A 132,010-nucleotide genomic window follows, 5' to 3' on the forward strand; every position below is an offset into this window, starting at 1 on the left:
TTTAATGTTGTCTCAGAGGTCTCTGAGACTGTCCTCAGTTCTTTTCATTCTTTTTCCTTTATTCTGCTCTGCAGTATTTATTTCCACTATTTTATCTTCCAGGTCACTTATCCGTTCTTCTGCCTCAGTTATTCTGCTATTGATCCCTTCTAGAGTGTTTTTAATTTCACTTATTGTGTTGTTCATCATTGTTTGTTTCATATATAATTTTTCTAAGTCCTTGTTAAATGTTTCTTGCATTTTCTCTATTCTATTTCCAAAATTTTGGATCATCTTTACTATCATTATTCTGAATTCTTTTTCAGGTAGACTGCCTATTTCCTCTTCATTTGTTAGGTCTGGTGGGTTTTTATCTTGCTCCTTCATCTGCTGTGTGTTTTTCTGTCTTCTCATTTTGCTTATCTTACTGTGTTTGGGGTCTCCTTTTTGCAGGTTGCAGGTTCGTAGTTCCCGTTGTTTTTGGTGTCTGTCCCCAGTGGCTAAAGTTGGTTCAGCGGGTTGTGTAGGCTTCCTGGTGGAGGGGACTAGTGCCTATGTTCTGGTGGATGAGGCTGGATCTTGTCTTTCTGGTGGGCAGGTCCACGTCTGGTGGTGTGTTTTGGGGTGTCTGTGGACTTATTATGATTTTAGGCAGCCTCTCTGCTAATGGGTGGGGTTGTGTTCCTGTCTTGCTAGTTGTTTGGCATAGGGTGTCCAGCACTGTAGCTTGCTGGTCATTGAGTGAAGCTGGGTGTTGGTGTTGAGATGGAGATCTCTGGGAGATTTTCACCGTTTGATATTCCGTGGAGCTGGGAGGTCTCTTGTGGACCAGCGTCCTGAAGTTGGCCCTCCCACCTCAGAGGCACAGCACTGACTCCTGGCTGCAGCACCAAGAGCCTTTCATCCACACGGCTCAGAATAAAAGGGAGAAAAAGTAGAAAGAAAGAAAGAAAGAAAGAAAGAAAGAAAGAAAGAGGATAGAAGAAAATAAAATAAAGTAAGGTAAAATAAAATAAAGTTATTAAAATAAAAAAATAATTATTAAGAAAAAAAGACAAATGGTGAAAGCAAAGCTATACAGACAAAGTCTCACACAGAAGCATACACATACACACTCACAAAAAGAGGAAGAGGGGAAAAAATCACAAATCTTGCTCTCAAAGTCCACCTCCTCAATTTGGGATGGTTCGTTGTCTGTTCAGGTATTCCACAGATGCAGGGTACATTAAGTTGATTGTGGAGATTTAATCCGCGGCTCCTGACGCTGCTGGGAGAGATTTCACTTTCTCTTCTTTGTTCTCACAGCTCCCGGGGTTCAGCTTTGGATTTGGCCCCGGCTCTGCGTGTAGCTCGCAGGAAGGCATCTGTTCTTCGCTCAGACAGGACGGGGTTAAAGGAGCCGCTGATTCAGGGGCTCGGCTCACTCAGGCCAGGGGAAGGGAGGAGCATGGAGTGTGGGGTGAGCCTGCGGCGGTAGAGGCTGGCGTGACGTTGCACCAGACTGAGGCGCGCCATGCGTTCTCCCAGGTAAGTTGTTCCTGGATCCCGGGACCCTGGCAGTGGCGGGCTGCACAGGCTCCCCGGAAAGGGGGTGTGGATAGTGACCTGCGCTCGCACACAGGTTTCTTGGTGGCGGCAGCAGCAGCCTTAGCGTCTCATGCCCGTCTCTGGGATCCGCGCTTTTAGCCGCGGGTCGCGCCCGTCTCTGGAGGTCCTTTAAGCAGCGCTCTTAAGCCCCTCTCCTCGCGCACGCGCTCTTAATCCCCTCTCCTCGCGCACGCGCTCTTAATCCCCTCTCCTTGCGCACGCGCTCTTAATCCCCTCTCCTCGCGCATGCGCTCTTAATCCCCTCTCCTCGCGCACCAAGAAACAAAGAGGGAAGAAGAAGTCTCTTGCGTCTTTGGCAGGTCCAGACTTTTCCCCGGACTCCCTCCCTCCTAGCCGTGGTGCACTAACCCCTTCAGGCTGTGTTCACACCGCCAACCCCAGTCCCGCCCCGGCGGGTGAGCAGACAAGCCTCTCGGGCTGGTGAGTGCTGGTCGGCACCGATCCTCTGTGCGGGAATCTCCCCGCTTTGCCCTCCGTACCCATGTTGCTGCGCTCTCCTCCTCGGCCCCGAAGCTTCCCCCTCCGCCACCCGCAGTCTCCGCCAGTGAAGGGGCTTCCTAGTGTGTGGAAACTTTTCCTCCTTCACGGCTCCCTCCCACTGGTGCAGGTCCCGTCCCCATTCTTTTTTTTTTTTTTTTTGCGGTACGCGGGCCTCTCACTACTGTGGCCTCTCCCATTGCGGAGCACAGGCTCCGGACATGCAGGCCCAGTGGCCATGGCTCACGGGCCCAGCCGCTCCGTGGCATGTGGGATCCTCCCAGACCGGGGCACGAACCCGAGTCCCCTGCATCGGCAGACGGACTCTCAACCACTGCGCCACGAGGGAAGCCCCCGTCCCCATTCTTTTGTCTCTGTTTATTCTTCTTTTTTCTTTTGCCCTACCCAGGTACGTGGGGAGTTTCTTGCCTTTTGGGAGGTCTGAGGTCTTCTGCCAGCGTTCAGGAGGTGTTCTGTAGGAGTTGTTCCACGTGTTACCTTGCTTTCAATAAAACCTAAAAGTCCCTCTGGGTTTTCTTAACTTCATCATTTTTCCTAAGTCTCAGGTCATTCTGGGCATTCTCAAACCCTTCTTTGATAAATTCATATAGCATTTATCAAATTCACTCTCTGAAATTTTTTATTTGATGTATTTGTCACCTATTGACTGTTCCTAGCATATGCTGTGTTTTAATGATACTCTTTTTTTTTAACCTTAGTTATATACTTCTCCCTTTTGTTCACTTCTTAACATTTGCATTTACCAAGGTTTTTCCTTTTAAAGATTATCTAATACTTAATATTTAGTACCCATTTTTAGAGGTTTCCATCCATTTTAAGGTTTGGTTTTTTTGTTTGTTAAATATACTAATATACTAATGTTTTCCCTGATTTAAAAAAAAAAATTCTTTCCTGAACTCTAAGATATATGTTAACTCACTTATTCCTTCTAATACTCTTATGTACCCCAACATGACCTATGTTTGGTTGAAATTATTTAACCAGGTCCTCCATGTTAATGAGTATCAGTTCCTCCTTTTTTTTTTTTTTTAATTCACTTAGTATCTGTATCACTTATTCCAAGAACTTGAATTGCTCTGAAAATACTGGGTATGCTATTCCTTTTCAGGGTGGTAGAGCATAATTTTTACAACATTCAGGCATGATCATTTCTTCAGCCGCAGCAGCTAAATGAATGCCTTAGGAAATCCTAGTTTTCTCAAAGCTAACTGGGTAACACATTAAAATTTCAATATTTCCTCCCACTTACAGTTTAAAGTCTTACACATACACACACCTTTTAATTCTTTCCCTCTATTTCTTTACGCCTATACCTTAAAACAATCTCTTTCTTATATATAATACTCCACTTTGCTACTCACCTTTATATAAATATTCACAAACATAAACTCATGTCTACACTTTCTCTTTTAATTTTCAAAAAGGAGAGAGAAAAGATGAGAGATTAAAAGGGAGGGGTAGGGAAAGGGGGGGACTTGTGGACAGAAGGAAAAGGGGCCTGGACGGAGGGATTAGTGCTACTGGCCCCTCTACCATAGCACTTGTACCCTGAGGGCTCACCCCTTCACGCAAATGCATGGTCAACAACTCAGCCATTATCACCTCAACCACTTAAATAAGCAGTCCACAGGTTAGACAAAGCAAAAGGGAAGAAAGAAATAGGAAAGTGAGTGAATGAATGTAAGTCAGATTGCCTCCATTCTCAGCTTTGCTTTCCAGAAGGTCTATCTGGGGACTGCCTGCGGTGACCATACAATCCTGAACATCTGCCTTAACATGAACACTCAAAGAGAACATGAATCACAGGATCGGTCCATCGTCAAAATAGCAGCTCATTTACCGGACCTCATTGTCTATGGAGATTTTTCTCCAGAGCGACCTTCTGTGGATTATTTTGATGGAGTCTTGATGTTTGTTGATATTTCAGGCAAGTGCAAAAGGAATGTTTAATGTGGGGGAACAACAAGCTTGAATCGGAATCACATGCAGAGCTTGACTGCAGAGTGGGGGAGCATTTTTGAGTTTTTGTGCTGTTACTGCAAATATTCCTACTGAGAAAACTGGAGGGAGGAGGGATAACCTGTGGACCTGGCTCCCTTTCTTCTTCCCTTACCCAGCATGTCCAGTAATGGGCAAATCTTTAAGATGTCCACGTCACAGGCCTGGAACTTCAGGCTCCAATGGCCCTGTCCCAACTGACTCAACCCCCCATGCCCCACAGCATCCCAGGCAAAATTGACCTCAGAAAATGGCCTCTCCAGATGTTGTTTACAGCTTAACAGGAAACTTGCCACCTCTTCAGAAGTCTTTGAATTTTATGAGTTTTCATTGCCATGAAATGGAAGTTCTATATCCAGTTAAAGAAATTGCAGTCATCCCTGTACAAGTTGAGAAATTAGGAGGGAAGAGTTATCTGGTGTCTTTCCCTGACCCCTAAAATAATAAATAGAGAAGGCCCAATATCTGACACTTGACCAGACACATAGATCATTTAAGAGAAACCCTGCCAGTTCTTAAAAGCTGAGGCCCCCTGCTCACCAGTGTGGTCCTCTTCTCCTGACTGTTTGGTTCCTCCCAGCACCCAGGGAAACTAGCTGCACATTTGTTACAGGTTTTACTGCAATGACTGAGAAGTTCAGCACAGCCATGTACATGGACAGAGGGGCTGAGCAGTTGGTGGAGATCCTCAACCACTATATAAGTGCAATAGTGGAGAGTAAGTGTCCCCATAGGTTTCTGACTTAAGCATATTTCAATTCATTGTTTTTCTGTATTTGGTGGTTATAACCTGATAAAGTACTGTTGCTTAGCATTCTTCACTGTCTCCATGAAATGTGTATGAAACCAGTCTTTTTGAAATATAATACAGTACAAATGAAGGAATGCAATCAAACCTCATTAACACAGACTATTTGAGGGATTAGTTTTGCATTAGTTACAAAGCTAAATTAGAGACTACTTTTAAAAGAACTGTAGTAGTAATTCTTTTAGTTATATTCAATAACTCCAAAAAGCTAGCATCAGTATAACTCAAACACAGTCATTAAGAGAATATGGTATGAATAGATGAGTGATTTATAATCAACTTGTCAGTAATTTGTGTCCTGATAATGGATTCTGAAGTACTTCCAGCTGACTGCAACTTTGGTCTCCTTTTCAACCTCTGCCTAACAACTTGTTTGCATTATTAATTCAAACTATTCATGCAGAAAAGGATTTATTCTATTAAGGTAAATCTTAGGTCTAGTCTATTATTAGGCTCTGAGTTCCCTAGTAATATCTTAATATCACCCACTAGATAAAATTTGATTGTCATTAAAAGCAGAAACTGTATCTAATTCCTTTTTGCATTACACTCAGCACAGCGGTGCTCAACAAATTTGCAATGATGCAAAAATAAGGAAAAATGTCCATTTATGTCAGAAAGCCTAAGTAAACAAAATGCAAATTGGTAATAAACAAAACCCAAGTTGACCATAGTTGTGTTTTTTTTCTGATTTTCAGCTCTTATGGAGTCCTGTCACTCATGTCTGTACTCACCCACACTCACTCAAGCCCCTGCTCATCACATACATAGATCAGGGAAGAACATCCCATTATCATGGGAGTAGGATAGCTGTCCTTAAGCCTCCTCATCAATCCCACCGTCTTCGTTCCTATCTTTTCCCATTCACAAAAACAGAGCAGGTACATAATCTAGTTCACTGTTCTCATTCTGCAGTTGAGGAAACAGACTCAAATGGATTTAAGTGCCTTGTCTGAGATGACATCTTTAGTATAAACCTATTCTCTGAATTGCTCTTCTCTTGACCTAATTTCTATCCCACTGTTGAAGAGTAGATTCTTTTTATTAGCTTTAAGAAATCAAAGTTATTCTGTACACCTGAAACTTACATAATTTAAAAGAAAGAAACCAGAGTTTGATTTTACCTTCTCTCTTTTTTTTTTTTCCTCAGAAGTGTTGATTTTTGGAGGAGACATCTTAAAATTTGCAGGTATGGGGGCTTACCGACATAGCAGGGGTAAGAAAGGAATGCTGAGGGGCCTGTGCTCTGACAAAGGAGGCATCTCAGAGAAAGCAGTGGCCAGCAGACCGGGTGGAGAAATGTTTGAAGTGTAATTCTGTACAGATTTCATACAAAATAGACTGACCCCCAGGGCAGGGCAGGACCTCCGGTGTGTCTTCCTTTTCAAGGTGATGCGCTGCTAGCCCTGTGGAAGGTGGAGCGGAGGCAACTGAAAAACATCATCACGGTGGTAATTAAATGTAGCCTGGAGATCCATGGATTGTTTGAGACCCAGGAGTCTGAAGAAGGCCTGGATGTCCGAGTCAAGATAGGTAAGCTCTTGAGAAAGAAGAGATGCTATAGCAGTTTGGATATAGGTCCTGACTCCTGAGGCATCTCCCCGCTAAAGAGAAAACAGGAGAACACTGTGACTCAGGTCCACCATCTTGTCTTGAACTTTGGATTAGGTTAACCAGAATGTGAATTTTGGTTCCCTCACTTATCCGTTAAGAGAACTAATATCTACCCCAGAGACTCTTACAAAAAAGTAAACTTAAGTGGTTAGTATAGTACCCGGCACATAGACACCACTCCACAAAATAGTCTTTATCGTTACTATTGCTGTTATTATGATTAGGTCTTGCTTCTGTCAACAATATGTATCATTAAGCACAACAGCGAGCAGCTTGTGATTACATAGATTCAGCAATGTCGTAAGACTGGTCCTCCCCCGCTTCATAAGAATCATGTCCAAGAAAAGCTTACAAGTTCAACCTGCAGCACAGCTCCACTTAATAGAGGGCTTCTTAAATTCACACGTACAATAACAATCACACATATTTCCAGTTGTGTTGCAGACATTACACTTTGTCCTTTCCACTTCACCACAGTCCTGAGGTACAGGCAGCAAAGGATTTCACAGGTGGGGAATGAGATTCCGAGAAGTGTAAACGATGAGTTACGGCTGTTGCTGTTGGTGTTAGCCTTTGCCTAACTAAACTTCGTAAACTTTATAATTCTCGAGTATCAGAGATGATGAGAAGATCAGAAGTTATCCAATTAACTGCTTCTCAGTTTTCTTTAGGTTATTCAGAATTTCCAAATTAGTTAAATCTTCTGTTGAAAAAATAATCAAAGTTGTTATAATACTGAATCTTATTTTTCCAAGTTAACACCTAGAGAGTTTTGACATATAATCCTTCTTGGAAATGATGGGGACCCTTCATGTGTATGCTGATTGGCTGTTAGAGAAGTGAAGTGGTTCCAGTAAATTTTTTTTTCTTTTTTTTAAATTTAATTTTATTTGTTTTTAAATTTTTAAAATTGAAGTATAGTTAATTTACAATGCTGTACCAATCTCTGCTGTACAGCAAATTGAGTCACTTATATACATACATTCTTTTTTTTATATGCTTTTCCATTATGGTTTATCACAGGATATTCAATATAGTTCCCTGTGCTATACAGTAGGACCTTGTTGTTTATCCATCCTATATATAATAGTTTACATCTGCTAATCCCAAACTCCCAGTCCTTCCTTTGGCAACCATAAGTCTGTTCTCTATGTCTATGAGTCTGTTTCTGTTTTGTAGATAGGTTCATTTGTGCCATATTTTAGATTCCACATATAAGTGATATCATATGGTATTTGTCTTTCTCTTTCTGACTTCACTAGTATGATAATATCTAGTTGCATCCATGTTGCTGCAAATGGCATTATTTCGTTCTTTTTTATGGCTGAGTAGTATTCCATTGTATGTATGTACCACATCTTCTTTATCCATTCATCTGTCAATGGGCATTTAGGTTGTTTCCATGTTTTGGCTATTGTGAATCATGCTGCTATGAATATAGGGGTACATGTATCTTTTTGAATTATAGTTTTGTCCAGGTATATGCCCAGGAGTGGGATTGCTGGGTCATATGGTAATTCTATTTTTAGTTTACTGAGGAACCTCCACAGTGTTTTCCATAGTGGCTGAACCAACTTACATTCCCACCAACAGTGTAGGAGTTCCCTTTCCTCCACACCCTCTCCAGCATTTGTTATTTGTAGACTTATTAATGATGGCCATTCTGACTGGTGTGAGGTGGTACCTCATTGTAGTTTTGATTTGCATTTCTCTAATAATTTGTGATGTTGAGCATCTTTTCATGCACCTACTGGCCATCTGTATGTCTTCTTTGGAGAAATGTCTCTTAAGGTCTTCTCCCCATTTTTCGATTGGGTTATTTGTTTTTTTGTTGTTGAGTTGTATGAGCCATTTGTATATTTTGGAGATTAAGCCTTAGCCTGTCACATCATTTGCAAATATTTTCTCCCATTCTGTAGGTCGTCTTTTCTGTTTTTTGTTTGTTTTTATGGTTTCCTTTGCTTTGCAAAAGCTTGTAAGTTTGATTAGGTCCCATTTGTTTATTTTTGGTTTTATTTCCAATGCAATAACTTTTCTTTTAGTGAGCCTAAGCATCAGTATGTTTCAGAGGGAAAACAAACCATATGTATATATCAGGGGAAATCAGCTTTGACAAATCAGCATGGCAGAGAGCAAAGATAAAAAACAAACTTTGATTATGTTAATTATAGTCATTTAAAAGAACTGTGTATCACTTACAGTTCATGTATACATACATTTTGTATACATGTCATATTTTACAACATTCTCTCTTCTGTTGCTTTGCTACCAAAACCTTCAGCTCCCAACTTGAAAACAACTGGAGGACACATTCTTGGGATAGAACTTGACAGTCAAAATGCCTGTTCCTTTCCCCTACCTTTTCTTTTCTGGCTATTGCCTGAAATTTCACCCTAAGTGCTTCTTTTCAGCTAGACCCTCAATCTCTGATAAAATGCAAGTTGTTCCCAAACAGAAATCATTAAAACTGTCCTCTGTATAAATAAGAAGTGTAAATAAGTCAAAGTATAAATAAATTGAAGAAAAGAGAAAATAACTTTGGGGACTGATAGGGCCATCTAGGGAGCTAAATGTCATAGAAAGGTGAAAACAAGTGGGTAACTTGCTAGCTTTGGGAGAAAAGGAGTTTGGGAAGGGCCAGGCCCAGAATAGACTGCTCTGATTTCCATGTAAAATTTTAGAAACTAGATTTTGCTCTGGGATGCTCAAGATTCTGATTTGTCCAAGAACCCATGCTTCTGGGGACTAAGCCAGAACTTCTCATGCAAATCCATTGCTTGCCTTCTTGCCAGGCCTGGCTGCCGGCCACATCACCATGTTGGTCTTTGGAGATGAAACTCGAAACTACTTTCTAGTGATTGGTCAGGCGGTGGATGACGTGCGCCTGGCGCAGAACATGGCCCAGATGAATGATGTCATTCTATCACCAAACTGCTGGCAGCTCTGTGACCGGAGCATGATTGAAATTGAGAGGATTCCAGATCAGAGAGCAGTAAAGGTAGGTGTGATCCTGTCACTTGCAGAAAGTTCTGCCAGTCTGTGCCAGGGGCCTCCTGTCAGAAAAGCCACTAGGAAGCCACTGGTTCCATGAAGCTTCCAGGCTGGAGACTTGGATGGGGTCAGTCTGGGTTAGATTAAAAAGTATTGATCCAGGGACTTCCCTGGTGGCACAGTGGTTAAGAATCCGCCTGCCAATGCAGGGGATATGGGTTCGAGCCCTTGTCCGGGAAGATCCCACATGCCACAAAGCAGCTAAGCCCGTGAGCCAAAACTACTGAGCCTTCATGCCACAACTGCTGAAGCCCGGGCGCCTAGAGTCTGTGCTCCACAACAAGAGAAGCCACCGCAATGAGAAGCCCGCGCACCACAATGAAGAGTAGGCCCCGCTCCCTGCAACTAGAGGAAAGCCTGCGCGCAGCAACGAGGACCCAACACAGCCAAATAAATAAATAAATAAATAAATAAGTAAAGTATTGGTCCAGAACACCTCCTCTGGGAGGAACCAAGGCTGGTGAGTTCAAGAGGAAATGATCAGGCTTCTCCGTGGTAACTAAGGATGTGGAATTTCGGTATGGAGGCCTTTGGGGGGACTAGTGCCCTTGCTTAATGAAAGGAAGAGTCTCCTGGCTATTCCCTAGGAGCAGAGGGTTGTAGTTTTGACGGCTGCCATTGGCCTTCAGGTTCTCTACTCAACACTGTCCTAACTCAGGGTGAGGAATCACCGAGGGTGAGGATTGAAGGTGAGCAGGGGCAGCAAAGATTAGTGAAGGAAGAGACTTTTCTTGTGGCCCTGCCTAGTAGAAAGCACTGTAGTTAAGTTGAAGACCAACTATAAGCAGAACTGTCCTTGGGATATAGCCAATTAGAGAAAGGGGGCAGAGCTGTGCTACTAGATGAACCAAGAATGAGACTGCTTGGCAGATGGAAAGAAAAGATGGTGAACACATGGAATTGCAGGCAAAGATGAGAGCCTCCTCATCCCCCCACACACAATGTACTAGGTATGCATCAGTCTACAACCCTCACAGCCCTCCCCCACTCACTCTCCCAGTAATACACATCCCAGCTGCATGACCTAGCTGGGTGATAGCAATGCCCCCCATTCCCCATCTTCTTCAATCATTCCGTATACTTCTAAAAATTGTTTTTAATTTTTAAATTAATTTTAGACTCACAAGAAAGTTCAAAAATAATATGAGTGTTTGCATATATCCCTTACCCAGCTTCCCCAAATGTTAGCATTCTTCATAACCAGAGTGCAATAGTCAAAACCTGAAAATTAACATTGGTGCAATACTACTCACTAATTAAAGGCCTTATTTGGATTTCACCTGTTTTCCCACTAAAGTCCTCAGTGGAATGTTCCAGGATTCTATCCGTGATCTCACACCACATTTTGTTATTTTTACCTAGCCTCCTGCAATCTCTAAAACAGTTTTTTAGTTTTTCCTTGTCTTTTACGACCTTGACATGTAAGAAGAGCATTAATCAGTTATTTTAGTGTATGTCCCTCTGTCTGGTTTTGCTTGATAGTTTCTCATTATTGGACTAAGGTTATCCATTTGGGGGGCAAGAATGTCACAGAAACGAGGTTGTGCCATTCTCCATGTATCATATCTTGGGGTTCATGGTTTGATATGAATCTTATTACTGGTGCTGTTCTTGATACCTTTTGGGGCATTAGCACCCTTTGTCTTTTTACGCTTGTAAGAAAGAAATGATGTACAGTTTAACCAGGATTTATGTGAATTAAAAATTATAAAAGAATAAGAAAAAGAAGAAGAAAGTTCTAAGACTGGAAAAGTATACAGGTCAGCCCCTTGGAATGGTCCTCTGTGTATATACCAAAGATTGAGGGGTTTTTTTGGGGTTTTTTTTGCGGTACGCGGGCCTCTCACCGTTGTGGCCTCTCCCGTTGTGGAGCACAGGCTCCGGACGCGCAGGCTCAGCGGCCATGGCTCACGGGCCCAGCCGCTCCGTGGCATGTGGGATCTTCCCGGACCGGGGCACGAACCAGTGTCCCCTGCATCAGCAGGCGGACTCCCAACCACTGCGCCACCAGGGAAGCCCATATACCAAAGATTGAGATTTTAATGACCAATCGGAGATATTTTTAATGTAGTCACAGGCAAATAAAGCTCTTCATTGTTTAAGTATGCTAGTCTCTGTTTATCATGTCCTGGATATTCAAAAGCATACACCCTGCCCTTTCTGTTGAGAAATTACATTCAAAGGACCAGACAGCCCTCAGAATAACCAAAAACTTCTCTTTTTTTTTTTCAATTTAGGTTAATTTCTTAAAACCACCCTCTTCTTTTAATTTTGACGAATTTTTCGCAAAGTGTATGGCTTTCATGGATTATTATCCTTCTAGTGACCGCAAAAGTAAGTACCCTCTATAGACAAAAGCCTTTGCCTCTACAATTGGTCAGTAGGGTCTTATCCAATGCCAGGGGCTCCATTACAAGTGATTGGCCTCCTCAGTACAGCTCCCAGTCCCAGCAGCACACAAAAGGGACATCCTTCCCATTCCCCACAACTTTCCTCAGCTCCTCTACCTCTCCCTTGGCAATGACTCCTTCCCTTATCGTCCAAACATTTGCAAGTCTTCTCCATGATAAAAGAAAAAAATAAAACTTCTATGAACCCTACTTTTCCCTTCTAACCTTCACCACCAAACTTCTCAGAATAGTAATCTGTATGTCTCTGCCTTTTCTTCTATCCTCTCATTTACTTATTCACCTAATAAGCATTGATTACATGCACCTCGGAGGTGAGGGGGCATGTGTTCACCTACTTGTCAGTCTTGAGCCCCTGACATCTAGCTTCTGTCCACTTCTCCTGTCTACTGAGACTGTTTATGTCAAGGTCACTAATAACCATCAACTTACCAAACCAGCTGACCTCTCTTCAGGCCTCATACTAGGTGCTTGGCTTTAGATACTCTCTTTTTCTGGATACTACCTTTTCCTCTTTCCTTGCTTTCAAGAATATTCCTTCCTAGTTTTGCTTTTACCCCTCAAACTACCCATTTTCAGTGCCCTTTCTATTCCTTAAATGTTGATGATTTCAGGGATCTGTCCTTGACTGTCTGGTCTTCTCTACCCACCTTTTGTGGAACCATTCATCTATGCTGGATTTCCCCATGACTCCACAGGGCTGGGACTAGGGTGAGGAAAGCAGGACAATTTAGGTGATACAAAACAAACTTTTTTTTTTTTAATTTTTAAATTTATTTTATTTACTTATTTTTGGCTGCGTTGGGTCTTTGTTGCTGTGTGCGGGCTTTCTCTAGTTGTGGTGAGCGGGGGCTACTCTTCGTTGCAGTGCGGGCCTCTCATTGCGGTGGCTTCTCTTGTTGTGGAGCACAGGCTCTAGGGTGCATGGGCTTCAGTAGTAGCAGCACGCAGGCTCCGTAGCTGTGGCTCACAGACTCTAGAGCGCAGGCTCAGTAGTTGTGGCACATGAGCTTAGTTGCTCTGCGGCATGTGGGATCTTCCCGGACCAGGGCTCGAACCCGTGTCCCCTGCATTGGCAGGCGGACTCTTAACCACCACACCACCAGGGAAGCCCCAAAACAAACTTTAACACTTCATGAAGTAGACAGTCTTCTGCAAAATGGTGTGGAGGGCAAGAAGCTTTTATAGGGTAAAGAATAAAGGAAGAGACAAATAAAAAATATCTGATTGGCTGGGGTCATATAGTTAGTCTTTTTTTTTGTTTGTTTTGCAGTACGCGGGCCTCTTACTGTTGTGGCCTCTCCCGTTGCGGAGCACAGGCTCCGGACGCGCAGGCTCAGTGGCCATGGCTCACGGGCCCAGCCGCTCCGCGGCACGCAGGATCTTCCCGGACCGGGCCACGAACCCGTGTCCCCTGCGTCGGCAGGTGGACTCTCAACCACTGCGCCACCAGGGAAGCCCTTTATAGTTAGTCTAGTTTGGGGTGAGAAGGCCCAGAGTTGGCTTGGCATTTGGGGATTGGCTGACTAGATTATTGCATTTCTGGTTAAGAGGAGCATTTACAGGGAAACAAACGTTATCTAAGTCTTGGTTTGCTGACATGGCACCCTGGGCAGGGAACAGCTCCATCTTGGGCCTAGAAATTTATTTCAACATTGTCTAAATTCTATGCTACTTATCTTTCCCAAAAAACCATTTCTTCATCCAAACTAGAAACTTCAGAAATATCTTTGAATCATTTTTCTTTCTCATCATTTATGTGTAGGTCTTGAATATTTTGAACATCACAAATAGTAGACTATAATTTTACAAAACTGCAGTAGGTAATGGGTTGGGAGGGACACTGAGGGGAACTGCAGGAAAATTGACCAGGAAAGGCCAAGAACCCAAAAGCTCCAAAGATGGAGAAAGTCTGGTGACACTCCTTGACTTGTATCCCATCCCAACTCCTAGATCTTAATGATGCCTTCAATAAAGAGCTTCTTCTGGCCTTATTTTGGTCACTGCAATACTTCAGTGCAATTCTGGTGCTAATTACCTGGAGTTAGCACAGATAGGTGGAGTCCTCCATAAGACTCTCCTTATTTCAGACACCAGCTGCAAGCTCTGAGATCACCAGGCCACCTGCACTTCTGACCAACTGGCTACAGATCCAAGGGTTCCCACAGTGCTCTCAGGTTCAATAAATAATTCACTATAGTTCAATATTCACTATAACTCACAGAATTCAGGAAAGTGCTATGCTTATAATGATGGCTTTAGTGTAAAGGATACAAATGAAGACCAGTGTTGTATTTATCTCTAGACACATAGGGTGAGGTCTGGGAGAGTCCCAAACATGAAGCTTCTGTATCCTCAGGACACATCACTCTCCCTGCACATCAAGGTATGATTACCAACCAGGGAAGCTCACCCAAGCTTTTGGGGGTTCAGAGATTTTATTGGCATTTAATTAAGTAGCCATGTTGATTGAATAATTGACCTTGCAATTGAACTAAATCTCCAGTCCCCATTCCCTCCTCAGAAGTCCTGGAGGTCAGGCTCTAATCACCAGGCTCAAAGCCCCAACCCTCTTATCATGTGCTTGGTCTTTCCAGATAGACCCCTATCCTGAATCATCTCATTAGCATAAATTTAGGTGTGGTCCAAAGGGCCCACAGTGAATAACAGAGACAGTCCTATTAACTGGGAAATCCCAAAGATTTAGAAGTTACTCTCAGGTACTAGAAACTGAAAACCAGCCAAATTCTTTATAAGTTTTGTCTCCATAACCATTACCACCTTAATGGTCTAGACCTTTACAACTCCTGCTCTCTTCCTGAGCTCTTTGCCTTTTTCCACAGCCTATTTAATGTCATTTCTTGTTAATCTCCAATATTCACATGGGGCTCCAGGCAGGCTAGAGTAACATACTGTGCTCATTCTTGACTTTAACCAACTTGGTTCCCTCTGCTAGGAATGCCCTCCTCAATCCTTCTAGGAAAAAGCTGTAAGTCATTCAAGACTGAGTAAAATCCCTAGTTCTCCTTTGAACCCTTTTCAGATTAAACCAGTTTGTCTAGGCCCCTGCTTCCTCTGAATCTCTCTGGTCTTTATAATCTTTTAGCCCATTTGGCCTCTTTTCTATTTAAATTCTCTAAAAATATTATACTTAAATGTCCATAAGTCAGTGCCTCCAGGAAAAAGTCCAAGTTTCCTAATGACTTTTTTTCCCCACACAGTGCCTAGCATGGTGTTTTAAATATACTAGGTTTTGAATATATTCCATAAAGACTTTAAAATTAAATTTTCTTCTTAATTTGTATCCCTTTCAGACTCCATTGTTATTTTTCAACTATTTTTTCCACATTATCATTATTTTATTCCCTGCTAAAAGCCTATCATCCTTTCTTTCTCCCTCATTTTTTGATTTCTTCAAGCTCATTCTTACCACCTCCTATCAGTCTATTTTAGAGTATGGAACTATCAACCATTACAGTAATGAGAACCATAGAGATAATGAAACCCCAGTGCTTTTTTCCCCCTAGACAAGGAAGTAGGAGTCAACCAGGGCAGTAAAGCGACTTGTCCAGAGTCACACAGTGAGTTGGTATCAAACCTGAGATCAGAAGCCAGTGTCCTGAATCTTACTTGTGCTGCTCTTTCAACTCTGTCATCCCCTACATTCTGTCACCATTGTCCTCCATTGGCATTCCCTCATCTCTCCATTCCCGTCACCTGTGGCAAGACTTTTAGGCCAAGTATGGAGGTGAAAGTCTCCTTAAGTTCTGAAGCGTGATGACAATTAGAACAGGGTTTTGAGCTACACACAACTGAATTTTGGGAAACCCGTGACTTCTGAGAACTTCTCATTGGATTTCCCTTGGCCCTATTTGGCCACTAGGTAGCCCAGAGTGTCCTGACTGAACAGTGAAGACCACTGCCCAAGGGAATGGGGACTGGGAGCTGCCTCTCTCTAGCACTGCAGAGCCAAGCTTCCCTTTCTGAGCCTGCCCCTCCTTCTGCCCTCTTAGACCTCCTGAGGCTTGTTTGCATGCTGGAGTCCGATCCTGAACTGGAGTTGTCCCTACAAAAGTATGTGATGGAAAGCATATCGAAACAGGTATTTTCACATTTTAATTTATTGGCTTTTGGTGTGTCAGGGATCTTGGACAGCTGTTAAGATCAAGAAAATCAGTAGCTTGTAAAATGTTTCATTGAAGTAAAAAGAGGTGGGGCTGACATTCTCCATGCCTAGGTGACTGAAAAGTTTATTGTTCACATCAGGATACTTTTAAGAGTTAAAGGGGCATTATTCATAATTACACTGTGACAACAGGCGTAAACTAGGACTGTGTTGCCTTACACAACTGGGCAAACTGAAACTGTCCCAAGTATATAAGAACATATGGTTACCCTTTCTATAGGCCACATAGCAGAAAGACATTAAGTGAATGATACTGTTTCTCTTAAGTCACTTGAATTGGATCTTAAGCTTTGAAAGTTAATACAGATAATTAGAACTCTCAGAACTACCTCCAGCCCCCAAAGTTTTCCCTTTGCATTTGCTTAGATCTAGGTTCTCTCAAATGCATTAATCTGTGAAAATTATAACTGTTACTGAGCACTCACCATATGCCAGACACTCTACTCTTTCTTTTTCTTTCTTTCTTTCTTTCTTTTTATAGCCTACATATATCTGAACTACATTTATAGCCAAGTGGTTCACCGTTTTTTTTTTAATATTTATTTTTTTGGTTGCACCGGGTCTTAGCTGTGGCAGGCGGGCTACTTAGTTGTGGCAGGCTTGCTACTTAGTTGTGGCATGTGAACTCTTAGTTGCAACATGCACGTGGGATCTAATTCCCTGACCAGGGATTGAACCCAGGGCCCCTGCGTTGGGAGCTCGGAGTCCTATCCACTGCACCACCAGGGAAGTCCCTCTACCCTTTCATATATTTATTCTTCACAATCCTTGGCAGATATCTTTATCCCTTATATGTGAGAAAACAGACCCAGAGGATGCCATGAACTTTCCTAAGGTTGTAATGTAGGAAATGTGGCTAGGATTTGAACCCTGTTCTCTCTGAACCCTACGTTTTTTGCACAGGCTATACACTGCCTCTAATATATGGCTGTTTTAATTCTTAATCCCATCAAAATGCAGTTGTGCCCTAGAGGAAATCTTTGTAGGACAAGCCTGATCAGTGGGCAGCTGCCTTCACAGTGTGGGTTGAAGAGCTATCAGAATGCACCCCTCCACATTCTGCTCAATTTAGAAACACTACCTTTAGTGGCTGCAATTGTTCGACTCTTCAAGGTTTTTGAAGCTCAAGAGAGCCACCCCCTCTTCCCCTCCCTCCCTCTAAGAGATATAACACATTATGCTTCTTCAGCTGTTACCAGCTGAGAGCAAGGTCTACAGGAATGGGATATGTGAGACTCCGTGAGTCACTGTGAAAATTGTGAGTAGGAATGACGAGCACCAGCTGAAGATATAACAGCTAAGGGGGCTGAAAGGCGGCAAAAGAGAAACCTTTTACAGCTTTACCAAGGCCTGTCCCTGCACTTCAAGAACAGAGATGTGGGGACTTCCCTGGTGGCACAGTGGTTAAGAATCCACCTGCCAATGCAGGGGACACGGGTTCGATCCCTGGTCCGGGAAGATCCCACATGCCGCGGAGCAAGTAAGCCTGTGTACCATAACTACTGAACCTGCGCTCTAGAGCCCATGAGCCACAACTACTGAGCATGCGTGCTACAGCTACTGAAGCCCGAACGCCTAGAGCCTGTGCTCTGCAGCAAAGAGAAACCACCACAATGAGAAACGTGTGCACTGCAGCAAAGAGTAGCCCTTGCTGCAACTAGAGAAAGCCCGAGTGCAACAATGAAAACCCAATGCAGCCAAAAATAAATAAAATAAATTTAAAAAATAAAAATAATTAAAAAAATAAAAAGCACCCTTAAAAATTCAAGGTAAAACAAAACAGAGAGTTATAGGCATATAATAGAAAGAAATGGTTTTAAAAAAAAGAAAGAACAGGGCCTCCCTGGTGGCGCAGTGGTTGAGAGTCCGCCTGCCGATGCAGGGGATACGGGTTCGTGCCCCGGTCTGGGAGGATCCCATATGCCGCGGAGCGGCTGGGCCCGTGAGCCATGGCCGCTGAGCCTGCGCGTCCGGAGCCTGCGCGTCCGGAGCCTGTGCTCCGCAACGGGAGAGGCCACAACAGTGAGAGGCCCGCGTACGGAAAAAAAAAAAAAAAAAAAAAAAGAAAGAACAGAGATGTGGTTGCATTTTCCAAACCAAAACTCAGAACACATGGCCTGATAGAATAAATTTTTAATTAATTAATTAATTAATTAATTAAACATATTTAAAATTATGTATTTAATATTAATTATTGATACTTATTTAAGAAATTCATTTGAAAACTCAGAAAATTATCATATTGGTGAGTTAGAAATTATTAAATTCTCTTTTATGAAGTCTCAAATTACATGAAACCAGGAGTGTCTCAGCCTGCAAGATTCCCTATACACAATTTCCTCTTTCATCCAGAAGATGTGTTTCATATAGCCAATGGAGAATTTGACACTTTTGTGCTATTTGGGGGAGAAAAAATGCAGTGATTCTCCCCCATTGGCTTGCTATGCAGTTAATTTAACAAAATTCAGGGCTGATGATATAGGCAGGGATAATTTGGGAACACCCTCCTTTCCTTTCCCTGTGCCTGTTGTGGATAGACTTAGAGAAAAGATGGGAGCTGAATGAAATATACCACCCCAAGAGGCAGGGGAATGTTATAAATGGAATGTTGGACTAGAAGTCTGTAGATTTGCATTTTTGTTTGCTACTGTTTCCCCATGTGACTTGGGAAAATTATGTTATTTCTCCATCTCTCAGTTATCTAATTAGTAAAATGGGTATAATAATGCTGATTTTATTTCATCTGAGGATAAAATAGGATAGACTATGAAAATATTCTGGAAGTTACCTTACTATGAAAATATAAGGTTGAATTACATAGCATGCTATGCTTATTCCTACATCGTAAGGGAGCCAAAAGAAGAGCAGTCCTTTTTTTATTGTGATGGCTCATATGGGCATGAGGGAGCTAGCAGTTGGGGCAAGGGAGTGGTGTCTGGCCAAAAATGAGCAGGTGTGTAGTTTCTCATTGGAAGAGATTTTGATAGGCCATTCCATTTCCATCTTTTTTACTTTGGGTTGCCTCCTCTGTGTTGTACCTCCCAACTTTGATAACTTCAGCTTCCCTTAGAGAATCTCAAAAGGCTAGTTCTATCCCAGTGATAATTTTGGGTGTAGGGGTGATATTGGGAGGAAAGATCCACTGCCAAGGACACATGTTCAGGAAAGCTTCCCTCTAAATTGCAGATTGATGACAAACAGCTTCGGGGTTATTTGTCTGAGCTTCGCCCAGTGACGATCGTGTTTGTGAACCTGATGTTTAAGGACCAAGACAAAGCAGAAGTCATAGGCTCAGCCATCCAGGATGCCTGCGTGCACATTAATTCTGTCCTGAAGGTCTTCCGAGGCCAAATCAACAAAGTCTTCATGTTTGACAAGGTAAATTTCCCACTCAAGGTATGGGAACCTACCAGTAATTTAAGGTTAGCATTCATGTCTATGGACACGGGGGAGAGGGAGGGAATAGACACCTTTAACCTAGAACTATCAGTCTTTATTCATAGTTATAATGACAGCTTACATGGTGGATATGGCACTCACTCTGTGCCAGGCATTGTTCTCCACACTTTACATATTTTACTCATTTCTCCTCATGACTACTCTAAGAGGTAGGTACTGTTCTTATTGTCCCCAATTTACAGATGAGGAGGTTTAGGTAGAGATGAGTATACTGAGACAAGATGAGATTAAATGGTGGACTGGGATTCAAACCCAGGTAATGTGCCTTCTTCGTCTGTGCTCTTAACCACTGTGTTGAACTAGCTTTCACTATACATACGTATGTCTGTAACCCAGGGTATAATGCATCTCCCCGAGATTTTAGGTCAGGTTTCTAGTAACCGTCATACCCCAGAAGCTGTAATTTCTGATAATCTCCACCTGCCATATGTACACTTCCAGTTCCCCTTTCAGTTTCTTAATCAGTTGGGGTGGGTGGGGGGTGGGTGTCACCTCTAGCTCTCAGTGTTTTCAATCTGCTCTTATTCAATTCAGAGAAAAATGATGTGATAAATTATCACAGAAGTGCTCATGAGAATTGACTCCCCATCTCAGGTGTTTCTGTATCTTAAGAGCAGGGCACTCAATTACTGCCCCACACTCATTCATTCACTAAGCATTTATTGAGCATTTCATAGCCACTGAAAGCTAGGGCTGCAAAGATGGGTGACTCACACACGCTGTCCCAGAACCAGGCAGAAAGAACAAATTCTTTGTAGAAAAAATAAACTCTGTGCTTCTGAGGGAGTGGGGCCCTCCAGCACAGTGCGCTCTAGTACTTTCTTCCATATTCATTCATGTGTATCATCAGAAAAGAGCATAGAACCTAAGAGAACAGTCTTCAGTGTCTAACAGACACTCCAGACAATTCCTGGAGAGACAGTTCCTGGGTCCAACAATTCCCAGCTGTGTGACCTTAGCAAGTAATTGAACTTCTCGGAGACTTGGTTTGTTCCTGAATAAAAATAGGGATATTATTTAAATGGGGATAGTATTTGCCTCAAATGATGGTTGGAAGTTTTAAAAAATATATGTGTGAAGCGCTTGTTGCAATGCCTAGTTCACGTCAGCACTCAGCAGATGAGAGATGCTGGTGTCACTGCCAGCGTGAGACCTTCCCAAGCCACTGGACAGAATTTCCAGGCAAAGCAGACCCACCAGTGGCCCCAGAGGGGCTAGTCTCTTCACAGACCTGGATTCAGGGCTCCCCTCGCACATCACAACAGAACCCAGCGCCAATTAGGATTTGATTCTTGGTCAGCTTCTTTTTGGAGAGGGTTGAAGAAATTGAGGCATTTTACTGTTCTTTTGCATTTTATCAGGATATAACATACATAGACTCAAATTTTTAACTCATTGGGCTTAAGATTCATTATGTCCTTTTCTTACAGAAAACAGCGTCTGAGATCATTTTTTAAGGGACTGGTAGTAAAAGTGCCAAGTTTTAGAGTTTCTGCTTGAAAGAGTTAACTTTTTGTGAGAAAAACCACTCCCAGCTTAAGCCTTTATCCTTAAGAAAAATGAATAATAATATCTGAAAAGAACTTTAGAGTTTATAAGGTATATGTGTATATATGTGTGAATATGTATATATAATATATTAATATTTTCAGTAGCCTAACCAACCTCAGCAAGTCTAGGTTATACCCATTTTCAGATTCATAAACTGAAGTTCATAGAGTGTAATTGACTTGTCCAAGTTTCTACACTTGGGAAGTGGCCTGAGAACACAGATTTCTTGATTCCAGAGCCGGTACCTTTTGCTCTGTGCTGCTTCTTGGCCTTAAACTTAGTACCTTGCAGCCCAAGACCTTGGCCACAGGAGAGAGTAGAGGAGGGTGCACACAAATAGCTCAGTACAACCCACTATCTCTGGAGCAAAAACAAGCCCCTCTCAGGCTCAAGCCCTACTGTTGATGATGCACTAGAAGTTACATGGAGTTTGCTAAAAATAAAATGGCTGTGAGAGAAATCATGATGACATTTGTTTCAGAGAGTGAAAATTGCTGCCCACCCTCCACTGGGCCTTCTAGCTGGTCCAGTTTAAAGCTGACTGTCCACCAGTTGTGTTTGCTGATTCTCTCCCTCACAGGGCTGCTCCTTTCTCTGTGTCTTTGGTTTTCCCGGGGAAAAGGCACCTGATGAGGTCACTCATGCCTTGGAAAGTGCTGTGGATATATTTGACTTCTGCTCTCACGTCCACAAGATCCAGTGAGTGTTTCCAGACCCTGATTCCGTCTGGTCCCTGACCCTGTTGTAGGATATGGGGAGATAGGACAAGTGTCAGGGAAGAGGAAGGCAGGAGAAGGCTGTTCTTGCCTGGGTGCCCTTATGTCTGCATTCATTACTCATCTAATGTACAGGTAGGGTGAGCAAACCCAGCCCTGACGCAGTCAGATGGGGGATGGTCAAGGCCAGGTGGAGAAAGGATACTCCTAAAAAGTCCAAATGTACCAGAGAGAGTCGAACTGAGTTGTCTCTCTCTATTCTGGCTTACTTTCTGGTAGAGGTCACACTCCCAACTATGTTGGAGACCTGAGTTGATTTTTAATAACTAGGAGATAAAGTAAGTCCTTGGGTTGGAAATTTATATATTGATCTGGCCTCAAGATGATCCACTGAGTAAAACTGTCAAGATAACGTTTACCATCCTCAACCCCGGCTGTCCAAGAGCCCAGTGCCCTCAGGCTCCCCCAGACTGAGCACCCCAGTGACCCTACTTGCAGCCCACTCTGGTCTACTCTAACAGGTACCACCCCTTGCCCTAAATATTCCACCTTCTCAGCCTCTAGTCATCTGTGTGCATTAGCAAAGTTAGCTTTTGATGCCACACACTGAGTTACTTCCTTTCAAAACAATGACCTTGTTCTTTCTAGCAATCACAAAAGATAGTTAAAATTGTTTACTCAAAGTCATTCTATATTGAAAGTCCATTTGGGGTGATGAGCTTATTTTACAGAAAAATAGATCAGATGAATACTTAAAAGTAGCAGAAAAGTGAACTGAGTTATCTCTTCTAAGAACTCAGTTCTCTGTCACAAACTGCCCCTCCTTTACATCTCCAGGCCATGTACAATTGCCCTAACCTAACTACAAAGGGAAGAGAGTTATTTCTTGAAAATCCTTTCCCACCCCTCCCCCATCCCATTCATCACCTTGTCCCCACCCTCCCTGCCTTCTCTGTGCTCACTGTCTTTTTCTCTTTCCTCACAACTCTCTTTCTGCCTGGAGCCAGCACTGTTTCCATAGGCGTGGCCAGCGGGATTGTCTTCTGCGGAATCGTTGGACACTCTGTGAGGCACGAGTACACAGGTGTGCTGGGCTCACTTATCTCCATCTTCCTTTCAGCAAACACTGTGCCTTGCCACTGGGCTTGGTGGGAGGAAGGACAAAAATAAGTGAAACGTGGGCCCTGCGTTCAGAAAGTTTGCAGTCTTCCAGATGGAACCAAGCCATATAGCTTTGCCCCTGGACAGCTCAGTGATTGCAAATATGCACTTCTGGGGCTATGATTGAGTATAAGAAATATGCAGTCATTGGAGGGGAGCCATGGGGGGCCTTAAGCTCGTGGGACGATGGGCCTTTATGTTAATTTTCTGTTCACATTAAACAGTTACTCCTCTTAATTCCTGGGATAGGTTAGGACTGCTTTTTTTTTTTTAATTTATTTATTTTTGGCTGCTTTGGGTCTTCGTTGCTGCGCACGGACTTTCTCTAGTTGCGGCAAGCGGGGGCTACTCTTTGTTGCGGTGCGCGGGCTTCTCATTGCGGTGGCTTCTCTTGTTGCGGAGCACGGGTTCTAGATGTGCAGGCTCAGTAGTTCTGGCGCACGGGCTTTATTGCTCCGTGGCATGTGGGATCTACCTGGACCAGAGCTCGAACCCCTGTCCCCTGAATTGGCAGGGGGATTCTTAACCACTGCGCCACCAGGGAAGCCCCAGGACTGCTTCTTAAAAATTATGAATATTGGCATTACTGATAAATAGTACTAATCTCAAAAGGAAATAGTAAGTAGGTGTTATCTTAAGATTTCACTGCTTCTTCCTCTTCAATCCTATTATGGTTTTAAATGTTCAGAAATAATACATCTAAAATACTGAATACATATGAAACTGAAATAGTTATGTCTGGAATGATATGACGTCTGAGATTTTCTTCAGAATAATACAGGGTGGAGAGTGGATGGGAATGGGGATGGAGCGGGATTGGCCACGGGTTAATGGTTTTGGGGACTGGGTGATGGGTATATAGATTGATGATACCATGCTTTATTGTATGATCAAATTTCCCCATAATAAACTGTTTTTAAAAAATGAATATCTTACTCAGGAATATTCAAGTTTATGTCAAAGTGCAACATTTAATACCTAATTAGTAGTAGTATTAACTGAGGGCTTACTAGCAGCCCGGCACTTCTCGAAGTTCTTTATGTGTATTAACTCATTAATCTTCATAAACTACCCTCTGAGAGAGGTACTGTTATCAACCCCATTTTACAGATTAGAAAACTGAGGCATGGAAGAGTTCAAGTATTTTGCCCAAGTAATTTACATATAGTAGTTAGAGGTAGAGCTGAGATCCAAACCTGCATAACCTGGTTTCAGACTCTGTGCACTACAGTATATTACCTCTTACAATATCCCCTAAACCAGTTCTACACACACACTCCTTCCAGCCCCATTTACTCACTCTTTTTTTTTTTTTTTTTTTTTCTTTTTGCGGTATGCGGGCCTCTCACTGTTGTGGCCTCTCCCGTTGCAGAGCACAGGCTCCGGATGCGCAGGCCCAGCGGCCATGGCTCACGGGCCCAGCCGCTCCGCGGCATATGGGATCCTCCCAGACCGGGGCACGAACCCGTATCCCCTGCATCGGCAGGCGGACTCTCAACCACTGCGCCACCAGGGAGGCCCCCATTTACTCACTCTTAAAAAATTAAATGAAGGCTCATACACAGGAACATGCAGACCCAATTGGAGATCACTGTTCCAGGCACAAGCTTCTGCTTCTCCCTCTTGTAGCAGAAGACCAAGTATACCTCATCTGAGGGCCCTCAGGCCCTGTCCACCATCCCACTTAACAGAATCCTCTCCATATTCAGGGTCCAGCTATCCCTGAGCAGATCATCCCCTTAGCCTCCCAGGTGGCTAAATGAGTTAACTCCTTATATATTTTTAAATAGCCATTGGCTGAATCTGGGTAGTTGAAGGTGAGATTGCTGTGTCATCCATGAGAGGCAAAGGGAGTAAAGGGTAACAATGCCATTTGGGGACAGTATGCCTCAGATTACACTCAGTTCAATGGCTGTTTTCTCCCAGCTCTTTGCCTTTCTCTCTCCTTATTATAGTCATTGGTCAAAAAGTCAACATAGCTGCCAGGATGATGATGTACTACCCAGGAATCGTGACCTGTGACTCCGTCACCTACAATGGCAGCAACCTACCAGCCTACTTTTTTAAAGAGCTTCCAAAGAAAGTCATGAAAGGTGTTGCAGATTCTGGACCAGTGTATCAGTGTTTGGGCCTTAATGAGAAAGTGTGAGTGTGGGGCATTGATCTTGCAGTACTTTTTAGTAAAGAAGTGGGACAAGTATGATAGCAAAATGACAGGTCACCCATTTCAGATTCAAAGCCAGCTCATGAAATTAAAATCTATTCCTTCCCAGACCAAGGCCCAGATTTCAAATTCCTTCATCTTCCTCCATCCTGCTGATACTATAGCACGGTGGAAGATCCCATTGTACCCTCAGTTCTGAGACTATGAGGGTAATTCTTCAAAGGTTGTGTAAAGAGAACAGAGAATCCCCTCATTCGAGTTTCTCTTTGGACCCACATGGACCCAATCACCAACCATTAACCATTGATCATGTCAATTGTGTGTCCAGGCATTGACAGGGATTACTCCTCCTCTAAGTGTTTAGTGAAATACATTCCCTCAAAGCCCAACTTGCTCTCGCATTGGGGCTTAAAACCCCTCAGTATCTTCTAATCATTTTCATGATAATTTTCAAATTCCTTGCAATGACATACAAAGTAACCACCTGCCTTTCCTACCTCATCTCCTCCTGTGCCCTTTCCTCTGGGTGGGGTGCCAGGGGGGGTTCTAAGGGGATTATCTTCCCTTTCACTCATTCCATCCCCAGTCTCCTAGGAAAACCACAGTCAGTATTTTTTTTTAACATCTTTATTGGAGTATAATTGCTTTACAATGTTGTGTTAGTTTCTGCTGTATAACATAGTGAATCAGTTATATGTATACATATATCCCCATATTCCCCTCCCTCTTGTGTCTCCCTCCCACCCTCCCTATCCCATCCCTCTAGGTGGTCACAAAGCACTGAGCTGATCTCCCTGTACTATGTGGCTGCTTCCCACTAGCTATCTATTTTACATTTGGTAGTGTATACATGTCAGTGCTACTCTCTCACTTCATCCCAGCTTACCCTTCCCCCTCCCCGTCTCCTCAAGTCCATTCTCTACCTCTGCGTCTTCATTGCTGTCCTGCCCCTAGGTTCTTCAGAGCCATTTTCTTTTTTTTTTTTTAGATTCCATATGAAATTTGTAGTGAGGTGGGTGGACCTAGAGTCTGTCATACAGAGTGAAGTCAGAAAGAGAAAAACAAATACCGTATGCTAACACAGTCAGTTTTTGAAATCCAGCTCAAGGATCTCCTCCTCTCTGAAGCTGCCTTTGGAAGCTACCCAGCCCCAGCTCAGACAGTTTAGCTGTTTCCTCCTCTGTGTAACTCTATAGCACATTAGAACATTCATTACGCTCATCACAATCACAGACTCGATGTGCCTTTTCACCTACTACACTGGGAACTTTTTGAGGATAGTGATTATTTCTTGTTCATTCTTATATCCCCAATGCTTGGTAGGCATCAGTAATGATGAATAAATGAATGAACAGCATGGAAAGCTCTATATGGTAGTGCTTGGTGGATGGAAAGTGAAAAGGTATTATTCTTTATACTAGCAAGCTAGAATCTAGGTCTTAAAGGGTCAGATGACAGAATCGGGGCTATAATTGGTTCAAGGAGTCTTTATTATTCACCTTTATATTCCCAGGGCTCAGCACTGTTCTTGGCATGTGTAGATCATCAATAAAATGCTGTTCGAATAAATGAATGAATAATAATTTTTGTGAGCCCTTATTAAATATTAGGCACTTTACCTCAATATCAACTATATGAGGTAGAAACAAACTATTATTAACCCTATTATATAAATTTAAAAACTGAGACTCTGAGATGTTAAATGACTTGTCCATAGTCATAAATCTAGTAAATAATTGAGCCAAGGTTCAAAATGCCACAATAATGCTGCATTATAGTCAACCACAAAACCTCAGTTGTATACAACAGTAAATTTTTATTTATCTCATGAATATGTGGGGTTCAGCTGATCTTGGCAGATTTGGGTGATCTTTCCTAGACATGCCTGGGGTTCAACAGGTTGTTGGCTGATCCAGGATGACCTCAGGTGGAATAACTGGGAATTTTGGCTGACATAACTGGGACAGTTTGACTCTATGTGTCTCATCTTATATTGGGCTAACCCAGGCATGTAGTCATGGCAATATCAGAAGATGAAGATAGAGCAAGCATTTTTCAAGCCTCTATGTCATGTTTGCTAACATCCCATTGGCCAAAACATTCACAAGTCTGAGCCCAGGGTGGGAGGACACTGCAAAGGTACAGTACATAGCAAAGGACATAGATACAAGTAAGGATGAAGACGTGGCACCATTTATACAGTCAGTCTACCACAGAAACTCTCTACTGTTTCTGAAACTACCAGGACTATTGGATCCCAAAGTCTGCCCGCTTTATGGTTTCTCTGTACCATCTCTGCAAATAAGAGACTATAGAAATACACATACAAATATGAACAGGGCCTGGTTCCTGTCCTGAAATCTAATGGGGAAGACAACATACACAAAATTAGGTGTATATTACCTAGGAAACTTTGGTATGAGCTATAACAGAGGCATAACAAGGTAGTATAATAGTATAAACAAGGGAATGAGCCATTTGTCTAAAAAGGCCCCTTCAAGAGATGATATTATGCAGTGGGCAAACATATGCCCCTGGCCTAGTTTTAGATACTGACTCTGTCACTATCCTCTGTCACCACTAGCCATGGGATCTTGTTCAAGTTAAATTCTCTGTACCTCAATTTTCTAATTTGTAAAATGGACATAATAATAATACCTTCTTAATAAGGTTTTTGTCAGGAGTAAAGAAAATGGTACATGTACAGCACTTGAAACTGCCAGGCACATAGCATGTGCTCCACAAAGGTGAACTGTCATTGTTTGAGCAATTGGTAGAATCTTTCCATGCTGTGAGACAGTATAACACATCTAACTGTATTGGGTCCCATACTGGGTGTCTGGTTTCCCTAGAAAAGGGTCAGTTCTACCAATGCAGACTCAACAAGCATTTTTTGAACAACGTACCAGGTGCTGTGGTAAAGGCAGCTACATAAGTTGTTTGGAGACTCTATTACCAGGTAAGAACTTCTCCTTTCCCTTCCTATTGGCATCTGCACCCCTTGATAGACCCCTTGATAACAGGGGATAGATTCCTGTTAGAGACTGAAAAGGAGGCTTTCTGGGAACTAAGAACTAGTCCCTCTGGCTCTCAGTATTTCCCTGTTTTGATGCTAACATCTTTTCTTTTCTTCTCTTCAGCATGTTTGGGATGGCATACCTCATCTGCAACAGAAATGAGGGTTACCCTTTGCTAGGTAGGTAGTGAGCCTTGATTTTTTTTTTTTTTTTTTTTTTTTTTTTTCGTACGCGGGCCTCTCACTGTCGTGGCCTCTCCCGTTGCGGAGCACAGGCTCCGGATGCGCAGGCCCAGCGGCCATGGCTCACGGGCCCAGCCGCTCCGCGGCATATGGGATCCTCCCAGACCGGGGCACGAACCCGTATCCCCTGCATCGGCAGGCGGACTCCCAACCACTGCGCCACCAGGGAGGCCCGAGCCTTGATTTTTAAACCTCTTTATTGAACTATAAAAAGACATACAGAGAAGTACACCAATGATAAGTCTTCAGCTTAATGAATTATCACAAAATGAATGTATAATCACCATCCAGGCCAAGAAATAGAAAAATAACAGTACTCTGGAAACCCTCACATACTTTATCCCTCTCCCTTTACCCAAAGATTTCTCACACCCTAAATTACTTAGGCCTGTTCTTAAAATTTATATGAATGAAATCATATATTGTGTAATTACATAAGCCTTCTTTTAATCAACATTACATTATGAAATTCATCCATATTGTTGGATGTAGCTATAATTCATTCATTTTCATTGCTGTAGTACAGTTGGCCCTCTGTATCTGCAGGGTGTGCATCCATGGATTCAAGCAACCACAAATCAAAACAAAAAATTTTTTTTTAATTCCAGAAAATTCCCAAAAGCAAAACTTGAATTTGCTGCACACCGGCAACTATTTACATAGCATTTACATTGTATTTACTATTATAATCAACCTAGAGATGAGATAAAGTATACAGGAGGATGTGTTTAGGTTATATGCAAATACTACACCATTTTATATAAGGGACTTGAGCATCCGCAGATTTTGATATCCCCGGGGGTCCTGGAACCAATCTCCTGTGGATACAGAGGGATGACTATATTCCCTTTTATAAATATATAACAATGTATCCATTCTGCTTTTGTACAACATTTGAGTTGTTTACAGTTTGGGTTCTTATGAATAATACTGCCATAAAGATTTTTGTACAAGTCTTATGGTGAACATATGTATGCATTTCTGCTGTTGAGTATATATATAGGAGTGATACTGTTGGGGCAAAGGGTACCATTTTGGTACATAGTTTTCTCAGTCTTTATAATTTTAATAATTCTGTTGGGTTTATAGTGGTATCTCACCATGGTTTCCATCTGTATTTCCCTGATGTGCTTGAGTGCCTTTTCCAAATATTTATTGGCCATTTGGAAATCATCTTTTATAAAGTGTCTGTAGAAATCTTTTGTCTATTTTTCAATTGGATTGTATTTTTTTATAGATCTGTTGGAATTATTTATATATTATGAAAATGGGTCCATTTGTTTTTACTGTATGTAACTTTTCCCATTCTCTGCTTGCCTTTTTACTCTATTAGTGATGTATTTAATGAACACAATTTTTTTTTTTTTAGTTTCTGCTTTATAACAAAGTGAATCAGTCATACATATACATCTGTTCCCACATCCCTTTCCTCTTGCGTCTCCCTCCCTCCCACCCTCCCTATCCCACCCCTCCAGGCGGTCACAAAGCACCGAGCTGATCTCCCTGTGCTATGCGGCTGCTTCCCACTAGCTATCTATTTTATGTTTGGTAGTGTATATATGTCCATGCCACTCTCACACTTTGTCACAGCTTACCCTTCCCCCTCCCCATATCCTCAAGTCCATTCTCTAGTAGGTCTGTGTCTCTATTCCCGTCTCACCCCTAGGTTCTTCATGACATTTTTTTTCTATATTCCATATATATGTGTTAGCATACGGTATTTGTCTTTCTCTTTCTGACTTACTTCACTCTGTATGACAGACTCTAGGTCCATCCACCTCACTACAAATAACTCAATTTCGTTTCTTTTTATGGCTGAGTAATACTCCATTGTATATATGTGCCACACCTTCTTTATCCATTCATCTGATGATGGACACTTAGGTTGTTTCCATGTCCTGGCTATTGTACATAGAGCTGCAATGAACATTTTGGTACATGACTCTTTTTGAATTATGGTTTTCTCAGGGTATATGCTCAGTAGTGGGATTGCTGGGTCATATGGTAGTTCTATTTGTAGTTTTTTAAGGAACCTCCATACTGTTCTCCATAGTGGCTGTACCAATTCACATACCCACCAGCAGTGCAAGAGTGTTCCCTTTTCTCCACACCCCATCCAGCATTTCTTGTTTCTAGATTTTTTGATGATGGCCATTCTGACTGGTGTGAGATGATATCTCATTGTAGTTTTGATTTGCATTTCTCTAATCATTAATGATGTTGAGCATTCTTTCATGTTTTTGTTGGCAATCTGTATATCTTCTTTGGAGAAATGCCTATTTAGGTCTTCTGCCCATTTTTGGATTGGGTTGTTTGTTTTTTTGTTATTGAGCTGCATGAGCTGCTTATAAATTTTGGAGATTAATCCTTTGTCAGTTGCTTCATTTGCAAATATTTTCTCCCATTCTGAGGGTTGTCTTTTGGTCTTGTTTATGGTTTCCTTTGCTGTGCAAAAGCTTTGTAGTTTCATTAGGTCCCATTTGTTTATTTTTGTTTTTATTTCCATTTCTCTAGGAGGTGGGTCAAAAAGAATCTTGCTGTGATTTATGTCATAGAGTGTTCTGTCTGTGTTTTCCTCTAAGAGTGTGATAGTTTCTGGCCTTATATTTAGGACTTTAATCCATTTTGAGCTTATTTTTGTGTATGGTGTTAGGGAGTGTTCTAATCTCATACTTTTACATGTACCTGTCCAGTTTTCCCAGCACCACTTATGAAGAGGCTGTCCTTTCTCCACTGTACATTCCTGCCTCCTTTGTCAAAGATAAGGTGACCATATGTGTGTGGGTTTATCTCTGGTCTTTCTATTCTGTTCCATTGATCTATATTTCTGTTTTTGTGCCAGTACCATACTGTCTTGATTACTGTAGCTTTGCAGTATAGTCTGAAGTCAGGGAGCCTGATTCCTCCATCTCCATTTTTCGTTCTCAAGATTGCTTTGGCTATTCGGGGTCTTTTGTGTTTCCATACAAAATGTGAAATTTTTTGTTCTAGTTCTGTGAAAAATGTCATTGGTAGGTTGATAGGAAGTGCATTGAATCTGTAGACTGTTTTGGGTAGTATAGTCATTTTCAAAATGTTGATTCTTCCAACCCAAGAACATGGTATATCTTTCCATCTGTTTGTATCATCTTTAATTTCTTTCATCAGTGTCTTATAGTTTTCTTCATACAGGTCTTTTGTCTCCTTAGGTAGGTTTATTCCTAGGTATTTTATTCTTTCTGTTGCAATGGTAAATGGGAGTGTTTCCTTTATTTCTCTTTCAGATATTTTGTCATTAGTGTATAGGAATAAAAGAAATTTCTGTGCCTTAATTTTATATCCTGCTACTTTACCGAATTCATTGATTAGCTCTAGCAGTTTTCTGGTAGCATCTTTAGGATTCTCTATGTATAGTATCATGTCATCTGCAAACAGTGACAGCTTTACTTCTTCTTTTCCAATTTGGATTCCTTTTATTTCCTTTTCTTCTCTGATTGCCATGGCTGAAACTTCCAAAACTATGGTGAATAACAGTGGTAAGAGTGGGCAACCTGTCTTTTTCCAGATCTTAGTGGAAATGCTTTCAGTTTTTCACCATTGAGGATGATGTTGGTTGTGGGTTTGTCATATATAAAACCTTTATTATATTGAGGAAAGTTCCTTCTATGCCTACTTTCTGCAGGATTTTTATCATCAATGGGTGTTGAAGTTTGTCAAAAGCTTTCTCTGCATCTATTGAGATGATCATATGGTTTTTCTCCTTCAATTTGTTAATATGGTGTATCACGTTGATTGATTTGCGTATATTGAAGAATCCTTGCATTCCTGGAATAAACCCTACTTAGTCATGGTGTATGATCCTTTTAATGTGCTGTTGGATTCTGTTTGCTAGTATTTTGTTGAGGATTTTTGCATCTATGTTCATCAGTGATATTGGCCTGTAGTGTTCTTTCTTTGTGACATCCTTGTCTGGTTTTGGTATCAGGATGATGGTGGCCTCGTAGAATGAGTTTGGGAGTGTTCCTCCCTCTCCTATATTTTGGAAGAGTCTGAGAAGGATAGGTGTTAGCTCTTCTCTAAATGTTTGATAGAATTCGCCTGTGAAGCCATCTGGTCCTGGGCTTTTGTTTCTTAGAATATTTTTACTCACAGTTTCAATTTCAGTGCTTGTGATTGGTCTGTTCATATTTTCTATTTCTTCCTGATTCAGTCTTGGCAGGTTGTGCATTTCTAAGAATTTGTCCATTTCTTCCAGGTTGTCCATTTTATTGGCATAGAGTTTCTTGTAGTAATCTCTCATGATCTTTTGTATTTCTGCAGTGTCAGTTGTTACTTCTCCTTTTTCATTTCTAATTATATTGATTTGAGTCTTCTCCCTTTTTTTCTTGATGAGTCTGGCTAATGGTTTCTCAATTTTGTTTATCTTCCCAAAGAAACAGCTTTTAGTTTTATTGATCTTTGCTATCGTTTCCTTCATTTATTTTTCATGTATTTCTGATCTGATCTTTATGATTTCTTTCCTTCTGCTAACTTTGGGGTTTCTTTGTTCTTCTTTCTCTAATTGCTTTAGGTGCAAGTTTGGTTGTTTATTCGAGATGTTTCCTGTTTCTTAAGGTAGGATTGTATTGCTATAAACTTCCCTCTTAGAACTTCTTTTTCTGCATCCCATAGGTTTTGGGTCATCGTGTCTCCATTGTCATTTGTTTGTAGGTATTTTTTGATTTCTGCTTTGATTTCTTCAGTGATCACTTCATTATTAAGTAGTGTATTGTTTAGTCTTCATGTGTTTGTATTTTTTACAGATCTTTTCCTGTAATTGATATCTAGTCTCATAGCATTGTGGTCGGAAAAGATATTTGATATAATTTCAATTATCTTAAATTTACCAAGGCTTGATTTGTGACCCAAGATATGATCTATCCTGGAGAATGTTCCATGAGCACTTGAGAAAAATGTGTATTCTGTTGTTTTTGGATGGAATGTCCTATAAATATCAATTAAGTCCATCATGTTTCATGTATCATTTAAAGCTTGTGTTTCCTTATTTTCATTTTGAATGATCTGTCCATTGGTGAAAGTGGGGTGTTAAAGTTCCCTACTATGAATGTGTTACTGTCGATTTCCCGTTTTATGGCTGTTAGTATAGTATTTGCCTTATGTATTGAGGTGCTCCTATGTTGGGTGCATAAATATTTACAATTGTTATATCTTCTTCTTGGATCGATCCCTTGATCATTATGTAGGGTCCTTCTTTGTCTCTTCTAATAGTCTTTATTTTAAAGTCTATTTTGTCTGATATGAGAATTGCTACTCCAGCTTTCTCCTGGTTTCCATTTGCATGGAATATCTTTTTCCATCCCCTCACTTTCAGTCTGTATGTGTCTCTAGGTCTGAAGTGGGTGTCTTGTAGATAGCATATATATGGGTCTTGTTTTCGTATCCATCCAGCCAGTCTGTGTCTTTTGGTGGGAGCATTTAATACATTTACATTTAAGGTAATTATCGATATGTATGTTCCTGTTCCCATTTTCTTAATTGTTTTGGGTTTGTTATTGTAGGTCTTTTCCTTATCTTGTGTTTCTTACCTAGAGAAGTTACTTAGCATTTGTTGTAAAGCTGGTTTGGTGGTGCTGAACTCTCTCAGCTTTGGCTTGTCTGTAATGGTTTAATTTCTCCATCAAATCTGAATGAGATCCTTGCTGGGTAGAGTAATCTTGGTTGCAGGCTTCTCTCCTTCATCACTTTAATTATGTCCTGCCACTCCCTTCTGGCTTGTAGAGTTTCTGCTGAGAGATCAGCTGTTAACCTGATGGGGATTCCCTTGTGTGTTATTTGTTGTTTTTCCCTTGCTGCTTTTAATATGATTTCTTTGTGTTTAATTTTTGACAGTTTGATTAATATGTGTCTTGGCGTATTTCTCCTTGGATTTATTCTGTATGGGACTCTCTGTGCCTCCTGCACTTGATTAACTATTTCCTTTCCCATATTAGGGAAGTTTTCAACTATAATCTCTTGAAATATTTTCTCAGTCCCTTTCTTTTTCTCTTCTTCTTCTGGAACCCCTATAATTCGAATGTTGGTTCGTTTAATGTTGTCCCAGAGGTCTCTGAGACTGTCCTCTGTTCTTTTCATTCTTTTTTCTTTATTTTGCTCTGCATCAGTTATTTCCACTATTTTATCTTCCACCTCACTTATCCGTTCTTCTGCCTCAGTTATTCTGCTATTGATCCCATCTAGAGTATTTTTCATTTCATTTATTGTGTTTTTAATCAATGCTTGATTCATCTTTAGTTCTTCTAGGTCCTTGTTAACTGTTTCTTGCATTTTGTCTATTCTATTTCCAAGATTTTGGATCTTGGAAATAGAATCTTGGATCAGCTTTACTATTATTATTCTGAATTCTTTTTCAGGTAGACTGCCTATTACCTCTTCATTTGTTAGGTCTGGTAGGTTTTTATCTTGCTCCTTCACCTGCTGTGTGTTTTTCTGCCTTCTCATTTTGCTTATGTTACTGTGTTTGGGGTCTCCTTTTTGCAGGCTGCAGATTCGTAGTTCCTGTTGTTTTTGGTGTCTGTCCCCCGTGGCTAAGGTTGTTTCAGTAGGTTGTGTAGGCTTCCTGGTGGGGGGGAGTAATGCCTGTGTTCTGGTGGTTGAGGCTGGATCTTGTCTTTCTGGTGGACAGGTCCACGTCTGGTGGTGTGTTTTGGGGTGCCTGTGGCCTTATTATGTTTTTAGGTAGCCTCTCTGCTAATGGGTGGGGTTGTGTTCCTGCCTTGCTAGTTGCTTGGCATAGGGTGACCAGCACTGTAGCTTGCTGGTCGTTGACTGAAGCTGGGTGTTGGTGTTGAGATGGAGATCTCTGGGAGATTTTCGCTGCTTGATATTATGTGGAGCTGGGAGGTCTCTTGTGGACCAGCGTCCTGAAGTTGGCCCTCCCACCTCAGAGGCACAGCACTGACTCCTGGCTGCAGCACCAAGAGCCTTTCATCCACACATTCACAAAAAGAGAGCAGGGGGAAAAATCAAAAATCTTGCTCTCCAAGTCCACCTCCTCAATTTGGGATAATTCGTTGTAAAAAGAGGAAAAGGGCGAGAAGTCTGAAATCTTGCTCTCTAAGTCCACCTCCTTAATTTGGGATAATTCGTTGTAAAAAGAGGAAAAGGGGGGAAAGTCTGAAATCTTGTCCTCAAAGTCCACTTCCTCAATTTGGGATGATTCTCTGTCCATTTATGCACTCCACAGACGCAGGGCACATCAAATGGGCCGTGGAGCTTTAATCCGCTGCCTCCGGGGCTGCACAGAGAGATTTCCCTGTCTCTGCTCTCACAGCTCCCGGGTCTCAGCCTTGGACCTGGCCCCGCCTCTGCGCGTAGGTCGCTGGAGGGCGTCAGTTCTTCGCTCAGGCAGGACGGGTTTAAAGGAGCCGCTGATTCGGGGGCTCTGGCTCACTCAGGCAGAGGGGAGGGGAGGGGCGCGCAGTGGCTCACTCAGGCAGAGGGGAGGGAGGGGCGCGCAGTGTGGGGCGGGCCTGCGGCGGCAGAGGCCGGCGTGACGTTGCAGCAGTCCGAGGCGCTCCGTGCGCTTTCCCGGGAAAGCCGTCCCCGGGTCCCGGGACCCCGGCAGTGGCGGGGTGCACAGGCCCCCCGGAAGGCGGGGCGGACAGTGACCCGCGCTCGCACACAGGCCCCGCGGCGGCGGCAGCAGCAGCAGCAGCCCCAGCGTCCCACGCCCGTCTCCGAGGTCCGCGCCTGTCTCCGGCGCTTCCCCAAGCAGCCCTCTTAATGCCCTCTTCTCGCGCGGTAGGAAACAAGAGGGAAAAAAGTCTCTTGCCTCTTCGGCAGCTCCAGACCCTTTCCCCGGACTCCCTCCGGGCTAGCCGTGGTGCACTAACCCCTTCAGGCTCTCTTCCTGCCACCAGCCCCAGTCCTCTCCCTGCGCTCCGACTGAAAGCCGATACCCGAGCCTCAGCTCCCAGCCCCGCCCGCCCCGGCGGCCAAAGCCTCTCGGGCTGGTGTGTGCCTGAGGGCACCGATCCTCTGTGCCGGAATCTCTCCGCTTTGCCCTCCACACCCCTGTTGCTGTGCTCTCCTCCGCTACTCCGAAGCTTTCCCCCTCCGCCACCTGCAGTCTCCGCCCGCGAATGGGCTTGTAGTGTGTGGAAACCTTTCCTCCTTCACGGCTCCCTCCCACTGGTGCAGGTCCCGTCCCTATCCTATTGTCTCTGTTTATTCTTTTTTTTCTTTTGCCCTACCCAGGTATGTGGGGAGTTTCTTGCCTTTTGGGGGGTCTGAGGTCTCTGTCAGCGTTCAGTAGGTGTTCTGTAGGAGTTGTTCCACGTGTAGATGAATTTCTGATGTATCTGTGGGGAGGAAGGTGATCTCCGCGTCTTACTCTTCCGCCATCTTCCTCCGGGCCGGAGCTCCTTTAAGCAGCACTCTTAATCCTCTCTCCTGGCGCACCAGGAAACAAAGAGGGAAGAAAGAGTCTCTTACCTCTTCGGCAGGTCCAGACTTTTCCCCAGACTCCCTCCCGGCTAGCCGTGGCGCTCTAACCCCTTCAGGCTGTGTTCACGCCCCCAGTCCTCTCCCTGCGCTCTGACCGAAGCCCGAGCCTCAGCTCCCAGCCCCGCCCGCCCCGGCGGGTGAGCAGACAAGCCTCTCGGGCTGGTGAGTGCCGGTCGGCACCATCGATCCCCTGAGCGGGAATCTCTCCGCTTTGCCCTCCGCACCCCTGTTGCTGCGCTCTCCTCCTCGGCTCCAAAGCTTTTCCCCGCCTCCACCCGCAGTCTCCGCCCGCGAAGGGGCTTCTAGTGTGTGGAAACCTTTCCTCCTTCACAGCTCCCTCCCACTGGTGCAGGTCCCGTCCCTATCCTTTTGTCTCTGTTTATTCTTTTTTCTTTTGCCCTACCCAGGTACGTGGGGAGTTTCTTGCCTTTTGGGAGGTCTGAGGTCTTCTGCCAGCGTTCAGTAGGTGTTCTGTAGGAGTTGTTCCACGTGTAGCTGTATTTCTGGTGTATCTGTGGAGAGGAAGGTGATCTGCGTGTCTTACTCTTCCGCCATCTTCCCGCTCTCTCAAAATGTTTGACTTCTAAGCTTCAGTTTTCTGGTAGTGTTGGAGGGGCTTCTGCAGCGGCGGGGGTGGCTGTGCCTCACCGTAAGGACAAGGACACTGGCAGCAGAAGTTCTGGGAAGTACTCCTTGGCGTGAGCCCTCCCAGATTCCGCCATTAGCTCCACCAAAGAGCCCGTTTAGGAAATTGAATTTTTTTTATCACTGTTAATACTTTTAGTAGCCCTGAGATAAGTATAATTTCTCATTTACAAAGAGCAAGTTTCCGTCACAGAATCGGAAATAAAAAATTTTTATCCATATTGTTCAACATGGGAACCCTAACTTTAATAAGTTGATTTCCTAATGTAATAATCTATAGTTACTTCTAGTGTGTTACAGAAAAAGGAAAAGAAAACAAGCATTAGGGTCAGATAGCCCTGGTTTAATTCCTGGTTGTATAATTTAAGCAAATCTCAGTTTTCTACACTAAAGTTAGATGGACATCATAATGAGCATTATAAGAATCCTTTCCCTCACAGCTTGTGGGAATCAAAACAAAACAAAACTGTAAAACCACACTCTTAACTGGAAAGTTCTAGAGAAAGATTTTTAAAAATTTTAAAGTGCACAGGACCTCAAGAAACTCCATGAACAATGCCATGGAAATTCCAAGGGTATTCTTAGAAGCTGTATCACTATGTGCTTTTTTATGTTTTTAGACTATTTTATGTTGAGTGGGTTTTCTCCCTTTTTTAAAAATGAAAATAACAGGACGCGATAAGGAGATCAAATACTTCATGTGTACTATGAAGGAATTTTTGATATCTAACTGCAGCCGAGTCCTGATGTACGAAGGATTATCTGGATATGGAAAAAGCCAGATACTAGTGGAAATTGAGTACCTGGCTCAAGGTGAGAACCACAGGTGAGTGTCTTGCAATGACCATTTTTTTGTGAATCCAGAGAATCCTGACATCTTTAAGAGTTTCATTTGTTTCAATGTTCCTCTCCTTTATATAAGTTGCCTTATGTAAACTATCCACAATCTATCAGTTATTATTGGGTGTCATGCCCCTTGTGCTAGATACGTAATTAATGATAAACATATCGAACTGAGAAAATGGAAGATGGGCTGACCCCTGGAGATCCTGATTTAATGCCAGGACGGGCTTGGACATTGATATTTTTAAGTTTCCTAATGCACAGTTTGAGAACAACTGGTATAAATGTTGAGGATAGATTGGGTTTGCAGAACAAATACTAAGTTTATCCATGTGGCCGACAGGGAATTACTAGTTCAAACCACTGAGCCCTGAGAGTATGGTTAGAGAATGAAAGGCCTCTAGAGTTTCCTTCGGAAGGCAGAGCTGATGTACTTACCTCATGCTGTTTGTCTCTTTTCATATAAGGAATGTCATGAGGGCTCTCTTTGGGACAACCCATCTCATGGAGGTGGACGGTATGGTATTCACTAACAGTGATGATGACCAAGACAATGGTAATGGTGTCTCACATCCTTTCACCATCTAACCTAAAGGCTTTAAGGGGAAAATTCTGATTAATCTTACTTTTAGCTGTGTTTCTACTCTTTTTTAATGTCAGGCCTGAGAAAGACTAGTTTTAAAATATCTTTAACATTGCTGAAGGGATAATTCAAAATAACCAGAAGACACTCATTTATTCCATCACTTACTGAGTACCTACTATGTTCCAGGAACTAAGCGCTATATTAGTTTGCTAGAGCTACCATGACAAAACACCACAAGCTAGGTGGCTTAAGCAAGAGAAGTATATTGTCTCGGTGTACAGGAGGGTAGAAGTCCAAGATCCAGGTGTCGTAAAGTTGGTTCCTTCCATCAGCTGTGAGGGACAATCTGTTCTGTGCCTCTTTCCTAGCTTCTGGTGGCTTGCTGGCAGTCATTGGTGTTCATTGGCTTGTAGAAGCATCACCCCAGTCTCTGCCTCTATCTTCACATGATGTTCTCCATGTGTGCTGTCTGTGTCCAAAAATTTCCCTCTTCTTTTTTTTTTTCCCACTGCGTGGCTTGCGGGATCTTAGTTCCCCAACCAGGGATTGAACCTGGGCCACACCAGTGAAAACACCGAGTCCTAACCACTGGACCACCAGGGAATCCCCCAAATTTCCCCTTCCTATAAAGAGACAGTCATATTGGATTAGGGGCCCACCCTATTCCAGTATGGCCTCATCTTAACTTACCTAGTTACATCTGTAATGACCCTATTCCCAAATAAGGTCACATTCTGAGGGCTAACACTTCAGCATATGAATTGGTGGGGGGAAGGGGTGCCTAAATCAATCCATAACAAGTTGCAAAGCCTTGAAGACGAATAATACCTGATCCCTACCCTCAAGGAGTTCTCACAAAAGAGAAGGAAAGAGAGATGACAGTAAAAATAGAAGGTGGTGAGGACAGTGATAGAAGCACGCCATAGAGTACTGTAAAAACTACGAGAAAGGGGGGTATGTCATCCAACCTGAGGGCATCAGGGAAGATTTCCAGGAGGTTACTCCTGAGCTGAGATTTATAACTGAACAGGAAACGAGGGATTAGGAGGGACTGTGAGAAGTGATAACACTCCAGGCCGAGGAAAGCAAAGGAAGGCATAAAGAGAAGAAACAGTTGGATGTGCAGGGAACACTCACTGGTTTGTTGGTGGTGGAGGGGAGACTGCTGGGCAGAGAGTGGCAAGAAATGACAATGAGGACTTGGAAAGGCTTATATGTCACATGAAGGAGTCTAGACTTAACCTAGACTTGCATCTACCTAGGTGCTTCAGGCTTCTATAAAGGTGATGCCTTCAGAGAGTCTTGGTGCTAGACAGGGGTAGTAGTATGCTGTTAGGGAGTATAGGTGAGAGTATGAGGGCCTGAACCCAGGCATTGGTGGTAGGGCTAGAGAAGAAGGGATAGCTAGGATACATTTACAGAGCTTAGAAACATAGTGGAATAAGGGAGGGTATCTGAAGCACAAATAAAGAACAGCTTCCAGATAGCTTGGGAGATCTGTCATTACAACTGAATATGAAGAGTCAGGGCTTTCCTTCAACCTTTATTGTTTTCAAAAAATATATTTTAAAACTCTGATTCCTGACTTTCTTATAAACAGGACTATTGCTATTGCGTTGACTAAGATCAGCTTCCATCAAAATTTTTATACCATCCAGATACTCATGGCCAATGTACTAGGTCTGGATACTTGCAAACATTATAAAGAACGACAGACCAACCTTCAAAAGAAAGTCAAGTCACTGCTGGATGAAAAGTTCCATTGTCTTCTTAATGACATTTTCCATGTGCAGGTAACTGGCTAGTGTTAGACTCCTGTGAGAAATAGTGAGGGGGCAGATGTGGCCACTCCTCCCTGATGCTTTATGACTTTGCATCTCCTTGGCCTTTATTATCCTCTTCTTTTCTCATCTGCAACGTCCAGGTTGTAAGGAAATGGCTCCCAATCCTTGAATGAGCCACCTTCCTGAGATATATTGGTACCAGACTCAAGAAAACCCAAATAGCCACCTGCTGATTCATTTCTTTTCTCACCTTCCCATCATAGCTGTACTATACTAGCTAGTCCAGGGCACGAAATCACTCTGCTCCCACAGGTGACTGCCAAGGCAAAGACAAGAATGTGCCCTGCTCTTCCCTGTATCTATTCGATTCAATGACCTAGAGTATTAGAGCTGGAAGGGATGTTATGGATTACCTAGCACATGAGGATTTTAAGGCACAGAACAGTAAAGTGAATTACCAGAGTCATACAACTAGTATTTCCCTCTGCTATTTGCCCATACTCAATATTTTCATAATTCTTTATACAGTTCCCTATTTCACGAGAGGTTTCCAGGATGAGCACCACGAGAAAGCAGAAGCAGTTGGAAGCGTTGTTTATGAAGATCTTGGAGCAAGTAAGAGCGTCTATAGGTCAAATAATGGGGAGGGGGAAACTGGGCGTCTCACCGCAAAGCCAGGTGACCTCAAGGGTTTAGACTCCAATGGCAAGAAGCTTTGAAGTATGTGAAAGCTTTAACCCAAAGTGTTTCATTTTCCTCCATCCTTCCAAACCTCAAGCTAAGACTCTGTTCAGAATTTAGCTGTGCTTGAAAGGAGTCCTTTAACATTACTCCTGGGAGTTTGGCCTCGCCTTAAAACCAGTCCTCTTTTTCTCTCCCTCTGTATGAGATGCAGTCTATCAAACTGGTTATGTATATAGGCTCTGTAATCAGTCTACCAAGGTTTGAGCCCTTAGGCCTGTCACTTGCTACCTGGGTAACCTTGACCAAGTGACTCAACCTGTCCATGCTTTTACTTTACCTTCTATAAAATGAGGAAATAATAGTACCTGGCTCACAGGGTTGTAAGGTTTAAATGACTAGATTATGTGTAAAACTTAGAATTGTGCCTCTTTCATTGGAAACACTCAACCAATGTTAACTTTTGCTCTCTGAATAATATCGTGACTGTCCATTGTATGTTGATGATCACCAACTTTATATCCCATTCCTCAGCTCTCGTATAAGCACCAAAACCATATTTCCAATAACTGTATATTCCACTTGGATATGGGGACTCACACTCAGTTCAGTGTCTAATACTAAATTCATTTTTTCCCTACTTTATTGCCCTATCTCCCTCATCTTGATCCTGATTTAGTTAATAGCAAATTCATTCACACATCATTTAAAGTTATCTTTGCTCCCTTCCTCACCAGTTGCCACATCTTCTACATTTACTCAGTTGACAAGTCCTACCATGTCTACCTCAGACTGACTCTGGAATCTCCCCGTCCTCTGTTCCCTACTGTAGTTCAGCCTCTTTCTCTTCCTGGACTATTTCCATACCTTTCCAACTAATCTCTGTGCCTCATACCGCTCCACTCCAATTCATCCTCCATACAACTGCCAAAGTGTATGCAAATCGCTCCAACCTGTGCTTTATACTACTATCCAAGTAATTCTCAATACTAATGAGATAAAAGCCAAAAGACTTTTTTTTTTTTTTTTTTTTCGTACGCGGGCCTCTCACTGTTGTGGCCTCTCCCGTTGCGGAGCACAGGCTCCGGATGCGCAGGCTCAGCGGCCATGGCTCACGGGCCCAGCCGCTCCGCGGCATATGGGATCCTCCCAGACCGGGGCACGAACCCGTATCCCCTGCATCGGCAGGCGGACTCTCAACCACTGCGCCACCAGGGAGGCCCAAGACTTTTTTTTTTTAACCTGGAGAAATGCTACTCATCATTCAACATCACCTCTTCAGTGAGAACTCCCCCAAATCACAAGGCATGACCAATTCCTCTTCTGCTGTGTTTCTGTAACACTTTGAACATATTTCTTATTGTATTTTCCATACTGTATTGCAATTTGCTACTTATATATGTGTCTCTCCCCCTCAGGAGGTTGTGAGCTTCTTAAGGAAAGGGAGCCTCTTTCTCATTTTTGTATCACTATTGACCAGCAGAGTGTCTGGCACATAATAAATAAACAATTCAAGTTTGTGGCATTGTGTAAGTTTATAATACAACTTCCTTCTTCTCCACTCCAGGCAAATAAGGCTATATCAGTAGTTTCTAAATGTCAGGCTTTGGACTGTTTGCATCACAAGTATCCAGGAAGCTTCATAAAATATATGGATTTGTGAATTCTACCCCAAATTGAAAAGGGCTTCGTTTGGGCCTAGGAATCTGTTTAGTTATTTGTTTTTGTTTTGAAACTTTTCAGTTGGTTCCGATCCACAACCTAGTTGGAAACCATGAGTAAAGCTGTGCTTTGACTCTGCTACGACAACAATCTTTGGATCCTTTACTATCAGTATGACTTCGGGCAAGTGGCTTAACTTCTCTGTGCCTAAATTTTCTCAGTAAATAGATTCAGTAGCGCCACCTCCTATGAATGTTACGAAGATTTTTTTTTTAATTAAAAAAAATTTGTTTTGGCTGCATTGGGTCTTTGTTGCTGCACACGGGCTTTCTCTAGTTGCGGTGAGCAGGGGCTACTCTTCGTTGCGGTGCGCGGGCTTCTCATTGCAGTGGCTTCTCTTGTTGCGGGGCACGGGCTCTAGGCGCACAGGCTTCAGTAGTTGCCGCATGTGGGCTCAGTAGTTGCGGCACTCAGGCTCAGTAGTCGTGGCTCGCGGGCTCTAGAGCGCAGGCTCAGTAGTTGTGGCGCATGGGCTTAGTTGCTCTGCAGCATGTGGGATCTTCCCGGACCAGGGCTCGAACCCATGTCTCCTACATTGGCAGGTGGATTCTTAACCACTGCAACACCAGGGAAGTCCGTTAACGAAGATTTTAAATAAGTTCATTTATGAAAGCACATCACATAGTGCTGGGAACATAGTAGGTGCAGTGTAAGTGTTGGCTTTTTTCACATCAGAGAGGACCTGATTCCATCTCCTCATTTTATTTTATTTTTTAATTAATTTTTATTGGAGTATAGTTGATTTACAATGTTGTGTTAGTTTCTATGTTGTGTTAGTTTGTTGTGTACAGCAAAGTGAATCAGTTATACATATATATATATATCCACTCTTTTTTAGATTCTATTCCCATATGGGTCATTACAGAGTGTTGAGTAGAGTTCCCTGTGCTATAAAGTAGGTTCTTGTTAGCTATCTATTTTATATATAGTAGTGGGTATATGTCAATCCCAATCTCCCAGTTTATCCCTCCCCCCACCTTTCCCCCTTTGTAACCATAAGTTTGTGTTCTACATCTGTGATTCTGTTTCTGTTTTGTAAATAGGTTCATTTGTACCATTTTTTTAGATTCCACATATAAGTGATATCACATGATATTTGTCTTTCTCTGTCTGACTTACTTCACTTAGTGTGATAATATTTAGATCCATCCATGTCGCTGTAAATGGCATTATTTCGTTCTTTTTTATGGCTGAGTAATATTTCAGTCTCCTCATTTTAAATGTGAAGAAGCTGGCGCCATTGATGTACTATTGAATTCATGTAGGTTTTTTGGTTCCTGCTTTACTCTCCCCAATTCACAAATAATTCACTGACAAGTCTATTCTATGACTAAAACTCACATTTCTAACTGCCCCGTAGTTTTTATTTATTTATTTATTTATTTGGCTGCATTGGGTCTTTGTTGCTGCACGGGGGCTTTTTCTAGTTGCAGTGAGTGGGGGCTACTCTTTGTTGCGATTCGTGGTCTTCTCATTGCGGTGGCTTCTCTTGCTGTGGCGCACGGGCTCTAGGTGCGCAGGCTTTAGTAGTTATGGCTTTCAGGCTTAGTAGTTGTGGCTTGTGGGCTCTAGAGCACAGGCTCAGTAGTTGTGGTGCATGGGCTTAGTTGCTCTGTGGCATGTGGGATCTCCCTGGACCAGGGCTCGAACCTGTGTCCCCTGCATTGGCAGACAGACTCTCAACCACTGAGCCACCAGGGAATTCCCTGCCCCGTAGTTTTAAAGATATTAGTCAAATACAAAACAAAACAAAACAATGGGATGCTAACTCCTATTCATTAAAATATTCTCAGAGTCAGTGAAGAACTAACGATCTGGCGACAGAATGGGGCTGTAAGAGGGGACTTACATATATGTGATAAGGCAGGCTATAATACTTTATAATGATCATCTTCTGAAATTCGAAATTTGAATGTAGCCTTTGCTGCTCTAGTTTATAAAAACATGCAGAGGGAAAGAATGGCTTAACCCAATCTCTTCCCAGAGGGAAACAAAAGAAGCCAAGAGCAGTCTGGAGCAGTAAGAGTGGGGAAGGTTTTCTCCATTTAGACATCTTACACTATGGAATTGCAGGGCCCGCTATGCAGGGGCTCACAGTAAATGTAAGCTCTATATTTTGTCTAATACTTTCTCCCCAGTGCTTAAAACAGTACCTGACCCTAACAGATGCACAATAAATGCTTAATGAGTAAATAAATAATTCAGACTAGTTAGGGAAAGGTACTCTACACAAGAAAAGGGACACACGATCTGTTTTTAAGTGTAACATGTGCCATAGTTCAAGCTAGAACAGCATAAACTGCCAGCAGGACAAGGACCAGGTGAGTTTCTCTCGTCACTCTGCCTCCAGCACCTAGCCCAGTGGGTGCTTCGTAAGTACGTGTTGAATCGATGTTGGTTGAATAAATGTCAAATAAGTATTTCCAGGAGACCTTCATTTTTCAATAGATGAGAATGACTTGAAGTAAACCTCAGTAATTTTTATGTAATGGCTGTTTAACTTGACTAAAACCCCATCTATCCTATATATTTACATTATCTTTACACAAAGATTTGACCAAGTAAGAGTCTATTCCAGCCAGTTCTGTCCCAATTGCCACAGATTCCAATTAGCGGAATCTAAATTAACACAAAGTTATTAGAAAGAACCGATTTAACTTAGCTTCACAAAACTCGGTGGATACACATGCGTACCCATACATGTGTATAAAAAACTGAAGTCACGGGAGTTCCCTAGTGGTCTAGTTAGGATTTGGCGCTTTCGCTGCCATGGCCTGGGTTCAATCCCTGGTCGGGGAACTGAGATCCTGCAAGCTGCTCGGTGCGGCCAAAAAAACAAACAAAAACAAAAACAAAAAAAACCCTGAAGTCCTACAGCATTTTTCTTTCTGTTTCTCCACCTTGTCCAGACAGTGAAAGAGGAAAGGATTATTTTCATCATCGATGAAGGCCAGTTTATCGATTCAGCCTCCTGGACCTTTATGGAGAAGCTTATCCGGTCTGTTCCCATCTTCATCATCATGTCCCTGTCTCCCTTCATCGACATACCCTGTGCAGCTGCCAGTGCCATAATGAAGAACAGGAACACCACCTATGTCACCCTTGGAGCCGTGCAGCCTAAGGACATCCTCAACAAGGTCTGCCTAGACCTCAACGTCAGGGGCATCCCCAAAGAACTAGATGCGTGAGTAACCTATTTCTATCCTGAGGCCTTGACATCTGCACTCATTCTCCAGGTCCAGACTTCATCAGATTCCTTAAGATGTGTCTAAAAGTGGCCATTTCAGGATTCTTGTTGGGCCCGCCTTTCAAAGGGGCCACTGAACCTGCTTGATAGGATGGATGCTGCTCACTTTTCCTTGTTATGGTCCCTGTTACACCGTCTCAGACGTTGCTTAGGACATCAGTTTTGTTTCCCTTTCATCATGCTGCTATGGGTACACTCACTCTAACCCACAGTGACTAAGGGCGCTGTTGTGGGCAGGTAACATGAAAGGCAAACGGGTAAAAGCCTTAAGAACCACAGCCCACAGCTGAGCAAGGTCTTAGTCGCTGGTAATAACGTGGTCTGGTGCTGGTGTTCCCTGTCATGGTAGATGGTGACGTCAGTGCTCCCTGAGCTTCTCAGTGACTCCTCTCCTGGGGTCTTGACAGCAGTCCCCTTAACGACATGGACAATGCCTCTTCCTTAGCTGGCTGTTTACAAGCCACCTTGGTATCTGTATCTGTTCTTTCTAATGAGGTTGCTTTGCTTCTGGAAGAGAAACGTCTTGGACAAAGTCTCATTTAAAATAACTCCAGGCATGAATTTTGTGTGTTCTTTCCCTTTGTCTCTCTGTCTCTCCCTCTTTCTCTCTGTATATATGTATTTATTTATTTATTATGTACGTATTTATTATATATGTATACATTTATTATATATGCATTTACTTTTTTTTTTTTTGCGGTACTGTTGTGGCCTCTCCTGTTGTGGAGCACAGGCTCCAGACTCACAGGCTCAGCGGCCACGGCTCACAGGCCCAGCCACTCTGTGGCACGTGTGATCTTCCCGGACCAGGGCAGGAACCCGTGTCCCCTGCGTTAGCAGGCGGACTCTCAACCACTGCGCCACCAGGGAAGCCCTAAAGATGGTTCTTTGATATAAATAGATTGCATTATTTTCACTACAGGTACCTGGCCGAGGGAAGCTGTGGGATTCCATTTTACTGTGAAGAATTGCTTAAAAACCTGGACCATCACAGGGTACTCGTTTTCCAAACAATAGAGTCTGAGGAAAAGACAAATGTGACCTGGAATAACCTGTTCAGTAAGTCCCATAATGATGGTTCTTTCTCCCTGTCTCCTTCTGCAGAGAGGGTGGCAAGCATGGGCTTTTCCATAGGCTGCTTCCTATACAGGTCAGAGGTTTTGGGGAGGCAAAGAACGGTGGACTTGATATCCCAGATAGTGAGAGAACTTAACATTGCCCAGGACTCACTGAACTGGGAGAAAGAATGTAGACCTGTAATAGAAATGAAAGAATACTGGAGAATCTTAAAGCCCAGAATCAGAACTGATGGGGGATGTAGATGTTATCTGGGAAAAAGGATAACTTGTTTTCCAGAGGTAAAATTATTAGCTCAAAGTGAATTGTCAACAAGGTTCTCATGCTACAGAGACATACAGAAGGATGAACTTTGAGATGATGTCACAAAGAGGGCAGTTGGAATTTTTAAGAAAATAGTTTTAGTGAAGGGAGAAGGGTAGGGGTTGGGCAATGGGGTAAGGATGCAAGCTGGGATGTAGAGGATTAAGGTTAACGTGAATGATAAGAAAATGTCTGTGGTGGATATACTAGTTGTTTAGGGAGACAGCAGTGATGAGAAAAAAAAATCATATTCTAGCAAAAATAAAAAGAAAGAAAGAAAGGAAGAAACTATGTTTTGACACAAAGGAGACCATGAAGGTTTAAGAGATAGCATCTCTTCCATGAAAAGAGAGAATATAAAGATGTAATCATCTCTGGGCTTTCTATCACCTCACACCGGTCAGAATGGCCATCATCAAAAATTCCACAAACAATAAATGCTGGAGAGGGTGTGGAGAAAAGGGAACCCTGTTGCACTGTTAGTGGGAATGTAAGGTGATACAGCCACTATGGAGAACACTATGGAGGTTCCTTAAAAACTAAAAATAGAACTACCATACGACCCAGCAATCCCACTACTGGGCATATATCCTGAGAAAGCCATAATTCAAAAAGAGTCATGTACTAAAATGTTCATTGCAGCTCTATTTACAATAGCCAGGACATGGAAGCAAGCTAAGTGTCCATCAACAGATGAATGGATAAAGAAGATGTGGCACATATATACAATGGAATATTACTCAGCCATACAAAGAAACGAAATTGAGTTATTTGTAGTGAGGTAGATGGACCTAGAGACTGTCATACAGAGTGAAGTAAGTCAGAAAGAGAAAAATAAATACAGTATGCTAACACATATATATGGAATCTAAAAAAAATGGTCATGAAGAACCTAGGGGCAAGATGGGAATAAAGACACAGACCTACTAGAGAATGGACTTGAGGATACAGGGAAGGGGAAGGGTAAGCTGGGACAAAGAGAGTGGCATGGACATATACACACTACCAAATGTAAAATAGATAGCTAGTGGGAAGCAGCCACATAGCACAGGGAGATCAGCTCGGTGCTTTGTGACCACCTAGAGGGGTGGGATAGGGAGGTTGGGAGGGAGGGAGATGCAAGAGGGAAGAGATATGGGGACATATGTATATGTATAACTGATTCACTTTGTTATAAAACAGAAACTAATACACCATTGTAAAGCAATTATACTCCAATAAAGATGTTAAAAAAAAGATGTAATCAAAAGAAAATTTTGGCCTTGAAGTTAGGAGTCCAGAGTTCCAGTTCCACATATGCCATTTAATAGCTAGTATTTTAGGATTAGTCACAACCTTTATGGCCAGGTACCTGCTATAAAATGGGGGGGGGTGGTAAAGGAAACTCAAATCCTTTCTTATTTATTCATTCAACAAACATCTACTGAGCACCTTCTCTCTGTCTGACACCACAGGAAGCATTCTGGGGACCTCTTGGAGTATAAATGAAGTGACTGAATACAATAATACTTTGCTGTCTCATTGATTTTTTTTAATTAAACTTTTTGAGGTGATTATTAATTTACAGGCCATTGTAAAAAATAATATAGAGAGATTCTGTATACCCTTTACCTAGTTTTCCCCAGTAGTAGCATCAGCAAAACTACAGTATAATATCACAACCAGGTCCAATAAAGATGTTAAAAAAATATATATATCACAACGGGGATGTTAATATTTATGCAGTCAAGATACAGAACATTTCCATCACCATGAGGATCCCTTATATTGCCCTATGATAGCCACCCCCCACTTCTCTCCTACTACTACTTCCTTCTTAACCCCTGGTAATCACTAATCAGTTCTCCATTTCTATAAGTTTGTCATTTTAAGAATTTTTATAAGTGGAATAATATTGTATATGTAATCTTTTGAGATTCTTTTTTCACTCAGTGTAACTCTCTGGAGATTATCTACGTTGTTGTGTGTGTCAATAGTTTGGTCTTATTAGCTGCTGAGTAGTGTTCCATGGTATGGACATACCTCCATTCACCTGTTGGAGGACATCTGGGCTGCTTACAAAAAAAAAGAAAAAGAATGTTAAAGAACATTACCGAGTCAGTTGACAAAACTGGATTATGGACAGTAAATTATTGTATCAATGTTAAATTTTCTGAAGATGATAAGTATATTCTACTTATGTAAGAGAATGTTGTTATTCTTGGGAAATTCAGAGTAAAGTATTTGGGGGTTAAAGGGCATGAATTATGCAACTTAACACTCAAATGAAATGCTTTAGAAAAAATAAGTACATATAGAGAGAACAAAGGCTATAAAAAATGGAGCAAAATATTAACAGTAGATGAATTGGAATAAAGACTATATAGTGTTATTCTTACAACTTTTCATAAATTTGAAACTGACCAAATAAAATAAATTTTTTAAAAACCAAACAACTTGGGGCTTCCCTGGTGGCACAGTGGTTGAGAGTCTGCCTGCCGATGCAGGGGACACGGGTTCGTGCCCCGGTCCGGGAAGATCCCACATGCCATGGAGTGGCTAGGCCCGTGAACCATGGTCACTGAGCCTGCACATCCGGAGCCTGTGCTCCGCAACGGGAGAGGCCACAACAGTGAGAGGCCCGTGTACTGCAAAAAAAAAAAAAAAAAACAGACAACTTTTAGTGGTTTCCCTCTGAGTGTACAATGAAATCCAAACTCCTTACCTTGGACTGGAGATCCCTGAGGGAGCTTCCTTCCACCCCCTCTGTGGCCTCACCAATAGTCTGAAATGTGCTCCAGCCACATTTCTGCTCCTCCAACACCCGAGCTCCTTTCTGCTCCCTCTCCTCTGGCATTTCACATACCTGCTCCCTCTCTCCCTTAGCTCAGGTGTTACCTCCTCACAGCCGCTTTCTCTGACCATGCCCTGCTTAAGGAAGGCCTTCCTCTCTCTGCACTTCCCTGTTAGTCTCTATCACCAGGTTTATTTCTTTCACAAAACTGACTCACATTAGGAGATTATCTTATTAAGTCACTTTTCCTGTATTATGATTAGTTGCCTAAATATCTGTCTCCATAAATGTTAAGATCCTTGAGGGCTGGAAGCATGCATTAGCCACATTTATAGCCTTCCCAGGTTATGGTGCATAAAAAAGTCTGTACTGTGTTGAAATGAACTCTCCTTACTGTCTGTGCCTACTCACGTGGCACTTGTTTACTGCCTGGTCGTCTGGCTCTCTGTGTATATACCTTATCTTTCCAGGAGGTCGGGAACTTAGTATGTTCACCCTCATATTTCCACATCACCTATTTCAGTGTCTTGCAACTCAACTGTTAATGAATGACTGGAGGGACAAATAAGTAATGCATTTTGGAGTACCAGGAGAAAAATGACTAGGCAAGCTCACTATTCAAACTTCACCTTTTTTTTTTTCTTGGTATCATATGGTATACTTACTATCCTACTTCACTCAGCTGAAGATTTTCCAAACTCAATATTCCTCAACAATTTTACCATTATGGCTATGTAATATTTAAGGTAATCACTGTGTTATGGCTGGATATTTAGGCTATTTACAATATTTTAATGTTTAAGGAGACTATGAGCATCTTTTTTCAACATATTTTTTCTGGATCACTATAATCATATGAGTTTCTAATATGAAAAATTACGTTGCTGAAAGTTATAATCTTAAGGATTTTGGTCAAATTGTTGTCTTTTTCTTAACATCTTTATTGGAGTATAATTGCTTTACAATGGTGTGTTAGTTTCCACTGTATAGCAAAGTGAATCATCTATACATGTACATTTATCCCCATTTCTCCTCTCTCTTGCGTCTCCCTCCCATCCTCCCTATCCCACCCTCTAGGTGGATACAAAGCACAGAGCTGATCTCCCTGTGCCATGCAGCTGCTACTCACTAGCTATTTTACATTTGGTAGTGTGTATATCTTCATGCCACTCCTCACGTCGTCCCAGCTTACCCTTCCCCCTCCCAGTGTCCTCAAGTCCATTCTACATCTGCGTCTTTATTCCTGTCCTGCCCCTAAGTTTTCAGAACCATTTTTCTTTTTAGATTCCATATATATGCGTTAGCATACGGTATTTGTTTTTCTCTTTCTGACTTACTTCACTCTGTATGGCAGTCTCTAGGTCCATCCACCTCACTATAAATAACTCAATTTCATTTCTTTTTATGGCTGAGTAATACTCCATTGTATATATGTGGCACACCTTCTTTATCCATTCATCATTCGATGGGCACCTAGGTTGCTTCCATCTCCGGGCTATTGTAAATAGTGCTTCAGTGAACATTGTGTTACATGACTCTTCTTGAATTATGGTTTTCTCCGGGTATATGGCCAGTACTGGGATTGCTGGGTCATATGGTAGTTCTATTTGTAGTTTTTTAAGGAACCTCCATACTGTTCTCCATAGTGGCTGTATCAATTTACGTTCCCACCAACAGCACAACAGGGTTCCCTTTTTTCCACACCCCATCCATCATTTATTGTTTCTAGATTTTTTGATGATGGCCATTCTGACCAGTGTGCGGTGATACCTCATTGTAGTTTTGATTTGCATTTCTCTAATGATTAGTGATGTTGAGCATCCTTTCATGTGTTTGTTGGCAATCTGTATATCCTCTTTGGAGAAACGTCTATTTAGGTCTTCTGCCCATTTTGGGATTGGGTCGTTTGTTTTTTTTGATACTGAGCTGCACGAGCTGCTTGTATATTTTGGAGATTAATCTTTTGTCAGTTGCTTCATTTGCAAATATTGTTTCCTATTCTGACGGTTGTCTTTTCATTTTGTTTCTACTTTCCTTTGCTGTGCAAAAGTTTTTAAGTTTCATTAGGTCCCATTTGTTTATTTTTGCTTTTATTTCCATTTCTCTAGGAGGTGGGTCAAAAAGGATCTTGCTGTGATTTATGTCATACAGTGTTCTGCCTATGTTTTCCTCTAAGGGTTTTATAATGTCTGGCCTTACATTTAGGTCTTTAATCCATTTTGACTTTATTTTTGTGTACGGTGTTAGGGAGTGTTCTAATTTCATTCTTTTACATGTAGCTGTCCAGTTTTCCCAGCACCACTTATTGAAGAGGCTGCCTTTTCTCCATTGTATATCCTTGCCTCCTTTAGCATAGATTAGTTGATCATATGTGTGTGGGTTTATCTCTGGGCTTTCTATCCTGTTCCATTGATCTGTATTCTGTTTCTGTGCAAGTACCATACTGGCTTGATTACTGTAGCTTTGTAATATAGTCTGAAGTGAGGGAGCCTGATTCCTCCAGCTCCGTTTTTCTTTCTCAAGGTTGCTTTAGCTATTTGGGGTCTTTTGTGTTTCCATGCAAATTGTGAAATTTTTTGTTCTGGTTTTGTCAAAAATGCCAATGGTAGTTTGATAGGGATTGCATTGAATCTGTAGGTTGCTTTGGGTAGTATAGTCATTTTCACAACGTTGATTATTCCAATCCAAGAACATGGTATATCTCTCCATCTGTTTGTATCATCTTCAATTTCTCTCATCAGTGTCTTATAGTTTTCTGCATACAGGTTTTTTGTCTCCTTAGGTAGGTTTATTCCTAGGTATTTTATTATTTTTGTTGCAGTGGTAAATGGGAGTGTTTCCTTAATTTCTCTTTCAGGTTTTTCATCATTAGTGTCTAGGAATGCAAGAGATTTTTGTGCATTAATTTTGTATCCTGCTACTTTACGAAATTCATTGATTAGCTCTAGCAGTTTTCTGGTAGCATCTTTAGGATTCTGTATGTATAGTATCATGTCATCTGCAAATAGTGTCAGTTTTACTTCTTCTTTTCTGATTTAGATTCCTTTTATTTCTTTTCTTCTCTGATTGCTGTGGCTAAAACTTCCAAAACTATGTTGAATAATAGTGGTAAGAATGGGCAAACTTGTCTTGTTCCTTATCTTAGTGGAAATGGTTTCAGTTTTTCACCATTGAGAACAATGCTGACTGTTGGTTTGTCATATATGGACTTTATTATGTTCAGGTAAGTTCCCTCTATGCTTACTCTCTGGAGGGATTTTATCATAAATAGGTGTTGAATTTTGTCGAAAGCTTTTTCTGCATCTATCAAGATGATCATATGGCTTTTATCCTTCAGTTTCTTAATATGGTGTATCACATTGATTGATTTGCATGTATTGAAGAATCCTTGCATTCCTGGGATAAACCCCACTTGATCATGGTGTATGATCCCTTTAATGTGCTGTTCGATTCTGCTTGCTAGTATTTTGTTGAGGAGTTCTACATCTATATTCATCAGTGATATTGGTCTGTAATTTTCTTTTTTTGTAGTATGTTTGTCTGATTTTGGTATCAGGGTGATGGTGGCCTCATAGAATGAGTTTGGGAGCATTCCTTCCTCTGCAATATTTTGGAAGAGTTTGAGAAGGATGGATGTTAGCTGTTCTCTAAATGTTTGATAGCATTTACCTGTGAAGCCATGTGGTCCTGGACTTGTGTTTGTTGGAAGATTTTTAATCCCAGTTTCAATTTCAGTGCTTGTGATTGGTCTGTTTATAATTTCTATTTCTTCCTGGTTCAGTCTCAGAAGGTTGTGCTTTTCTGAGAATTTGTCAATTTCTTCCAAGTTGTCCATTTTATTGGCATATAGTTTCTTGTAGTAATGTCTCATGATCCTTTGTATTTCTGCAGTGTCAGTTTTTACTTCTTTTTCATTTCTAATTCTGTTTATTTGAGTCTTCTCCATTTTTTTCTTCATGAGTCTGGCTAATGGTTTATGAATTTTGTTTACCTTCTCAAAGAACCAGCTTTTAGTTTTATTGATCTTAGCTATCATTTCCTTCATTTCTGATCGGGTCTTTATGATTCCTTTCCTTCTGCTAACTTTGGAATTTTTTTGTTCTTCTTTCTCTAACTGCTTTAGGTGTAAGGTTAGGTTGTTTATTTGAGATGTTTCTTCTTTCTTGAGGTTGGATTGTGTTGCTATAAACTTCCCTCTTAGAACTGTTTTTGCTGCATCCCATAGGTTTTGGGTCATCGTGTTTTCATTGTCATTTGTTTCTAGGTATTTTTTGATTTCCTCTTTGATTTCTTCAGTGATCTCTTGGTTATTAATATTGTACTGTTTAGCCTCCATGTGTTTGTATTTTTTACAGATCTTTTCCTGTAATTGATATCTAGTCTTATAGTGTTGTGGTCGATAAAGATACCTGATACAATTTCAATTTTCTTAAATTTACCAAGGCTTGATTTGTGACCAAAGATATGATCTATCCTGGAGAATGTTCCATGAGCACTTGAGAAGAAAGTGTTTTCTGTTGTTTTTGGATGGATTGTCCTACAAATATGAATTAAGTCCATCTTGTTTAATGTATCATTTAAAACTTGTGTTTCCTTATTTATTTTCATTTTGGATGATCTGTCCATTGGTGTAAGTGAAGTGTTAACGTCCTCTACTATGATTGTGTTACTGTTGATTTCCCGTTTTATGGCAGTTAGCATTTGCCTTATGTATTGAGGTACTTCTGTGTTGGGTACATAAATATTTGCAATTGTTATGTCTTCTTCTTGGATTGATCCTTGATCATTATGTAGTGTCCTTCTTTGTGTCTTGTAATAGTCTTTATTTTAAAGTCTATTTTGTCTGATATAAGAGTTGCTACGCCAGCTTTCTTTTGATTTCCATTTGTATGGAATATCTTTTTCCATCCCCTCACTTTCAGTCTGTATGTGTCCCTAGGTCTGAAGTGGGTCTCTTGTAGACAGCATATATACGGGTCTTGTTTTTGAGCCCATTCAGCCAGTGTATGTCTTTTCATTGGAGCATTTAATCCATTTACATTTAAGGTAATTTTCCATATATATGTTCCTATTACCATTTTCTTAATTGTTTGGGGTTTGTTATTGTAGGTCTTTTCCTTCTCTTGTGTTTCCTGCCTAGAGACGTTCCTTTAGCATTTGTTGTAAAGCTGGTTTGGTGGTGCTGAATTCTCTTAGGCTTTGCTTGTCTGTAAAGCTGTTAATTTCTCTGTCGAGTCTGAATGAGATCCTTGCTAGGTAGAGTTATCTTGGTTGTAGGTTTTTCTCTTTCATCACTTTAAATATGTCCTGCAACTCCCTTCTGGCTTGCAAAGTTTCTGCTGATGGATCAGCTGTTAACCTTATGGGGATTCCCGTGTATGTTATTTGTTGATTTTCCCTTGCTGCTTTTAATATTTTTCCTTTATATTTAATTTTTGATAATTTGATTAATATGTGTCTTGGCATGTTTTTCCTCGGATTTTTCCTATATGGGACTCTCTGTGCTTCTTGGACTTGATTGACTATTTCCTTTCCCATATTAGGGAAGTTTTCAGCTATAATCTCTTCAAATGTTTTCTCAGTCCCTTTTTTTTCTCTTGTTCTTCTGGGACCCCTATAATTAGAATGTCGGTGCATTTAATGTTGTCCCTGAGGTCTCTGAGACTGTCTCAATTCTTTCCAGTCTTTTTTCTTCATTCTGCTTGGTGATAGTTATTTCCAATATTTTATCTTCCAGGTCACTTATCCGTTCTTCTGCCTCAGTTATTCTGCTATTGATTCCTTCTAGAGAATTTTTAATTTCATTTATTGTGTTGTTCATCATTGTTTGTTTGCTCTTTAGTTCTTCTAGGTCCTTGTTAAACATTTCTTGTCTTTTCTCCATTCTATTGGCAAGATTTTGGATCATCTTTACTATCAGTACTGAATTCTTTTTCAGGTAGGCTGCCTATTTCCTCTTCATTTGTTTGGTCTGTTGGGTTTTTATCTTGCTCCTTCATCTACTATGTATTTCTCTGTCTTCTCATTTTGCTTGACTTACTGTGTTTGGGGTCTCCTTTTCGAAGCCTGCAGGTTCGTACTTCCCGTCGTTTTTGGTTTCTGCCCCCAGTGGGTAAGTTTGGTTCAGTGAGTTGTGTAGGCTTTCTGGTGAAGGGGACTGGTGCCTGTGTTCTGGTGGATGAGGCTGCATCTTGTCTTTCTGGTGGGCAGGAGCACGTCCGATGGTGCCTTTTGGGGTGTCTGTGAACTTAGTATGATTTTCAGGCAGCCTCTCTGCTAATGGGTGGGGTTGTGTTCCTGTCTTGCTAGTTGTTTGGCACAGGGTGGCTAGCACTGTAGCTTGCTGGTTGTTGAGTGGAGCTGGGTCTTATTGCTGAGATGGAGGTCTCTGTGAGAGCTTTCGCCATTTGATATTATGTGGGGCCGGGTGGTCTCAGGTGGTCCATGTCCTGAACTCAGCTCTCCCACCTCAGAGGCTCAGGCCTGACACTTGGCCAGAGCACCAAAACCCTGTCACCCACTTGGCTCAGAAGAAAAGGGAGAAAGAAAAAGAAAAAAAAGAAAAGAAAAGAATTAAAATAAAAATTAAATATATATTGTTAAAACTTAAAAAAAAATAAAAAGTAATAAAAACAAAGGAAAGAAAGAAGACAGCAACCAAACCATAAAACAAATCCACCAATGATAACAAGCGCTAAAAACTATGCAAAAAAGAAAAACAAAGAACAAAACAGACAGAACCCTAGGCCAATGGTAAAAGCAAAGCTATACAGACAAAATCACACAAAGAAGCATACACATACACACTCACAAAAAGAAAAATAGGAGGGTCTTCCCTGGTGGTGCAGTGGTTAAGAATCTGCCTGCCAATGCTGGGGACACGGGTTCAAGCCCTGGTCCGGGAAGATTCCACATGCCACGGAGCAGCTAAGCCTGTGTGCCACAACTACTGAGCTTGAGCTCTAGAGCCTGCAAGCCACTACTACTGAAGCCCGCACGCCTAGAGCCCATGCTCCGCAACAAGAGCAGCCACCACAATCAGAAGCCTACACACTGCAATAAAGAGTAGCCCCCCCTCGGCGCAAGTAGAGAAGGCCCACACGCAGCAACAAAGACCCAACGCAGCCAAAATAAATAAATAAATAAATTTATTTATTTTTAAAAAAGAGAAAAAGGAAAAAATATATATATAAAAGAAAAGGAAGAGAGCAGTGAAATCAATAAACAAATCTAGCAGTGATAATAAGCTCTAAATACTAAACTGAAATAAACATAAAGCCAGAAACAAATTAGATGCAGAAAGCAAACCCCAAGTCTACAGTTGCTCCCAATGTCCACTGCATCAATTTTGGGATGATTCGTTGTCTATTCAGGTATTCCACAGATGCAGGGTACATCAAGGTGATTGTGGAGATTTAATCAGCTGCTCCTGGGGCTGCTGGGAGAGATTTCCCTCTCTTTTCTTTGTTCACACAGCTCCTGGGGTTCAGCTTTGGATTTGGCCCTGCCTCTGCGTGTAGGTCGCCTGAGGGCATCTCTTCTTCACTCAGACAGGATGGGGTTAAAGCAGCAGCTGATTTGGGTCACTGGCTCACTCAGGCCAGGGGGAGGGAGGGGTACAGAATGCAAGTGAGCCCGCAGCGGCAGAGGCCAGCATGTTGTTTCAACAGCCTGAGGCATGCTGTGTGTTCTCCCAGGGAAGTTGTCCCTGAATCACGGGACCCTGGAAGTGGGAGGCTGCACAGGCTCCTGGGAGGGGAGGTGTGGTTAGTGACCTGTGCTTGCACACAGGCTTCTTGGTGGCTGCAGCAGCAGCCTTAGTGTTTCATGCCCATCTCTGGTGTCTGTGCTGATAGTCGCGGATCGCACCTGTCTCTAGAGCTCGTTTAGGCGGTGTTCTGAATCCCCTCTCCTCGCACACCCTTTTGGGAAGTCTGAGGTCTTCTGCCAGTATTCAGTAGGTGTTCTGTAGGGGTTGTTCCACATGTAGATGTGTTTTTGATGTATTTGTGGGGAGGAAGGTGATCTCCACGTCTTACTCCTCTGCCATCTTGAAATCTTCACCATTTTTAATATCTCTTTCTGACAATAACCACATCTTAAGTAGAGTACAGTCTTCCACAGAATGTGTTTGCCTCCGAGTGTTGGTATTTCAATGTGCATACAAGTATATATATAAGTGTATAATATAAGCTATATTTGTAAAACTGCATGTCTTATGGAAGACATCCTGTAGTTATTACCAATCTTTTTTTTCTTGGCGGGAGGGGAGGAAAAACATGTTTTGAGTAAATTTTGATTTTCATATATCAGTTTTACTTAAAACACAGTATTCCAGAATACTTTTCAAGCCAACACACATCTCTGCCTGCTCTTTCTCATGTGAGACCCATCTCGAAGTTTATTGGAAAATCCAGATAATAATAGTGACTCTCAACTTTTCTTCCCTTTTACCTCTCTATAGAGAATTTTGCTAAGCCAACAGAGGACTTAAAAATACTTACTTTTGGTCTTGAGGAGGGAAATGAAGAAGTCTGTAACCTTGCTAGTGGTGTCAGATTGAAAAACTTGTCACTGCCAACATCATTAAAAGGTAAAGAAAATTTGACCTGGTGTTCATTTTCCAGGACCTAGATTCCCCTCTTGCTTTCTCTAGGATGCCTCCAACAAAGGAGAAAGGAAGATAGAAGACTGGCTTTGTTCTTTGTTTTGTGTTGCCCAGGCAATGGGAAGGTTCCATTGCAGGCTTGGCTTTTCTGCTTCTAAACAGGAGCCACCTTATCCCTGTGCATATGCTGGAGTCTGATTTGAACAAAGTTTTATTCAACTGCATAAAAGAATGAGGTATAGTACATTTTCAATTAAACAGAAATCAAATAATGAGAGAGAAAATCTAACAGTGATACTTTTCCTGCTATCTACTTCCGTAAGAAATGACAAACAAGAGAATTTATATCAGGGATGTACTGTTATTCATTTCAAGAAAAATGAATTTCAAGCAATGTGCTAGCATGCATTCAGCTCCAATCCATGCCATCTATAAAATGTTCAACTTCAAGTGTTTAGTACAAGGATGAGACCTCAAGTTCTCTGTCTCCAAAAGAGCAACATTTGTGTTTCATTCACTATGTCTACTAAAATAGCAAGGTGGATTAGCTTGGTTTCTTTTAATCAATATTTTTTTATTGCAGTATAGTTGATTTACAATGTTGTGTTAATTTCTGCTATACAGCCAAGTGATTCAGTTATACATACATACATACATATATATATATATATATATATATATATATATATATTCTTTTTTTTTTTTTTTGACCACACCGTGCAGCTTGCGGGATCTCAGTTCCACTACCCGGGATTGAACCCAGGCCACGGCAGTGAAAGCCTGAATCCTAACCACTAGGCAACCAGGGAATTCCCACATTCTTTTTTTATTTTTAATATTTTTTTCTATTATGGTTTATTATAGGATACTGAATATAGTTCTCTGTGCTATACAGTAGGCTTTGTTTATCTGTTCTACATATAAAAGCTTACATCTGCTAACCCTACTTATATCTGGACTAGCTTGGTTTCTACAGTGTTCTGTGGACATATTGAGAAGTTCATATTTTGTCCCTGAGGAGGGTGATGTAATAGAAAGACATCCTGGTCAAGATGTCCAAGAAGCCCTGTGAGCTATGATACCCGAGCTTAGATGAGAAGATGGAATTGGAGCTAGGAGCTCTCTGACACTTGGTCATCAGCCTATAGAGATGGTAATGGGTTGTCACAAGAATAACTGAATCCCTGGGGCAGATAGAGAGAAAGCTTATTGCTGGGAAGCTCCAGGAGAAAGGGCAGCCAGTGAAGAAGACAGAGAATGAGCAGCTGGAGAAGTCACCACAGAGCACGGATGGCAGGCCCTACTCCTTCTGACCACTTCTCACTACGACCTCTGCTCTCCTCACACACCCTTGTCACACTTTCACAAAATCAGAACACCTTGAAATCAATCTTATTGTCATGGCCAATGGGACATGCATATTTTTAGGTCATAGCATCTCCATCTTTTGTACTCCTGACACAAGTGCTATCTGTGAAATAGCTACTAAGCAAATACTTCTTTTGGCCTAGCTCAGCTGGGTGTAGTTCTATTGAACAAGAACTATAGAACAGGACAGTTATCCATCTCTAGAATATATTTGGTAAAGACAGATGACTAGTTCCCTACTGTGTGGCTTTCCACCTGCAGAAATCTCTCTGGTCCAGCTGGATAGCATGAGCCTGTCCCACCAGATGTTGGTGAGATGTGCAGCCATCATTGGCCTGACCTTCACTACGGAACTGTTGTTTGAGATTCTCCCTTGTTGGAACATGAAGAAGATGATCAATGCCCTGGCAACCCTCGTGGAATCCAACGTCTTTGATTGTTTCCGGAATGGCAAGGAGCTCCGAATAGCCCTAAAACAGAACGCGGCCTCGTTTGAGGTGAATTATCGTTCCCTCTCTCTGCAACCACCCTCTGAAGGAATGGGTAAGTAGAGCCCGGAGGTGACCCATATTTCCTTTAGTTTAAGGCACATCTTGCTAAAAGAACTGATCTGTATTTTGTAGCAGGGACTGACGTTGCCCACTGCCTTTCTGTCCTTAGCCCATGGCAAAGAGGAAGAGCTCTGTGAGCTGGAAAGTGAGGTGATTGAGTGCCACATCATTCGATTCTGCAGCCCGATGATGCAGAAAACAGCCTATGAGCTGTGGCTGAAAGACCAGAAGAAAGCCATGCACTTGAAATGTGCCCACTTTCTGGAAGAAAACGCCCACAGGTGTGACCACTGCCGAAGTGGAGACTTCGTCCCCTTTCATCACTTTGCAGTGGACATCCGGCTCAACACTTTGGACTTGGATACCATTAGGAAGATGGCTAAGTCCCATGGATTTCAAGGTAAACTTTCTTCATTCCTAATTAGTCCTAACTATAACTGGGGAACGTGGAGACAAGACCTAGAAGAAGTGGGTCTGGACCATGAGGATTTCAAGTCCTCTGCAGGCTCGGGCACCACGAATGATGAGACGTGAGCAGCGTAGGTCAGCAGGGCAGGAAGTTGGGGAGTATACATGTAGCTGAGTTGGCAGAACCAATCTCACTGTGAGACTGTCAGGGAGGATTCGGGGGTAAGGACTCTGGCAAAATGGGGTTTGACCAGAGCCCAAATTAAAATGTCCAAAGGAATAAAACAGACCCAGCTTCATTCGCACCAAGGGATGGAATCCAAGGAGGGTAGTGGGTAGGGAGCGGGGTCTAACATGAAGTGGGGGGGAGAGCAAGATCCGAGAGGGAGTGGTGTTTCTTGGCAGGTAAAATGTTGATGCTTTGTCTAGTTTGAAACAAGGTTCCAGTGGAAAAAATGTATGAGTGGGAGAGAATTAGCCAGGACTAAGCATGTCAGGGCCCCCAGAAAAGAGGGCTTGGGTTTAGGACAGGGATTCAAGACCATCTGAAATGCAAGTAAGAAAGTTACAAACTGATAGCACAAACTGGCCACATGATCTGGGAAAACGTAGTAAGGATTCAAGGGGCATAAGGGCCCAGGGACTCAGTTACTGCAGGCATGATGGATGTCAGATTTAGGGCAGCAGCGCCAACTCCAGCTCTCATTCGTGGGTGGCCAGGGAACACCCGGTGGACTTCCTGCCCTAGTCACAGGGTCTCCATGATTATGACTAATTCTGGTCAGGAAAACAGGCTACACATAGAGGACTCCTATCTCATAAGTATATGAAAAATTGGGAAAGAATGTATGTAAAGTGCCCAGCATATAGTAGGTACAAATAAATATTTTTTCTCATTCTTCCTCTATTTTACCTGCATTCTCATTTCATTCTCTTATCAACCCTCCAAGGTAGAGGGTTATTTTCATTTTATAGATAAGAAAATTGATGTTCTGGAAGATTAGATAACTTGCCCAGTGCCACAGAGCAAGTAATAGACTTTATTCACTCCCAGGTCAGTCTAATTCCTGAGTTCATGCTCTACCATTACACTTGAGCTTCCCAAAGCACAGGACTGGATTTTAGGTAATACTGGCCAAGGAGACTGGAAGAGGTCCATAGATACAGCATTAGGTATGAATCAGAGAGTAAGGAAGGTGATTCCTTTGCAATACTTGATCAGGGAGAAAGCAGCTTTGTCCTGTGATTTAAGCCTATAATTGACACTGCACTAACATTTGCCAATCTCCCCTTTTAAAAAAAGAGAAATCAGGCTTTAAGTTCAGAGCCTTAGGGTCTATATATATAAAGAGAGTCTATACATGAAGGTTTCAAGTTTCTGAGGGTGTGGGCACAAAGATAATGAGATTCAGCAGTAGTCTCATCCCACTGGGGCAGGAAGATGTCAGAGAGATGGACATGTAGATGAACCTAGTGTTTTTTACTAGTAGTTACTACATTTCCCCTCATGCAGTATATTTTTTCCAAAATTGGAAAAGTGTTATTATTATTATACTATTAGTGGTATACATGTAACATGATGTTGAAATTGAAATTTGTACCAAGCACCAAGATACAATGGATGTTGAAATCCAAAGTGAGGTAAATAGATGGATGTACAGACTCTATAAAAGAAATAGCTGAGAATCATTTATAATATTGGATCCTTCATCCACATTCAAGACGTAAAAATGAGGAATAGTGTGGAGAGGGCCAGGATTTGTGGAGAGATTTGGCAAGAACTGAGAAGGTACTGTGTACCTTCCTCAAGTGGGTTGCTTCCTTTATCACCTCAGTGCTAGGAAGATGTCTTCCTTGGAATCAGTTAGATTACACAGAAGACCTCACACCTAATGAGGCCAGAGTGGCCTGTGGCTGCACCAGGATCAACCTGCCCTCCCAGAGCTTGGGAAAGGATGTGTGAGGGTTTCCTATAAATCAGATATAACTCACCTGGGAGAAAAAGCCAGCCTGGCATCATTTTAAGTTGTTCCCAAGAGTACCCCTAGGAGTGTGAGAAGACCCCTAGTAGTGGGCTGCTAGAATAAAACAGGCACCAAGAGGGCAGGCGATGGAGAGCTGAAGAGGATGCCTGACTGGATCAAGGGATCTTCAGTGAAGGATCCCAACACAGGGCCATAGTCAAGGCACCAATGAAAGCATTAATAGGAGAGAGTCAACTGACAGAGATAAGAGAAAAGGGAAAGAATACACTAAGTCCCCATTATACGGACCTTCAAGTTGTGAACTTTCAAAGATGTGAACGTGCATTCGCATGTCCAGTCCTGTAAGTTAGTTCACGTGTCTGGCGTACATTGTCATGTGTGCATCCTCTACAAGTGATGGTGCTTTTGTGTACTTTACAGTACTGTATAGAGTACAGTAGTACAGTGTCTTTATTACAAGCCCAGGATGTCCAGAAGCAAGCATAAAAGCAGCAGTGATGTAGCTGGTACTACTGTACTTTTCAAGATACTGTACTGTAAGATTAAAAATGCTTTACTTTTGTGTTTGTTTTTTATGTATTATTTGTGTGAAAAGTATTATAAACTTATTACAGTACAGTACTATACAGATGATTGTGTTAGTTGGGTACCAAGGCTAACTTTGTTGGACTTACGAACAAATTGGACTTCAACGTGTTCTCCGAATGGAACTCATTCGTATGTAGGGGACTTACTGTATTCCAGACTCTGTGGGATCAGTGAGTCTTATTTTATATACACATTATATATATAAATAAATTATATATAAACTACATATATTATATATGTATGTTTTAATTATTTATTTGGTGAGGGGTAAAATCAGCTGGCAGTTAGCAGACAGTTCAGCCTGAGTAGTTCGTTGGTCTTAAGCAGGCCGGCTAGGGCCACCAAAGGAAACAACTCCAGTTATTTCAGGTTCTCCAATGTTCCTTAACCGTTTGACTCTGGAGCATATGTTACCAGATATCTCTAAGTCATATCTACTGATGTCCTTTCAACAGAACCTCCACCTGAGTGAGACCAGGGCTTGGCTATTTCCCTTATAATTTTTCACCTATTTAAAAGAGTATCAACTAGACATCTTCACATAAAGACATTTTTTAGATTTCCTGAAAGTTTTACCATAAAAGCAATAGTCCCATGACCTACTGCCCTGTATATGTATCTTCAATATTTCTTCTCAGGGGCAAACATTTTTAACTTAGCTGTTCCCTCTAGTCATTACTTCCATATACTAAGTGGTATGTTAATGCTGCCTTTTTAAAAATCAAATTTGACATCATCTGTTTTAGTCTTGCTATGGTAGGTAAGGGTTTAACTCTATTACACCACTCTTGGGCACCTCTCCTCCAATATTGTTATAGAACTATCATTAGATAAATCAAGTATTTACATTATTAAGACTATGAAAATGCTGTCCATTAGAGAACTAAGTAGTAATATACTGTGAATAGATTTCTTATTTTTAATTTAATTTTATTTATTTTTTATACAGCAGGTTCTTATTAGTCATCAATTATATATCAGTGTATACATGTCAATCCCAATCGCCCAATTCATCACACCACCATCCCCACCCACCTGCAGCTTTCCCCCCTCGGTGTCCATACGTTTGTTTTCTACATCTGTGTCTCAACTTCTGCCCTGCAAACCGGTTCATTGGTACCATTTTTCTAGGTTCCACATACCTGCGTTAATATACGATATTTGTTTTTCTCTTTCTGACTTACTTCACTCTGTATGACAGTCTCTAGATCCATCCATGTCTCAACAAATGACCCAATTTCATTCCTTTTTATGGCTGGGTAATATTCCATTGTATATATGTACCACAACTTTATCCATTTGTCTGTCGATGGGCAATTAGGTTGCTTCCATGACCTGGCTATTGTAAATAGTGCTGCAGTGAACATTGGGGTGCATGCATCTTTTTGAATTATGGTTTTCTCTGGGTATATGCCCAGTAGTGGGATTGCTGGGCCATATGGTAGTTCTATTTTTACTTCTCTAAGGAACCTCCATACTGTTCTCCATAGTGGCTGTATCAATTTACATTCCCACCAACAGTGCAAGAGGGTTCCCTTTTCTCCACATCCTATCCAGCACTTGTTGTTTGTAGGTTTTCTGATGATGCCCATTCTAACTGGTGTGAGGTGATCCTCATTGTAGTTCTGATTTGCATTTCTCTAATAATTAGTGATGTTGAGCAGCTTTTCATGTGCTTCTTGGCCATCTGTATGTCTTCTTTGGAGAAATGTCTATTTAGGTCTTCTGCCCATTTTTGGATTGGGTTGTTTGTTTCTTTAATATTGAGCTGCATGAGCTGTTTATATATTTTGGAGATTAATCCTTTGCTGATTTGTTTGCAAAAGTTTTCTCCCATTCTGAGGGTTGTCTTTTCATCTTGTTTATGGTTTCCTTTGCTGTGTAAAGGCTTTGAAGTTTCATTAGGTCCCATTTCTTTATTTTTGTTTTTATTTCCATTACTCTAGGAGGTGGATCAAAAAATATCATGCTCTGATTTATGTCAAAGACTGTTCTTCCTATGTTTTCCTCTAAGAGTTTTATAGTGTCCGGTCTTACATTTAGGTCTCAAATCCATTTTGATTTTATTTTTGTGTATGGTGTTAGGGAGTGTTCTAATTTCATTCTTTTACATGTAGCTGTCCAGTTTTCCCAGCACCACTTATTGAAGAGACTGTGTTTTCTCCATTGCATATCCTTGCTTCCTTTGTCATAGATTATTTGACCATAGGTGCATGGGTTTATCTCTGGGATTTCTACCTTGTTCCATAGATCTATGTTTCTGTTTTTGTGCCAGTACCATATTGTCCTGATTACTGTAGCTTTGTAGTATAGTCTGAAGTCAAGGAGTCTGATTCCTGCCACTCCGTTTTTTTCCCTCAAGACTGCTTTGGCTATTCGGGGTCTTTTGTGTTTCCATACAAATTTTAAGAGTTTTTGTTCTAGTTCCATAAAAAATGCCATTGGTAGTTTGATAGGGATTGCACTGAATCTGTAGATTGCTTTGGGTAGTAGAGTCATTTTCACAATATTGATTCTTCCAATCCAAGAATATGGTATATCTCTCCATCTGTTGGTATCATCTTTAATTTCTTTCATCAGTGTCTTATAGTTTTCAGCATACAGATCTTTTGTCTCCCTAGATAGGTTTATTCCTAGGTATTTTATTCTTTTTGTTGCAATGGTAAATGGGAGTGTTTCCTTAATTTCTCTTTCAGATTTTTCGTCATTAGTGTATAGGATTGCAAGAGATTTCTGTGCATTAATTTTGTATCCTGCAACTTTACCAAATTCATTTGTTAGCTCTAGTAGTTTTCTGGTAGCATTTTTAGGATTCTCTATGTATAGTATCATGTCACCTGCAAACAGTGACAGTTTTACTTCTTCTTTTCCAATTTGTATTCCTTTTATTTCTTTTTCTTCTCGGATTGCCATGGCTAGGACTTCCAAAACTATGTTGAATAATAGTAGTGAGAGTGGACATTCTTGTCTTGTTCCTGATATTAGAAGAAATGCTTTCAGTTTTTCACCATTGAGAATGATGTTTGCTGTGGGTTTGTCATATATGGCCTTTAATATGTTGAGATAGGTTCCCTCTATGCCCACTTTCTGGAGAGTTTTTTATCATAAATCGGTGTTGAATTTTGTCAAAAGCTTTTTCTGTGTCTATTGAGATAATCATATGGTTTTTATTCTTCAGTTTGTTAATATGGTGTGTCACATTGATTGATTTGCATATATTGAAGAATCCTTGCATCCCTGCAATAAATCCCACTTGATCATGGTGTATGATCCTTTTATTGTATTGTTGGATTCTGTTTGCTAGTATTTTGTTGAGGATTTTTTGTTTGTTTGTTTGTTTGTTTGTTTTTTGCTGTACGCGGGCCTCTCACTGTTGTGGCCTCTCCCGTTGCGGAGCACAGGCTCCGGACGCGCAGGCTCAGCGGCCATGGCTCACGGGCCCAGCCGCTCCGCGGCATGTGGGATCCTCCCAGACCGGGGCACGAACCCGTGTCCCCTGCATCGGCAGGCGGACTCTCAACCACTGCGCCACCAGGGAAGCCCTGTTGAGGATTTTTGCATCTATATTCATCAGTAATATTGGTCTGTAATTTTCTTTTTTTGTAGTATCTTTGTCTGGTTTTGGTATCAGGGTGATGGTGGCCTCGTAGAATGAGTTTGGGAATGTTCCTTCCTCTGCAATTGTTTGGAAGAGTTTGAGAAGGATGGGTGTTAGCTCTTCTCTAAATGTTTGATAGAATTCACCTGTGAAGCCATCTGGCCTGGACTTTTGTTGGTTGGAAGATTTTTAATCACAGTTTCAATTTCATTCCTTGTGATTGGTCTGTTCATATTTTCTGTTTCTTCCTGGTTCAGTCTTGGAAGGTTATACCTTTCTAAGAATTGGTCCATTTCTTCCAGGTTTTCCATTTTATTGTCATAGAGTTGCTTGTAGTAGTCTCTTAGGATGCTTTGTATTTCTGCAGTGTCTGTTGTAATTTCTCCTTTTTCATTTCTAATTTTATTGATTTGAGTCCTCTCCCTCTTTTTCTTGATGAGTCTGGCTAATGGTTTACCAATTTTGTTTATCTTCTCAAAGAATCAGCTTTTAGTTTTATTGATCTTTGCTATTGTGTTCTTTGTTTCTATTTCATTTATTTCTGCTCTGATCTTGATGATTTCTCTCCTTCTGGTAACTTTGGGTTTTGTTTGTTCTTCTTTCTGTAGTTCCTTTAGGTGTAAGGTTAGATTGTTTATTTGAGATTTTTCTTGTTTCTTGAGGTAAGCTTGTATAGCTATAAACTTTCCTCTTAGAACTGCTTTTGCTGCATTCCATAGGTTTTGGATCATCGTGTTTTCATTGTCATTTGTCTCTAGGTATTTTTTGATTTCCTCTCTGATTTGTTCAGTGATCTCTTGGTTATTTAGCAACGTATTGTTTAGCCTCCCTGTGTTTGTGTTTTTTACGTTTTTTTCCCCTGTAATTCATTTCTAATCTCATAGTGTTGTGGTCAGAACAGATGCTTGATATGATTTCAATTTTCTTAAATTTACTGAGGCTTGATTTGTGACCCAAATGTGATCTATCCTACAGAATATTCCATGCGCACTTGAGAAGAAAGTGTAATCTGTTTTGGGGTGGAATATCCTATAAATATCAATTAAATCTATCTGGTCTATTGTGTCATTTAAAGCTTCTGTTTCCATATTTATTTTCATTTTGGATGATCTGTCCATTGGTGTAAGTGAGGTGTTAAAGTCCCCCACTATTATTGTATTACTGTAGATTTCCTCTTTTATAGCTATTAGCAGTTACCTTATGTATTGAGGTGCTCCTATGTTGGGTGTATATATATTTATAATTGTTATATCTTCTTCTTGGATTGATCCCTTGATCATTACGTAGTGTCCTTCCTTGTCTCTTGTAACATTCTTTATTTTAAAGTCTATTTTATCTGATAGGAGTATTGCTACTCCAACTTTCTTTTGATTTCCATTGGCATGGAATAACTTTTTCCATCCCCTCACTTTCAGTCTGTATGTGTCCCTAGGTCTGAAGTGGGTCTCTTGTAGACAGCATATATATGGGTCTTGTTTTTGTATCCATTCAGCAAGACTGTGTCTTTTGGTTGGAGCATTTAATCCATTAACGTTTAAGGTAATTATTGATATTATGTTCCTATGACTGTTTTCTTAATTGTTTTGGGTTTTTTTTTGTAGGTCCTTTTCTTCTCTTGTGTTTCCCACTTAAAGAAGTTCCTTTAGCATTTGTTGTAGAGCTGGTTTGGTGGTGCTAAATTCTCTTAGCTTTTGCTTGTCTGTAAAGCTTTTGATTTCTCCATCGAATCTGAATGAGATCCTTGCCAGGTAGAGTAATCTTGGTTGTAGGTTCTTCCCTTTCATCTCTTTAAGTATGTCATGGCACTCCCTTCTGGCTTGTAGAGTTTCTGCTGAGAAATCAGCTGTTAACCTTATGGGGGTTCCCTTGTATGTTATTTTTCGTTTTTCCTTTGCTACTTTCAATAATTTTTCTTTGCCTTTAATTTTTGCCAATTTGATTACTATCTGTCTTGGTGTGTTTCTCCTTGGGTTTATCCTGTATGGGACTCTCTGCGCTTCGTGGACTTGGGTGGCTATTTCCTTTCCCATGTTAGGGAAGTTTTCGACTATAATCTCTTCAAATATTTTCTCTGGTCCTTTCTCTCTCTCTTCTCTTTCTGGGACCCTTATAATGCAAATGTTGTTGCGTTTAATGTTGTCCCAGAGGTCTGTTAGGCTGTTTTCATTTATTTTCATTCTTTTTTCTTTATTCTGTTCCGCAGCAGTGAATTCCACCTTTCTGTCTTCCAGGTCACTTATCCGTTCTTCTGCCTCAGTTATTCTGCTATTGATTCCTTCTAGTGTAGTTTTCATTTTAGTTGTTGTATTGTTCATCTCTGTTTGTTTGTTCTTTAATTCTTCTAGGTCTTTGTTATACATTTATTGCATCTTCTCGATCTTTGCCTCCATTCTTTTTCTGAGGTCTTGGATCATCTTCACTATCATTATTCTGAATTGTTTTTGTGGAAGGTTGCCTATCTTCACTTCATCTAGTTGTTTTTCTGGGGTTTTATCTTGTTCTTTCATCTGGTACATAGCCCTCTGCCTTTTCATCTTGTCTCTTTCTGTGAATGTGTTTTTTTTCCCACAGGCTGCAGGATTGTAGCTCTTCTTGCTTCCGCTGTCTGCCCTCTGGTGGATGAGGCTATCTAAGAGGCTTATGTAAGTTTCCTGATGGGAGGGACTGGTGGTGGGTAGAGCTGACTGTTGCTCTGGTGGGCAGAGCTCAGTAAATCTTTAATCCACTTGACTGCTATGAGTGGGGCTGGGTTCCCTCCCTGTTGGTTGTTTGGCCTGAGGCAACCCAACACTGAAGACTACCTGGGCTCTTTGGTGGGGCTAATGACAGACCCTGGGAGGGCTCATGCCAAGGAGTACTTCCCAGAACTTCTGCTGCCAGTACCCTTGTCCCCACAGTGAGCCACAGCCACCTGCTGCCTGTGCAGGAGACCCTCCAACACTAGCAGGTAGGTCTGGTTCAGTCTCCCCTGGGGTCACTGCTTCTTCCCGTGGGTCCCGATGCGCACACTACTTTGTGTGTGCCCTCCAAGTTTGGGGTCTCTGTTTTCCCCAGTCCTGTCTAAGTCCTGCAATCAATTCCCACTAGGCTTCAAAGTCTGATTCTCTAGGAATTCCTCCTCCTGTTGCCAGACCCCCAGGTTGGAAAGCCTGACGTGGGGCTCAGAACGTTCACTCAAGTGGGTGGACTTCTGTGGTATAAGTGTTCTCCAGTCTGTGAGTTGCCCACCCAGCAGTTATGGGATTTGATTTTACTGAGATTGCGCCCCTCCTACCATCTCATTGTGGATTCTCCTTTGTCTTTGGATGTGGGGTATCTTTTTTGGTGAGTTCCAGTGTCTTCCTGTTGATGATTGTCCAGCAGCTAGTTGTGATTCTGGTGTTCTCACAAAAGGGAGTGAGAGCATGTCCTTCTACTCCACCATGTTGGTTTCTCTTCATGAATAGATTTCTTAACAGAAGTTTATTTTTCCTAGAGTTTCTAGGAAAGTTCTTTTTTTGCAATGTCTTCTTTATAATATCCTGCTTCAATCTTGGCTGGACAGTCTGTCCATTACCCCTGAATCTCCCAAAGTGTGAGGTATGCTTTTTTTTTTAATATTTATTTTTATTTTATTTTATTATATTTTTGGCTGCATTGGGTCTTTGTTGCTGTGTGCAGGCCTTCTCTAGTTGCAGCGAGTGGGTCTACTCTTTGTTGCAGTGCACTGGTTTCTCATTGTGGTGGCTACTCGTTGTGGAGCACTGGCTCTAGAGCACAGGCTCAGTAGTTGTGGCTCACAGGCTTAGTTGCTCTACGGTATGTGGGATCTTCCTGGACCAGGGCTCAAACCCATGTCCCCTGCATTGGCAGGCAGATTCTTAACCACTGTGCCACCAGGGAAGTCCATGAGGTATGCTTTTAAGAAATGCTGGAGAAGGACATATCATAAGAGGTCAAGGACACAGCATTAGCTATGAATCAGATAGTGAGGAAGTTGCTTACCTTTTCAATTCTCTACCAATCCTCATGTCCTTCCTAAAAACTTATTTTCTGACTCTTGATCCATTCCAAGGATCAACAGCCCATGGGCTCCCTCCTGGGCTCTTGCTCCACCTAATTCTTCTTGCTCCACTCCTCTCATTCCTTGATCTTCTTGACATGTGGTGAAATCTCATTTAATGTTTCATTTACTCATTCAGCAAATATTTATTGGGTTTCTGATATGTGTCAGACAGTGCTCTAGGCATCTTAGATGCATCAGGGAACAAAACAGCATTCTATTGGGGAGAAGCAAACAATGGAGAGAAAACATTAACAAAGAAGTAAATTCTATAATATGTATAAGTGATCCCAAGGAGAAAACCAGAAAAGAATGTTGGGTAGGGCAAGGGAGATTACGAGTGCAAAGTCATTAGGGTAGCCCTCAGTGAGAGGTAAGATTCATGGAAAGGCAAAGGAAATGAGGGATTTTATTGTATGGATGGCTGGGGAAGAGCATTCTAGGCAGAGGGGAGGGCCAGAGTAATGGCCCTAAGATAGGAATTGACCCCTTCCATTCTGTATATTGTGAGTTTATGCTTTCAAAAATTATTTTATTCTTGTTTTAATGGGGTAAAATATGCTGGACCTGGAGCTCAAGAGATAAATAAGAGAGGTGAGTTTTTCATCTTGAACTTGAAGTCTTATTTCTGAGTCTTTGAAACCACAGGTGAGCAAGTACTATCTTTGCTTTTCTTCTTTCTTCTGAGAACCTACAAGCATTCCGTATATTTCTTTTCTTTTGATTTTTACAGATCCTCTTTGAAGTAGGGAACTTTTAATATATTTCCTTCATAAGTGAAGAAAATTGAGACCTAAAAATAATATGATTCACTCAAGGGGTAAATGATATGACAAAAATCATATCTTACGTATCCTGACTTTATTTGCTTTATTTGGCCAATATTGCTTTTCTCCGCATCTCATTCTATCACTATTACAATTTGAAATATAAAACAAAACATATAGGATGCTGAAGAAGGAATAGCATTTTATTTATTTTGTTTTATTTATTTATTATTATTATTTTTGCTGTACACGGGCCTCTCACTGTTGTGACCTCTCCCATTGTGGAGCACAGGCTCCGGACGCGCAGGGCCAGCGGCCATGGCTCACGGGCCCAGCTGCTCCGCGGCACGTGGGATCTTCCTGGACCGGGGCACGAACCCGTGTCCCCTGCATTGGCAGGCGGACTGTCAACCACTGAGCCACCAGGGAAGCCCAGCATTTTATTTTTAATCATTGATTTTTCTCCCCCAAAAAACACACATTTATTGAGTATCTATTTTGTGTCAGGCAGTGATCTAGGCATTGGGGATATAGTGGTGAAAATGGCAGACGTGTCTATTCTCATATATTGAATTTTAATAGAGGCTGATAGACAATAAACAATTAATAGAAGCATCAGGAGAACTTGGAGGCCTTGAGAAATATTCTGAATTTTATTCCAAATGGATTAGAACGCATTAGAAAAGTATTGATTAGAATTAGTATTGGCTGCATATAACAAGGACCCAGCTAGAGTGGCTTAAATTTATTATTAAAGTTCCTAAATGTATTTCTCTCTATGTAAAATGCTTGTCTCATCACTGGAACTGGTATGGAGGCTTCATGATCATCAGAGATCCTTGGTTCAAAATGGTAGCTGGAGTTCCAGACATCATGTTCACATTTAACACTAGAAGGAGGAGAAAAGAAACCAAAAAATGAAAGGGATGCCCCTTCCTTTTTCAGTAGTTTTCTAGAATTCTTCCTACCCAATACTCCCCTTATATCTCAAGGACCAATACAATACAATACAATACAATACGTCACATGGCTATATATCCAGTTGCAAGGGAGGTTGGAAAATGTAGCTTCCCCAAGTAAAATTGAGTTCTATTACTATGGAGAAAAGGGACAATGGAAGTTGAGATAGGAAACAAGCAGTTTCTGCCACTGAGATCTGAATCATTTTTAAAAAATTATTATTTCATTTATTTATTTTTGGCTGCATTGGGTCTTCATTGCTGTGCGTGGGCCCTTTTTTTTTTTGTCTCTAGTTGTGGCGAGTGGGGGCTACTCTTCATTGCGATGCATGGGGTTCTCATTGCAGTGGCTTCTCTCATTGCGGTGGCTTCTCTCATTGTGGAGCATGGGGTCTAGAGCTCAGGCTCAGTAGTTGTGACACATGGGCTTAGTTGCTCTACAACATGTGGGATCTTCCCGGACCAGGGCTCGAACCAGTGTCCCCTGCATTGGCAGGTGGATTCTTAATCACTGCACCACCAGGGAAGTCCTGAATCATGTTTTTAAAAACTTACTCTGCCTTCTTTATAGAAAACAGATTGAAGAGGATAGGAATAGGAGGGAGATCATTTTTTCACACGTGTTTAGATGAAATTTGGTGATGGACTAGGGTGGTGCTATAGAGAAGATGGACAGAAGAAGATGGATTCAGATATGTATTGGAGTAGACATAATGGGACTTTCTGATGGACTGAATGGGGATAAGGGTGAGGGAAAGAAAAGAATCAAGCACATTGTCTAGGTTTTTGCCTTGAGGAGATGAATATGGCAGTGATGCCTTGAGAAATGAATACGGCAGTGATGCTGACTAAGACAGGCGAAACGTTGGTGGATATAGGTTTATGGAAAAGAGATTCAAGAGTTCGGTTTAGATCATTTAAATTTTGCAATTAGGCATCCACGTGGTAGCTGCCAAGGAGACACTTGGATATATGAGTCAGTAGGTAAGGGTTGATGTCAGGTCTTAAAGATGTAAAACCAAAAGTCATTGTCATGTGGGTAGAATTTAAAGTCATGGGCAGGTGAAATTATCTAGGGAGAAATTTGGATGGAGAAAAGAGCCCACAGTCAAACTGAGGCTTACCAAAATTTGGAACATTGAGAGAGGAGTAGGAGCCAGTAAATTGAGCAACCAATGAGGGAGGGAAACAAGGGAACGGGTATTATGAAAGCCGGTGAAAAAAGGGAGTGGTCAGTTGTTGTAAATGCTGCCAAGAGGTGTAATAAGATGCAGACAAAGTTGTAACCTTTGGATTTAGCAACTTGGTTGTCACTGGTAACCCTGACAAGAAAGTTTTAGAGGAATAGGAGGATAAAGGCATAATTCAATTTATTCAGCCTCTAGTCACTAGAGATAAACTGGACAGCAGACTATGAGAGGTGGGCAAATTAATCCTTATACAGTGTGATAAAGGATGATGATAGAGGTCTGCATGGGGTCAATGGGCACACACAAGTTGAGGCACTAATTCTATGGGGCAAGGGCACAGAAAGCTTTCAGAAGAAGGTGATAAGTATTAATATGAATTTTATAAATTAAAAGATCTGTGGAGTAATGCATTCACCTTGGAGTCAGGAGACTTCCATTACGAACAGGTATATGATCTGAGACAAGTCCCTTCCCCTCTTTAGGATTCTTCCTTCTCCCTGAATGGAGAAGTGGCTAGATTTCAACAATCCTCATTTGTTTTCTGTTTTAAGATCATTATGGAATTTTCTAACCTATTGAAGTCTAGATAGACTGAAGGTTTTAAATTCAAGGCTCTCAGCCCTTAAGTTAGCCCTTTGGGGTATTCCATTAATTGTCTGTATTTCTCCATTAGAAGCTGACATCGCTTTCTTCAGCATCATTAATTCATAGTTTGAATTACTGCAGGGTAAATTATTTAGGATAATGTTATCATCTAAAACAAACCCCAACATTTCAGTGGGCTAACACCGTCGAATGACAGTTTTTTTCTGCCCAGGTAATGATCCAATGAGAATGTTGTCAAATAGCCTTGAACACAGTCAGTCAGGGACACAGCCTCACTGACTATGTTGTAGATTTGCTATCCCTTAGATCCCCACAATTAATTTGTTTTCCTGTGGAAGGAGAAGGTGGTGAAGATATCTAACCATCTCAATTCAGAGGTGACATATATTTCTTCTGATGGAATCCCATTTTCAAACTAAACACATGTCTTCACTTAAGATGCGTTGGGGACTGGAAAATGTAGATCCTGGCTGGGCAACAACAACTTTGTCGTGGAAGGGGAACAGGAAGCTTCAGTGGACACCAGACATCTCTGCCACATGAACATTTCAATGACCCATACAACTCACTTGTTTGTTTATTTTCCAGCTGAAGAAAAGATCACCTTTTCCAGAATAGAGACTTCTAAGAGATCTGAAATATTTTCTGAAAATCTCAGGTACAGGCTTCTATAATTGTTTAGGAGGGTAGAGCATGAACAACTGGCATTAAATTCAGAACACTGTTAGAATCATTTTTCTGGCCAGTACTCTGGGTCTTTTAGGCACAAATCAGAGGGTGTGTGTGGTGAGTTTGGTCAGTAGTTATGTAATGGAGCGGGAACCTATGGGCCCTTCCCAGGACAGACCCCCTCCCCCATATCCTCTGCTGTAGCTCCTCTTTGGGTTTTTTTTTGTTTTGTTTTGTTTTAAATATTTATTTACATATTTCGTTGCACTGGGTCTTAGTTACAGCAGGTGGGCTCCTCAGTTGTGGCATGCGGGATCTTTCGTTGCGGCAAGCAGGCTCTTCGTTGTGGTGTGCGGGCTTCTCTCTAGTTGTGGCACACAGGCTCCAGAGCACATGGGCTCAGTAGTTGCAGCATATAGGCTCCTTAGTTGTGACAGGCGGGCTCCTTAGTTATGGCTCACCAGCTCCTTAGTTGCAGCATGCATGCATGTGGGATCTAGCTTCCTGATCAGGGATCAAAACCGGACCCCCTGCATTAGGAATGCAGAGTCTTAACCACTGCGCCATCAGGGAAGTCCCTGTAGCTCCTCTTTGAAGTACCTAGATAATAGTATATGATGCACACTTCCTGAGTTGTTTTACAGGTGCTAAAACCACCACCAAATGGAAGAAATCTACATTAGATTTTCTTACCTTGCTCTTTTATTTGTTTTTGAAGATATCTTCATATCAAACACTATACTACATCTACAAATTATTACTCCTATTTATTTCTGCATTTGGACAGTTCTGAAGAAATAAGAGAAAAGATCTTGAGTTTCTTTGACCTTATTATATCAAAAATGAGGACATCTGAGAATGACATCATCCTTCTGGAATCTTGCCAGTGTGAGGAAATCCTAGAGATTGTCATCATGCCTCTGGCTCACCATTTTCTGGCTTTGGGAGAAAACAACAAAGCCTTATATTACTTCCTAGAACTTGCGTCTGCTTATCTCATCTTGGGTGATAACTATATGGTAAGCTGTTTCTGCCCAGATCCCCTCCACCTTTGAGACAGACCTACAGCCCACAGGACCAGAAAGAAAGCTCTAGTGTTTTTTTAAAAATTATTATTACTTCATGTTCTTGATTCTGAGCAGCAACCCCTTCTTTGAAAATCAAATTGCTCAGAAAGGAAATGGCCTGAGATTGTGAAAAAGTCAGAACAAACCACAACTAGCATTATACATCATTTAAAATACTGCCGTCATTAGAAACTTGCTATGAATTGTCTACCTACATGGGACCCTGGTTTCAACTCTTCAGTTTCAGTAGAGTCTTCCTCAGTAATGTCCCAGCCGCATTTGCTCTCTGTCTTCCCCAAGTATCTGTCAGCACAAATACCTGTAGGTCTTTGAGTAAGCACAAATCTAGTTTTAGTCTTGTGATCCCTGAAGGGGCTCACTCACTCTGGTCTTCATGTAACTTGTGCTAAATTATCATACATACCTTTAGGCCACCAAAGCCCTAGTGAATATTTCTCTAGGATAATTGTAAATAACCTTCCAGGGCAATATGCCCTTAGAAATGTGGGGATTTGATACATATAATGAAATAAAAGAATTTATTTTTAAGTAAGTTGGGAAGCGCTGAGCTGAATAAAGCTAAACAGATTTTTGTACTACAGATATTTCAGGGTCTTAATATGCTAACATCCATAGAAATCTCCCAGAGGGTTGGGCTAGGACTGAGACATATTTTTTCTCTCAAACTTATTTGACCTTAGATCACTTTTCATAGAGCAGCTGGCTGACTAAGCTTCCACGAACTCACCTGAGGAAATGCCTTTCTGGGCAGAGCCTCCTACACCCGAGTAGCCATGGCTGCCACCCTTTATGCCTGCACTTGTGGACTGTTTCAGATTTTACAGTTGTGGCCTAATTAAACTCCACACCTTAGATTTATATAAAATTTAAAAATTAAACCATTAAAAATGTCAGTAAGCTGTGGTTCTCTCAAATATTTATGAACAAAAGGCTCCTGTGCATATTTTATACACATATGTGAAGAAGGCAGTGATGTGGCCAGTGAGTACCAGGAAGAGAAGATTTAGGCAGCCTTGGGGCTAACTTACTAAACCTGTGCTCACCCTCATCTCATTATCCAGGGAGTGACGAATGTTCAGGAAAACAATGATTGGAAGCAGAGCCCCAGTGCAGGATCCCAAAATGTGCCATTTGCTTCCCCGTCTCCCAGCAAAGAAACCTTGTCTCCCTCTTTCTGCATCCAACACATACGCCTTAGGCTGCATGAGACTTGGGGACAGTGCCTCACCTTATTTTACTCTTCAAGTCTGATCTTGCCTTGGTGTTTACAAGTGCCAAGACTCTCTTCGCGATGTCATAGGACGTTGAAGATGAAGGGAGAAATGTTGCTCAGGGCCTTACCTTCCTCTTCCACTTCCCAATGATGGCCCTGGCAAAAGAAATGGGGGTGGTTCATAACTCATTCCAAAAGTAGAGGCTGGCTTGTCATAGATGTGAGGATGCCCTCAGGAGCCATGAGTACACTGTTGGAAATAGGGAGGTTGGCGATGGAATTACTCAAAGAGGGCAATCGCCCCGGGGAAAACTTCAGGTAAGGTGACTTACAAGACAACATGAGGAAAGGAGGAGGTTTCTATATTCATCCTCTAGAATGAGAGATTCAGTGGATCAAGAGGGACATGAAGGTGACCCATATCTTCAGCAGGAACTTTCCCCACCCTTTCTGTCTAGAGTTTGAAGGACTCTGATCAGGAGCTGAAGGAAGAGATGGAGGTGGGAGCTGGGTGGTCCTGCTTCTCTTCCTTCAGTAGAGTCTGGGGCAATGGCCCCTCTGTGGTCCCAATCCCTGATGACTCAATACCTTCTACCCCTTGTGCTGGTTGCAGGCTTACATATATTTGAATGAGGGAGAGAGGTTGCTGAAAATTCTCAAGAAGGAAAAATCTTGGAGTAAGACTTTTGAGTGGACTACCTTTTATACCCTCAAAGGTCAGGTAAGAAACCATTAGAAACGTGGTTCATCTGTTCTTTATCACTGGGGCTTTACGTAGAAGTAGTAGAAGCCATCCCTATGCTTTCTACATCCTCCTCCCATCCTCTGCCACAAATCTTTCCCAAGACTCCAGAACCCCAAGCCCTGGGCCTCAAACCTCCTCACCATCCCTTGTCTGCAGCAAGATGATCTTTAGCCTCTCAGTTGACAGCTTTATGAAATGTTTTTCTAACAACCTCCCAAAAGGGACAGGAATAGGTAAACATTTTCTCAGAGGTAGATGATGAACAATGAGGATGCAAAGTCCTAGTCATTCAACCATCCTTCCACAGATACATCCAAGAAACATTTCCGATTGTGCCAGGCACAGGGAGATCTTGTTCCTGGGCCTTAAATGACCTTTTTTGGATAAGATTCCTTAACTATGTATTTTTGGAACATACCAACCAAGCCTAGAATCACTGCTTTTCTTCTTTTCCTTTCTTCCCCTTTCTTCTCCTTGTAGGTCTGTTTCAACATGGGCCAGATGGTGCTTGCCAAGAAAATGCTGAGGAAGGCCTTGAAGCTCCTCAATCGAATCTTTCCTTACAACTTAATCTCCTTGTTTCTCCAGATGCATGTTGAAAAAAACAGACACTTTCATTATGTGAATCAGAATCAGCAGGCCCAAGAGAGCTCACCTCCAGGGTAAGGAAGGAGCTGGGGAGAGCTGGGTGTCTCATCTCACTCCCCAGAGGAGAGAGACCTACACATAGTCCAACAGTCAGCCCCCAAAGCCTGGGCCTCTAGCGGGCGCAAGGAGTCCTGGTGGCTCGCTGGTGTGGGAAGGGATGAGTGGGAGCGGGGCTCCCAGGCCAGGGCTGTGTTGCCTCAGAACAACTTAACAGGCAGCTTTTGCCAAAGGGAGTTCAGGTGACAAAACCTTAAGGGAGCCCTTTGCAAGGTGAGCTCCAGTGCCCCTCCCCACTCATCTTACCCACTAACCCCTCTGGCCATCCATGTTCCAATGGGAATCTGCACCACCTGTTCCTAGACCCTCAGTCACAAGTCCTCTTCCAATTCAGTGCTAAAACCCTGGGTATTGTCCCTGCCCCAAAGAAAAATGGCAGGTCCTGAAGACATCTGCCAAAAGACAAAACAGCCCACCCATTTTTGTAATTCTATATAGATACATGGGTTACATGGGGTATCCATTGGTCAAGATTATACCATTAAGATATGTACATTTCAATGTATGTAAATTTTATCTATAAAAGAACTATAAAAAATAATGAGGTGGGGGGCTTCCCTGGTGGCGCAGTGGTTGAGAGTCCGCCTGCCGATGCAGGAGACACGGGTTCGTGCCCTGGTCCGGGAAGATCCCACATGCCGCGGAGCGGCTGGGCCCGTGAGCCATGGCTGCTGGGCCTGCGCATCCGGAGCCTGTGCTCCGCAACAGGAGAGGCCACAACGGTGAGAGGCCCGCGTACCGCAAAAAACAAAACAAAACAAAACAAAACAAAAAACAAAAACAAAAATAATGAGGTGGGGTAGGAGAAGGAAACAATGAGTAGAAGGACAGATGTAATAAGAATGTTGATAGTTGCTGAAGCTGGATGCTGGGTACATGTGGCTCATTATATTTTTCTGTTTTACTGTGTGTGCATGTTTGAAATTTTCCACAATAAAAGTTTTTCCTCTCACTGCTGTGGCCTCTCCCGTTGCGGAGCACAGGCTCCGGACACACAGGCTCCGCGGCCATGGCCCGCGGGCCCAGCCGCTCCGCAGCATGTGGGATCCTCCGGGATCGGGGCACGAACCCGTGTCCCCTGCATCGGCAGGCGGACTCTCAACCACTGCGCCACCAGGGAAGCCCCACAATAAAAGTTTTTAAAATGTATTCCACCTACCTAGCAATTCATACCAAGAGAGATGCCGCCTAGTTGGGGATCTGGAGAGCTGGCAGTAGATCTCTTCCATCTTGGGAGAGGCCAGCTGCAATATTCCCACAGGTTCTGCCTGAGATACAAGTATCTATTTCTATGGGCAAATTGCTGCAATTCTTTGGCAACCCCACCAAAAACTGCCTTCCCCAGTTTCCTGAAAGTGTTCCCTTGACTATGGGGGAGGCTGGGATGGAAATAGGGTGCAGCTGAGCTCCTTTGCAGGCTGGGGACAGGCTCCTGAGAATCTAAGCTTGCTGCCTCAGGAGACACCAGGAGGGGGAGGGGCGGGGAGAAGTTCAGCAGAGATCTCTCGGAGAGGTAAGAGAGAATTGGAGTTTGGGTCACAGAGGGCTGCCAGATGAAATAAAGGATGCCTAGTTGAATTTAAAATTCAGATCAATAATACATGATTTTTTTTAGTATACCTTATATCACACAAGATATTTAGGACATATGCATTCTAAAAGAATTGTTTCGAAATTCAGATTTAACTTGGCATCCCATATTTTCATTCCCTAAATCTGACAAGCCTAATGTACAGCCATATTTTGTAAAAGGAATAAGAAGTACCTGCACAAGAGGAGAAGGTGAAAAAGTGATGATCAGGAAGAAACTACAGAACAATTGGCTTAAAATGCTGTCCAGTCGAAAGGTCCTCATCTCAAAAATAAGGACATTAAGAAACAATATTTAATGTCAGAATTTCTACAGCTTCATGAACTCCTTATGTTATAAGGGATTTTACCTTCTCCATGTTTCCTTAGAAACTAAAAAATAACTTCCACAACAGAATGAATGTCATCAATGTCTAAACTGAAAGTACCTGGAATTCTTCTTTAAGAATCTCTAGGATATCTTCCTTTCTTCTCATCTTTATTTAAAATCTGCCTTTTTTTTTTTTTTTTTTTTTTGCGGTACGTGGGCCTCTCACTGCCGCGGCCTCTCTGTTTGCGGAGCACAGGCTCCGGACGCGCAGGCTCAGCGGCCATGGCTCACGGGCCCAGCCGCTCTGCGGCATGTGGGATCTTCCCGGACCAGGGCACGAACCCGTGTCCCCTGCATCAGCAGGCAGACCCTCAACTACTGCGCCACCAGGGAAGCCCTAAAATCTGCTTTTTGATAGTTATTTCTAGTTATATTTTGTTTTCTTGGCTTTGTTAAATTACTAATATTGCAGCCAGTTTAGGATCCCATTTTTATCACAAATAGAGAAAATTGGAGGCTAAGTTACCAGGTAAATGACTTGTGGACGCTGAGGCTGAGACTCCAAACATTCTCGGTAGGTGGTCAGCCATCCTTCCCTTGAATAATTCCAGCACAGGAAGTTCACCATCTCCTGCAACATTCCACTCCGTTGTCAGAATGTGTTTTAGTCTGTTTGGACTGCTGTGGCAAAATACCACAGGCCGGGTGCCTTATTAACCGCAGAAGTTTATTGCTCACAATTCTGGAGGCTGGAAGTCTGAGGCCCTAGTGCCAGCGTGGCTGGGCCGGGGCCCTCTTCAGGGTCACAGGCTTCTTGTCGTATCCTCACATGGTGGAAAGGGGCCGGGAACTCAGCTCAACAAAGGAAATGAGCCTTTTAAACAAGCCCATTCTGCTGTGGTCTGAATGCATCCCCCAAAATTCGTAAGTTGAATTCTAACTCCCAAAAGTGACGGTAATAGTAGGTGGGGCCTTTAGGACATGATAAGGTTATGAGGGTGGAGCCTTCATGACTGGGATTAGAGCTCCTATAAAAGAGACTCCACAGGGCTTCCCTGGTGGCGCAGTGGTTGAGAGTCCGCCTGCTGATGCAGGGGACACGGGTTCGTGCCCCGGTCCGGGAAGATCCCACATGCCGCGGAGCGGCTGGGCCCGTGAGCCATGGTCGCTGAGCCTGCGCGTCCGGAGCCTGTGCTCCGCAATGGGAGAAGCCACAACAGTGGGAGGCCCGCGTACCGCAAAAACAAACAAACAAAACTAATGTATCAATATACATATGTATAATGGAATCACTTTGCTGTACAGCAGAAATTAACACAACATTGTAAATCAACTATGTGTCAATAAAAAAATACTGTGTGCTGAAAATGAAAAAAAAAATTAACGTGCATGTTAATTTCCAAGTAAAGGAAACAGGCCTCAAACTCAAGTCTGTTTTGACCCCCAAGCCAGTAGTGAGGACTCTGCCCCTGCGCTTCCCTCAAGCATGCTGGTGGCGATACCTTCTTCTTATGTCCCATGTGTGTACTTTATCTAATAGGAAGAAGAGGCTGGCGCAACTTTACCAGCAAACCACTTGCTTCTCCTTACTGTGGCAGATCTATAGCTTAAATTATTTTTTTCACTACAAGTATTATTGCCACCTGGCAGCTCTGATGCAAGTGAATACTGCCCTGGAAACTCAAGATGATTTCCAGGTAGGGTATTTTTGTAGCTGCTTTTTACGTTTCTGAATCTCATTTGGAGAGAAAAGCCTAGTGAAAGCCAATCAAAATTCAAAATCATGAAGATTTAATAAAAACCTTCCAGACTAGATTGTTCTGCTGAGGCTAGCAGTTGTCAAACATTTTGGTCCCAGGATTCCCTTATACTCCTAATAATTTAGGACCTCAAATAGCTTTTTATGTGGGTTTATATATTTATATATTTTTTATGGGATCATATATTTTTATGGGGTATATCTATTGATACTCTCATAAGAAACAAAAACTGAGATACTTTAAAAATATTTTTTAAAGAAAATCCATGACATATGAACATAATTAACATTTTCATTGAAAAAAACTCTATTTCCCAAAACAAAAAATTTTGTGAGAAGAATGGCAGGTATTACATTTTTGCAAATACCTTAATGTCTGACTTCACAGAAGACAGATTCTCAATCTGCTTCTACTTTCACTTCCTTGTAATGTCACATAACTCTCCGTTGGAAAACTCCACATTGTACTTGTAAGAGAATGAGGGTGAAAAAGGAAAATGTAACAGGATAATTCTTTTAAAAAGATAAAATCATTCCCTGGCGGTCCAGAGGTTAGGACTCCGTGCTCTCACTGCCGAGGGCCCGGGTTCAATCTCTGGTCGGGGAACTAAAATCCCACAAGCTGCGCAGCATGGCCAAAAAAAGTAGAAGTAAAAGAACACGCAGCAAAGATGTTATTGAGCTCATTAAAGTTAGTGAAAGTTAGTGAGAGAACTAGTAAGATGTTACAACTGGTTCCCAGGAGAATTTAATTTATGAATGTATACAAAACTAGTCTAGTCACAGGGCAAGAATAGAATCACTTGTATTCCACCGAACATTTCTATTTCTATGAAAAAGAATCATTTACATTACTACCAGTTTCCCAAAGGCAGTGAAAGGCAGAGATAACCTTGATGAGTGAGCTAGACAGGACACGCACTGAATTTTTTTTGTTTTGGCCCATTTCAAGTTCTTTCACTGTTTTTCCTGAAAAACTGCTACACACAAAACAAATGGTCCACAAAACATTCTCCCTTCTTTCTGAAGGTTTTACCATGCACTGTTATCATTAACCAGTCTTTTGCTAATTATTAAACTTAAATGGCCAGTTGAAACAAACAGTTCTAAGACTGTTCTTCCAGCACTGGTTAAGACTGGGGTGGCAGGTATTGGGGATAATATTCATTTAGCCTTCTGAGCTTTCTGGGCAGACCTGGTGACCTTGCCAACCCCAGCTGCCTTCTTGTCCACTGCTTTGATGACACCCACAGCAACTGTCTCAAGTCACGAACAGCAAAACGGCCCAGAGGTGGAGAGTCAGAGAAGTTCTTAACACACGTGGGTTTGCCAGGAACCATGTCAACGACGACAGCATCAGCAGATTGAAGAGTTGTTTAAAGAGTAACCACCTTCTCTTCAATCTCCCAGTTAAGTTTAGAACTAGAGTCCTTAACATTTTTTTGAAAGCAAACAAAACCAAACCAACCTTCCTTTATTGTTAAACAACAAAAGCAATACATGCTTGTTATAACAATAAATTAAACATCACAGAAATGCATAAAGTAAAAAGTCCCTCAAATCTCTACTCCAATTGCAACAAATAGGTAACTGCTTTTTATAGTTACCCATTTGGTAGTTTGGAATGAGTCCTTCCAGGCTTTTTGGTATGCAGTCATATATCCACACATATAAGCTATTACTTTTATTTTTCACAAAAATTAAAATTCATATATTTTGTTTAAGGACACTGTGTGGGCAAAAGGGGCCATTGAGCTTGTCCTGGATCATGCATTAAATAGGTGGCAGAAACTCAGCTGGATTTCTGTATCTAAGCCTATGGTTTTGCCAAATGTCGGGCTCCATTCCCAAGCTTAATAAATCCATGTTTACTGGCAGATGATTGGTGATATCCTGGGCTTTCTGCTTCGGGTTCCATCCCAGTCTTGCCCCGTCTCTCCTCTTCTCCTCCACTGCTGCCATTTCAGATCATTAAGGCCTACCTGGACTATTCACTGTACCACCATCTAGCCGGCTACCAGGGCATATGGTTCAAATATGAGGTCATGACCATGGAGCACATCTTCAACCTCCCCCTGAAACGCGAGGGCGTTGAAATCATGACCTACGTGGCTGATACACTTTGCTATATCAAGCTCCTAATGGGTCACTTGGACTTGGCCATTGACTTAGGTAAGACCTGGCTGGTCAAGAAAGAACTTGCAGGGCCTCCCTGGTGGCGCAAGTGGTTGAGAGTCCGCCTGCCGATGCAGGGGATACGGGTTCGTGCCCCGGTCTGGGAGGATCCCATATGCCGCGGAGCGGCTGGGCCCGTGAGCCATGGCCGCTGGGCCTGCGCATCCGGAGCCTGTGCTCCGCAACGGGGGAGGCCACAACAGTGAGAGGCCCGCATACCGCAAAAAGAAAAAAAAAAAAAAAAAAAAAAAGAAAGAACTTGCAGATACAAGTAATGCCCAGAAATATACTGGAATTGTTTTCTTCCCAGGCTCTCGAGCCCACAAGATGTGGTCATTGCTTCGTAATCCCAACAAACACTATCTGGTCCTCTGCTGGCTTTGTATATCCCTCTTCTTGAAAAACAGGTATTTATCTCAAGGCATTTTCCAAAATTAGAGGAAGAAAGCCATATTAATGGAATGTTCTGGGTTTACTTAACCCCGGCCATAGGGTGGGGCAGGAAGTAAGGTTTACCAGAAGCTGATGTAACTGATAATCATCATCCTTGGGATACCACTACTCTTTCACAGGCATCACCTCTAACCTGGTTGCTCTGGCCAGTGGCTGGAGGAGGGTCACACAGTCAGCCCCACTGTGGGAATCAGGCCTCCACCACTGCCAGGTGGAAGAAAGGGAACAGTCTCACAGGGGAGGCAAATGCCCAGAGAATAGCAGCCAGGACCAGAGGCACAGGCCAACTTGGCCTGACTCTGGCCACCCTGATAGAAAGGTCCAGGAGAGAACAGTTTGAACAGAGAGCCAACTTGAGATTTAGGAGTGGGTTTGAAGTCTGTTGAAGAATCGTACTTGGTCCTGAATGGCTGGACAGGACTGAGACTAGGACTGAACTTCCTTCTCTCCCCACACACTATTTTTTAATCCTACCACCTTTTCTTATCCATAGATACAAGCAACTGATCCAGGTGCTGGGGTGGCTGTGGGATCTTTCTGTAGCAGAAGAGCATATCTTCAGCAAGGCATTTTTCTATTTTGTCTGCCTGGACATCATGCTTTATTCTGGTGAGCATGGCCTTGGAATTTGTAAGAAACTGGGGGGATAACACTTGCGTTGGTGTGGTGTGGCAGGTGACAGGGCTAGGGCTTTGAGACCACTGGGTTTCTGGCTAGAAGGTGCAAGGATTGCAAGGGACCAACAAGGAAGAGAATTTAGAATTTAAGCTGCCAGTTGTGTGAGATCATTTGTCACACAAGTGATGGTGACTGACAGTATCTTACTATGTGGCTTCTACTAGGGCATTTAATTTTTAGCAGGACAGACTTAGAGACTTCCTGCTTGAAAATGAAGGGTAGGGCTGCTAATGGTGAGGTGAGGGTTCCAGGCACTGGCAGCTGTTAGTGATTTGGAAAACAAGTTCTTTCCTGATAACCTTCTTGTTACACCAGGTAGGCAGGCCTCAGTGTACATATTAAACCAGAGGGGCCAAACTGGGCATTCTTTTTCCCAGCCATATTTTCAACTAGGGATGTGGATATTGCTGCCAGCAAGGGAAGTGTGAACGCGAAGACTGAGAAGTCCCAGGCTGTGCTGAGGCTGATTCCTTGGGCTCAAGCAGGGAGGGTTGGTTTAAACCCCACTCCTGCCTAGTTGATATTATGGACTTGTATCTTATACACATAAACTTCCACAAAAGCAGGGACTCAGCAAACACAGGGCAGTGCAGTCACCTGGTTGCTGTAATCCGTGGGACCCTTTGGATTCATAAAGTAATCAGAGACCGAGGCCTGTCCTCACAGTGGGAAATTCTCCTGGGAGCTGTTAGGCCAGAAAGACGACACCCCTCCACCCCCAATCTACCAGCCAAGCTCTCCTGTTTCTCTCTTTTTTAGGCTTTGTTTATAGGTCATTTGAAGAATGTTTGGAATTCATACACCAAAACGAAGACAACAGAATACTGAAGTTCCAAAGTGGAATCCTCCTGGGACTTTACTCATGTATAGCTATCTGGTAACAATGTGTTGCATACCACTAAATTCCCAAATTTGAAAATGTTGAATCCTGGAAGAGTTCTATGAGATTTGAAAAAAAGGAAAGAAAAGAAAGAGAAAGTACTTTTAATTTATACCTAAGACAGATTGAAAATGACAGAGCAGATTTATACTGAAAAGCACCTTGGGAATCACCTAGTTCATCCCACTCAACTGAGGCCAGTAAAGCGATGCCACTTCAATTGTACTCAATGCAACAGGCATTTATTGCATACGTAGAGTACAGTATTAATACAGAGATGAATAAGAAGAGAGTACTTGCTTCTGAGAAGTGTTGGGGGTTTGAGGGAGACTAATAAATAGCACAACTTACCCCCCCCACCCCCAAGATGGAATCATAATCATTGTTAATAGAGCCGATGCTGGAGGATATGGCTTGTATCTGCAGGCAAGTGAGCTTCCTAATATTGAACCCAGGATTAGACTTACCCATCAGCAGCAGGCAGTTCTAGAAAACTCCACCCCCTCCCCACCCCATTGAGGCAGGGAGTACCATGCTCCCCGTGGGTCTCACTGGCTCTCAAGATGAAAGAGAGCTACACCTGCCTAATTTCTGTCCCAAAGTCACCAGCCTACTAAGTCACCCCTTGTCATTGGAGGAGTGAGTGAGGCAGGGAAAGAAATGTGGAGCTTTGCACCAGTGGAGCTCCCTCACATGGAAGGAAACTTCAGGAGGGTGGAAGAAGCAGGCTTCCTGTATCCCCATTAACCCATTAAGCCTGAGGCTTAATCTCCTTAACCCATTACATTTTTTAAACTCAATAAGCCTGTAGCTATGGCTTTAGCTTCAAGGAAGTAGATGGACAGTAAGGCTCCAGAACATTAAATAAATTGCTTCCACAGCCATCCCCAAGACTGAAAGTCATTCCCTATTCCACTTCCCATCTCAAATTATATATGCAGTCATGTTGTCCAGTATCTAAAGATTTTGTGATGAGATTAAATGATAATACGAAGACATTCCTATATAAAGTGCCACAAACCAGAGCAGTTTCAAATTTGAATAGAAATCTCCTCTTATTATAAAACTCATTGGGAGAAATTAAAATGCAAAAAATCAATTGCCCTTGCCAGCTAAAGTCTAAAGAAGTGAAAGTTCAAAGTCAAATTAATTTGCCCTTGTGAGTTAAAGTTCAAGGAATCTAAAGTCCAAAAATCACCCTAATTTCTTATTCTACTCTACCTCACCTGAAGAGTTCTTGCAACAGCTGTAGCTTAGGCCAATACTGCTCCCACTTTATGGGCATAGGAATCATCTGGAGAGTTTGTTAACTCAGATTTCTGGCCCCATCCCCAGAGTCTGTCTGATTCAGTAGGTCTGGGTTGGACCAGAGAGCTTGCATTTCTAAGGAGCACTCAGATGGTACTGATGATGCCTGTCTGTGGCCCACACCTTGAGTAGTATCAGCCCAGGCTATCTCTCTTTGAAATCAGAGCAATTTCTTCAAGCCCCAGAATTTATAACTCCAAGTGCCTGATCTGTTTCATTTTTTTTCTGGCCACACCGAACAGCCTGTGGGATCTTAGTTCCCTGACTAGGGATTGAACTCCAGGCCCCTGGTAGTAAAAGTGAGGAGTCCTAACCACTGGACTTCCAGGAAATTCCCTCACTTTAAAGAGTCCAAGGAATGAAATGGTAGCTACTATTGCCCAAGTATTGCCCCCAATTATGTTCATTTGAAATCATCAAAAAATTCTATTCTGTCCTTGCTCCATATCACATAATTTTCCCTGAATAGGCCAGTGGCAGGCTTCCAGAGACCAACGTACTAGGAGCTACACCTCTAGAGAGACCCATTTCAGGAAACCAGCCCATTCCAAAGGTGATGGGGATTTTTCTTATTCTTCTGTGGTGATACAGGTATGCCAGACTTCAGGAGTGGGACAACTTTCACATATTTTCCAACAGAGCCAAAAGTCTAGTGTCAAGAAGAACCCCAGCAGCTCTTTACTGCATAGGCCTCAGTAGGTACATGGAAGGGCAAGTTCTCTACCTTCAAAAGCAAATTGAAGAACAATCAGAGAATGCTCAGGACAGTGGAGTTGACCTACTCAAGGTAAGGCCTCTTCTCTGGTTTCCCCGGTAAATCATGCCTTAAATGGATTTTTCTCTACCTCCTGTGATAATTATTTTCTCTGATTACAGAAGTTACACGTGTTTTATAGTTTAAGTTTCTGAAGGCCACTCCCTCCCCATAATTAGAATATAAATGGCCCACAACCTTACTACTCAGAGATAATCACTTTATACATATTGAGATATCACTTTCCAAGTTTTCTTCCATGTGTGTGCATGCATTTCCATTTTTTAAACTTGCTACTAAATAAGATATATCTATGAATAATTCCCTGCCGTTAAATTGTTTTCTGCACCACTAGTTAAAAGGAAGCCTAGTATTTTAGTTTATATATACTATTAGATGATATTGCCAAACTATTCTTAGATAGAATTGTTCTGTAGTACTTTATTACTGTTGCTGTGATAAACATCTTGGTAGATAAATCTTTGCACACAGCAATTTAAAACATTCAACTGATACGTAGTAAGGACCTGGTACTAGGTGTTGGGGTACAAGGGTGAGCAAATTAAACCTGGTGCCTGCCTCCCAGAGTCTACAGCCCAGCATGGGCAAGCCCCACTAAGAGAACGAGGGGCTGAACCTCCAGGGTCGTCTTAACAAGTGTTTGCCTTGTTCTCTTAGAAACTGAATGCAGGTGAATTCCTTTTCTACAGCTATGTCTCCAAGTACACAACCTTAACAGCTTAAATGACAGCACTTGTTTTCTCATCTCCCGGCTTAGCAGTCAAAAGTCTGGATGGGCTTGGCTGGGTTCTCTGCTGAGGGTCTTACAAGGCTAAAATCAAGGTGTTGGCTGAGGTATTTTCCCATGATCTAGGGAAGAACCTGCTTGCAGGTTCCTTCAGGTTGTTGGCAGAATCTAGATGCTGACGATTTTAAGGCACATCCCTATTTCAGAGATGTTAAAATGTTTCAAAACAAGGCATCTTGAGACCAATGAAGAATAGTAGCTCATTTAATCTTCAGAGGCATTGTTATGGGCTGGGTCTTTTTCACTGCTGCTGGATAGAAAAGTCTTGAATTTGCCCAGGTGGGAGCCCACTCCCTACCACTCTCATAGCACACTCAACCTCAGCATCTCTTCCTGCAATTTGTTCACACCCAGCTGACTAAATCGCCGCCTCCAAAAACACAGAAGTTCACTGTCATCACTGCTTGGAGGTATGTACTCTTTGACATAGAACATGTATTTATATTTCTGATTCATAAAACATTCTTCTGGTTCTCACACAGTATATGGAAATTGTTTGGTGATATAAAACATTTTGTTTTATGTAATTATGTATTACATATGACTTATGTAGTTATTATGTGTATTATGTAATTTAGTTCATGTAATTTGATGGAGCAAATGCCTTTCCTTAAGAAAATTACTTGTGAAGGATTTAAAACATGCTTAACTTCATGTTGTTTTAAAAAAATAGATTTTTACCATCTTAAACATGATTTAATTTATTCCAATATTCTCTTTTTCCTTTCAAATACCAGGCACATTACGTATGACATATGAATTGACTGTCATTATCACTTTTAAATATTCAGTGCTAATAAAGGGGTACCACAAGTTTGGCCAACCTGATATATGGAAATCCAGGTAGATAAATTAGCAGCTCATTAAAAGAAAGCACCTCTTTATTTAATGAGTAGCAAAGTATAAAACTCACCTATCCAAAGACAGTACAGGTTAAAAACACAATAGGTGCTATTGGGATTACAACAAAGATGTGCACAATGTTGTCTTTGTACTCAAGGAGTTTGTGATTTGAGTTCCAGAAGGGGATGGGGCTGGGAAGCCCAGGAATGAGAGAGAGTGGTAGAGGTGGGGAGTAGAAAGAACACAAGAACACAAAAGAACACAAAATCAAACTTAGTATCTCCCACAGTACACAGAGCAATGCCTTTTACACGTTCCTGAACCAAACTTGGGCTCGTTCTCCCACATGCAGTAAAGCTAATCTACTGACACCAGGTGTGGTGAAGGAAAGTGCAGCGTTTACTGTAAGGTGCCAGACAAGGAGTCTGGGGCAGCTAATGCTCAAAAAACCCAAACTCCCCAAAAGGTTTCAGGGAAGCATTTTTAAAGGCAAGGTGAGGGAGAAGATTCACAGGGTGTGTGATCAGCTCGTACACATTTCTCTGACTGACTGATGGTGAGGTAACAGGGCAGTGTCACAGGGGTTAACGTCATCAATCCTCAGGCTCCAGTAGGTCTAGGGGCTATATCTCATGGTCATTAAGTACTTAACTTCTAACATCTATAAAACAACTCAGGAAATTTGCAACAGGTACTGTTATCTAGTTACTTCATGGAGGAACTAAAGATTCTGTGACTGCCATATGGCTGATGTACTGTTTAAATTGTTACTAGTGCTCCTGGCCCAACTGCCATTTTTGTCACTACATGGTCATATCCTTTCAATCATTAATTCTTGAGCCAGGTTTTTGTGACACAGGGGAGGCCTGGGAGACTACAGCTTTTCTACAAATAAGAGGAAGGCAGAGGACATGGTGGGAGCGGTCTGTCCCGAGAAGGCCCCATAGGGTCCTGCTTGGTTACACACAGTAGGTGTTTAATTTCTTGAATAAATAATTGATAGACAAAATAAACATGTAACAGGTTAGTCAGGAAAACTCAGTGTTTCAATCCATTTCTATGAAATTGAAGTAAATGCAGTAAAAGAAAAAGACATTGTATTGTTGACCATCAAGTTCGCAAAAACATGAGAGAAGACACATTCATACTCTGAAGGACTCTCATAAACTTTCTAGAGAGCATTCTGGCAAAATGCATGAATATCTTTAAAATATGCACATCATTTAATTCTCCTCCTAGGAACTAACCTAAGGAAATAATCAGATGGCAAACAAAACTTTATCTATAAAGATGTTGATCTCAGGTTTATAGTATTTAAAAAACTAGGGGAAAATAAGTCATATGCCTTTCAAAAATATTGGTTAAGTCAGAAATGGTGTATTTAAACATTGGGATTTTTTTTCTTTTCTTTTCTTTTAAAGATATTTTATTTATTTTTGGCTGCGTTGGGTCTTAGTTGCAGCATGTGGGATCTTTTCGTTGCAGCTCATGGGCTCTTCATTGCGGCACACAGGCTTCTCTCTAGTTGTGGCATGAGGGTTTTTCTCTCTCTAGTTGTGGTGCTCAGGCTTCAGAGCACGTGGGCTCTGTAGTTTGTGGCACGTGGGCTCTCTAGTTGAGGCATGTAAGCTCAGTAGTTGTGGCGCATGGGCTTATTTGCCCCACAGCATGTGGGATCTTAGTTCCCTGACCAGGGATCGAACCGGTATCCCCTGCATTGTAAGGTGGATTCTTTACCACTGGACCACCAGGGAAGTCCCTGGGATGCTTTCACATTTTAAAAAAATCTGAATTTCTTACTCTTCTTTTAAAAATTGGAGTATCTGGTGACTCTAGACCCCAATCCTAAAGGGCAGCTACTGGCTGGAATTGACGAGGGGTGACATTTAGGGCATACCCTCTCCAGTATGACATAATACCCTCTGCTTCTTATCTTGCTACATTCAGCCTCTTATTTATGTTTCTTGCCCAGCTCTGTCAGCATTTGAATTTGTGACATCTGTGTAAAAGAGTCATGTCGTTGAAAAGAGCCCTTTAAGATAGAGCATCTGCATGTCACCTCAGCTTCATCTCCAGTTTTTCTTTAACTCCCTTTACCCAAATCTACTCTTCAGACTTTCAGAACTATTTTTAATTCTTGCAACAACCATCCACCCTTGTCTAGCGCCTTCATATATATAATCTGCTTTCTTTCAACATTGTTTCTCTGGCCATGTATTCTTCCTTCAGATCTCACATCCCTTCCACATCTTCCAGGAGAAATTAAGAAGTCCTGCTTTGTGTTCTCCCAGAGGATCCTCATTCCCATGTTGCCTGCACTGCATTTTAACTGCTTATTTGAATACTCCCTTAGCTGGTGCTCAAGGGATGGCGTCTTGCTCAGGATAAATCGCCCAGCAAAGAGAAATCCAAGATACCAGCCAGATTTTTAGCACAGTTGTCTACGCCGTATGGCTGACAGGGTCTTGGTGCTCCAGCAAGTGTCAGTCCTGAGCCTCTGAGGTGGGAGAGCCGAGTTCAGGACATTGGACCACTAGAGACCTCCTGGCCCCACGTAATATCAATCGGCGAGAGCTCTCCCAGTGATCTCCATCTTAACACTAAGACCCAGCTCCACTCAATAACCAGCAAGCTCCAGTGCTGGACACCCCATGCCAAACAACTAGCAAGACAGGAACACAACCCCACCCATTAGCAGAGAGGCTGCCTAAAATCATACTAAGTTCACAGACACCCCAAAACACACCACCAGACGTGGTCCTGCCCACCAGAAAGACAAGATTCAGCTTCATCCACCAGAACACAGCACCAGTCCCCTCCACTAGGAAGCCTACATAACCCACTGAACCAACCTTAGCCACTGGAGACAGACACCAAAAACAACGGGAACTACGAACCTGCAGCCTGCAAAAAGGAGACCCCAAACACAGTAAGCTAAGCAAAATGAGAAGACAGAAAAACACACAGCAGATGAAGGAGCAAGGTAAAAACCCAACAGACCAAACAAATGAAGAGGAAATAGGTAGCCTACCTGAAAAAGAATTCAGAGTAATGATAGTAAAGATGATCCAAAATCTTGGAAATAGAATGAGAAAATACAAGAAATGTTTAACAAGGACCTAGAAGAACTAAAGAGCAAACAAACAATGATGAACAACACAATAAATGAAATTTAAAATTCTCCAGAAGGAATCAATAGCAGAATAACTGATGCAGAAGAATGGATAAGTGACCTGGAAGATAAAATAGCAGAAATAACTAACACAGAGCAGAATAAAGAAAAAGAATGAAAAGAATTGAGGACAGTCTCAGAGACCCCTGGGACAACATTAAACACAACATTCAAATTATAGGGGTCCCAGAAGAAGAAGAGAAAAAAAAAGGGACTGAAAATTTCTTTGAAGAGCTTATACTTGAAAACTTCCCCATCACATTGTAACTGCTTATTTGAATACTCCCTTAGCCAGTGCTCAAGGGATGGCGTCTTGGTCAGAATAAATCACCTAATACGGGAAAGGAAACAGTCAATCAAGTCCAGGAAGTGCAGAGAGTCCCAAACAGGATAAATCCAAAGAGAAACATGCCAAGACACATATTAATCAAACCATCACAATTTAAATACAAAGAAAAAATATTAAAAGCAGGAAGGGAAAAGCAACAAATAACATACAAGGGAATCCCCATAAGTTTAACAGCTGATCTTTCAGCAGAAACTCTGTAAGCCAGAAGGGAGTGGCAGGGCATATTTAAAGTGTGAAAGGGAAAACCCTACAACCAAGATTACTCTATCCAGCAAGGATCTTATTCAAATTCGATGGAGAAATTAAAACCTTTACAGGCAAGCAAAAGCTAAGAGAATTCAGCACCACCAAACCAGCTTTACAGCAAATGCTAAAGGAACTTCTCTAGGCAGGAAACACAAGAGAAGGAAAAGACCTACAATAACAAACCCAAAACAATTAAGAAAATGGGAATAGGAACATACATATGGATAATTACCTTAAATGTAAATGGATTAAATTCTCCAACTAAAAGACATAGACTGGCTGAATGGATACAAAAACAAGACCCATATATATGCTGTCTACAACAGACCAACTTCAGACCTAGGGACACATACAGACTGAAAGTGAGGGGATGGAAAAAGATATTCCATGCTAATAGATATTGAAACAAAGCTGGCATAGCAATTCTCATATCAGGTAAAATAGACTTTAAAATAAAGACTATTACAAGAGACAAAAGAAAGACACTACATAATGATCAAGGGATCATAATTCTCAATGGTGAAAAATTGAAACCATTTCCACTAAGATCAGGAACAAGACAAGGCTGCCCACTCTCACCACAATTATTCAACATAGTTTTGGAAGTTTTGGCCACAGCAATCAGAGAAGAAAAAGAAATAAAAGGAATCCAAATTTTAAAAGAAGAAGTAAAACTGTCACTGTTTGCACATGACATGATACTATACATAGAGAATCCTAAAGATGCTACCAGAAAACTACTAGAGCTAATCAATGAATTTGGTAAAGTAGCAGGATACAAAATTAATGCACAGAAATGTCTTTCATTCCTATACACTAATGACAAAATATCTGAAAGAAAAATTAAGGAAAGACTCCTATTTACCATTGCAACAAAAAGAATAAATACCTAGGAATAAAGCTACCTAAGGAGACAAAAGACCTGTATGCAGAAAACTATAAGGCACCAATGAAAGAAATTAAAGGTGATACAAACAGATGGAAAGATATACCATGTTCTTGGATTGGAATAATCAACATTGTGAAAATGACTATACTACCCAAATCAGTCTACAGATTCAATGCAATTCCTATCAAACTACAATGGCATTTTTCACAGAACTGGAACAAAAAGTTTCACAATTTGTATGGAAACACCAAAGACCCCGAATTGCCAAAGCAATCTTGAGAAAGAAAAATGGAGCTGGAGGAATCAGGCTCCCTGACTTCAGACTATACTGCAAAGCTACAGTAATCAAGACAGTATGGTACTGGCACAGAAACAGAAGTACAGATCAATGGAACAGGATAGAAAGAGCAGAGATAAACCCACGCACAAATGGTCACCTTATCTTTGACAAAGGAGGCAAGAATATACAATGGAGAAAGGACAGCCTCTTCAATAAGTGGTGCTGGGAAAACTGGACAGCTACATGTAAAAGAATAAAATTAGAACACTTCCTAACACCATACACAAAAATAAATTCAAAATGGATTAAAGACCTAAATGTAAGGCCAGACACCATCAAACTCTTAGAGGAAAACATAGGCAGAACACTCTATGACATAAATCACAGAAAGATCCTTTTTGACCCACCTCCTAGAGTAATGGAAATAAAAACAAAAATAAACAAACGGGACCTAATGAAACTTCAAAGCTTTTGCACAGCAAAGGAAACCATAAACAAGATGAAAAGACAACCCTCAGAATGGGAGAAACTATTTGCAAACAACGCAACTGACAAAGGATTAATCTCCAAAATATACAGGCAGCTCATGTAGCTCAATATCAAAAAAACATACAACCCAATCAAAAAATGGACAGAAGACTTAAATAGACATTTCTTCCAAGAAGATATACAGATTATCAACAAACACATGAAAGGATGCTTAACATCACTAATCATTAGAGAAATGCAAATCAAAACTACAATGAGGTATCACCTCACACTGGTCAGAATGGCCATTATCAAAAAATCTACAAATAATAAATGCTGGAGAGGGTGTGGAGGAAAGGGAACCCTGTTGCACTGTTGGTGGGAATGTAAATTGATACAGCCACTATGGACAACAGTATGGAGGTTCCTTAAAAAACTACAAATAGAACTACCATATGACCCCGCAATCCCACTCCTGGGCATATACCCTGAGAAAACCATAATTCAAAAAGAGACATGTACCACAATGTTCATTGCAGCACTATTTACAATAGCCAGGACATGAAAGCAACCTAAGTGTCCATCAACAGATGAATGGATAAAGATGTGGCACATATATACAATGGAGTATTACTCAGCCATAAAAAGAAACGAAAGTGAGTTATTTGTAATGAGGTGGATGGACCTAGAGTCTGTCATACCGAGTGAAGTAAGTCAGAAAGAGAAAAACAAATACTGTATGCTAACACATATATATGGAATCTAAAAAAAAAATGATTCTGATGAACCTAAGGGGAGGACTGGAATAAAGACAAAGACGTAGAGAATGGACTTGAGGACACAGGGAGGGGGAAGGATAAGCTGGGGCGAAGTGATAGAGTGGCATGGACATATATACACTACCAAATGTAAAATAGATAGCTAGTGGGAAGCAGCCACGTAGCACTGGGAGATCAACTCGGTGCTTTGTGTCCACTTAGAGGGGTGGGATAGGGAGGGTGGGAGGGAGACCCAAGAGGGAGGGGATATGGGGATATATGTATACATATAGCTGATTCACTTTGTTATACAGCAGCAACTAACACAAGAATGTAAAGCAATTATACCTCAATAAAGATGTTAAAAAAAAGAAAAGAAAAAAAAGAATCATGTCATTGGAAAAAATTCCTAACATGGTGGTAAATGAGAAAAAACTGTTACTGTATTGGTGATTAATTTTGAAACTATGCACCTCAGATTGGGACTAGAACCCACGTGCCGGGACTTGAACCCAGCCAAAACCCATAGTCTTCCGACTGAGATCACACTCCTGGTTTCAGGGCTTACTGAAGCTCAGGTTTTTGATGTCTAATCGCAGAAAGAATTCAGTGAGAGACAAAGTGATAGGTAAGAAATGGCTTTATTTAGAAACACACTCCAGAGACAGTGTGTGGACCATCTCAGAAGGTGAGAAAGGCCTCGGAAGAAACACACTCCACAGACAGAGTGTGGGCCATTTCAGAAGGTGAGAAAGGCACCAGGGTATGGGGGTTGTCAGTTTTTATAGGGGTGGGTAATTTCATAGGCTAATGAGTGGGAGGAGTATTCCAGCTATTTCAGGGAAGGGGTGGGGATTTCCAGGAATTGGGCCACTGCCCACTTTTTGATCCTTATGGATCCTTGGAACTGTCATGGTACCTGTGGGTGTGTCATTTAGCTTGCTGATGTATTACAGTGAGTGTATACTGAGGCTCAAGGTCTAGTGGAAGTCAACTTGTCCGCCACCTTGGACCCATTTGGTTTTAATCAGTTTATGTCATGTCCTCAGGCTGTGTTATTCTTTCAAAGATTGTTCCCTGTCCCCTTCCCTCCTGTTTCAGTATGATCCCAGTTGTGGTGGGTATGAGTGTGTGTGTATATGTGTGTGTGTGTGTGTGTGTGTGTGTGTGTGTGTGTGTAAGTGAAGGCAGTGTCGACTGAAGAAAAACACACAACCTAAAAGTTGCAAGTTAAATTTTCTTCAGGGATCTTACTGAGGACTATAGCTGTAGCCTGGAGGATGGCCTTTCAGATAGCTTTTGAGTAACTGCTCTGAAGAAGTAAGGAAGGAGACAGGATATATAGGAGTTTTTTCCTGGGGAGAACATCAAAAGATTACTGCTAGTCACAAAGAACACATATCTCAAGTTAATGACTTTAGCACTTTTCTATGTACAGAAGATGCAAGGATCTGTATTCATTGAAATTATTCCTTAGATATGCATCTTAACTATCTATGGCCAGTATCCAAAACACAAAATGCTTCCTGTTTTTCTCAGGCCCCACCATCGGTGGATGGCTGCAGTGGCTAATGGCTTGATTCTTGTAGAACTGCGATGGTGGGCAACGTTCCCTGTCCACAGCAAAGAAATAAAAAAACGGGAGAGTATGTATCCAAATGTGAAAATATTTCTTTTTAGGTGTTACAGTTACGAGTGATTTTTTTTTTCTATCCTCATTTTTCCCCTAAATTCTGAGTTGTTTGTTCGTTTTTTCCTCCCTCTCCAATGTCTACATTTTTTTTTCAATTGAGGTATAATTCTCTAAATTTTGAAAATTAACTTATATTGCTTTGGTAATTAAAAGAAAATATTGTGGTTTTGTTGTTACTGAACTGAACTTCAGTCTGCTTGCCCACCACACAGCAAAGCCAATTTACTGACACCAGGTAGTGGTGAAGGAAAGTACAGCATTTGTTGTCAGGCCCAACAAGGAGAATGGGCGGCTCATGTTCAAAAGACCCAAACTCCCAAAAGATTTTCAGGGAAGGGTTTTTATTTTTATTTTTTAAATATTTATTTATTTATTTGGCTGCGTCAGGTCTTAGTTGCGGCATGTGGGATCTTCGCTGTGGCACGCGGGTTCTAGAGTGTGCAGGCTCATTAGTTGCAGCATGCAGGCTCTCTAGTTGTGGTGCACAGGCTCTAGAGTGCACAGGCTTAGTTGCCCCACAGCACGTGGGATCTTAGTTCCCTGAACAGGGATCAAACCCATGTCCCCCTCACTGGAAGGTGGATTCTTAACCATTGAACCACCAGGGAAGTCCCTCAGGGAAGGGTTTTTAAAGGCAACATTTTGGGGTGAGGGCTGCAGGGTACATGACTTTATTCTGATTGCCTGGTGGTGATGTAATAGGGTGGTGTTTCAGGAATCTTAATCATCAACCTTCTGGTTCCAACCAGTCTGGGTCTGTATATTGTAGTCAGCATGTAGTCACAATCCTCTGCCTGGGTGGGGGTCTTAGTTCCTGCAGAAGAACTCAAAGATATGTATCAGATTGTGATGTATATCCCTTGGGGAGGAGCTAGGACCCTGTTTTATCATTGAACTATTGTTTCTTGACTATTTTTCTGCGTCCCCTCACTTCCCTAATTAGTAACTGCTTGAGTCTGCCCTTTGGAACTCAGGGAAGGCCTAGAAGACCAAAGCCCTTTTCTACAAACAGGAAACGGGACACAGAAGGGCTTTCGTATGTGGGAGAGCCCTGCAGGGTCCTGCTTAGTTTCAGTCACCCCCTTTCTTTGATACCCCTCAATCCCGGGGGGAACAGGGAGGCAGAACAAGAAAGAGAATAAAGTTTTAGATAGAGAGGTTAATCATAAACCCAGCAGGGGAACTGAGTTTCAGGGGGACCTAGTTTCATTTTTAAAAAGTGGTTGCCAGAAAGGGTTATTGAGCCCACCCATATCACATTCTTGGTCTGGGTAGCCCACTGGGGCTACTCCACCTGACATTTATCATCTAATCTCCACTACTTTCTATGTATGTCTCTGTAATATGCTTTTTTGCTTGATTGCTTATACCCTTGAAATGATCCCAAATCATCTGAGAGGGAAAAATCTTCCCAGTCAAGGACCCGTTTCTGATTCTGATATGTGGCTTTTTTCTTTAGAACTTGGAGAATCTGGTGGCTCAAAATACCACTGGGCCTGTCTTCTACCCAAGGCTCTACCACCTGATGGCCTATGTCTGTATACTCATGGGAGACAGGCAGAACTGCAACCTCTTCCTGAACACAGCCTTACAGCTCTGTGAAACACAAGGGAATGTGCTGGAGAGATGCTGGCTGAACATGAGCAAAGTATGTAGCATCAGCTAGCAAGCTGGGGAAGGGGATGCTCACAGGGGATGCGAAGGAGCCCCAGAAGCCCACTGCCTGGCTGGGTTTCACCAGGTGTGAAAGGCCATCAGAGGCTTTTCTGGACCCTTACTGAAAGGGGTGACACATCCATAGGTCAGATATTTGCACCTCCTCTTCCCCTTTGAGTTCTCATGGGATCTTCCCCTCCTGTAAATCCCCTTTAGCAAGATCTCCACCTTCTCGTAGGTCTCACCACATTCCACTTTGTGTTCCACGTGTTGCCTCCCTTCAAGAACGTGAACTCTTAGAATGCAAAAACCACTGGGTCCCTAGCATAGTGCCTTATACTCGGTATTTGTTGAATAAGTGAATGGATGTACACTTCTACTTAAAGAGTCATGTGTTAATATCCTAGTTTGGGTGGCAAAATTCATTGTTTGCCTGTGGGTTCGCCTGGTTTTAAAAGCTCAGGGACATTTGACCATTTTTGGATTACCCCACTCTTGACCACACAGGCTGAGGAGCACTGATGAATTCTGTGTTCTCTTTGTCTCCTCTCAGGAATGGTGGTACTCAAGCTCTGAGTTAACAGAAGACCAGTGGCTTCAGACACTCTTGAGTCTCCCACCATGGGAAAAAGTTGTATCAGGCAAGGTAAACATGCAGGATATTCAAAAAAACAAATTCCTGATGAGAGTTAATATCCTGGACAATCCTTTCTAACATTTCATGAAGAGAACAAAGATTTTAGTAAGACTCATTCTCTTGTGATTATCCATTATTAACCTTTCTTTATAGGCAGCACCATCCAGGTTCCTGCATATTCCCTTCTGTTCTGGACACAGAACCAGACCTGTTGGTTTCTCCTCTGTCTGGAGGGTTAGAAAGGGTTGGTAGTGTCATGCTTTCCTTTCCCAGCTTTACACAAATTCCCTTTGCCTTTCATGTTGTTTTAGCTTGACCTGTTTATTTTCAGCCCATGCAAAATTGTATCAGATCAAAAAATTTTAATATCAAAATGGTACATGTTGCAACAGATACACTTCTAGTTAACCTATTAAACTGAAAATGGTTATTTTTAAATGTCCAGTTGTTTAATCTTTTGTATATAGCCCAGGATTACAAATAGCAAATTCTCCTCATGGTCTGTAAGGGCAAGATTTGAAAAGACACCTCTTTGTTGTGCAAAGACTGCAGCCTCCAAAGCCCCTCTAACCACATGCATCAAATATCTTTGAAAATACTTTTTTTTTTTTTTTTTTTGGCTGAGCGGCTTGTGGGATCTCAGTTCCCCGGCCAGGGATTGAACCCAGGCCACCACCTTGAAAGCCCAGAATCCTAACCACTAGGCCACCAGGGAACTCCTGGAAATAAATTTTTAAATGGAAAGATTAGCAATTTTGATGTATCTTTTACATGCTTAGAGTTGATATATTTCTATATTTAGCAAAGTCATAGCATTCAACTTAATTTCCCAGATGTTGGAGAAGCTGCCTTAGAGACATCTGTGGTCACTGTCTCCCTTTGTTGGCAGGCAGAACAGTTCTTATAGGCACTTTGTGCCTCTGATGGTTCATGTGGAACACGTGTAGATTCAGCCCCTCTCTGCGTTGCTGCAGCTCCCTCGTGTTCACTCATTTTACAGACCCAGGTGGCCTCCTCAAGCAGGTGCCCCAGGATTTCTATTTTGTTGACTCTAGTCAACTTTTGATCCTGGAAAGAGGTTCTTCTGATGGACATCGATGTGTCTAACTTTAACGTACACCTCAAATTCTCCTAGTGATTTCCACAGGCAGTGCCCCATGTGGGTGAGTTCTTTCATAGGCCTGTATTTCATTGTCCTTCTGCAAAAGGCAAAGCTGTGTTTTTCCCCCTGGTAATATAACTGAGTTCTACTAAGGAGGTTGGATAATCCCAGTTGATACCAGGAGGTTAGTCACAGGGGCCTGGGCCCTGACATGGTGGTAAGGACAGCTGGCTAGGAGATCAGAGCATTAGGTTCTAACATGAGCTCTGCCACAAGCATAATCCTGGGGGCTCATCACCTAACCTCCCTATTTCAGCGCTGGGTGTGGGTATCAAGTAAAATAATAGAGTTGTAAAAAGGAATTGAAAAATTACACTGTGCCATACAAGCAAAAAATTAGTATTAGACAGATGACTGATTTTAAACAAATGCATCAAATATTGAACTTTGCATAAATATTGTCCCCTTCAAAGCTGTCATCCTGAAAGTGGCATGTGCTACATAAAAATTCCTTGCTTTCTAATTGCCTTCATTATTTTATGTAACATTCATCTTAATCATTCACTTATTTACTCATCCAACTAATCTTTTTTGACTGATCACCATGCATCAGGCATTGATTAAGTACCAGAGATGAAGACACAAAGACATAAAAGACACAATCCTTGACCTTGGTAAACTCATAGGTCCTGTAGAGGAAACAGACACACAAATCAAACTCACTTAGCCCATATTTCACTGTAATTATACTAGAGGTGTGTACACAGCAAACAGCATCGTGGAGAGAGTAGCACACACAAAACCCAGACATCTCTGAAGACTTAGCTGAACTGCCTCTGACACGAAGTCATTTTGATTACCCTGTGCCTTCCAGATGAGGGTGGAGGGCAAGTGTGGTTGAAGATAGGTGAGTGTGTAAGGGAGAGTGGGTGAACATGAGGAGAAAAGTGAGAGCAACGCTTGGCCTATAGCAGAGAGGTGTTTGACATGGAGCTTATAGGAGATGTCCTCGGCCAAGCATCTGAGGGTCTGTTCTGCAGAGGCTGTGCTGTCCTGGAAGTGAAGTGCCGTCCTTCCAGCCCCCCCTACATGCCCCCTCCTGGAGCAGAACCTTTCATTTACGTTACCAGCACCTCCCAGATGAAGTCCTCCAGGGAGAAACTGGGGGCTGGGTTGTGCCCACAGTCCTTCATTCTCCAAGATTTTCAAAACTTCTTTCACTTTATTTTAGTGGCCTCTGACCAAGCCAAAGCAAAGACTGGAGGAGGTCGACAGGGGGAGGGCAGCCTGTTACTAGAAGTACAATGAGGTAATTCCCTAAGGACTGATCAAAGAAAGTGAAAACAGAGGAAGAAGAAGGAAAAGGCCAAACTGCAATTTAGAGATTTTACATTCCACGTGTCTGAATCCAGAGGAGCAGGCATCAGGCTTTACAGGAATCCTGAACTTGCTTTATGGCCCCAGCTACACCACAAACCAGTTATGTGACCTTTTCGTCAGCTTCCTCACCTCTAAACTAAACAGGTTGTGACAGGTTCCCATCCCTCCCCATCAGGTAGCCATTCCCTCCTCCTAACAACAGGCGGGGTGTGGGTCCACCTTCTCCATGGCCAGCAGATGGCAGCACCAGCTCTTTGCTCTGGCCATGGCCCAAGGAACAGTTTCTGGTCAAGCTCCAAGCTTTTGTCTTCAGCTCCACAGCCTCAGCCCTGAACAGTTAGAGCCATGTCAGCTTCCACGGTAGCTCCCCTCATTATCTACAGGGCGCTTCCAGCATAAAGTTCTCAGGAACATCACTTGAGAAGGCAGATTCTGGCTAGAATTCTTTTTAGGAGAAGGCAGATAATTTATGAAGATTTCAGGAACAGAGAGTAACGGAGAAGTGAAGCCCCATCTTTTCTTTCTTCCTTCCTCCCTTCCTCTCTCTCTTTCTCTCTCCCTCTTTCTCTCTCCCTCTCTTTCTTTCCTTCTTTCTTTCTTTTCCCTTTCTTTCCTTCCTTCCTTCTCATGAGCCTGTGAAACTCTCTTCCCCAAGTCTATGAGTTCCTAGAGGGCAGAGGCTCTGTCCCCATCCCCGATCTCCAGCACTATGCTCAGTGCCTGGATATATAGTCAGTGCTTAGAAAATGTGAATTAGTGATTTAACCACATTTTCATTTGATCATCTTAAGTTAATTCTTACAAGCACTCTTAGAAGTAGGAACCTGGTATTTATTGAATGAGTAAACTATATGGACTTCCAGGGAAATCAACAAAAATTACTTATCATCAACTCTGCTAGCCAGATTCTGTACTCGGGTTACAATGATGAATAAGAAACGGTCCGCACAGCGGTTACAGATGTCTATTTAAAAAAAAACATGGACAACCTAAGAGCTGTGAGCTGAGTTTATTCAGTGTCTTACTGAGGACGATATCGCAGGAGACAGCCTCTCAGTTGTCTGAGAAACTGTTCCATAGAAGTAGGGGAGGAGCCAGAATATATATGAATTTTTTTTGCTGGAAAAAAAACAAAACATGTAGTTGAACATAAAAAGATTACTGCTAATCACAAAGAACAGACATCTCAAATTAATGAGTTTAGTGCTTTTTTATGTATGGGAAGATGCAAGAATCTGGACTCTTTGAAAATTTTTCCATAGATATGTTTCTTAACTATCTAGGGGCTGGTCAGAGAATAATACCAGCTTGGATCAGAGGGGAATTATTAATACAAAGGAGAAAATGTATCAGGCCAGTTAGGCTAAAAATGTATTTCTCCAATTAATGTGATTCCAGGATGCCAAACTAGTGCTTAATAATAGATCAGATGTTAGTCGAATGCCCAGGTCATACAGCGGTGAGGTTGCTTTACCAGGCCCTTGCCTCCACAGGAAGGGATTGCATTTTGCAATGACTTTAATGCATGCGGGCTCACAGGCAGGAAGAGGCCTGAAGGGTGGCTCTGGAAAAGTCATAATCTAAAAGCTTGAAATTAATTGAAATAGAAAATTTACAATGAACCCAAACCTTTCACTTTCTCTTCTGGTATTTTTGGGAGAGGTCGTGGAAGGAGGCCAGTTATTTCCATCCTAGTGCTAGCTCTTCTCAGTTTATTTCACTTTTCTCCCTTGGGCTTTTTTCTCTCTTGTTCAACCTCAATTAGCCAACATTCAATCATGAGCTTAGCCTCCTGTCTGAGCCTGGCGTGTCTTGAGGTGTCCTGTGTCAGAGGATTCACCCTGTGCCCTCTGCATTGTGTGCTCCTTCCCGATGATACGGTGCTGGTTCTTATCCTTTAACCCGGGAGCTCGATTTAGCTGCCTCAGCTAAAGGACACAGAGCAGCGTGGCACTTGCTGGCTGCCAGCACCCCTGTGCTCCACAGAAGTTTTACATTCTTTGGGACCAAGATCCTTGAATACGCTTTTCAGAGCCATTTCCCCCTCTGCCAGACCCACTTCCTTCAGGAATGGCTTGTAGGAACACCCAGACATGTTATAAACAAAGCCCCTAGGGTTCTGCTGGGCCAGCAAGATCAATGACTGGGTTTTGCAAAATGATCCATATTCCTCTGGGTCTATTGTACATTCTAAGAGATTCCCTACAAAATAGGTTTAGATTTTATGTTTCTTTTGTCTAGTTGAAAGAGACTCTCTAAGAAAACAAAACAAAACAACAAGCCCCCCCACACACACACCCAATTCTATTCAAAGCAAGAGAAAGAATGTAGATTGAATCTAGATTCAAAACTCAGTCCCCAGGGTGTCCTTATTGGGGGAAGAGAAACCTCAGACCTTAAGCAAGCCGGCCTTAGCCTTGCCATGTCCCCCGTGCCCACAGCAGAGCAGTAATTAGGTACACAGGCCTGAAATTACTTAATGCCCCAAAGGACAAAGTGACCACAAATGTGTTAGCCACACAGCACTCGATGGCAGGGTTCGAAAGCAAATGGGAGAATACTAAACCTGTTAAACTTCCTCTTCCCAGATGTTGGGAGATTAAAAAAAAAAAATCCCAGACCTTCCTTACATTCTGGAATAAGAAAGGCCAGATCCATAAAGCCCACAGTGAAGGAATGGATGGACAATTAAACGCAAACCCTGAGCCAAGAAGGGACAATAGTTTAACATCCTGTTTGCAGGAGGAAACAGACGCTGGAAGCAGCTGTTGCCCTGGGACTCTCGGAGCTTGAAAGATTTGTGCTTCCTTCTTGTAAACACAGCCGGGTCTCCTGGAGGTTCTAGAGCTCCCTCCTGCCTTCCGCCCCGGTTGTTTTTCTTACAACCTGACTCAGTCCGACCCGAGAGCAGCCTTTCGCCAGGATGTGAGGAGGGGAGGGGAGCTTGATTGCCGCCAGCATCGCCTTCAGACTTAGGTCCCATTTCCAGGTCCAGGACGACTTCTCTTTCATCCTGAGCTGCTTTTCCGTGGCTGCAAGAGATTTGATTTGGCTTTTTTTTCTTTAATAGTTCATATGGACAAACAATAACTACAGTACCACTTGTGATGGACAAAACAGAACACCTGGTTGTAGGACTTTTTTTTTTTTTTTGGCTGCGCAGCATGCGGGATCTTAGTTCCCCAACCAGGGATTAAACCCACGTTCCCTGCAGTGGAGGCGTGGAGTCTTAACCACTGGACCGCCAGGGAAGTCCCAACACAAGACAACTGGAAACAACCTAAATATCCAGAAATGGTTTACAACTTTATGACGCATCTGTTACCCAAAAACTGGGTTCACCTCTTGGTGCGTGTAGAGCCAATAGATACAACCAAGCCAAAGATCAGGAGAAGAAAGAATGTATTATTACTTGCGGCAAGTAAGGAGAATACCGGGGATTTTTCTCAAAGCAGTATCTCCCCGAACAGCAAAATTGGGGAAGTTTTAAGCTAAGGATACATGGATATTTATAAAGGGGCTTGAGCAGAGGAGAATTCAGCATAGAATTGGGGCAAAGGTCGACAGAGTACAAGCTTTAGCTGATTGAAATCAGGAAGGTCAACATCATCCCACCCTCCACCTGGGTGGGGGCCTTAGTTCCTGCAGAACTCAGATATATTATTAAGTAGGGGAAGAAACTAAGAGGAACTAGGACTCTGCTCTATCGCTGCACTAGCGTTTGCCTGCCTTTTCTCTGTTCCTGCATTCCTCTGTTCCCTAAAGATCATTAATTACTGAGACCTGTTCAAGGGCAAGCACTGTGGCCAGGCTTAGATCACAAAATGGTTTAGGCCAAAGAGGCTTCTCTTATGTCAAGAAAGCCATTCCCGGTTCTCTTTCTCTGGGGACCCCCTAACCTATCTGTTTACACATCGATACAAGAGAAGGCCCTGCAGGTGTTAATAATAATGGCCTAGTTCTTGCCTTACTCACACGGAGGCTTCTCAGACACAATGTCAAGGGGAGAAAGCAAACAGAAGAGCACTCTTGCCCCATTTTTGCTTTTAAAACAGGCAAGACATCTTTAGTGGAACCGTATCTCTATCCTGATTAGAAGAAACCATTTGGAAAAAGGCCGTTTTTGAGACAAGGGGAAATTTGAGTATGAACGGGGTACTAGATGAAATCAAGGAATTGTTCCTTTAAACGTGTTTTTTAAAATGTTTCCATCAAATGTGACAGGACATTATGGTTATGTAAGAAAATGTCCATATTTTTTAAAGATGCACGCCAAAGGATGTAGAAGTGAACCGATACAATTTGGAGATTTGTTTTAAAATAATTCAGAAAAAAGAAAAAGATAAAAAGGATGGATGAAGTACTTACTGAGGATGGGGATATGGAGGTTGATTTTACTATTCTTTCTTCTTTTGTGCATGTTTGTGAGACAGGAAGGGAGCAGGGCACAACCTTTAAAAGACGGACAGCCATTGAGGACATGACATAAACTGGTTAGAACCATAGAACCAACTAGGTCCAAAATGGCAGATAATTGACTTCCACTAGACCTTGAGCCTCAGTGTACTGCTCGTTGTAATACATCAGCATATGATAAATGACCCACCCACAGGCGCCGGGACAGTTCCAAGGCCGACCATAAAAGGCCAAAAAGTGGGCAGGTGTCCAATTCCTGGAAATCCCCGCCCCTTCCCCCAAATAGTTGGAATAATCCTCCCACTCATTAGCCTATGAAATTATCCAACCCTATAAAAACTGACAACCCTGTACCCTGGGACCTCTCGCCTTCTGAGATGGCCCACACACTGTCTATGGAGTGTGTATCTCCCTGAATAAACCTTCTTTCACTTTACTGTGACTCGCTCTTGAATTCTTTCCTGCACAATGTCAAGAACCCACACTTGGTGGCTGTCCCAGGGACTAGCCTGAGACCTGGGATGTGACCATCCTCTTGTGCCCCACTTCTTTCCTGCAACATTTGAATTTCTTCTTAATACAAAATCTTGAATATACAGGAAAAACGTGTATGGGGGAACCTGCTGTATGATCAGGCCACTCAAGATTGCTGTTCTCTTGCCCTCTGCACTTCCCCTACTCCCAGTCCCTGCCTCATCTATACGAGACTGACCTCACCTCTTAATCATAGAGCCTAATTGGTAACTGCCCCTGTGCTTGGCCCCCACCTACTCTTCCTCTCCCCCACCCCCAGCTGGTAATTGTTCTAATTAGGCCAGAATGGCTCCATCCAGGTAGTTTATCTAAGGGAAACATCTGCCCCAAGTAACATCTGACTTGCTCCTCCCTGTTTCCCCTGGTAACCAATGAGCCAACCTGATGTCAATTCCCCCTGTAAGTGGTAGCTTCCCCCTCCCCCTGGTAGAAGACCGCTGCCTCGTCCTGCCTGCCGTCAGCCTTCCACCGTGCAGTGTTGCTCCAGGACCTTGCTTCGGACGTGTAAGCTCCCCGCTCCCATAAATCACTGACGTCTCTGTTGGTGCCTCCAGGCTCTTTCTTTGGTCTTGTGGCTGGGCAACTACAAGCTTTGCAGGCCTGTGAGGTGCACCCAGCAATTGTCTAGACAGCCAGGAGGCCAAGGAAACTCCCGTGAGTGCTGAGATGTCGGGAAATAAGGATGGGGAATGGAAAGTTGCCAGGAAAATTCCAGGGTGGCTGTGCGCTAGCATGTGGGACCCTTTGGCGGTTGTCCTTGATAAATGGGGGCTGCTAAGAGAGTACGGAGAACTCATAGATACCCCTAAGGGTATTGCAGAGCTATTGGCCTCCATTACAGTGGGAGAAAAGAAGTTAGACAATGAGGCAGTGGCTGCAGCTGCGGGCTGGCCGTTGCTTGCTGTGTTAAGAAAGGCCATGGATGGTGAACTATCAGCCAAGGCTGAGGTTAGGCGTCTAGAGGAATTAAAACTTGAGAGAGGGGTTCCCTGGTAGTGCAGTGGTTGGGAGTCTGCCTGCTGATGCTGGGGGCGCAGGTTCGTGCCCCGGTCGCGGAGCGGCTGGGCCCGTGGGCCGTGGCCGATGGGCCAGCGCGTCCGGAGCCTGTGCTCCGCGGCGGGAGGGGCCGCGACAGTGAGAGGCCCGCGTAACACAAAAAAAAACAAAAAACAAAAAACCTTGAGAGAAGGACTTCACTGGTGGTGCGGTGGTTAAGAATCCATCTGCCAATGCAGGGGACGTGGTTTTGAGCCCTGGTCCGGGAAGATCCCACATGCCGTGGAGCAACTAAGCCCGTGCACCACAAATACTAAGCCTGTGCTCTAGAGCCCGTGAGCCACAACTACTGAAGCCGGGGCGCCTAGAGCCCGTGCTCTGCAACAAGAGAAGCCACCGCAATGAGAAGCCCGCGCACTGCAACGAAGAGTAGCCCCCGCTCACCGCAACCAGAGAAATGTCCGCACACAGCAACGAAGATCCAACACAGCCAAAACTAAATTAATTAATTAAATAAATTTTAAAAAGTAAAAACTTGAGAGAAAACACTAAGCTGGCCCAAACTGTAACTACAGACACATTAGTGGCTAGATTGAGGGAACAAGATGGGACATTAGAGACATTAGCCTGCTGCGTGGCCCAGCTAAAGGGGAGGCAGCTTCCCTGACAGAGAGTCCGGATGGTCATGGCCTGTCCAAATTGGGACCCCAAAGTATGGGACCCTACGAGAGCACTGATGAGGAAGATTGGGATGAGGTCATAGGACTCCTTGTCTCAGTGAGGCCAGTGGCTGGCCCTGTGATGACCACCAAACATAAATATCAGCTTAGACCACAGAGTGTAGATGACGATCTGCTCCCTCCCCCACAGTGGGGCTAACTGGCCACCCTCAGACACTGCAACCAGACTGAACTAGTTGAACTGGGTGACAAATTTAGACAAAAGGGGAGGGAATCAGTCGTGGCTTGGTTGCTGCATATCTGGGATGTTGGTGGGGAAGGCATGATGTTAACTGGCCTGGATATATCAAAGACGGCCTCTGTGACTAGGCACCCAGCCCTCTCGGAGCATTTATATGGGGCCATCAATGAGGGCAAAGTGATTTCCTTGCTCTCTTGGATAATGGCTGCCTGCTGCGCCACCTGGCCCAATGAAGGGGATGTACCTCCTCCTCCTCTCCATTGGCAAACCATGGAAAAACTACAAGATGTATTAAGAGGGCTTCCCTGGTGGCGCAGTGGTTGAGAGTCTGCCTCCCGATGCAGGGGACACGGGTTCGTGTCCCGGTACGGGAAGATCCCACATGCTATGGAGCGGCTGGGCCCGTGAGCCATGGCCGCTGAGCCTGTGCGTCCAGAGCCTGTGCTCCGCAACGGAAGAGACCGCAACAGCGAGAGGCCTGCGTACCGCAAAAAAAAAAAAAAAAAAAAAAAAATGTATTAAGAAAACTAGGCATGAAACCCACCATATATGCCCAGCACTATCGGGGCCCAGACAATGAGTTATTTACAGCAGGCATGAAGAACACAATCCTCCAGTCTGCTCCTGGGCAGTGGTATAGGGCCCTAGTTTGCATCCTGAGTCCCTTCGTAGGGCACCCACTTGCTTGGGTGGTGCAAACAATAGTAGCTATAGACAGCTGCTATCTTTAGCATACTAGGTGTCTTACCTGCTTTAGCTGCTGTTGTTTGTATTGTATTTGTGGCATCTAGTTGCAGGGCACCTCTACATACCTGACCCCAGGGATGTCACAGAAGAGGGGAGGGCCAAGATTGTGAGGGTCAAGCAGTGTATGTAGGGGTGGAGTGTATGATCAGGCCACTCAAGATGGCTGCTCTCTTGCTCTCTGTACCTCCCCTGTTCAACCAGTCCCTGCCTTACCTACGCCCTAACTCACCTGACTCCCTCTTAATCATGGAACCTAAACAGTAACTGCCCAAGTGCTTGCCCTCCAACCCCTGCCCCGAGCTCGTGATTGTTCTAATCCTTAGGCCAGAACAGCTCCACCCTGCTAGTTTATCAAAGGGAAACACCTGCCCAGGACAGTCCTAACCTGAGGGCTAGGAGGGACCCGCTCCTCTGCTGGTTTCCCTCATAACCAATGAGCAAACCTGATGTCAATTCCCCCTATAATTGGTATCCTCCCTCTTCCCTGGTAGCCAAGACTGTTGCCCTGCCATTTGTTCTGAAATCTGGTTAGCAATGTAATCACCTAGAGGAGTCAGAAGGGGGCCTGTGGCTGTAAGGGGCAAAAGAGTACCCAAGGTTCCCTTTTAAACGCTAAGCCAGCTCCCTTGGGGCTGTAGTCACCCTCAGAAATATGTATGTGTTTGGTTGGTATGTTTCTTGTGCAGCTTGGAAGTCAGAGTCCCAGCAGAAGGAGGAAACTCCCCAATACTTAATTCTAATTTGGGAGGAACCAAGAGAACCCGATTTCATTACTGCTGCCCTTGTGGGCTGGGGGAAGTATCTCTGTTCTTTTTCTGCCACATCACACATGACGTGGTTCACAGGACATACACTCCCACAGGCAACTACAATGTCTCTTCTCTATATATGTGAGTCTGTTTCATAGATAAGTTCATTTGTGTCATATTTTAGATTCCACATATAAGTGATATCATATGGTATTTCTCTTTCTGACATACTTCAATTAGTAGGATAATGTCTAGGTCCATCCATGTTGATGCAAATGGCATCATTTTATTACTTATTAGTATTCCATTGTATATTTGTACCACATCTTCTTTGTCCATTCATCTCTCAATGAACATTTAGGTTGTCCCATGTCTTGGCTATTGTGAATAGTGCTGCTATGAACATAGGGGTGCATGTATCTTTTTGAATTATAGTTTTGTCCAAATATATGCCCAGGAGTGGGACTGCTGGATAATATGGCAACTCTAGTTTTTTGAGGAACCTCCATACTCTTCTCCATAGTGGCTGCACCAATTTACATTCCCACCAACAGTGTAGGAGTGTTCCCTTTTCTCCACACCCTCTCCAGCATTTGTTATTTGTAGACTTTTTAATGATGGCCACTCTGACTGGTGTGAGGTGGTATCTCATTGTAGTTTTGATTTGTATTTCTCTAATAATTGGCGATATTGAGCATCTTTTCAGGTACCTATTGGCCATCTGTACATCTTCTTTGTAGAAATGTCTATTTAGGTCTTCTGCCCATTTTTCGAATGGGCTGTTTTTTGTTGCTGTTGAGTTTTTTTGTTTTTTTGGTTTGGTTTTTTTTTGTGGTACGCGGGCCTCTCACTGTTGTGGCCTCTCCTGTTGCAGAGCACAGGCTCCGGATGTGCAGGCCCAGTGGCCATGGCTCACGGGCCCAGCTGCTCCGCGGCACATGGGATCTTCCTGGACCGGGGCACGAACCCGTGTCGCCTGCATCAGCAGGCGGACTCTCAACCACTGTGCCACCAGGGAAGCCCTGCTGTTGAGTTTTATGAACTCTTTTTATATTTTGGAAATTAAGCTCTTGTCAGTTGCATAGTTTGCAAATGTTTTCTCCCATTCTATAGGTTGTCTTTTTGTTTTGTTTATGGTTTCCTTTGCTGTGCAAAGGCTTGTAAGATTCATTAGGTTCCATTTGTTTTTTTTTGCTTTTATTTCTATTGCCTTGGAAGACTGACTTAAGAAAACATTTGTATGATTTATGTCAGAATGTTTTGCCTATGTTCTAGGAGTTTTATGGTGTCATGTCATATTTAAGTCTTTAAGCCATTTTGAGTTTATTTTTTTGTGTGGTGTGTTCTTTAATTGATTTGCATGCAGCTGTCCAACTTTCCCAACACCACTTCCTGAAGAGACTGTTACCCATCGTATATTTTTGCCTCCTTAGTTGAAGATTAATTGACTATAGGTGTGTGGGTTTATTTCTGGACTCTTTATTCTGTTCCATCAATCCATATGTCTGTTTTTGTGCCAGTGCCACACTGTTTTGATTACTGTAGCTTTGTAGTATTGTCTGAACTCTGGGAGGGTAATGCCTCCTGCTTTGTTCTTTTTCCTCAGGATTGCTTTGGCAATTTTAGGTCTTTTATGGTTCCATATAAATTTTAGGATGATTTGTTCTAGTTTTGTGAAAAATGTCACGGGTAATTTGATAGGGACCACATTTGTCTTTTTAAAAATTAATTTATTTTAATTTAATTTATTTTTTGGCTGTGTTGGGTCTTCGTTTCTGCGTGCGGGCTTTCTTTAGTTGTGGCGAGTGGGGGTTACTCTTTGTTGCGTTGCGCAGGCTTCTCATTGCAGTGGCTTCTCTTATTGTGGAGCGCAGGCTCTAGGAGTGGGGGCTTCAGTAGTTGCGGCATGCGGGCTCAGTAGTTGTGGCTCGTAGGCTCTAGAGCACAGGCTCAGTAGTTGTGGCACACGGGCTTAGTTGCTCCGCGGCATGTGGGATCTTCCTGGACCAGGGCTCGAACCCGTGTCCCCTGCATTGGCAGGTGGATTCTTAACCACTGTGTCGCCACGGAAGTCCTTGTCTTTCTTCTTTTTTAATTAAAAAAATATTTTTATTGAAGTATAGTCAATTTACAGTGTTGTATTTAGTTTCAGGTATAAAGCAAAGTGATTCAGTTATATACATAGGTATATTCTTTTTCACATTCTTTTCCATTATAGGCTGTTACAAGATGTTGAATATAATTCCCTGTGCTATACAGTAGGTTTTTGTTATCTATTTTATATATAATATTAATCCAAAACTCCTAATTAATTCCTCTCTTCACCTTTTCTCTTTGGTAACCACAAGTTTGTTTTCTATGTCTGAGTCTATTTCTGTTTTGTAAATAAGTTCATTTGTATCATTTTTAGATTCCACATATAAGTGATATCATATGATACTTGACTTTCGCTGACTTATTTCACTTAGTATGATAATCTCTAGGTCTATCCATGTTGTTGCATTCCTTTCTATGACTGAGTCATATTCCATTGTATATTTGTTCCACAACTTTTTTTTTTCTTTTTTTGCGGTATGCGGGCCTTTCACTGTTGTGACCTCTCCCATTGCAGAGCACAGGCTCTGGACGAGCAGGCTCAACGGACATGGCTCACAGGCCTAGTGGCTCCGTGGCATGTGGGATGTTCTCAAACCGGGGCATGAACCCGTGTCCCCTGCATTGGCAGGTGGACTCTCAACCACTGTGCCACCAGGGAAGCCCATTCCACATCTTCTTTATACATTCATCTGTCAATGGATGTTTATGTTGCTTCCATGTCTTGCATACTGAAATAATGCTGCAGTGAACATGGAGTTGCATGTATCTTTTCAAACAAGTTTTCATCTTTTACAGACATATGCCCCGGAGTGGGATTGCTAGATCAAGTGGCAACTCTATTTTTAGTTTTAAGGATGACCCATATGGTTCTGCATAGTGGCTGCACCAATTTACATTCCCACCAATAGTGTAGGAGGGTTTCCTTTTCTCCACATCCTCTCTTGCATTATTTGTAGACTTTCTAATGATGGCAATTCTGACTGGTGTGAGGTGATACCTCATTGTAGTTATTTATTTACTTATTTTTATTGGAGTATAATTGCTTTACAATGGTGTGTTAGTTTCTGCTTTATAGCAAAGTGAATCAGTTATATATATACATAAGTTCCCATATCTCTTCCCTCTTGAGTCAGCCTCCCTATCCCACCCCTCGAGGCAGTCACAAAGCACCGAGCTGATCTTCCTGTGCTATGTGGCTGCTTCTCACTATCTATCTACCTTACGTTTGGTACTGTATTTATGTCCATGCCTCTCTCTCGCTTTGTCACAGCTTACCCTTCCCACTCCCCATATCCTCAAGTCCATTCTCTAGTAGGTCTGTGTCTTTATTCCTGTCTTATGCCTAGGTTCTTCATGACATTCTTTTTTCTTAAATTCCCTATACATGTGATAGCATACAGTATTTGTCTTTGTCTTTCTGACTTACTTCACTCTGTATGACAGACTCTAGGTCTGTCCACCTCACTACAAATAGCTCAATTTCATTTCTTTTTATGGCTGAATAATATTCCATTGTATATATGTGCCATAACTTCTTTATCCATTCATCCGATGATGGACACTTAGGTTGTTTCCATCTCCTGGCTATTGTACATAGACCTGCAATGAACATTTTGGTACACGACTCTTTTTGAATCATGGTTTTCTCAGGGTATATGCCCAGTAATGGGATTGCTGGGTCATATGGTAGTTTTATTTGTAGTTTTTAATGGAACCTGCATACTGTTCTCCATAGTGGCTGTACCAGTTCACATTCCCACCAGCAGTGCAAGAGTGTTCCCTTTTTCCCACACCCTTCGCAGCATTTATTGTTTCTAGATTTTTTGATGATGGCCATTCTGACTGGTGTGAGATGATATCTCATTGTAGTTTTGATTTGCATTTCTCTAATGATTAATGATGTTGAGCATTCTTCCATGTGTTTGTTGGCAGTCTGTATATCTTCTTTGGAGAAATGCCTATTTAGGTCTTCTGCCCATTTTTGGATTGGGTTGTTTGTTTTTTTGTTATTGAGCTGCATGAGCTACTTATAAATTTTGGAGATTAATCCTTTGTCAGTTGCTTCATTTTCAAATAGTTTCTCCCATTCTGATGGTTGTGTTTTGGTCTTGTTTATGGTTTCCTTTGCTGTGCAGAAGCTTTGAAGTTTCATTAGGTCCCACTTGTTTTGTTTTTATTTTCCTTTCTCTAAGAGGTGGGTCAAAAAGGATCTTGCTGTGATTTATGCCATAGAGGGTTCTGCCTATGTTTCCCTCTAAGAGTTTGATAGGTTCTGGCCATACCTTTAGGTCTTTAATCCATTTTGAGCTTATTTTTGTGTATGGTGTTAGGGAGTGATCTAATCTCATACTTTTACATGTAGCTGTCCAGTTTTCACAGCACCACTTACTGAAGAGGCTGTCCTTTCTCCACTGTACGTTCCTGCCTCCTTTATCAAAGATAAGGTGACCATATATGCGTGGGTTTATCTCTGGGCTTTCTATCCTGTTCCATTGATCTATCTTTCTATTTTTGTGCCAGTACCATACTGTCTGCATTACTGTAGCTTTGCAGTATTGTATGAAGTCAGGGAGCCTGATTCCTCCAGCTCCGTTTCTCCTTCCCAGGATTGCTTTGGCTATTCGGGGTCTTTTGTGTTTCCATACAAATTGTGAAATTCTTTGTTCTAGTTCTGTGAAAACTGTCAGTGGCAGTTTGATAGGGATTGCACTGAATCTGTAGATTGCTTTGGGTAGTAGAGTCATTTTCACAATGTTGATTCTTCCAATCCAAGAACATGGTATATCTCTCCATCTATTTGTATCATCTTTAATTTCTTGCATCAGTGTCTTTTAATTTTCTGCATACAGGTCTTTGGTCTCTTCAGGTAGGTTTATTCCTAGTTATTTTATTCTTTTTGTTGCAATGGTAAATGGGAGTGTTTTCTTGATTTCACTTTCAGATTTTTCCTCATTAGTGTACAGGAATGCCATAGATTTCTGTGCATTATTTTTTTATCCTGCTACTTTACCAAATTCATTGATTAGCTCTAGTAGTTTTCTGGTAGCATCTATAGGATTATCTATGTATAGTATCATGTCATCTGCAAACAGTGACAGCTTTACTTCTTCTTTTCCGATTTGGGTTCCTTTTATTTCCTTTTCTTCTCTGGTTGCTGTGGCTAAAACTTCCAAAACTACGTTGAATAAGAGTGGTGAGAGTGGGCAACCTTGTCTTGTTCCTGATCTTAGTGGAAATGCTTTCAGTTTTTCACCATTGAGGACGATGTTGGCTGTGGGTTTGTCATATATGGGCTTTATTATGTTGAGGAAAGTTGCCCCTATGCCTACTTTCTGCAGGGTTTTTATCATCAATGGGTGTTGAATTTTGTCGCATGTTTCTCTGCATCTATTGAGATGATCATATGGCTGTTCTCCTTCAATTTGTTAATATGGTGTATCACATTGATTGATATGCATATATTGAAGAATCCTTGCATTCCTGAAATAAACCCTACTTGGCCATGGTGTATGATCCTTTGAATGTGCTGTTGATTTCTGTTTGCTAGTATTTTGTTGAGGATTTTTGCATCTATGTTCATCAGTGATATTGGCTTGGAATTTTCTTTCTTGTGACATCCTTGTGTGGTTTTGGTATCAGGGTGATTTTGGCCTCGTAGAATCAGTTTGGGAGTCTTCCTCCCTCTGCTCTATTTTGGAAGAGTTTGAGAAGGATAGGTGTTAGCTCTTCTCTAAATGTTTGATAGAATTCGCCTGTGAAGCCATCTGGTCCTGGGCTTAGTTTGTTAGAAGATTTTTACTCACAGTTTCAGTTTCAGTGCTTGTGATTGGTCTGTTCATATTTTCTATTTCTTCCTGATTCAGTCTTGGAGGGTTGTGCATTTCTAAGAATTTGTCCATTTCTTCCAGCTTGTCCATTTTATTGGCATAGAGTTGCTTGTAGTAATCTCTCATGATCTTTGTATTTCTGCACTGTCCGTTGTTACTTCTCCTTTTTCATTTCTGATTCTTTTGATTTGAGTCTTCTCCCTTTTTTTCTTGATGAGTCTGGCTAATGGTTTATCAATTTTGTTTACCTTCTCAAAGAACCAGCTTTAAGTTTTATTGATCTTTGCTATCGGTTCCTTCATTTTTTTTTCATTTATTTCTGATCTGACTTTTATGATTTCTTCCCTTCTGCTAACGTTGGCGTTTTGTTGTCATTCTTTCTCTAATTGTTTAGGTGTAAGGTTAGGTTGTTTATTCGAGATGTTTCCTGTTTCCTTTTTTTTTAAACATCTTTATTGGAGTATAATTGCTTTACAGTGGTGTGTTAGTTTCTGCTTTATAACAACGTGAATCAGTTATACATATCCATATGTTCCCATATCTCTTCCCTCTTGCGTCTCCCTCCCTCCCAACCTCCCTATCCCCCACCCCTCCAGGCGTTCTCAAAGCACCGAGCTGATCTTCCTGTGCTATGCGGCTGCTTCCCAGTAACTATCTATTTTACATTTGGTAGTGTATATATGTCCATGCGTCTCTCTCGCTTTGTCACAGCTTACCCTTCCCACTCCCCATATCCTCAAGTCCATTCTCTAGTAGGTCTGTGTCTTTATTCCTGTCTTACCCCTAGGTTCTTCATGACATTCTTTTTTTCTTAAATTCCATATACATGTGTTAGCATACGGTATTTGTCTTTGTCTTTCTGACTTACTTCACTCTGTATGACAGACTCTAGGTCTATCCACCTCATTACAAATTGCTCAATTTCGTTTCTTTTTATGGCTGAATAATATACCATTGTATATATGTGCCACATCATCTTTATCCATTCATCCAATGATGGACACTTAGGTTGTTTCCATCTCCTGGCTATTGTACATAGAGCTGCAATGAACATTTTAGTACATGACTCTTTGAATTATGGTTTTCTCAGGGTATATGCCCAGTAGTGGGATTGTTGGGTCATATGGTAGTTCTATTTGTAGTTTTTTAAGGAAGCTCCATACTGTTCTCCACAGTGGCTGTACCAGTTCACATTCCCACCAGCAGTGCAAGAGTGTTCCCTTTTTCCCACACCCTTCGCAGCATTTATTGTTTCTAGATTTTTTGATGATGGCCATTCTGACTGGTGTGAGATGATATCTCATTGTAGTTTTGATTTGCATTTCTCTAATGATTAATGATGTTGAGCATTCTTCCATGTGTTTGTTGGCAGTCTGTATATCTTCTTTGAAGAAATGCCTATTTAGGTCTTCTGCCCATTTTTGGATTGGGTTGCTTGTTTTTTTTGTTATTGAGCTGCATGAGCTGCTTATAAATTTTGGAGATTAATCCTTTGTCAGTTGCTTCATTTTCAAATATTTTCTCCCATTCTGAGGGTGGTGTTTTGGTCTTGTTTATGGTTGTGTTTTGGTCTTGTTTATGGTTTCCTTTGCTGTGCAGAAGCTTTGAAGTTTCATTAGGTCCCATTTGTTTATTTTTGTTTTTATTTCCATTTCTCTAGGAGGTGGGTCAAAAAGGATCTTGCTGTGATTTATGTCATAGAGGGTTCTGCCTATGTTTTCCTCTAAGAGGTTGATAGTTTCTGGCCTTACCTTTAGGTCTTTAATCCATTTTGAGCTTAATTTTGTGTATGGTGTTAGGGAGTGATCTAGTCTCGTACTTTTACATGTAGCTGTCCAGTTTTCCCAGCACCACTTACTGAAGAGGCTGTCCTTTCTCCACTGTACATTCCTGCCTCCTTTATCAAAGATAAGGTGACCATATATGCGTGGGTTTATCTCTGGGCTTTCTATCCTGTTCCATTGATCTATAGTTCTGTTTTTTTGCCAGTACAATAATGTCTTGATTACTGTAGCTTTGCAGTATCCTTTGAAGTCAGGGAGCCTGATTCCTCCAGCTCCGTTTCTCCTCTTCAGGATTGCTTTGGCTATTCGGGGTCTTTTGTGTTTCCATACAAATTGTGAAATTCTTTGTTCTAGTTCTGTGAAAACTGCCAGTGGCAGTTTCATAGGGATTGCATTGAATCTGTAGATTGCTTTGGGTAGTAGAATCATTTTCACAATGTTGATTCTTCCAATCCAAGAGCATGGTATATCTCTCCATCTATTTGTATCATCTTTAATTTCTTGCATTAGTGTCTTTTAATTTTCTGCATATAGGTCTTTTGTCTCTTTAGGTAGGTTTATTCTTAGATATTTTATTCTTTTTATTACAGTGGTAAATGTGAGTGTTTTCTTGATATCACTTTCAGATTTTTCCTCATTAGTGTACAGGAATGCCAGAGATTTCTGTGCATTATTTTTCATCCTGCTACTTCACCAAATTCATTGATTAGCTCTAGTAGCTTTCTGGTAGCATCTTTAGGATTCTCTGTGTATATCATCATGTCATTTGCAAACAGTGACAGCTTTACTTCTTCTTTTCCGATTTGGATTCCTTTTATTTCCTTTTCTTCTGTGGTTGCTGTGGCTAAAACTTCCTAAACTATGTTGAGTAAGAGTGGTGAGAGTGGGCAACCTTGTCTTGTTCCTGATCTTAGTGGAAATGCTTTCAGTTTTTCACCATTGAGGATGATGTTGGCTGTGGGTTTGTCATATATGGCCTTTATTATGTTGAGGAAAGTTCCCTCTATGCCTACTTTCTGCAGGATTTTTGTCATCAATGGGTGTTGAATTTTGTCGGAAGCTTTCTCTGCATCTATTGAGATGATCATATGGTTTTTCTCCTTCAATTTGTTAATATGGTGTATCACGTTGATTGATTTGCGTATATTGAAGAATCCTTGCATTGTTGGAATAAACCCTACTTGGTCATGGTGTATGATCCTTTGAATGTGCTGTTGGATTCTGTTTGCTAGTATTTTGTTGAGGAATTTTGCATCTATGTTCATCAGTGATATTGGCCTGTAGTTTTCTTTCTTTGAGACATCCTTGTCTGGTTTTGGTATCAGGGTGATGGTGGCCTCGTAGAATGAGTTTGGGAGTCTTCCTCCCTCTGCTCTATTTTGGAAGAGTTTGAGAAGGATAGGTGTTAACTCTTCTCAAAATCTTTGATAGAATTCGCCTGTGAAGCCATCTGGTCCTGGGCTTTTGTTTGTTAGAAGATATTTACTCAGAGTTTCAATTTCAGTGCTTGGCATTGGTCTGTTCATATTTTCTATTTCTTCCTGATTCAGTCTTGGCAGGTCGTGCATTTCTAAGAATTTGTCCATTTCTTCCAGGTTGTCCATTTTATTGGCATAGAGTTGCTTGTAGTAATCTCTCATGATATTTTTGTATTTCTGCAGTGTCAGTTGTTACTTCTACTTTTTCATTTCTGATTCTATTGATTTGAGTCTTCTCCCTTTTTTTCTTGATGAGTCTCGCTAATGGTTTATGAATTTTGTTTACCTTCTCAAAGAACCAGTTTTAAGTTTTATTGATCTTTGCTATTGTTTCCGTCACTTTTTTTCATTTATTTCTGATCTGACGTTTATGATTTCTTCCCTTCTGCTAATATTGGGGTTGTTTTCTTCTTCTTTCTCTAATTGTTTAGGTGTAAGGTTAGGTTGTTTATTCGAGATGTTTCCTGTTTCCTTTTTTTTTTTAACATCTTTATTGGAGTATAATTGCTTTATAATGGTATGTTAGTTTCTGCTTTATAACAAAGTGAATCATTATACACACACATATGTTCCCATATCTCTTCCCTCTTGCGTCTCCCTCCCTCCCAACCTCCCTATCCCCCACCCCTCCAGGTGTTCTCAAAGCACCGAGCTGATCTTCCTGTGCTATGCGGCTGCTTCCCACTAGCTATCTATTTTACATTTGGTAGTGTATATATGTCCATGCCCCTCTCTCTTGCTTTGTCACAGCTTACCCTTCCCCCTCCCCATATCCTCAAGTCCATTCTCTAGTAGGTCTGTGTCTTTATTCCTGTCTTACCCCTAGGTTCTTCATGACATTCATTTTTTCTTAAATTCCATATACATGTGTTAGCATACGGTATTTGTCTTTGTCTTTCTGACTTACTTCACACTGTATGACAGACTCTAGGTCTATCCACCTCATTACAAATAGCTGAATTTTGTTGCTTTTTATTGCTCAATAATATTCCATTGTATATAGGTGCCACATCTTCTTTATCCATTCACCCAGTGATGGACACTTAGGTTGTTTCCATCTCCTGGCTATTGTACATAGAGCTGCAATGAACATTTTAGTACATGACTCTTTGAATTATGGTTTTCTCAGGGTATATGCCCAGTAGTGGGATTGTTGGGTCATATGGTAGTTCTATTTGTAGTTTTTTAAGGAAGCTCCATACTGTTCTCCATAGTGGCTGTACCAGTTCACATTCCCACCAGCAGTGCAAGAGTGTTCCCTTTTTCCCATACCCTTCGCAGCATTTATTGTTTCTAGATTTTTTGATGATGGCCATTCTGACTGGTGTGAGATGATATCTCATTGTAGTTTTGATTTGCATTTCTCTAATGATTAATGATGTTGAGCATTCTTCCATGTGTTTGTTGGCAGTCTGTATATCTTCTTTGGAGAAATGCCTATTTAGGTCTTCTGCCCATTTTTGGATTGGGTTGTTTGTTTTTTTGTTATTGAGCTGCATGAGCTACTTATAAATTTTGGAGATTAATCCTTTGTCAGTTGCTTCATTTTCAGATATTTTCTCCCATTCTGAGGGTTGTGTTTTGGTCTTGTTTATGGTTGTGTTTTGGTCTTGTTTATGGTTTCCTTTGCTGTGCAGAAGCTTTGAAGTTTCATTAGGTCCCATTTGTTTATTTTTGTTTTTTTTTGTTGTTTTTTTTTTCTTTTTTTTTTTTCTTTTTGCGGTATGCGGGCCTCTCACTGTTGTGGCCTCTCCCGTTGCGGAGCACAGGCTCCGGATGCGCAGGCCCAGCGGCCATGGCTCACGGGCCCAGCCGCTCCGCGGCATATGGGATCCTCCCAGACCGGGGCACGAACCCGTATCCCCTGCATCGGCAGGCGGACTCTCAACCACTGCACCACCAGGGAGGCCCCCTATTTTTGTTTTTATTTCCATTTCTCTAGGAGGTGGGTCAAAAAGGATCTTGCTGTGATTTATGTCATAGAGGGTTCTGCCTATGTTTTCCTCTAAGAGGTTGATAGTTTCTGGCCTTACCTTTAGGTCTTTAATCCATTTTGAGCTTATTTTTGTGTATGGTGTTAGGGAGTGATCTAGTCTCGTACTTTTACATGTAGCTGTCCAGTTTTCCCAGCACCACTTACTGAAGAGGCTGTCCTTTCTCCACTGTACATTCCTGCCTCCTTTATCAAAGATAAGGTGACCATATGTGCGTGGGTTTATCTCTGGGCTTTCTATCCTGTTCCATTGATCTATCTTTCTGTTTTTGTGCCAGTACCATACTGTCTGCATTCCTGTAGCTTTGCAGTATTGTATGAAGTCAGGGAGCCTGATTCCTCCAGCTCCGTTTCTCCTCTTCAGGATTGCTTTGGCTATTCGGGGTCTTTTGTGTTTCCATACAAATTGTGAAATTCTATGTTCTAGTTCTGTGAAAAATGCCAGTGGCCGTTTGATAGGGATTGCATTCAATCTGTAGATTACTTTGGGTAGTAGAGTCATTTTCACAATGTTGATTCTTCCAATCCAAGAGCATGGTATATCTCTCCATCTGTTTGTATCATCTTTAATTTCTTGCATCAGTGTCTTTTAATTTTCTGCATACAGGTCTTTGGTCTCCTTAGGTAGGTTTATTCCTAGATATTTTATTCTTTTTGTTGCAATGGTAAACGGGAGTGTTTTCTTGATTTCCTTTTCAGATATTTCATCATTAGGGTACAGGAATGCCAGAGATTTCTGAGCATTATTTTTCATCCACCTACTTTAGCAAATTCATTGATTAGCTCTAGTAGTTTTCTGGTAGTATCTTTAGGGTTTTCTATGTAGAATATCATGTCATCTGTAAACAGTGACAGCTTTACCTCTTTTTTTCTGATTTGGGTTCCTTTTATTTCCTTTTCTTCTCTGGTTGCTGTGGCTAAAACTTCCAAAACTATGTTGAATAAGAGTGGTGAGAGTGGGCAACCTTGTCTTGTTCCTGATCTTAGTGGAAATGCTTTTATGTTTTCACCATTGAGGATGATGTTGGCTGTGGGTTTGTTATATATGGGCTTTATTATGTTGAGGAAAGTTCCCTCTATGCCTACTTTCTGCAGGATTTTTGTCATCAATGGGTGTTGAATTTTGTCGGAAGCTTTCTCTGCATCTATTGAGATGATCATATGGTTTTTCTCCTTCAATTTGTTAATATGGTGTATCACGTTGATTGATTTGCGTATATTGAAGAATCCTTGCATTGTTGGAATAAACCCTACTTGGTCATGGTGTATGATCCTTTGAATGTGCTGTTGGATTCTGTTTGCTAGTATTTTGTTGAGGAATTTTGCATCTATGTTCATCAGTGATATTGGCCTGTAGTTTTCTTTCTTTGAGACATCCTTGTCTGGTTTTGGTATCAGGGTGATGGTGGCCTCGTAGAATGAGTTTGGGAGTCTTCCTCCCTCTGCTCTATTTTGGAAGAGTTTGAGAAGGATAGGTGTTAACTCTTCTCAAAATCTTTGATAGAATTCGCCTGTAAAGCCATCTGGTCCTGGGCTTTTCTTTTTTAGAAGATTTTTACTCACAGTTTCAATTTCAGTGCTTGGGATTGGTCTGTTCATATTTTCTATTTCTTCCTGATTCAGTCTTGGCAGGTCGTGCATTTCTAAGAATTTGTCCATTTCTTCCAGGTTGTCCATTTTATTGGCATAGAGTTGCTTGTAGTAATCTCTCATGATATTTTGTATTTCTGCAGTGTCCGTTTTTACTTCTCCTTTTTCATTTCTAATTCTATTGATTTGAGTTTTCTCCCTTTTCTTCTTTTTTTAATTTATTATTTATTCATTTATTTATTTTGCGGTACGCGGGCCTCTCACTGTTGTGGCCTCTCCCGTTGCGGAGCACAGGCTCCAGATGCGCAGGCCCAGCGGCCATGGCTCACGGGCCCAGCCGCTCTGCGGCATGTGGGATCATCCCAGACCGGGGCACGAACCTGTGTCCCCTGCATCGGCAGGCGGACTCTTAACCACTGCGCCACAGGGGAAGCCCTCCCTTTTTTTCTTGATGAGTCTGGCTAATGGTTTATGAATTTTGTTTACCTTCTCAATGAACCAGCTTTTAGTTTTATTGATCTTTGCTATCGTATCCTTCATTTCTTTTTCATTTATTTCTGATCTGTCTTTTACGATTTCTTGACTTCTGCTAACTTTGCGGTTTTTCTGTTCTTGTTTCTCTAATTGCTTTAGGTGTAAGTTTAGGTGGTTTATACGAGATGTTTTCTGTTTGCTTTGTGTTTTTTTTTTACATCTTTATTGGAGTATAATTGCTTTACAATGGTGTGTTAGTTTCTGCTTTATAACAACGCGAATCAGTTATACATATACATATGTTCCCATATCTCTTCCCTCTTGCGTCTCCCTCCCTCCCAACCTCCCTATCCCACCCCTCCAGGCGGTCACAAAGCACCGAGCTGATCTCCCTGTGCTATGTGGCTGCTTCCCACTAGCTATCTATTTTACATTTGGTAGTGTATATATGTCCATGCCTCTCTCTCGCTTTGTCACAGCTTACCCTTCCCCCTCCCCATATCCTCAAGTCCATTCTCTAGTAGGTCTGTGTCTTTATTCCTGTCTTACCCCTAGGTTCTTCATGACATTCTTTTTTTCTTAAATTCCATATATGTGTTAGCATACGGTATTTGTCTTTGTCTTTCTGACTTACTTCACTCTGTATGACAGACTCTAGGTCTATCCACCTCATTACAAATTGCTCAATTTCGTTTCTTTTTATGGCTGAATAATATACCATTGTATATATGTGCCACATCATCTTTATCCATTCATCCAATGATGGACACTTAGGTTGTTTCCATCTCCTGGCTATTGTACATAGAGCTGCAATGAACATTTTAGTACATGACTCTTTGAATTATGGTTTTCTCAGGGTATATGCCCAGTAGTGGGATTGTTGGGTCATATGGTAGTTCTATTTGTAGTTTTTTAAGGAAGCTCCATACTGTTCTCCACAGTGGCTGTACCAGTTCACATTCCCACCAGCAGTGCAAGAGTGTTCCCTTTTTCCCACACCCTTCGCAGCATTTATTGTTTCTAGATTTTTTGATGATGGCCATTCTGACTGGTGTGAGATGATATCTCATTGTAGTTTTGATTTGCATTTCTCTAATGATTAATGATGTTGAGCATTCTTCCATGTGTTTGTTGGCAGTCTGTATATCTTCTTTGGAGAAATGCCTATTTAGGTCTTCTGCCCATTTTTGGATTGGGTTGTTTGTTTTTTTGTTATTGAGCTGCATGAGCTACTTATAAATTTTGGAGATTAATCCTTTGTCAGTTGCTTCATTTTCAGATATTTTCTCCCATTCTGAGGGTGGTGTTTTGGTCTTGTTTATGGTTGTGTTTTGGTCTTGTTTATGGTTTCCTTTGCTGTGCAGAAGCTTTGAAGTTTCATTAGGTCCCATTTGTTTATTTTTGTTTTTATTTCCATTTCTCTAGGAGGTGGGTCAAAAAGGATCTTGCTGTGATTTATGTCATAGAGGGTTCTGCCTATGTTTTCCTCTAAGAGGTTGATAGTTTCTGGCCTTACCTTTAGGTCTTTAATCCATTTTGAGCTTAATTTTGTGTATGGTGTTAGGGAGTGATCTAGTCTCGTACTTTTACATGTAGCTGTCCAGTTTTCCCAGCACCACTTACTGAAGAGGCTGTCCTTTCTCCACTGTACATTCCTGCCTCCTTTATCAAAGATAAGGTGACCATATATGCGTGGGTTTATCTCTGGGCTTTCTATCCTGTTCCATTGATCTATAGTTCTGTTTTTTTGCCAGTACAATAATGTCTTGATTACTGTAGCTTTGCAGTATCCTTTGAAGTCAGGGAGCCTGATTCCTCCAGCTCCGTTTCTCCTCTTCAGGATTGCTTTGGCTATTCGGGGTCTTTTGTGTTTCCATACAAATTGTGAAATTCTTTGTTCTAGTTCTGTGAAAACTGCCAGTGGCAGTTTCATAGGGATTGCATTGAATCTGTAGATTGCTTTGGGTAGTAGAATCATTTTCACAATGTTGATTCTTCCAATCCAAGAGCATGGTATATCTCTCCATCTATTTGTATCATCTTTAATTTCTTGCATTAGTGTCTTTTAATTTTCTGCATATAGGTCTTTTGTCTCTTTAGGTAGGTTTATTCTTAGATATTTTATTCTTTTTATTACAGTGGTAAATGTGAGTGTTTTCTTGATATCACTTTCAGATTTTTCCTCATTAGTGTACAGGAATGCCAGAGATTTCTGTGCATTATTTTTCATCCTGCTACTTCACCAAATTCATTGATTAGCTCTAGTAGCTTTCTGGTAGCATCTTTAGGATTCTCTGTGTATATCATCATGTCATTTGCAAACAGTGACAGCTTTACTTCTTCTTTTCCGATTTGGATTCCTTTTATTTCCTTTTCTTCTGTGGTTGCTGTGGCTAAAACTTCCTAAACTATGTTGAGTAAGAGTGGTGAGAGTGGGCAACCTTGTCTTGTTCCTGATCTTAGTGGAAATGCTTTCAGTTTTTCACCATTGAGGATGATGTTGGCTGTGGGTTTGTCATATATGGCCTTTATTATGTTGAGGAAAGTTCCCTCTATGCCTACTTTCTGCAGGATTTTTGTCATCAATGGGTGTTGAATTTTGTCGGAAGCTTTCTCTGCATCTATTGAGATGATCATATGGTTTTTCTCCTTCAATTTGTTAATATGGTGTATCACGTTGATTGATTTGCGTATATTGAAGAATCCTTGCATTGTTGGAATAAACCCTACTTGGTCATGGTGTATGATCCTTTGAATGTGCTGTTGGATTCTGTTTGCTAGTATTTTGTTGAGGAATTTTGCATCTATGTTCATCAGTGATATTGGCCTGTAGTTTTCTTTCTTTGAGACATCCTTGTCTGGTTTTGGTATCAGGGTGATGGTGGCCTCGTAGAATGAGTTTGGGAGTCTTCCTCCCTCTGCTCTATTTTGGAAGAGTTTGAGAAGGATAGGTGTTAACTCTTCTCAAAATCTTTGATAGAATTCGCCTGTGAAGCCATCTGGTCCTGGGCTTTTGTTTGTTAGAAGATATTTACTCAGAGTTTCAATTTCAGTGCTTGGCATTGGTCTGTTCATATTTTCTATTTCTTCCTGATTCAGTCTTGGCAGGTCGTGCATTTCTAAGAATTTGTCCATTTCTTCCAGGTTGTCCATTTTATTGGCATAGAGTTGCTTGTAGTAATCTCTCATGATATTTTTGTATTTCTGCAGTGTCAGTTGTTACTTCTACTTTTTCATTTCTGATTCTATTGATTTGAGTCTTCTCCCTTTTTTTCTTGATGAGTCTCGCTAATGGTTTATGAATTTTGTTTACCTTCTCAAAGAACCAGTTTTAAGTTTTATTGATCTTTGCTATTGTTTCCGTCACTTTTTTTCATTTATTTCTGATCTGACGTTTATGATTTCTTCCCTTCTGCTAATATTGGGGTTGTTTTCTTCTTCTTTCTCTAATTGTTTAGGTGTAAGGTTAGGTTGTTTATTCGAGATGTTTCCTGTTTCCTTTTTTTTTTTAACATCTTTATTGGAGTATAATTGCTTTATAATGGTATGTTAGTTTCTGCTTTATAACAAAGTGAATCATTATACACACACATATGTTCCCATATCTCTTCCCTCTTGTGTCTCCCTCCCTCCCAACCTCCCTATCCCCCACCCCTCCAGGTGTTCTCAAAGCACCGAGCTGATCTTCCTGTGCTATGCGGCTGCTTCCCACTAGCTATCTATTTTACATTTGGTAGTGTATATATGTCCATGCCCCTCTCTCTTGCTTTGTCACAGCTTACCCTTCCCCCTCCCCATATCCTCAAGTCCATTCTCTAGTAGGTCTGTGTCTTTATTCCTGTCTTACCCCTAGGTTCTTCATGACATTCATTTTTTCTTAAATTCCATATACATGTGTTAGCATACGGTATTTGTCTTTGTCTTTCTGACTTACTTCACACTGTATGACAGACTCTAGGTCTATCCACCTCATTACAAATAGCTGAATTTTGTTGCTTTTTATTGCTCAATAATATTCCATTGTATATAGGTGCCACATCTTCTTTATCCATTCACCCAGTGATGGACACTTAGGTTGTTTCCATCTCCTGGCTATTGTACATAGAGCTGCAATGAACATTTTAGTACATGACTCTTTGAATTATGGTTTTCTCAGGGTATATGCCCAGTAGTGGGATTGTTGGGTCATATGGTAGTTCTATTTGTAGTTTTTTAAGGAAGCTCCATACTGTTCTCCATAGTGGCTGTACCAGTTCACATTCCCACCAGCAGTGCAAGAGTGTTCCCTTTTTCCCACACCCTTCGCAGCATTTATTGTTTCTAGATTTTTTGATGATGGCCATTCTGACTGGTGTGAGATGATATCTCACTGTAGTTTTGATTTGCATTTCTCTAATGATTAATGATGTTGAGCATTCTTCCATGTGTTTGTTGGCAGTCTGTATATCTTCTTTGGAGAAATGCCTATTTAGGTCTTCTGCCCATTTTTGGATTGGGTTGTTTGTTTTTTTGTTATTGAGCTGCATGAGCTACTTATAAATTTTGGAGATTAATCCTTTGTCAGTTGCTTCATTTTCAGATATTTTCTCCCATTCTGAGGGTTGTGTTTTGGTCTTGTTTATGGTTGTGTTTTGGTCTTGTTTATGGTTTCCTTTGCTGTGCAGAAGCTTTGAAGTTTCATTAGGTCCCATTTGTTTATTTTTGTTTTTTTTTGTTGTTTTTTTTTTCTTTTTTTTTTTTCTTTTTGCGGTATGCGGGCCTCTCACTGTTGTGGCCTCTCCCGTTGCGGAGCACAGGCTCCGGATGCGCAGGCCCAGCGGCCATGGCTCACGGGCCCAGCCGCTCCGCGGCATATGGGATCCTCCCAGACCGGGGCACGAACCCGTATCCCCTGCATCGGCAGGCGGACTCTCAACCACTGCACCACCAGGGAGGCCCCCTATTTTTGTTTTTATTTCCATTTCTCTAGGAGGTGGGTCAAAAAGGATCTTGCTGTGATTTATGTCATAGAGGGTTCTGCCTATGTTTTCCTCTAAGAGGTTGATAGTTTCTGGCCTTACCTTTAGGTCTTTAATCCATTTTGAGCTTATTTTTGTGTATGGTGTTAGGGAGTGATCTAGTCTCGTACTTTTACATGTAGCTGTCCAGTTTTCCCAGCACCACTTACTGAAGAGGCTGTCCTTTCTCCACTGTACATTCCTGCCTCCTTTATCAAAGATAAGGTGACCATATGTGCGTGGGTTTATCTCTGGGCTTTCTATCCTGTTCCATTGATCTATCTTTCTGTTTTTGTGCCAGTACCATACTGTCTGCATTCCTGTAGCTTTGCAGTATTGTATGAAGTCAGGGAGCCTGATTCCTCCAGCTCCGTTTCTCCTCTTCAGGATTGCTTTGGCTATTCGGGGTCTTTTGTGTTTCCATACAAATTGTGAAATTCTATGTTCTAGTTCTGTGAAAAATGCCAGTGGCCGTTTGATAGGGATTGCATTCAATCTGTAGATTACTTTGGGTAGTAGAGTCATTTTCACAATGTTGATTCTTCCAATCCAAGAGCATGGTATATCTCTCCATCTGTTTGTATCATCTTTAATTTCTTGCATCAGTGTCTTTTAATTTTCTGCATACAGGTCTTTGGTCTCCTTAGGTAGGTTTATTCCTAGATATTTTATTCTTTTTGTTGCAATGGTAAACGGGAGTGTTTTCTTGATTTCCTTTTCAGATATTTCATCATTAGGGTACAGGAATGCCAGAGATTTCTGAGCATTATTTTTCATCCACCTACTTTAGCAAATTCATTGATTAGCTCTAGTAGTTTTCTGGTAGTATCTTTAGGGTTTTCTATGTAGAATATCATGTCATCTGTAAACAGTGACAGCTTTACCTCTTTTTTTCTGATTTGGGTTCCTTTTATTTCCTTTTCTTCTCTGGTTGCTGTGGCTAAAACTTCCAAAACTATGTTGAATAAGAGTGGTGAGAGTGGGCAACCTTGTCTTGTTCCTGATCTTAGTGGAAATGCTTTTATGTTTTCACCATTGAGGATGATGTTGGCTGTGGGTTTGTTATATATGGGCTTTATTATGTTGAGGAAAGTTCCCTCTATGCCTACTTTCTGCAGGATTTTTGTCATCAATGGGTGTTGAATTTTGTCGGAAGCTTTCTCTGCATCTATTGAGATGATCATATGGTTTTTCTCCTTCAATTTGTTAATATGGTGTATCACGTTGATTGATTTGCGTATATTGAAGAATCCTTGCATTGTTGGAATAAACCCTACTTGGTCATGGTGTATGATCCTTTGAATGTGCTGTTGGATTCTGTTTGCTAGTATTTTGTTGAGGAATTTTGCATCTATGTTCATCAGTGATATTGGCCTGTAGTTTTCTTTCTTTGAGACATCCTTGTCTGGTTTTGGTATCAGGGTGATGGTGGCCTCGTAGAATGAGTTTGGGAGTCTTCCTCCCTCTGCTCTATTTTGGAAGAGTTTGAGAAGGATAGGTGTTAACTCTTCTCAAAATCTTTGA

At 41.9% G+C, this 132,010-nt stretch overlaps 1 protein-coding gene across 1 annotated transcript; it reads left to right on the forward strand.

Annotated features, from left to right (window-relative positions):
• Window positions 1–1,464: 1,464 nt before the first annotated feature.
• ADCY10 (adenylate cyclase 10) lies at window positions 1,465–101,479 on the forward strand (the record flags this gene model as incomplete). Its single annotated transcript, XM_082612965.1, has 33 exons — window positions 1,465–1,506; window positions 3,805–4,012; window positions 4,697–4,801; window positions 6,042–6,080; window positions 6,281–6,424; window positions 9,298–9,503; window positions 11,794–11,890; window positions 15,978–16,066; window positions 19,337–19,528; window positions 21,741–21,859; window positions 22,884–22,960; window positions 24,993–25,182; window positions 28,342–28,397; window positions 38,262–38,415; window positions 40,619–40,811; window positions 41,331–41,417; window positions 46,115–46,389; window positions 47,375–47,511; window positions 59,070–59,198; window positions 60,843–61,124; window positions 61,242–61,532; window positions 75,864–75,933; window positions 76,732–76,963; window positions 78,859–78,966; window positions 79,471–79,652; window positions 83,136–83,292; window positions 85,322–85,526; window positions 85,840–85,936; window positions 86,476–86,591; window positions 87,420–87,537; window positions 89,440–89,635; window positions 100,568–100,756; window positions 101,318–101,479. Exons 2-33 carry the CDS (start codon window positions 3,862–3,864, stop codon window positions 101,477–101,479), a joined length of 4,845 nt encoding a protein of 1,614 aa, XP_082469091.1. The 5' UTR covers window positions 1,465–1,506; window positions 3,805–3,861.
• Window positions 101,480–132,010: the final 30,531 nt, after the last annotated feature.

Source organism: Mesoplodon mirus (genome assembly GCF_964341445.2).
Source record: "Mesoplodon mirus genome assembly, chromosome: 3".
In the NCBI taxonomy this organism is placed as follows: Eukaryota; Metazoa; Chordata; class Mammalia; order Artiodactyla; family Ziphiidae; genus Mesoplodon; species Mesoplodon mirus.